Below are 142553 nucleotides of genomic sequence, written 5' to 3'. Positions count from 1 at the left end.
TTTTCTGAAGGAGAAGCATGCAGGAAGTTCCGCTCCACTCACCTAAACGCGTCCGCCGGTGTGCGAACCACAGTGACGCGTGCGGATGCGCCAGGTGAGCGCCTTCCTCTGCGTTAAAACCCCGCGGCCGTCTCTCCTCTCCGCGCTCCGTCCTGTCTGCTGCTGCTCCGCGTGAAAAAAGCGCCACAGCTCATCTGAGAGCCGCTTCTGCTCACTTCCACCTCGCTTATTAAAGGGATCCGCCGGCAATAAAAGGGAAAGGCAACCGCGGCCGGGTGCAGTTGGAGCTGATCCAGTCCGACAAAAAAAGAAAAAAAGCTTCATCAATATTGCATTCACGTTTAAAAATAGCCTCTGTGTCCGTGCGTTGCGTCTGTTTGTCCATGCACAGCTTGTTTTGTGTCATGTTGTGTGTGATGTATTGAAGAAAAACAATACTTTATTGTGTCACCTTGTTATTGGATCTCCTACAGCCTATAAATGACTGTTTTTGACCCACTAGGTGATATTTAAGAGTGAAATTATTTTCATTGAGTTTTAAATAATGTGTATTTTAAGTAAACACTTATAAGTATAAGTTCTTAAGATAAAGAAAATAAAGTTAATTGCAAGCAGTGACCCCTAAACAAACGGTAATGATGCAGAATGGACATTTCTGCAGCTGCGTGGGGAGTTATCTGATGAGATCTGATATAGAAGTACAGTCAGTGTTAAGCTGAGAGAGATGATCATGTCATGTCATCATCACATTTACTCATATTTCGATCAGGCTGGTCTTTACGTGATCTTGCGTGACTTAGAATTTCAGTGCACTTTTAGTGTACTTTTTGAGGTTAGGTCTACATGTGCTGTTTTGACTTCTGACATCAGGTCTTTCATCATCCTCCAGTCACCGCTGAAGTGGGATGTTTGGCCTTGTGTGCATTTTTGTGACCTCTGTCTGCTGGGCTTGACCTCTAACCTCTTGAGCCGGGTTAGCTGTTTCCTCCTGCTTCCACACTTTTGTGCTGCTGCTGGCACAAATAAAATAAGAAGAAATCTGGAGCAGCAGCAGCTCCAGTCCTGATGGGACGTCCCAGCACCAGCAGTAACTGTGGCTTCCAGTCAAGCCCCTCCCTTCTTATGAGAGAGGCTGTTGCCAAGACAACCCTACATTATGCAGCAGCCCATGAAAGACTCTTTTCAGATTAAAAAAAAGAATAGAAAAGAAAGAAAGACAGAAACAAGTTATTTGCATTCCTTTTCCATTAAAGATTTTGTGCGATAGAAGCCGGCGGTGTGAGGTGTATTGTCTGGCGTGCATCGGAGGAGGGGCGGGGGGTGAGCCTGACGCGTCTGAAGGCCTCACAACTATTTCAGAAAACTAATGCAGTGTGTGCAGCAGTCAAAGGGCCGCTGCTTAACATGCAGTGCACAATCACAGGCTCTGTGCTGAGATTTCTGTTCGTTTTAAAAAAAAAAAACACCTTAAGAGGTACAGAAACAGCTTCAAAACTCAAACTTCAGTGCATTCAAACAGCAAATCATAAAGATCCAACCTGAGTGATTGGATGAACCAGTTTTTCTCAAACGTATTCACATCTTATAACCAAGCTGAGCTGATTCTGTACACAGTTCTCAGGGTAAAATGAGGATATTCAGAGCAGTTTTACTATGACTTCATCCCGCTGTGGTCGCAGCTCTCTGCACCTGCCGCTGTCATTAGTCCAGCAGAGCATGGCGGGATTAGCGGAGAGTCCTCTGAATGGCTGCTGAATAATTGAGCAACTGCTTTTGTCTCATTCACGCTGTGTTGATTGAACATGTGTCGAGGAGCGATTCGCAATTAAAGTTTGATGTGGAAATGATAATTAGGGGGATTTTCCAGAGTGAAGTTACTGTAAAATGTGCAGCGTGGTCCAAGTCGAGCTGCTTCATGTCGAGTAACCAGGAGATTCGCTGATATTTAGAAGGTGAGAGCAGAGTTATGGGCACAGTTGTGGTAAAACAGCAGTGTGGCAGCAAAGTATATATAAAAAAAAAAACATATGATAGGCGCTCCTTTGGTTTGTCCATTCCGGGTTGCTGTAGAAACATGGCGGTAAAACATTTCGCACTCTGGAAGAGGACCTACTCCATCTATAGCAATAAAGAGCTCAATCTAAGATAGTTATTTCTCATTTTCAGGTGATTATACACTAATGGGAACACATTTATGGATATTGTGTTGTTTTTCTGCCAATAGATCCAGATGCTTTTTAACTTTTTAATAGAAAACTCAAAGGTTTGACATAGAAAAGCAGCAAACTGTCTAATCTGTCAGGCAGGAACAAGAGAATTTTGGGCGCTTTTGCATGAAAAATGACTAAAACGATAATTCAGTTATCAAAATAGTTGCACACTAATTCTCTTTCAAGCGTCAACAATCATGGAGTCAGCTCTTCTGAATAAGCTACACAGCTAAAAGAGATTTCAGCTCTGTGTTGTGGCCTAATATGTAAAAAAGCAGCATCCAAACAGGAAAGGGAAGCCGTTTGTCACGTTAACGCAGAGTGCGTCTCACCCCATGTCTGTTTCCTCCTGGTCCGTCTCCTGTCTCGTCTCTCTGCGTCTGCGAGGTCAGATCACTTTCACCTTTGTAGAATCTGAGAAGAGAAGAAGAAAAAGTGGACGTCAGCATCACCCACATCTCCTGCACACTGACAGATACTGATCTGTGTCGCCCTTGAATTCTCATAACTAAAGGCATCTTGAGTGTTTTGAAGTGCATGTTTGTCCTGGATGATTTGTTCCTGTACAGTCTGGCAGTTGTATTGAGGCTGGCTGCTAATCTCAGTGGTCCTCTGTTGATGTCGCACTGATAATCCCCTGTAGCTGTAGTAGAACCAGTGTTATGTGCTGCAGAGGCTGTGGCACATACACGTCTGAGCAGCATTCGTTAAAGGTCGCAGTGATTCAGTGAGATGATTAGCAGCGACGCCGTGTCCTTTACAGTGACGAGCAGCAGGAGCGAACCACCTCTGAAGAACGACCTCACGTGAACTGCACGATAAAATAAAGATTATTAAAAGGTCACAGCCTTGTTTTTGGAGCATATTTTCACACTGCAAACATTTCTCTGTGTTCAGTGCTCGGTGTCAGAGGAAATCAGCTGCAAACATTCAGCGTGGGAAGAGTCTAAATCCACCAGAAGAAAATGTGCTTCTCATTTCTAACTCCCACAATTCACCGCTGTAGTAAATGTGCACTGAAAAACAGGCGTTTGTGACTCACTCTTTCTAGGAACGGTGCAGCTGAGACCTCCTTCCTGTCCGGGCTGTTGTCTGATCCACGTTTGAGCAGGAGAACATCCTTGAGCTGCTCTTTTATCCATCAGAAAGAAAATCCCAAACCAGGAGGCCCCCGTTTCCTCGTCTCTGCCTGCTCCTGCAGCAGTAGGAGAGCGAAAGTAAAGATCCTACTCTTCAGGTGTTAGGTTGAGCTGCAGGATAAGGGCGGATTGAGAGGAGCATAATCCCTCGCACATGGCTACAGCAACTTTGATCTAGAGATAAACGTGCCAAGTCACGAGCCACTTGACATCTCATGCTAAACAATACTGAGTCTGTATTTACACATCTAAGCCATACGGGACACATCTGCGTGAGTCTTTCTCCCATTAAACGTGGCCTTTTGTCCTTTATGGTGATAATTGATCTCTAATAGATCCACATGTTTGTAGCAGGAGGAACAGCGTTTTTTGCTGTGAATAAGACAGAACGTGTTCATTGATACCACTTAGTTAATGACCACCACCATAAGTTTCTACAACTGAGTCCAGGTGCTCTAGATTCTCGCCTCCTTGGATGACCCTGACCTGGATCAGAATATTCACTCCTATGCTCACGTCTATTAGGAGGTCTTCAGACTGTGCAGCTGTGCTCAGCCTTCTGTCCGCAGCAGCTTTGCTGCTGTTGACAAATCCTTCACATCCGAGCATCAAAACATTGTTTATATCATGTGACCTACATTTTATCCAAGCATCTATTGTCTGATCCTCAGCTTTAGTGTTGCATCTGGAGAGAAAGAGGCCTTTAAACATTCAAAATCATTGACCTTGACGTGTATATATATACACAGCGGCTACACCTCCGCATGTTTAAATCTAGAAACAGATCACAGGACTGGCTGAGGGTGGACGTCACTAACAGGACAGCAGACACTCGAGATCCTCTGCTGCACCCTGGTGGTTCAGAGGCTGAACACTTAACGTCTGCGGGTTCCCCAATAACACAACATTAGTTAGCTCCCAGTCTTTAGATATTTTCCATAAAATCAAATCATTTACATAATTGACAATAATCTGGATGAGAAATTGTCATTTCTCCAAAAAAAAAGCTAATTCAAGTATTTAACTTACATATTCATGTAATTTTAAGCAATAAAGACTACTTATGATCTGTTGGCATTACAGTTTGAATGCAAAGCTCGTAAGTAGCACTTCCCACATTATGACTTCAAGACTGCAATAAACCAGATTCAGGATTCAGAACAGCAGCAATTTAACCAAACTGTTAAAGGAAACACCCCAAGAGCAAGTTTTCAGTTTACACAGCAACATGTGATTTTATTTATTTCTCAGATGTCATCATCAGAAATATGAACTGCAGCAGAGTAACGACACAATTTGCAGCCCTGCGGTCTAGTGATCAGAGGTGATCATTTGCTCGACATTGCGTGATCAGATCTTTTCTTTTCCATTGTGAGACTTCACATTGTTTCAGACCAGGCGGAGCAGCGGAGCGCCTCTTGGCCTCGGGTGTGAAAACTACAGCAGACACGGCAGGATTTTCATTAACAGAGTAAAAAAAAACCAAAACAAAATGAAAACAACAGTCGCAACGGGACACATTTAATCATTTGGTGAAAGAAAAATTGAGGGAATACATAAAGTACAAGAAGAGAATCAGCAGATCTGCAGGTAATTAAAAAAAAAGCCACAACAGATTATTCTAAATAATGTAAAGTCACATAATGTGAGCAGGTTTGGTGACATGAAACCAGTTTAGGCTTTTTTTCCACGTATATATGTGGACGGCATTGACCTTTCAGGTTTACAGGCTTTTTAGTAAGTAATGGGAGTTTACGTTGGACTGTTGCTAAGGTAACCGCTCGGTAACAAGGAAGTCGTGGTAAAAAGGGCGAGTGAGTATTCAAATTCCACAGCAGCTCTACTGCAGCAGGCAGACGTAACGTAAAGGGCAGCCATTGTAATGCTCAGGGCTGTTAAAAGGGTGGCAGCAGGGGGCATTGTGGGATACACAAAGGAGGGCAGGCAGAGTGCAGGAGCCGGACCTCGTGTATAAAGTTGTGTCCAGTTTGGGAGAACGGCATCAACAAAACATGATCCCACGATTAAACCTTTCTGCAGCCGGACCAAGTGACACATTTAGTGTGATTCAGCTTTGTTTTTCTTTTTTGCTCATCAGGTTTATGAGTTAGAAGCTGCTGAAAGAGGAAGCTGTTACTTCACAGGAGGAAACACTTTGTTTGACAGTCTAACCTTAACTCCACTTACTAGCTTCCTCCAGAGCTTTCAATTATGCTAAACTGCTGCTTCAAAGGTGAATTTTCATGCTCAAATTTAGGATTAATTCATTTAATTTATCTTTATTTCAGGCTGGATGGAAGTGACATCTCTTGAACTGCAGCTTTCCCAGTCTCAGTTCATTATTGATCAGTCTGCAGATCAGCAACAATTTCGTCTTTTTTTTTCTAAGGAATTAACTAAATTCTCTCATTACAGCTTCTCAGATGTGCTTAGAAAACCTACAAAAATCCTCCTATGACTGTAAAGTGAATATTTTTGGGTTTAATTAGTTGGTTACGTATACAGACACTTTATGATCAACTCTGTGACGCCGTTTTCACTATTTTCTGACTTGTTAATGGACCTCAATGATTAACAAAAGAAATATTCGTCATTAGCTGCAGCCCGCCATTACTTTAAGTTCAGGCTTCATGCAGGCCACACACACGGCGGCATGTCACACTGGGCCTTTTGTGTCATCGCTTCATCAGCTTCATTTGCATTACAAGGAGCAGGAAGACACCCACAGCATGTCAACACTCTGTCAGGCCTCTCAACGTAGAAGATACGGATGCTGCTTGGACCGCTTTCAAACATCTGTGTGCTCACGCTCACCTCGCTCTTTTAGCCTTCATTGCTTAATGCCGTGTAAACATATTGATAGTCAGAAAAATACTATGTCTTTACATTATGTACAAAGTGAATCACTACCCAGTTCGGCGAGATGGAATGTAGGAAAAGTTTCTCCAGGAGTTTCTACTGGTGATCGGCTACATTAAGCTTTAAGGCAATGCACAGTTGTGAGTGTTGTTGCCATCAAGGCAATGGCACAATGCAGTTTGAAAGGCAAGTGGTGTGAAATGGTCACCAGGGCTGAAATTAGTCTGTTTGTGCCTCTCGTGGATTACTGTTGCACTCGAGTCTCAGAGCTCAGTGTCTGTGTCTTGTTTTTTTTTTTTGAGAAAGAAATAACGGGCGATCTTTGAAACGGCAGGAATGTGTTCAATCAGAATCCTCAAAGACTCCTCCAAACATCTGGATGAAAAAAGATTCAGTCTGCTTTATGATAAACAAAACAGATTTTTGGAAATTATTTCAGTTAATTGTTCTTTTTGTACAAACATAAAACCAGCTATTATCTATGAAAATATAAAACAATACAATGCAACATCAATATGGACAAATATTACTAATAAAACTATTTAATTCTTTCACATTGCACAATTGAAGAAGGCAAATATTGAATTTCCGGCTGCCATCTCTGAATTAAACATTGGCGCAAGTTGAGAAAAGAGGTTAAAAATCTTTCCTTTATTGTAAATGGGCAGCAGATATTGTATTAGTGATGGACTGCACTTATAAAGCCTCATATACCCATTCATACACACACTGCAACACACACACGGTGATGGAGATGTGATGCAGGGGAGCAGCTTCGGGTTCAGTGTCTTGCCCAGCGATACGTGGAGGAGTCGGGGTTGGACCTACGTTTCCAGGTTTACAGTTTCAACTTGAACACAACAGGAGGGTTAACGTGTGTTAACAGAATACAGATCTGGGAACTTAGGAGCCACAGCCGCGGCATATATATCTATATATCTCTATATCTCTCTCTCTCTCTCTCTCTCTCTCTCTCTCTCTCTCTCTCTCTCTCTCTATATATATATATATATATATATATATATATATATACACATATATATGTATATATATACATATATACATATATATATACACACACACACACACATATATATATATATATATATATATATAATATGTATATGAATCTGTAACCTTTGTTATTTTTGTCCATATTGATGTACAGCAATATTGTATCATTTCCATCCATTCAATTGCAACTGGCTGAAAATCTTTTTTATGGTGCAGCAGACAGAATATTTTTCCCATAACGTGATTAGAAAAGTGTCTGAGGATTCAAAACTCTATGACTCAAATGAAATGGCAATAAATGAGAGACACCAACTGGAGTCGGGCTGCATTTTGACCAGTTGGAGCAGTTGTTGCTATTTAACCTTGTCATGAAAGGTGCAGGCCTGCAGAAAATGACATGACTACATTCACGGTAGAAAAATTACACCAGACTGTCAAAATAATCATGTGACTGATGATCATTTCTGCGTTGTTTCAGACGCGTTCAATGCTTTTCTCTCAAAGCACTAGCATCGATCGTGCATTAGCCTACAGCATACAGGAAACATTTCCTACGTGCACGTCTACTCCATGACATTATGGAGGAGTTCTAACACATTTACGAACTACTGACACAAACATACACAAGGTACATGAGTACCACAGTTGGTTTACACTGTCTTATAATCTGTGACTTTATATATTGTAGTAATATTAATATACCAGGAATTTGTAAAAAGTGACATTGCATTTTAAACCGAAGTATCTGGTTTCGTCTACATCGTCATGCAGAGCCAAATGAACATAATCTACTTCTTCTGCTGGTACAAGGCCACTGCGATCTCTCTGAGGTATCAAGCAAAGGAACCAAACAACGAACGGAGTGACACTCTACAGGAGGATGCAACGAAACGAAAAGACACCGGAACAGCAGCAAGGTAACGTACAAGAACTCTCGTGACCCTGAATGAAAAAGACACTGAAACTCGGTCTCAAATTGTCAGAGCTAATTAGCAGCATCATATAGTCAGCAGTGTTGAACATCATCACAGACAGTAGCATATACAGTACATAGGCAGCTAAGCAGGCAAAGAGGCTCCTGTGTTAAAACACCCATTTGCCATTTGTCAGTTTAGTTAATGCCCCCCCCAAGAAAGAAAAGAAGTTTCTTTGTATGAATAAACAGGAGCACGTGGAGCAGTTCATTGCATCTTGCTCTTTGCAATTCATAAACCTGATACAGAGTCAGCTACTGGAGGAACCTTACAAGGTGAGATAACTTCTTTTTTCAGATTCCTGTCTTTTGCATGATATGAGAGCTCAGCTCTGCGCTGTAGACGGGGAAGAATATCAGTTTACATCAAACTCAGGCAGAAAGTCCTGGTTTTGTTTTATTTCCAGCTCGGTTTAGCACTCCTGCTGGATGTCACCAAGTCTCTGGACTGGACAGGCTTCTCAGAAAAGCTATTAGTCTTGCGGATATCTTCCCGCGTTGAAGGCGGCGGGGGAGTCTCGCTGCGGTAGGCGCTGCGACTGGCCGCTTTCACGCTTTGCACCCGTCGCAGGTTTGTCCCTTGTGGCCGCTCCTCGCTGGCCTGAACCGTGGGTGACAACCTGTTCTGCTTCACCGGGGTTTGTCTGGCTAGAAGCGAGGGGCTGCGAGACGGGGTGGAGGGGACGGACGGGGGGCCCAGCTCCTTCTTGGTCCTGGAAGACGAAGATACGGTGTTGCGGGCAAAGCTGGGGACATCCGAGGTGCTTTTCGCTGCAAGCGTGTGCGAGCTGCTGTTCTCAGAGGAAGCTGCAGCCTGAGCCTGGGCTTGGGCCTGTGCCAGGGCTCTCATGGTGGAGCGGCACATCTTCTCCTCGGGTGCAGGCTTTGGGATGTTCCTCAGGGGCTTGGCGCTCGGCTTGTGGATGGAGGCCTTTCTCGGGGTTGAATCACGCGCCCATCTGGAGATGCCGCCCGTGAGGCTACTTCCCCTCTGAGCCTTCGACTCGTCAGGAGGCAGACTGGAGTGGCGAAGAGGTCTGGTGGTCTTCTCGGTCCTTCCTCTCGCTGGGGTGCTCTGGTCTCGAAGGGGCCGGCGGGACTCTCCGCTGTCATGCACCTCTGCTGTCTTGCTGCTACCCGTCCTTGCAAGCTTGCTAATGGGCACAACTTTGCGCATGCCCTGGCTCTCGCTGCTGGTCAGCGTTCGCACGCCGCGACCTCCGCTGGACTTGGCCGCTTTGTTAGCTCTGCTCTTTGAGTGCGCTGGCTTTCTGCTGCTTCTCTGCGCATCTTTCTCCGCACCTTGTTTCCCCTCGGCGGTGTCGCAGCTCTCTGTGTCCCACTCCTCCGTGGTAGCAGACGGTGTCATGGACGCCGCGTCCACAGATTTTGGCGCTGAAAGCTCGTTGGTTGAAACAGACTGGTCGTTGGGAGACATGGACTCCAAATTAGAGGACAGGGAGCTCGGATCCTGTTGGCTCTCCTGATCTCTGCTGCAGTCAGTCATTCTGAAAAGTCCCTCTTTGGTTAGAGACGAGCTTTCAACCTCAGAGTAATCCAAGGTGACAGAGCAGTCTGTTTCCGTGCAGTCCAGTATGTAAAACATTGGTTTCTTATTGGATACAGAGGTGTCCAGTGGGAGGGGAGTATCACAGGTCGTTGATGAAACTGTACTGTTGTCCTCTTCTTCCTTCTCTCTCTCAGGAGAGACCTCGGCCTGTGAGGGAGGGTCTAATTTCCCTTCCCAGGCTGCCTTGGGATCTGCTCCTCTTTCTAAAACTTTCAGGTTGTCCAGACTTGTGGGAGGTGAGAGTCCTTCCTTTTCCAAATCAGTCACCACGACGTCCCCCTGGTTGACAAAGTGCATATGATTACTGTTATTGTTTGGACTTGGTAGGTCAAAAGCTTGAGGACCTCGAACTAAAGTGTGCTTCTCCACACTGACATTCATGTGGCCAGAAATCGACGGGTTGGGGAGAAGGGCGGGCCTCTGAAAGACGCAGAAGGGACGAGGCAGAGCGCTGCCCTCCGACACAGAGGAGTACACGTTGTTGTTGTTGTTGTTGTATGGATCGTTATCATTTAGCCCAGGGGAGGAAAACCTGGCCAGTGGGCTGATGGGCTCAGTTTCTGCATGTGGAGACGTCACCTGTCTGTCGCAGCCCAGCTCACGGTTGTCGTCCTGGGCTAAGATCCAGGGGGTGGTCCTCCGCTGCACGGCGCGGCCCGACCGAGGTAGGCTGTTAAACTTGGAATAGTCAGTGGGATTCCCGGTCCCTCCAAACAGCTCCAGGTATCCTTGGAGTTCTCGGTCCGCTATGGAGGTCATGGTGTGCCGGTGGCGGCGGGCGCTGGCAGAGCGTCCCAGCGGGCTGTGCGGGCTCTGAGACCTCTGCTGGAAGAAGTCCAACAGGCCCTCCTTGGTGAGCATCTCCACGTCGTTCTCGCTGCTGCTCCGACCGAATACGCCGCTCTGATCCGCGCCCGACCAAGCAAAACGCTTCTCCTCCAGCTCTCTCAGACGACGCTGCCTGGCTGCTTCCTTCAGCTCGCGGTCCATGTTGTCCTGGTTTAGAGGCAGGCAGGAAGACACGGGGACAAACAAGTTATGGTGATATCAGATGAGAAGATTTCATTTATAGCAGCTTATTTATCTCAACATCTCTTACATTAAGTTTACCATAAACATCATAGACATTAACCATAATGAAACTTTTACTGTGGAAAACTTGGCTTTCTTTTGGCGAGACAAAGCTAAAACACTGTTTTTACTGTTTTTCCTGTTTGTCTACACCAGGCATGTCAAACTGATTCCATAAAGGGCCGTGTGGCTGCAGGTTTTCGTTCCAACCGAGGAGGAGCACACCAGGCTGAAATCAACTAATCAGCTGATCTCACTTTTCAGCTGATAACTAACTGATCCCTTGAGGTTGATCGGTTGGCCTGGTGTGCTCCTCTTTGGTTGGAACAAAAACCTGCAGCCACAGGGCCCTTTATAGATCGGTGTGACATGCCTGGTCTACACAGTCCAGTTTGAAGCACTAGACCGTCACTCCCTGACGCTTCACCCTCCACTGGAATAAATGACTTCTGTTTTCCGTTAATCCAACAATGCACGAACATCATTCCGACTAAGTGTGACTGGGAAAGACACGAGCTAAACACTTGAAATTAAACCCTGAAGTGAACACACATGAAATGCTGTTAAACACCCCTCATTGCACAAGAAAACTATTGGTGTACATTAGATCAAAGTTGGATCAGGACGTCATTTTGTGTTCTTATAGCTGGCTGTGAGACAATCTGAATTAAAGCTGAAGTTGAAAGTTGCAGTGATGGATGGTTACAAGTTTAATTGGGTGTGTAATCATCTCCTTGTGTTTGCTGTCCAGTCTGACTTCCTTCAAACAATGTTTTCTCATATCTCAGCCAGTAACTCAAAGAGCACAATGTTCTTATTACCCACGAGAATGAGACCCAAACCTACGAACAGTTGTAATGAATCAGAGTTAAACTGACCTTGACAGCTTTCTTGAACTTGATGCAGAAGTCTTGAAAGATGCGGAAGCACTCGTCCAGCTTAAAGGTGTCTTTGTCTTCACAGAAGAAGTCGATGAGAGCGTTCCCCTCTTTCCGCAGATCCAGCCTGCGTCTCTTCAGGTCCTGAAGCGTCCGCGCTGAACTCTGACACATCAGACATATTTCATCTATGAAATGTTCTGCACTTTCACGGGTGTCATCATCTATAGCGCTCGAGTCAGCAGTGGCAGAAATGTACAGTGGCTCTGATCCAACTTTCTGTGTGTATAAAGTGTTACGTAACCACTGCTGCTTCACCTGCAGAAAGGGCTCCAGCTGCTGCAGCAGCTCCACGTCTCCCTGAACCTTCTCCTCCAGGGATTTAATCCGGACGTACAAGGAGGAAAACTCCACCTCGATGTTTTCCACTGAGATTCTACAAGAAAACAGCAGCAAGAAAACGTGCTTAGGGACACTTTTGGTGGCTGCATAGAAAATAATCACATTACTGACTGAAATTGTCCTGATAGCATTGCTTAGAGTGACAATATTTGACAGGATTTTGATGAGTGCAGCGTCAGGCTGTCATGCATTAAAAGCGAAGATAGGAGTGCTGTGAGAAAATGCATTCACACATCCCGAGGAAGGGAGGGAGGGAGGGAGGGAGGAGTAATCTTGGCTCTCTGGTGCAGGAGCTGTACTGACTCCACACACAGAGAGATGACCTTGTGAGGCTGACAGAGCCTGACAGCCACCAGCATCACACTGCGCCCTGAGAAAGTACTGCACTTAAGTTAGACGTCAGCTTGAGTAATGAGGCTGCATGTGGTTGTCAGTTCAGCAGCAGCATTAATATGTTGAAACCTCAGTTTGGATCACATGGACTTCATGGAATATTAGTGAGAAAAACATTGAAAAGAGGATATGATGGAACACAAAGTGGATTTTGGAGTCATCATAGTGCTGATAAAGCATGTAGATGAATGCAGGGTTTTAAACAATGCTACAGACCAAAAAAGTCTCCAGCTTGCTCCACAGACACACAGCTGTCATCATTCTCTTGGAGGGAAAACAGGTACAACTTCATCTAAAACCGTCGGGAACAGATTACCTGGCTGCACCCTGGACGTCCTGAAGCTTCTCTGGAAACTTGAGCAGCTTCTCGTCCTTTTTCTTTGCCTCCTGTGCGAAGAGACGCGTCAGACGGTTAAAATGTTTATCGCTGTTTACGATAAAGCGGCATCACTGCGGTGTGAAGGGCTCTTCGCTCGGTTACGTAAGCGCTTGGCCAGCCTCTCTTGGCTCTTTTCTGCATCCTGTCACCATCTGCTGTCCACCAGCCCTCCTGGAGGACGAGTATTTGGATGCTATTTGCTCACTGCTGTGAAAGATTTATATAAAACTTTGAAGTTTGGTGTGATTTAACTGTGGTAATCAGAACAGACTGCAGACTTTCTAGACTTTCTAATATGAAATATGATGAAATTAATGTCTAGTCATCCTAGAGATCAGCAGTGTCCATAGTAAAGTACATTACTTCAGTTCAGTATAGATAAAGTATGCATTCAGTACATTAACTTCTTCACAGGTGAGAAGAGTGGATGGTTTCAAAAATACATGTTATTATTACATAGCAGCGCATATAGTTGAGGTTTGACTTAATGCAACCCACGGCAGCCGTGTGAAGCTTTAAGCATCAAATTTCACGCTGACATCCTGTCAAAGAAGTGTTGGTTTAACTCAATTTCTAATTTCTGAAGCCCCACTTTGCTGCGTCGTATTGGATTGCATATAATAGTACAGGTCTTTGTGGTACTGTGTGCATCATCTCGTACCACTGAAGCTTTCACTAACCATGGCGACAAAGTGCAGCAGGTTCATCCCTGGCTTGTTGGCCTTGGTGTCAGCCAGTGAGAGGAGGGACGACAGCTTGAAGCCTACGGCGTTGCCTGCGTAGCCGCCCTGAGAGCCACGGAGGGATCAATGAAATCTCACAGAAACATGTCGAAATGTTGCAGGAGAAGGTCTGTGATGTATATTTTTCTTATTGACAATAAATCCTATGAAAAGACCAAAACCACCAATGAACTGATCCTTCTAAAAAGCACAGGCCTGATGTAGCTTATTCGTCTGTCCAATAGACCTCTATAGGTGTCCAAAAAGGATTCAAGGAACGGGTCAGCATTGTAAGAGACACCTTCATTTTGCTTGACAGATAAAAAAACAAGTCAGTGTTGAATTCATTTTTTTTATTTTAGATGAAGCCAGGCTAGCTGTTTGCTAATGATTCCAGTCTTTATGCTAAGCTAAGCTAAATGTCCCAACCAAATGCAGCATTTACTCCTGTTTGAGTAACAACTGCCAAAACCTACAGAGCCATTACTTAAGTAACAATATATTTGAGATGATTTTAAAGATTAAAGGCTTTTCCTCAGTGGGTATGAATGGGCTTTGGTGCCACAGACAGAACAAGGACGTTAGAAAGTATCACACTGTTAGTTTTGGCCTTTTCATGGTCTCATCTCAAATATGTAAAATAACCCTTTAACCCAGACACATGAGAGCAATGTTAATGTATTAAGTGAACATGACTGATGGACTTACAGCGTTCATGATGTTTCCGGCCTGCAGCACCAGATGCAGAATGGCATGAAGCTCCTCGCAGCTCATCAGCTCTATAGGACGAGATCAATAGAAAGTCAATTAGAAAACCCAGAGCAGATACCATCAGCGCATGACACACGGCTTCACTTTCATTTCCCACCACTGCACAGAACAACCGGCAGTCATAATTACAGCCCACTCCAGATTCATAGGAAGTAACTGAAATGTACTTTTGTAGTTTTGATGTGTCCTCTTCGAACAGTGCAGATAAACGTTAAATGCAGCTGAAAGTTTTCATTTCACAGTGTCATTAGAAGTTCTGCTTAATTTGTCCCACGCCGTGTTTAACTGAAAGCTCTGCAATGCAGTGGAAAGGTCACAGTACTGTGTGTGTGTGTGGGGGGGGGGGGTTAAAAGAATCCAATAAAGCACAGAGAGGCAAGTGTGACTCAGCTAAAATGACACCGGCTCAAAGCGAAGGCTGCAAAAAAAGCTCTGTTCAGAATATTTTTAGTCTCTCAGTTAGTTCATAAACATCCAGGACATGTTTGGGGACATGAAAACAGGCGTGTGCGCTCCATGTGTGTCATTTTAGCCATGCTAGCATGTTAGCGGTGCGGCTTAAGAGTTGGAAATAATATCGGTCAGTTGGTTTTCCTTTGCTCCAGACTGAAACTACTGGGTGGAGCCTTAATTAAGCCTAACTATGCTAGCATGCTAAAATGCTGAACTTATGGTAACCATACTACAACATTATGCATGTTAGAATTTTCACTGTGTTGGCATGCTAATGTTAGCATTTAGTCGTTAGCGTGGCTGTTGTCGGGATGTGTTTAATGTAAATCTTACAGGAAAACAGCAAAACTTTCTGTTGCTGTTATTCTGTAGCAGCTCAGTGTAACTGATAATCAGCAAAAATGGTGACAATTGTTCCAAACTTTTATAATAAATATTATAATCTTAAATAAAGGATAATTTAGATATAGCCTTGCCCTTCCACTCTGTGTCCACGTCACCGCATCTCAGGTGACACATTCCTACTTTTTGTTCACCGCTGACAGCTCAAATATCTGGGTCACCTGTCTGAGCACGTGGGTGTGTATGTGTGTGTATGTGTGTGTGTGTGTGTGTGTGTGTGTGTGTCGTGTGTTATTACCTTTAGTGGCGACGCGGATGATATCGATCTCGTGGCTCATGACAGCACAGGAAGGGAAGAACTCTTCTCGGAGGACGATGGCCTCGATCCGAACCTCGAACCTGTCAGGGACGAAGAAGAGAGCTGTTAAATCTGGATTAAGTTCTGCAGAGAAGCCTAAACCTTATTTTCACTGTTAAATTAAATGGGTTCAGGATGATGGATGAGGAAACAGGAGGGATAGTTATATATACATGCATAACTTAAGATATCTTTATCTCCAGACACTAATTTCTCATTTAAAAGCCAAGTTAATTATTTTAATACTCTCTGAGACGAGTGTTTTTCATACCAAACACTGCATTACTTCTCTACTCAATACCTGGTAGAGATTGCATCATCTTCATTACACAAATACAACTTTAATGTTTAATGTTTCATAAAGATTTTAACACTTTGGCGACAGACTGCAGACATAAGTCACTCCGCCTTTGCAAACTCTGTTATGTTACATTTTAAAACTGTTAATTAACTTTCTCTGTCCCAGGAAAGTAAATAAAATGCAAATTTATCCTCACAAAACTATAAAACTCCGGACAGACTGACTGTCAAACAAGTGACTTCACCTTTCCCTTTGACTGAAAGTGCACCATGCACACACCCCTGAAATCTACTCACCGAGGCACCTGGATCAAGAGGTACATAAAGGAATCGACCAGTGTCAGCTTGTCTGGGTCTCCTTTAAACGACTGAAGTTTCTTGATCTGTTGGGAAAATAGAGGAAGAGGAAGCTCAGCAGGCTCCATTGTTTTCTATCTACAGTCACTGTCTTTTATCATGAGTGTTGGTGAAAGCCACACAGACAATCATAAACACAGACCTCCTCTGCGTCAGGCAGGAGCTTCAGCAGGTCTTTGAGCAGCTCTGCTCCATAAATCTTTCCGTCTCCGTGCCGTATGTCTTCAACAATAGAGCGGTTGGACCTGGGAGACAAACAGTTTATTTCAATTAAGCTCGATGAAAAATGGCACAGGTGCTCCCTCTTAATGCTCGCTCCCCTGCGTTTACAAAGGCGCTAAATCCAGCTGCTACTCACAGAGCCGGGCGTCCCTGTCTGGCTTCATTAACGGGCCAGACAAATAAAAAATACTAACAGTGACGACACAAGTAAAATGAAAAACATCCTCTCAAGCCGAGTTCAACATGCATCCTCAATCATGTCTTACTATTTCTAGCGATGTTCATCTGTGACATACCAAAGTCTGTAGCGCTGCAGCACGATTCCCGGGTACATCACTACTAGAAAAGGGCGATAACCAGGAAGCTGACACCTACAGTCTGATGCAGCTCAGTACAGTAGTTCTGTAATCAATACCACTTTTATGAGGCTTATGTTATTCACTGACTGTATCAACTCTCGACACCTCAGTTTGACTGTTGAATTGGATCGATCCGTATTACTGCAGAGTGAGATCATGGTCGTAACAGTAAAACAGCATTTCTGGACATTACAGACCAGAAAGCTGGCTGGTTATCTCAGAGTTTCATGCTGTGTTATTTTAGATGCTAAATTTACAGATTGCTGCATGATTAATTCTGCTCTTTTAGTGAAAAATATCCAGTCATAAAGCCTAAATTTGTTTTGTACGTGCTGCTAACAACCAACTGAAGCTAAGAAAATCACCCTGTAGAAACCTGATAAAAAGTTCAGCAGTTGAGATCAGCTTTTTTTTATTATCTTCTCTTTCTGCAATTTTTCTTTAGAAGAAACTTTCTTACTTACTTAATTACTTCAATTTCAGATTCTGCATACATAGGATATGTGTTCAAGTATGGTGTTCTGGCACTATCTCAATAGCAAAAGCAGCTAAGGCTCATGGGTATAGTATTTAGAGCCATTCGACACAGCACGATCTGATATTGATGTGTTGGTGTTGTTCCTGCATCATAATTGTGATGACCATCATGGCAACTGACCGGTCACGTTTTTGTGATGTCACAACTCAGGAAAAAGACTGGAAAAATGTGCACATGGAAGAAGTTAGTCTTTCTAACACGTGATTAATGTTTAACCCAAACCATGAGCTCTTCCTAAACCAAACCAAACTGCAGCAGAGAACTGAAAATAAAAGAAAGAAAATAATAATAGATGAACTAAGTCTAAAAATAATAAATCAACCAACTAAAAATAAGTTGCACATGAGACACAAATCCCGGCCTCCTGGGTGAAAGTCCGTTCTTGACCCTTTCATCCCCATGACCTGCTCCCTTTGTGGACTTTGTCGCTTTTTGGTCAGCTGCATTAATTATGATATTATACAACCTGATTTTAAAAAAAGGTGGGACGCTGTCTAAAACATAAATAACACAGAATTTCATCATTTTCAAATGCTTTTGGAGATAAACTCAACTGAAAACAGCACAAAGACAATATATTTAATGTTTGACCTCGTCAGCTTCATTGATTTTTGTAAAAATCTGCTTATTCTGAATTTGATGCAGCAACACGTCTCTAACAAGTTGGGACAGGAGCAACAAAAGACTGTGGAAAGATGTGGAACGCTCCAAAAAACACCTGTTTGGATCATTCCACAGGTAAACAGGTTGATTGGTAATAGGTGATTTCTCAGGAACAAGGTTGAGGAAAAAATTAACTGGGAATTTATAGTAGAAAAAGACACACATCATATCTGTGCATTGATTTTACTTTTGTTTTACTGTCCCTTTAAAATAGTATCAGCCTATATATGCAAGTCTAAATTTACTGAATACTACATGATGAGTTCTGCACAAATTCTCTGGTAAAATGGACTCAAAGTATGTGTAAACCCATGGGGGAGAGGGCAGAGGACAATATGCAGGACAGAGGGCGAACATGTATTAACGAACATAACGAAAAGGAACAGAGAGGTAAACACTATCTGTGATGAGGTCACTGCTCATGCTCGGCCCTCACTGATTACAGTATGGCTGACAGTCAAATGTCATTAAAATACAGTGGGCAGCAATGCAAATACACCGTCATGCAAAACAGACACTAACACACTTTTTGTACTCCAGACGACTTATGTAACGTGATGCTGAGTCTGGTGGAACACACCTCGAGATTTCCTGAACCACTTACTTCTAAACAATGGAGGGCTAAAGAAGCCTATTAGAGGAGCTGACACAGATTTTGACCCCAATCTCTCTGTTATGAAGGGTGTTAATGGATTCCTCTTCAGTCAAAAACAAACTGAAACGGAGGATGTTGTCAAGACACCGTCAGAGCCGAGTCTGAAGTGCTCCTGAGTCCATGTAGTCACATCCTTCATCCAATCATGTGTTCACAAAGTGGTGAACCCCGCTCCATCCTCGCTGTGAACCACTGAGCCTTTCCAGGAAGATTCATGCCCAATCATGATACTATTATAGATATTTACAAAAATCAATGAAGAAAATATATTGTTTGTGTATTCAGTTGCGTTTATGTCCAAAAGGATTAGCGAGTTATCACATTCTGGCCCCAACTTTTTTGGAACATCATAATTAATGTTGCTCCAGGAGCTTCATTGCAACTCAGCTGTTCTATGCAAGGTCTCACACACACACACACACACACACACACCGGCAGTGTAAGCAGCTTCAGTGGCATGCTGTGCTGTGCTGTGACCTTCATCAGGTAAAATTCATTCATGAATAAAGTGAAGCGAGAGTGAGCTGGTGTTTATGACCCGACGCACTACAACACATCTGGAGTGTAAGAATGTGGCTACTTTTTCTGCCTGTATGATGCGTCTGAGAAGGGGTCTTTGTCTCCACCACCATCCAAACACCAAATGAAGCAATAACAAGCCTTATTAGACTCTAGAGACTTGGATCTCTGCCACGGAGCGCCGAAATTGTTCCAGAGGCTCAGTAAGACATTTCATCTTGCTTTCTTCCTTCCACCTGTCACCATCTGTACCGTCTCCACTGAGCTTCAGGTAAGCAGCTCGTCCCTCAGGTCGTGCAGCAGGTGGAGGACTTACCTCTTGAACTGCTTCAGGAAAATGCCCACGTTCATCCCCCTCTTGGAGTCTAGGATGCTGATCTGGAAACAAATGAAAGGCACCGTAAGAGCTGCATGATGTCATGGTAGTTTTTGGTTTAACACATAAAAAAACAACACATATGTACACACACACCTCCCTTCTTCTAGCTACTCCTGATTGTTTTTGCTTGAGTTACTTACCAACCGCCCCCACCCCTCCACCACCCCCCACAGTCACACTATGGGATGCTGAATTTCCACCGGGGGACACCTCCCTCATTAACAATGGCTTGTACATCCTTCCTTTAACAGGTGACTGTACAGCATGTACATTTTAAAAAAGGCTCCCTCATAAGACCAAATTACACTTTTTAAATAGCAATCAGACACGTCAGTGGTTTGGATTTAAGGAAAATGGAGGAAATGATGAATGCGTCATTCATCAAAGAAAAATGCCAAATATTTTATCTCCAACCCTAGTATTTGCTGCTTTCCTCAGCTGCATGTCTTCAGGTTTTGTCATTTGAGGACATTCACCTGGACTCTTAGAACTTGTAATGAGCACATTTTCCTGACTAAACAATCAATAAATAATACATTACCCTAATACAACCCTGATTTGACGCTGTGTAAACGGAAATTAAAACAGAATGAAATCATACCCAATCATGATACTATCACCTGTTACCAATCAACCTGTTTACCTGTGGAATGTTCCAAACAGGTGTTTTTGGATCATTCCAGAACTTTCACAGTCTTTTGTTGCTCCTGTCCCAACTTGTTTGAAACGTGTTGCTGCATCAAATTCAGAATAAGCAGATATTTACAAAAATCAATTAAGCTGATGAGGTCGAACATTAAATATATTGTCTTTGTGCTGTTTTTATATGAATATACATCAACAACTCATCACATTCTGGTTCATTTATGTTTTACACAGCGTTCAAACCTTTTTGGAATCAGGGTTGTGTAATGAAAAGTCTCCTTCACAGAAAATTCCCTTGTGACCATGACAATAACATAACATTTGGAACAACATGCTTCAAATATAAGATATAATACACAAAGAGTAGCAACCAGAGATGCAGTATGTTCCTATGTACACAAATGGTGGCATCATTTCAAAGTCCCACAGGAGTGTTTAGTAACAACTGTTCCCTGCTCACACTCTGAGGTTTGACCAGTCAGTTCTTTGTGGGGACACACAGGCGAGTTATTCCGTGACATACGTCTCCCAGCGCCTCACGCAGGTATTGACTTACAGTTCACATGCTACTTTCCAGGAGTCCACAATGATGCAAGCGCGCTTTTGTTCTGTTTATGAACACGAATCATTTTTACACTCAAAGAAAAGCTGTAACTGAGCACTGTTACCTAACTCGTCCCTGCAGGGAGATCTTAGAGCAGGGCAGAGTTATGCACTGCAGCATTGTATGGTCAGGGCTTTCTAATCCTGTAATGTGGTGCGTTCAGGACCTGATGTAACATGTTTGCAAACAATGGCGGTGGATGAAAGAGTTTGCAGGCGTCAGGACTCCGTGTTTCCACTAATCAAGCTTTTGTATCTTCTGAATCTGAGCTTTGTAACCACAGCAAACAGAATATAGTCACAATAATCCAAAATTGTAATTTAGGTTGGTCATCAGGTAAAATTCAGGCTTGAATGTTGATTTCTGGCTCTTTCTCAGTCTTTGGTCCAATGTTTATCATTATGACCTAATGCTGTGTAAAATGTTTTCAAATTCATATAATATATAATATAAACGCTAAATCTGAAAAACTCCTTCCCCTGATTCAGCAACAAAAATCTGTGAAATGATCAGCACAAATAAGAGTCTTCTTGTCTCAAGTAAATCGAGGGATTGTCTCAGTCTTTGGAGATTTGTCCTCAGAGACAAACACTGCATCGCTGTGTACTTTGTGAAAAAGTAATATGGCCCTCACTTGCAACAAGAATCGTTGTTTTGTAAATGTCTCCCACTAAAGCTGCCTCAGTGTCATCTCCTCTCGAAGGTGAAACGACTGTTCATCAGATCAGACCTCAGAACTGAACAAACAGCTCAGACCACCTGCTTGTTTCTGATGCATTTTTCTATGTGTGTTTGTGTGAGTGTGTGTGCTGTGAGTCTTCTATATGTACCAATTTCCTCTGCTGAGCTAAATGAGATTACCTGATTGAATCAAGGTTATATAATACTTTACAATGTTAAAACTTGTAATGGGAGGAGTGTTGAATATGAAGACTTCCCAGACAAAGTGCCTCTGTAGTCTAAGAGGACTGATGTGTAATCACTTCCCGTGTTGCTGTTGTCACTGACACAGACTCATGACAACCACTCACCTCATCCTTGCTGCTCTCCTTGAACGAGCGGGACCTGGAGACACGAGCCGAGGTCCCAGCGACCGACGTGGACCCACGTGCGCCCGCCGCTGCCTCCTCCTGCTGCCCGAACAGCTCCTCCACAGAGCGGACGTCGATCTGGTACTGCTGCTGCCGCACCGCCAGCGTCCAGATGTTGGGCTTCCCGCGCACCTTCTCCTCCGGTATGGGCTTCCAGAAGAAGCTGCGCACCCGCCGCTTCTTCCTCGCGTTGTGGTTGGTGGATGTGGTCGCCGGGGGCGGAGGGGGTGGGGGTGCTCCAGGAGGTGGGGGCGGCAGGGGAGGAGGTGGGGGAGCTTCACGCTTGGAGGCGTCGGGGGCATCACTCAGGGAAGGTAGGGTGGCGTGAGTGTGTCCAGACATAGAGGATGGGTCAGAGGCGGTGATGGAGGAAGTGGTGCAGCTGCTTCCCTCGCTGCTGCAGCTCTCTGGCTCATTGGTTGTGGACGGACAACTCATAACAAGCATCACAGGGATCAGCAGTCAGCATATGACGTCTATGCTGAGGGACTAATTGAATATATATGATCAGTATTTCCTCTTTTTCAAAATTACTTCCAAAGACCTAATTTGTTTTCTTTCAGGTGCATCAAACTGCCGCAGCGTACGTCCCCTCACTGCTGGAAGAAGGTAGGCGTCCCTTCATCTAGTCACAATGAAGGGTGCACGTCCTTTGATTCTGTCCATCTCCATCCCTCAGCTGTTCATCCATCGCGCTGAGCAGAGACTTTGAAGGTTGCCTCCCGGGGGGAGAGGGCTGGGGGCGACGATAGCCATGGGGCTGCAAGAGCAACAGAAACAACATAGGATGGGATTATACAGAGGCAGTCATGCATGTTGTCATGGCCAATCTGAAATTAGGGGAAATTAAGGGGTGCGACAGATCAAAAGAGAAGGGGTACCCAGTCAAAGGGGCACACAGTGCGGGAAATGGCAAATCCTATTTTTTTTCTATTTTTGAAGGGCTTTGAAGTCAGGCTGTGGGGTGTATAAATGCCAGAGACATTACGCCCACAGCTTAGCTTCTGTTACACAGTTTGGTATCATTTTCATTCTTAAGAAGTTCTCATGTAGCGGGCCACTACGAAAGATAACCAGTAATTCCAGGTTAAAGCACTAACAGTCTCACTTAACATGTTTTCTGGAGTGCAGTGGTTCTCTGCTGCTCTTGGATCAGGGAGACACTCATCTGGCTACACGGTGAGAAGTGAAATAAATAGTCCCGAGGCTTAATTTCATTCATTTACAGTAATTCCTTGCAGAGACAGCATAAGATGAACTCCAGTCAAGTCAAAGGAAACAATTACTGAAATCCAATTAGACAGATCTCCTAATTCAAAGCAACACATGCTGCTGGCCAATCAGCATCTAGTATTGGCTGTAGCTTTATGGAAAACAACTGCGGTCTCTCATGTACGCAGCTCAACATCATCTGGTGCCAGAAGGCAGAGCCTGTCGCCGAGCAACACCATAAACAAAAACAACACAGTGCATCAAAAAAAAAGAAAAAAAAAAGATGAGAATAGCAAATCCAACAGAGGACAGTGAAGAAGATCTTATGTTTTGTTACCAGGCCCACAAACGGACATATTCACAACTGCACATGCTCATCTGTTATTCTGCTGAACAGAAAATCTTGTGTGTGTGTGTAAGCTGCAATTCACTCAAATACAGCTCTACAGTCTGCAGCTGCAGTATAACACCTGCAAACGTCAGCTGACAGCTCACTGTGAGGGGGGACAGGTGGAGCAGGGCACGCATGAGCTAACAGAGGCCTGATACAGTGATAATCTATGTCCAGTAATACCTCCAGTCCATACAGAGCTGCAACCATTGGCTGACTGATCAATTAGTCGACAAAAAATAAGTAATTATTGACTGTTGAGATAAAACTTTAGTCACAGCCTTTAAAATCAGACTGTAATAAAATGAACTGAATCAAAAAATGGTGACACAAATCAGTTAAAATAGCATCAAATTACATGTTAGAAGAAACAATAGTGCAAACACAGCTTGAACCTTAATGTGAATTTTGCTTTCTGGTAAAATCAGAAAGTTAAGTCAGTCACTAGGTAACACGTAATCCTTTAATTATCTGGTCTGTAATAAAGTAAATGTTCAATCAATTTTAATGTAAGACCAAGAAAAAGCGGCAAATTCTCACATTTGAGAACATCGAACCATCAAGTTTTGGCATTTTTGCTTGGAAAGTGATTCAAACAATAATTAAATTATCAGAATAGCTGCAGATGAACCTTCATTCGACTGACTGAGTTACTTTATTACATGAACACATGACACATCCGAGGAATATCTGGTGGTTTTACTAGTCTAACTGTTGAACTCTTTAAAATCTTTTCAACTTGCCGACTGTAGTTTGAAACAGCAGTCTTTGAAAAGGATCATTTATTTAACACGTACAGCTTCTGGGCACTGATGTGTGGTGCGTGAATACAGGAAAACCCAACCAGTCTTCAACCACAGAGCAGAAAGAAAGCGAGCAGTTGAGTCACCCGCCCATCCCCTCTCTGTCTCTTTGTCAAACCAACCGCTGCACTGAGGCTCTCAGTTGGAGGGAAACTGGTTGTGTTTCAGGACAACACATCAGTCACTGCCACAGTTGACATGGCTACAGTGATCTGATACTCCTCTTGGCCCAAACAAAGAAAGGAAAGGTGCTTCTGACAAAAAAACCCCAAAAAACAGGAGATAAATCAAAGGCATGGTGGTGATGGGAGCGATACGTCGCTTCAAGCACCTTAACAGAAAGAATTTGGTCTCGGGGCAAACAAGATGTCAGGATGTTAAAGAATAATAAATACATGGTACGAAATACTGCATAAGTGGGCACTTTCTGGTGATTTCTAGAGTCAACTCTCTTATATAACTCAGTAACATCTTAGTGGTAATCCCCCATTAGTTCTCAGCCTCGTCCACCTGAAACCCAGAGATTATTAATAATTAACAAAGCAGACGTCACCACTGGCCTCATGTTGCCAACATCAGCCTGCATGCTCAGCTGTCCCGTCCCCTGAGCTGGACCACACCGTCACTCATGTCTAATTCATCAGACTGCGAGAGCATCTGACCTCACACCGAGTCGCCTCCTTCTGCGGCACGAAAAACATGGCCTTTAACATGGAAAACTCTGGAACAGAGAGATTTAAGGTGTTTGACGCCTCACTTGTTGCTTTCATCTCTCTTTATTCTGTTCACTTCCTCCAATGTTGGGCTGAGGCACAGAGCTAACAGGGCAGCCCTTTTCACAGACTGTCCATGAACACATCATCTGTTTGAACCAAAGATGCTTGAGACCAACAAGCTGCGGCCATGCCATGAAATGGTTTACGTTTCCTGTGTGCTAAGTGGGTGCAGTCGCCTCCCTCTTTCCCAGTGGGCATGTTTAACACGAGACATTACTGAGGGCCTATTGTTTATCCATGTAAAACTCTACATACAGAACAAAATTCATGTTTGCGCCTTACTTTGCAGGTTGTATATATCTGCTAGCTTAATATGCTAGTTCCAGACCTCATGTGCTGCTAAGACAGAGATGTCTTGAACAAATCCAATTTTCTCCTGATTTGGTTTTGAAAAACGCCACAATGTTCAAAGACATCTAGCTTGTAAAAAATGCATCCAATATTTACTTTGTAAAATAAATATTTAACGATATTTACTTAAGCTAACTAGCTCCTAGCATAAAGACTGGAATTGAGGGGAAAACAGCTAGCCTGGGGAAGAAAAGGGCCAAGAAGCTCCCATTAAAACCACAAAGAGTCAGATTTAGGTTTCAGTTTCTGTAAAAATTAAACAGTTTATGATGTGTTAATTAATTTAGAGGTGCTAGAAGGCAGAGTTTTACATTTAGCATGAGCCTGACTGCGCTTCCCTGTTTCCAGTCTATGCTAAGTTAGCTAACCATCAGTGGTCATAGCTTCATATTTACATGAGTATTATCAATCGTCTCATCTTACTCTCTCAGACCATTCCTTAAACTTAACACACACACACACACAGACACACACACACACACACACTTGTAGACAGCCTGCAGTTTTCCTGCCTGCACTGTAACTGCAGTAAAACAGACATTTGAGCATCATGTTGGAGCTCAGGCTACAGGTACGTTAATCCTGCCTCCCTAAATAAATCAGCTGTGACAGTGATTGATTTGTGGGATTTCACGTTCATTTATTTCAGCAGTTCTCAAACGTTTTCTGGCATGCCCCCGTCAGGAGCTGAAAAGAGTTCACGCCCTCCATCCCAAATTTTAATCAATCATTAACAATCACAGGGGAAGCAACTAATAAAAAAGGTGAATTTCAGTGAAATAAAAGTCAGCATATTGCATCAGGAAAATCTCCCACCATAAACTATATCCATCAGGATAGTTTCACTCCATATTGTTACCCCGGTCATCCACACACCCCCTGCAGAGGCTCCATGCCCCCCCTGGAATCTTATTTATCTACTGTGTACTTCAAACTGCATGAAGGCACAGCAAAACCAGCAAGGCTGTAACCAACATGATTTACAGAGGAGGAAACACGCTGTCAGTAACACTATACAGAGCAGCCCTGAGGGAGGGAAAGAAGTCTGTTAGACAGTTTCCAGATTCCTCTCAGTCACCTGCTGCTATGAATGAACACAGGCAGCTTGTGGGGGTTTCATCTAAAGGTCCACCTGCTGTCGACCCCAAGGCATTCCTGCTCCTATCAGTCTCCATTAGTGACAAGAAATACCCCACCCACTGTCATTAGTCTTTGATCGGGAACACAGCCCCGAACAATAGAGGTCAAAGCTAACAGGAATATATAATTGATCTTCTGCAGTGCTGGGGTTGGGACCTCTCCCAAGGGGTCGCAAGACAGATCTGAGGTAGAGGCTCTGACGGGTCCACATGGGTCCTAGTGACTGAGACCTACCCAGGATCCAAGTCGAGCCACGTCAAAATCAGATTCAGATTAGATTCAGACTAACTGGGTCTCAGTAGGGTTCCCTTCTATCATTGTAGGTCTTGGGACAACAACTAACAATTATCTTCATTATTGACTAATCTGATTGTTCTCGTGAGTGACATATTCCGTGTTTGTTTGGTCTATAAAGTCTCAACAAATTGAGATTGTGACCTGTGTTGTGACATTTTTTTAAATTAGTTTAAAGCATGTTGATTTTAATTAGGTCTGTTCTGATCAGGTCCAAAATTTTGGAAGATCTCTAATCTGAAGGGTTGTTTTTTCGGTTTAGTTTTTTCTTAAATCTGGTTGAACGCCACAACAAACTGTACACAATGCTGTAAGTGTGCTTTTGCTTCAATTTAAGGGGTCACCTACAAATGGTTAGTAATCACCGCTCTACATGATAACTAAGACTAACCACGATGCTTCAATACAGGCACAAGGGGTCACTGAATGGTTTGACGAGTATGAAAACGATGTTACATGCTGTGGCTTTTACCGTCACCAGATCTCAATCCAATCGAACAGCTAAGAGAGATTCATAGTTACTAGTGGTGCATATTATTTCTGGTGCATATTTCAATATGAAAGCACTGAACACTACGCCAGCACAAATATCCCACAATGCAATGCGGCATTGATGACAACAATGATGGTGGCCGACTGACTTGCGAGCCAAAGAGCACTAAAGCGGTTGTGGTGGCATGGCAACGCTTTTTGTTGGTTCTTAACTTTAATTTGTCAACCAATCGTCAGTTACATAACAAGACTGAATGTAGGATTGTTTTTCTGAAAAGCTGAAAAGGATTTTCACCGGAGGTAACTGTCAACAAGCATCCAGGGAGCCGCCAAGTCCAAAACAAATACAATCCGTTCTCGCTCACCAATGTGTAATGCTGAAGGTCAAGGCGCCATTGCCTGTTATAACAATCCCCTGCTGCTAACTTCCAGTTCAATTTCCTGAGGGTCAGTGAACACCCCACAGAGTCAAGGTCTTTCACTCACACCGTAGGGGCAAAGGGGTGCGTTCGCAAGGAATTTGGCGAGCCCTGCTCCATCATCATTACCATGGGAACGCTCGTTAGCAGAGAGAAGTTTTGCGTAGGACTCGGCGGGATGTCCCTGTTTGTTTTTGATCCCTCTGACCACCTTGAGCTCCACTTGTCCAAACGGTGGTGAGGGGGCGGCCAGTGACAGGATTTCAGTGGCACTGAGATGGTTTTGTACACACGATGACCGCAACAAAAGATTTTACAATCTCGAGCTGCAACTAAGGAGCATTTTTATTCGTGACTCATCTTGATAATTTTCTTTTGTGTCCAAAATGTCATGAAAGAGCGAGACTGAGACCGATGTGAGATTCAGATTGTTTGATCCAACAGTCCAAACCTCAAAGATCTAAGAAAAATCGTCTTTGTCCTCGCTTGGCATCTCTTGTTTCTCCCTCTTGTATCTACATGCTCTCTGGCCTCTGTCCAGGTACAGGACTGTGAGACATTTATGTCCTGTTTGTCCTAGAAGTCCTTCAGTAATCCTTCCTGAGTCCCTACCATCAAAGAGGGTTTTTGTGTCACATTGTTTCTTATCCCAATGAAGGGCGTACACGTTGTACAGATTGAATGAGCCTCTGAAGCAGATGTGCGATGTACGACGTACATCAAAATAAACCTGACTTTACTTGACCAAACGTCATATCCGAGTGAATGTTTGCCATTTTTGATCATGCTAACATGTCAGTATCAGTCTGGATTGATTGATTGACTTTTGACTTTGATTTCTTTTACAGATATTCACGTTCCCCAGAGGATGAATCCAAATAACTTCAGCGGCCCCCTGACGTTTTCCTCTTGCGCCATCATGTGGCCCACATTTGCAGTGCAAAGTGAAATATTTTGACAGCTATTGGAAGGATTGGCATGAAATTTGCTCCAGATATTCATCTGGATCTCCTGACTTTTGATCCTCTAGTTAACACTTCATTTTGTTCAGCACTTTGGTTTATGACCAAATACCTACTACCAACCTACTAGACTACCATTATGAGCATGCTAATGTTTAGCTTGAAGTGCTGTGCTGAAGCCTCACAGAGCTGCGAGCATGACTGCAGACACCTCCCCTTGTTACTCGATAAATGAGTTGAACAACTATCAGCTGCTGATTAATTTTCTATCGACTGATTGACTAATTAAGCTTTTAGCACAAGTTCAAGCGAGAATCAACCTTTCTAATTGCAATCAAATCAAAAGGGCCTTCACCTCTTGGGATTTGTTTGTGGGCTGTCTTGCCAACCAGTGATGATCATAGCTGAGAGATATTTAAAGTGCCCGTTTGTCTGTACCACTTCACCTCTCCACTACCTCACCATCACAGATGTCAGGGCCCTGTTTATGGCTCCCAAGGGAGATAAGGGAATAAGGCTGCTATTTAAAGGGTTTTACACGGGTAGGGATTAAAGTAAAACCGCACTAAAACTGTAAAACTTTTAAACAAATATGAACACACTGTTAGTGTTTTACCACCTGGATTGTGTGTTTCTGCATCATATGAAAGTGCTGGTTGACACCTTGCATGGCGGCCTCTGCCATCAGTGTATGAAAGTGTGTTGCAAAGCCCTTAAAGTGGTCGGTAGACTAGAAAAGCACTGGAGTCCATTGACCATCGCGCAGCAGAACAGCATGTTTTCAGGAACTCTGGATGAAAAGGACTTCATGTCCACTTGGGAAGTGTCTTCACAGCACTGGCTTATCACTGTGATTTCTATGTCTTGTTTACAATGGAGACGACACCCACTAGACTGAGAGTTGAGCATATTCTCAACACACACACACACACACACACACACACACACACACACACACACACACACACTCCCCCTGCTACTACTGCCCAGATACCAAAGACAAAGGGGCCGTGTTGCCAAAAATTCCCTTTCACACACAGAGGATATGAAATGACACCTTTTAGGTGATGTAGCAAACAGAGACACTGTTTACAGTACAGCAGTTCTTGGCAGCTGCAGCGTCTGCAGTTTGTCATTCAGATGTAGCAGATGGTGACAGACTGCAGCAGGATCGCTAATGTATTCAAGCCATATAAATCAGGTCTGTTACATAAATCACCTTAAGCCTCACCCTCAAACAAAAAGCACCTCAAACAAAGCATATGTTACATACATGTAAAAAAGCACCTACCAATAAGTCATAGTTTTTGATGACAGTGTCCTTAAGTTACAGACCAAATATCAGATATCTGATGAACTGCAGGCCATTTATCACCTCGTGTCGCTGGTTGTGTAATGCACTCCAGCACTTGAGCAGAACGCGGCAGAAAAAGTAGTCTGATTGGGAAACACTGCGGACAATGAGCCTATTATTCAGGAAATCCTGGATTTATCAAATATTTTCAAAGATTGAGTGCTTGGTACCGTTATGTCTGTATTTTCTGAGTGAACCCTGGCAGAACCTGACAGAGTGAATTATTCATGTGCCCATGAATAAAGTAACCCCTCTTCCAACCCAGCTGCTGATGTCCTGAGCAGATAGCCACTCAGCGGTGCTGACCCAGAGGCAAGTCACCTGTGTAAGTTTATGGCTCAGTGAACTATTTATAAAGCAGGGAGCAACATGTTCTTAAAAGAATTCTAACTTATATCCAGAAAACTGACAGGTTTTATGTTATGTTAGGGTTTCTACAGGGTTCACCAAGTTAAAAAATGATTTAGGTTAACGATCTTCAATCAATTTCTAACCTGTTTCACAGTAATACCAGTATGACAGATACAAATGAAAACCAGTAGGGATGAAGTAACATGTGTGCATGAATTCATTGACATTTATATGACATTTCTGTCAGCACTTCCCAATAGTTTTAATTCATGAAAACAGAATTAATTAATCATTAAACATGGATGAGTGACAGAAAATGGGAGGATGGATGGATTAGCCAATTAAAAAAGAACTCATTAATTTAAGGTCCACATGTGAAAGTCTGGAACATCAACTTACTAAAATCACACACAAAAACGTTTTATAACTAACTTCACTGTCTACAACAGGCCAGAAAAAAATATTCTAGACATTTGGAAATGAATTTGAAGCCTTTTTAATACCTTTTACCGTTTTTTGGGTAAATTGAAGCTGATTCTTTTTCTTTTCAGGCCTGCAGACAGCCTGTATGAGGGTGCAGAATTAGCTCATGAGATAATCACTTTTGAAGGATCAATGAGTTAAAACACTCAAGCTTTCAGGTCTACTCCCTTAACACAAAGCGATCAAGATTTGCCTCTGGATGAGCGAATACGTCAATGAACGTGTCAGCACTCTGTCCACAAGCTGTCAAATCAGATAATCCTCATCACAGGAGTTTCCTTTGCTTCCTCTCCTCGTTCTAACCTGTCTGCTTATTATTTCACTTTTGTTCAAAGGTCGTCCCAGGCTTTTCCCCCCCTTCATCATTCCTAATTTAATCCAGGATAAAAGCCATCATTCAGGAACAAAGAGGAGCATCTGATTAAAACAGTACTGTATTGCCAATTAACTTCAAAATAATGTTGCAGAATGAGTTTATTTTCGTCTAGAGTTTAGTTTAGGCGGACCGATGTGCTGCACGTCCAGGCCAACGACCTCCAAAACAAACAGCCACGTGTGACACAGTAGGCTTTGCATGGAGGATTAACATGGCTCCAACAAAACTCGACAGTTCACTCTCAAATCTGTAAAATCGGTTTTAAGGAGATTATTACATGGTGTTATTTGTCTAGAGAGACGAATATAATCCCTAATGAGTCCAAGGTACAGTTCATGGCTCCTCGTGAAAAAACCAAACCTGCCTTACTGAAGACACGGGTCTTTCCATCAGGTTTATCTGCTGAAGCTCACCAATAGTTTAGCACTCCCATTTCACCAACTTGGCATCTAGTTACGCAACTTTGCTGATGTTAAGAAGCAGGAAATAAGAAAAACATCTCTTAAAAAGTGAGATGTCAGCATCTTTTCAAATCCTGCAGCGCAATGTCCTCTTAAATCAATTAAAAGGCAACTGAAGCCCTGCTCGATCCTCAGCACGCCAGTTAAATCCACCTAAAACTGTCCCCGATGTTCCTCTGCCTGGACTCAAAACTGGCCCACAATTCACAAACGCGACTATAAATAGACGGCAATCTCCCGTCCATCTCTCTCTGCATCAAAGTCCCATTCAGAGTGAGAGGAAGGCTGACAGCGGTGTCTTTTTTAATTCACAAAGTTCTATAAGCAGCTTGATTATTAACCCCACAACCCCAATTATCTTGTTTTGTTTTTTCCTGTGATTAAGTGAGGAATACTGCAGGATTCATGTGTCACATTTCCACTCAATGAAGTGATTAAAATATGTCCAGTAGATTTGATCCTTATGGATAACTGGACAACAACTCCAATGAAGTTGGTAAAAACTGCAACATCTGTGGTTAACTTCTGCCATCAGTGTGCTTGAACCTGAGATTTAGAAATGAGTTCTTGTGGCAGCAATGTGGGTTTCTGGGTTATGTAGTACGGTCCAGAAAGTACAAAACACTTGGTGGGCGATTTGGGACACTTATGGTTCGGATTAATGATCAAATAATTATGGCATTGTGTTGTGCTGCTACTCTGAGTCCTGTTTAATGAGTCATGAAGCTTCATGCTGCTGGATCAGCTACTGGATCAGCTACTGATTGAGCTTCTTGTCGTAGGAATGATGGCGCTACAGTAGAGTTTAATGGAGAAACGCCATCGTTTTATTCTTAAAGGATCAGTTCGCGTTTTTTTAAGATGCTGTTGAGGTCTCAGTAGCTTCAGAGCAGCACAGAATGAGGACTGTGGATTTTGTCGCCGGTCACTTCCACTGAAAATGCATTGGAACAGGATCTCTTCAGGGCCAGAATGAACAGAGTAACTGCAGCAAGAGAAAAACCCGTTTCAAGGTTCATGTCATCACTTTTTAAGACAGACTTTAAAAATTGTGAACCTCCGCTTTAAAGTGAGTCTGAAACTTTTGCTGAACAGCAGCCTTAAGTGATAAATGTGGGATACAAGTAAATACAGAAATGTAGTGTAGCAGCAGCAGCTTTAAGGAAAGCTGTGGACTTGTTCCTGTGCACGGCCTCTTCTGACTGACTTTATTTCACCAGCTGCCACAGTTAAAGCTGGGGATGCTAACGTTGGAGAATGCAAACAACGAACACGGCTATTGTCAGCACTCACAGCTGTTGAGCTAGCATGTTAGCTTTGGGACATTTTGCCTGCACTTCCTTTGACATTGTTGTGCAACTAGCTCGCTATTAGCAATATGTCTGCCAAGCCTTGTGGAAGACTCCTGTGCAATGAGTGCACGGGTAGGCAGGTACGTAGGTGGACAGGCAGGCCGGCCATCCAATCTTTTCATTTCACCTGAATGAAATGATTGGATTGGCTTATTAAAGGTCTGCAAGAGCCACAGAAAGCAGGTGCTTTTTTTTCTTGTCAGAACATTTGATTTATTGACTGCTGTCGAGATATGAAGAAAATTTCAACCAAAATAACAAAGAAGCTTCGAAAATACATTACCTACCCTAGCTTTAGCGGAAGACATTGATCTCAAACAGATGGAAATCTATACAAAAAGACATCACAGCCCATTAAAACACTCTTTTTTAATTATATTTGATGCACAGAGAGACAGCCTGCACTGTCGGCAGTATGAGGAAATAATTCATGATCAGTGACGTTTTTTGGAATTAAAAGCTGGCCAAAACACAGGAGGACAATGGCTAAGCATATTCAGAAAACTTAAAACAAAATGGTCTTGTAGCTGCAGTCACTTTAATGTGCCCTCTACTGTCACACGAGCAGCTGCAGAGTCAGGGAACGAAGGATTCTGCAAAGACTGCGTGCAGATACAGGAGCCCCGAACACAACACATCCCCCAAGCTTAGCACAAATCTGCTAATAACAGCCCGTGTCTCAAACGAGGTGTTCAGATTTTGAAGATTAAAGATGCCACTTTGCAGAGCGTGCACGCCAGCTCTGTCAACGACTGTTTAAACAGGCTTCAGACGGGTTCAGCTAAGACTAATGAGCATCTCACCTGTGACACAGGTTATATCACGCCTGTCAGCTGACCTGTACGAAGAGGGAATTCATCTAATCATATAACCAACAGCAAAACCTTTTAAATCTGGTTCAAACAAACAAGGATCTGTGCTGATCCTCTTAACAACTGACCAAGCAGGAAAATGTTTCGAACGTCTCACTCATTTAAATTTTGTTGGTGAGCAGCTCATAATTTTAGAGCCGTGTTTGAAACAGAATGACGCGATCCCACACGACGCAAAAATAAATCCTCAAACATTTGCTGCTTCCAGCTCCTCAAATGCGAGGTTCTGCTGCCTTTCTCTGTTTTGCATTGTTGGAAAATCAGTTTTAGGCTTTTGGTCAAACAAAGCGAGCAATAAGAAGACGTCATCTTTACTATATGCTTGAATAAAAAGAGAGAAAACCGCTGTCTTGCTTACTGCTGGTAAAACGAAAAAGTTGGGAAATTGTGTAAAACGTAAATAAAACAGAAAACTTGCTCATCCGACATATACTCAACTGAAACTGCACAAAGACGATATATTTAATGTTTGACCTCATCAGCTTTGTAGGTTTTTGTAAATATCTGCTTATTCACATTTCAAACAAGTTGGGACAGGAGCAACAACAGACTGGGAAAGATGTGGAACGCTCCAAAAACACCTGTTTGGATCATTCCACAGGTAAACAGGTTGATTGGCAACAGGTGATAACATCATGATTGGGTATGAAAGGAGCATCCTGGAAAGGCTGAGTCGTTCACAAGCGAGGATGGAGCGAGGTTCACCTCTTTTCGAACGCGTGATTGGATAAAGGATGTTACTACACGGGCTCAGGAAGACTTAAAACTGTTTGTTTGGAAGTGACTGAATTCTGTTTTTATTTATGTCCCTAATTTTGGAATCTGGGTTTTATATGACCTGAAACTAAAGAACTTGAACAAAAACTGAAAAACCAAACAAAAATGCGGTCTCACTTACTGCTGGTATCGTTATTTGGGACTTTTTCATTTACACGACCTTCATCAGACTGAAAAGTTACTTGTTACTTTAGTTACTTTAGTTACTTGACCAAACAATCAACCCAATTAATCAAAGAGATTTTATGCAGGCTATAGCCGATAATAAAATAATCATTGGCTGCAGAGGAGAAAAGAAATCAGGGCTGGACATGATGATGCCAATTTGCCAATTGTCAGATGTTTTGCTGTCCCAAGGTTAGACACCTTGAGGTTCCCCTGTGTAATACTGAGAGGTGTTTCTAATATTTTGGCCACACCATTTCCATTAGTGAGAGTAGACTAAATGTCGAACACCTGCCAGTATAATGGAAAACAAACATCCTCCAGAATGACCATAAGGTTGAACACCTCTCTACAACAGTTTAAACAACAACGGAGCACTATAACCTTCATGAAGGCAGCATTTATTACAGGTGATAGACTGAATCTGGATCAGCTCGGTGCACCTAATAAACCGGTGACAGGTGCACCAACAAACCAACTGTACACCACAAAGCCGGTGATACAGTGAAGCGTCCAGCTGTTAAAGAGCCTCATCGTGAGTTATAGAAGGAAAATTAATTAATCAGTTGTCAACTATTTAGATAATAGACTTATCAGTTTAAGTAATTTTTTAAGAAAAAAAAGTCAAAATTCTCTGATTCCAGCTTCTTTAGTGTAAATACATTCATGTTTCTTCACTCCTCTATGACAGTAAACTGAGGATCTTCGGGTTGTGGGCAAAATGAGAAACTTTAGGACATCACCTTGGGCTTTGGGAAGCAGTGATTGACGTTTTTCACCATTTTCTCACATTTTACAGACTGAGACCAGGTTAGTTAGCAGCCCTGCTTCTAATAGGAACCACAGTATCCCTCACAATGACACAGCAGTTTCAAACGCAGTCCAGCCAGGACTTTCCAGAAGCATATAAGACGTCAGGTCACAAAACACACACTGAATCTCCTAATAAAAAATACAAAGGCGTTACGCACCCAGAGAAAAAGTAAACCAGGTGAAACAAAACCCACACAGGCGAGGTAATGACCGGGAGGGACGACATGAGCCGGAGCACACTACCCGCGGTGCAGCGGATCAAAAACACAGCTTTGAATCTTCCCCTGTTTGTTCTTTTGTTCACAGGTGATCAGCGTCTGGCCTGCAGCAGACCACTGCGCCTCCACCACCTCTGGCTCTGCTCTCCAATTGTTGCTCCAGCAATCTGAGCCCGGTGCCAAGATAAGCTTTAGGCAAATCTCGCTGCACCTCTTGGCTTTGGCGGCCTCGTGCAGCATCGAACCAGCGTCTGCGACGGAAGCCTGCAGACCGATCGCAGCGTAATAATGAAAACCAGCAGACGCTGAGTAAGGCGCGTGTTATTGTGACATATAAAGCAGGTGTTCAGGTCACCATGGAGACAACAGCAGGGAAACATGGAGGGAATGCAAACATGTTTACATGGCAGTGGGGAAAAGTGTTTGCCCAAAGGCCCAGAGAAACAGCAGGCTTCATTAGAACACGCTTCAACACCTGAGAAACACAACGCATGGACACGGATCACATTACAGAGACATTATCAGACATTTTATGGCTGAGAGACTTGGGTGGTAGCTCCTCTTTTCTTTCCTCTTCTGTTTCTTTTTTATATTTTTTAACCGTTAGTCAGGGGAGACTAAGACTGAATCCATAAGACGAGGGCAGATCTTCGGGCCATAAAGACCACTCCAGTTGACCCAAGTTGGCGACGGCTATTCAGCCCCTCCGTGCTCCCACAGAAATAAATCAAGCCCCCCAACATCTTCCTCCTCGGGGTGACGTCAGAGAATTGAGTTTTCCATGTTACCCTCGGCTTCCACAGCAACCAGGGGGGGTGACGCCGCCCTCTCCCTTGACCTGACCCGGGGAGAAACTCTTTTTTTCCACGGGGGCATTGTTCCCAACACTTGAATGGATTGCCCTCTAATTCATCTCAGCGTGTATAATAGTGTGGAAAAGCCAAGGAAGCCGGGGTCTGAGGTGCAGAACAAAACCAACAGGGGCAGAGTCGTAAAGCCAGGCATGTTGAGCTAAAAGGGCTGGGGATCACTTCTGTTAGCACACTGCCTCTGACTCCAGAAAAATGCACATCAAATAGATATAAGGCAACCAAAATCCATCTGCAGCAGCACAGAGTATCACAAACTGTCAAGTATTAAACAGGTCTGGTCAGATCTCTACTGTTTGCTGATCATTTGGCCAAATAGTTCCTGTAATAATCAAAGTTTTGCCAGTCGTTAAGTGTTTTATGAAGGCAAAGCTCTTGTATGAACGTGAATGGACATTTTAAATGTAAGAACTTTGGCTACTTTTGTTAAATAAAACAAGGATTTTGTAGGAAAACACGTTCACATGAAATATCAGGAAAGGTACCTGTGTTACTGAGTACTGAAACAGCACAAATATCTGAACAATTCAAAGTATAACACAATATTTGTGGATTATGCAAATAGGGTAATCAAGACAAACTTCTAATACTACTACTACTCTAACTACTATATAAGTACAGTGCCTGTAAAAAGCATTCCAGTTTTCTCATTTAAGGGTATTTTTCTGATTATTGGTGTCAAAAAAGCTAGATTAAAATGTTTGATCAATGTTCAAAACATGAAAAAAATCAAAGGGGGTTAATTCTATTTAAAGCCTATACATGTATTTACATTGCAAAGTGGCTGCTTGCATGAGAATCATAAGATTAAAAAACAAAACAAAACACTGAAGTAAACACCTGTTTTACACATCTGGGTACAAAAATCTTCATTTGTTGTGTAATAAGTTGCATTTTAGCTCTTTAGGTGAAATATTCAGCGGTTATGATCAAGTTCTTGAAGAGCATAATGTTTCCTTGGTGTTTACATTGCTGCCATACAGCAGAGCAACAGATCCAGGCCTCAAACTACAATAAAGCTTCATAATGATGTAATTTTGGACCTTAACTGCATTGCAGGACACCTTCCGCTGTCACCCACAGGCTCAGAGAGGGACGCACGGCGGCAGGGAGGTTAGACGCTGCCCGCTTCGCTAACACGAACATGCAGACTCCTCTCTCACGGTACAACGACTTTTCACAGCAGTTACAGCCGCTCGGTACATATTTCACATCCACGCACAGCAGGATGCGGCGGCGGCGGCGGCGTCCCGCTCCACTTACCGGAGGGATGAGAGGGCTCGTCGGGACTCGTAACGCGCTCCGGCTCCGTCGGAGTTAGCGGTCGGTACTTTTCAGAGGAGAAAATCTGCGCCGTGTTTCAGGTTGTCGGCCGGTCAGGTGAGCTGCTGGCGTCCCGGCCGGGCTGCAGCACGAACAGTGCGGAGCCGCAGCAGCGGCAGACGGCGGTGTTGTGAGCGTCCTCGTAAGTGATTGGGCCAGGTGGAGTGGGCGCGTTCACGTGCGACCCGGCGCGCGCGCGCCGCACGCAGCTCGTGAGCACTGGTGCAATCACAAGGCTGCAACCAGTGATCCAGACTCAGGTGGGCCCATGACACTGAGTGCATTTAGGAAGGTTTGAGCAACGCTTCAAATAACGAAGTACATTTACTCAACTACTGTAATTAAGTACACATTTCACATATACATGCAATCACATTAGCATTAATGTGCAAGACAGTACTGTTGTAGCTGGTCAAAGTGCAGCTAATTGTAACTACTCTGAGATGTAAAGTGGAAGTACAAGTACCTGAAATGTGTACTTAATTACAGTAGTTGAGTAAATGTACTTAGTTGTTTCCACCCCCGCTCAAATCTGTTTAAATGCACCCAGTTTCGTGAGTCCAGCTGAGTCTGGATCACTGGTTGCAGCTTTGTGATTGCACCAGTGCTCCTCAGTACTATATATAACATTATAACAGTCTGGATTGGGCCATTTGGTGTAATGCATACTTTTGACATTTGAATATATTCTGAGTAAGTAATTCTTGTGTACTTTAGCTTAAGTACAACTTTAAATGCAGGACTTGTAACTTGTAACAGAGTATATTTGGCAGTAAGAAAGATGATTTGATGACGGCTGATTTCTGTCTTTGTCTTAATTTTCCTTTCTGCTGTAACTGAGTACATTTTACAGCTAATACTCAGTGACTTTTAAGTGAAGTCTGAAGGACTTTTACTCACAATTCAGTACTTTTATACTGTGGTATTACTGCACTGCTGTCACTTCTTCCACAACATGTTAATAAAAAGTATTTTCAGTGATATAATGATGGCTGTGATAGAATTACATTCATCACTGCTTCAAATTACCCACCAATAATGCTTTTCCTCGAGGCACTGATAAGGCCTCACAGGGAAAAGGCTCACACTCTGATAGGCTGGAATAGAGGGTGTTTGCGTGTTTACACATTGAACATCCTGATCTTCTTCTTTTTATGTGATTTAGCTTCGACAGACGAACACAACAGAACATTTCTGTTCATGAACTCGTTTGCAGAATTTGGTGTACCGTGTTGGAGAAATCAAAGACAAACTTCAGTTGGATGAGATGTATTTTCCTTCAGCTGATATATATATATATAAATTGTTACTGAATGAAATGCATTTAGCAATAGAGAGCTGTTTAAGAGTATGATCTCTCTTATGTGCATTTTAAAATCACCTCAGGGTATAAAAGTCTTTAAAGACTGTCTTGTACAGGAGCCACTTTGATTCTGCAGTGATGAACTGACTGCACACCTTTGGCTTGATGTCAGAGCTGCGGCTCCCTTCCTTTCCACTGAAAAACATCACACTGCCGCTCTAAGTGCAGTTAAAGCTAATCTGTTTGTTTAGCGTGGTGTCGCGGAGATAAAACACAACAGTGAGGCTGTGATCAACATCCTCAAGGCTTTTCTGAGGATTAACCAGATCCTGTCAAATGTATACCTGTGGGTGTGGTGGGCTGTGATTATGAAAATCTAAAGGGGGAATCTAAAAGCACCTGGACTTCAGTAAACAAAAGTCCATTTGAATCTGTATGTCAATATAATCTAAACCACCGCTTGACAAAACAACAGGGTGAATGCACAACGTGAAATATAATTGTAAGTTTTCAAAAGGCACGTCAGCTTTTCTTTGCTTGCTCGGATCTTTTCTTCTGCAGCTCCCCGCTCGACCACTGTACCACCAAGCTTTACCTCGCTTTGTATGTCTTTGTTGGCCCCTGGTGGCGACTTTTCATACAAGCAAACCCTCAACAAAACAACCTCTGAAGATGCTTAAAGAAAAGAAACCTTTATTTTCCCAAAGAGGTTACACAACAGTCAGAACCCTTCCTTAACTCAACACTTGTTAATGTTTCATTATTATAAAGGTCGGGATCCACTAGCACATCATTCTGCAGGTCTCCAGGAAAGAAAGAAACAAAAACAAAGCCAAATGGCAGCATTGGTCATAGACTACACACTCAAGGTAAAATAGAGAAAATTACAAATATATATCCATCTATTTCAGGGAAACAATATATTGTTGTACAAGATTCACACCCTCAAACTGCTATGGTGAACCATAGGAAAAGTACAAATCAATAAAGTGAGGACATGACAGCTGGTTATCAATACCAGCGTACATTTTGTCCTCTTTGAAAAATATACGTACGTAGCCCAATGAAAGAAACTGTTAGCAGCTCAGGCAAAAGATGCTGGTCTTTCAGTTTTCCAGAAGACACAAAGTTTCTCAAGTTAATCGCATTTTGGTTTTCACCTTACATTTCACGCAGTTCTTGTTGTAATTAGTCTCAAATGCATAAATGTGCATATGTGCAATATGGATAAATATCTTTGAGAAGTCTTAAAATACATTTAGACTTTCTGAAGTTACTGGAGTATCTTTTTTTTTTTTCAACACAGCTATCATGTTGTGTTGTGTGAAAGTGTTTTAACATGTAAAGTTGTACAGGCTCTAACTGTACGTCCTCAGAGAGTGTGTGTGTGTGTGTGTTTGGTCCATTCTCTTCCTTTGAGAGTTGGCCCCGTAAACTCGTAGTGAGAGCGCCTGTTGTCAGTAACAGGACCAGCTTTCATAACACGGAGGGGAATAGAAGAACAAATTCAAGACATCAAGGCACAGTTAGTCACATAAGGCTGGTCCTTCATTTTCTTGGGAATTTAAGAGAATCAACACTTTTACCCATTCAGTCAGATGCCATGAATGTAGACAAAACAGGGAAAAGCTTAAAAAAAAACAAAAAAAACACAGGGTAATATTCATTAAAAGTAGCATCATGCCAACATATTCATATCACAACATGCAGGATTTGTTGTGAACAGCCATCAATATGACTTTTAAACATCGATTTGAAGGAATAGTTTGACATTTTAGGAAATTTCTCGCAGAGAGCTGAACGGAGAGATCGACACCACTCTTCTGTCTTTACATTAAATGTGAAGCTACAGCCTGCAGCTGGTTATCTTAGCTTAGCATGAAGACTGGGAGCAGGTGGAACCAGTTAGCCTGACTATCCTCATGAACATCGCCTGCTCTTACACCATAGCTTGATTTTTTTTATACTTCAGTTTTTATATTAGTGATATTTTGCAGAGCCAGTTTAAGTGTTTCCCCATTTCCAGCCCTCATGTTCAGCTGAGCTAACTGCTTGTTGACTGCAGCCGCATATTGAACTCTCAGCGAGAAAGCGATTAAGCAAATTTCCCAAAACGTCAAACTATCCATTTAATCAGTTTGCTGGTAAAAGTGACCAGTTTGCATGATCCAGAATTCTGAATGCTGTTTTTCCCTGTATATCACAGCAAGTGCAAATAACGAGAGAATTCATGTTCAGGGTTTCCTGAAGCCTCCTGATTACACTTTCATGAAGCATTCGTCCCCGTCAGCTGATAAGAGCAATGTAAATAATGTGCGTGCAGTGGCAGTTGTTTTGATCCCGTAGCTGCCCTTACAGAGCCAATATGTCCACTGTGCTGAGATACAACATTCATATGCTGGAATACAAAAGGCCATTTACAGTTTCCAAATGTGTTTACTGCAGCAACTTCTGTTCAGCAGATTTGTCAAACAGTATAAAAGTGCGTTTCCTATGATTTGGAAAAACGAATGAAAAGGACGATTTAACATCAACAGTCAAACGGAGTGTGGGAGGGTTTTTTTTTTTATGTGTTGAGTTAAAAGATTTACAATTCTGAAGTTTGAAAGGCAGTGACAGTAGAGTTGAAAGGAGGACGAGGAGGGGGCTTCCTGTAGTTTCTGTAGAATTTGACATTTCCTGTCAAACTGAGCCTCTATGGCGAGTAATTAGTGCTCTTCCAGCCAGGATGGACTGTCCCCACCTGGCATTTTCAACTTGATGTGGAACTGCTTGAGTGTCTGTTCCAGCTGCTGTTGGTTTCCAGCATAGTACGCAGCTATGGCATTGTGGAACAGGATAAGTTGGTTATGCAACACCTTCACCTGTTTGGGAGCAGGAAAAGGAAATAAAGAGGTGGTGAGCACACTGAAAGCCAACACGCTGGCGCAGGTATGTAGAGCAGGACTAGCCTCTAGCCCACCTTGTTCTCCTCCAGGAACTTCAGCTTGATGGAGACGTCGTTGCGCATCCTCTCGTACTTCTCGCGGTGGATCTGGAACTGCTGCTGCGACAGCTCAATCTTGGGCATGGTGGTGGCGTCACGCGGGCCCAGATTCAGCTCCTCCAAATCTGTACGGTACGCGTCATACTCAACCCTGGAAGTGTGTTATTATTTAAACTGTGTCAGAAACATGTAATATGTGCGTCAACATTACGATATGTGAGAAAAGACACATCACAATACATAGAAGCAAGATCGTCAGGAATTAACACGTAATCATCCCTGCACACCACACCCAATCTGTCACGTTTCAGGTACTAAAGCTGTCGAGTTTTTGACCTCTATAGAGCAGTTTGTTTTTGAGTGGGTCCCCAGTGCAAGCAGGTGATCTCATTAATAGTCTAGCCAATGGCTGCACACCATTTCACTGATCTACAGGTGGCAGTCATGTGGCAGGGTATGCAGGCAGGAAAGACGACATGCAGCTTGGCATTGGAGACGGTGTGCAGGCATAATAAACACATTTTAATGATGCAAGACTTACCTGGCAAATTCATAATGTTTGATATTTAGCATGGTGTCCTCGATTGTTTTGTCCACCAGTGTGTTGACACTGGAGATGAAAAAGTTGATTGCACCCAGCAGCGTCTCTCCATTTTTGGACAAAAGCTTTTGGGTGTCAGCATTGTAACCAAACTCCTCCTGAAGAACAGATTTAACATATTTTAATTATCTCACAGCATTTTGGTTCTTTGGTACTGTTGTTCAGTACATTTTGCTGCATACAACAATGATTTCTGTTTCCATCTGCATCCATTAAACAGAAAACATTAATGCATAGGGAGGCCAATTCCTTCCTTCTTTTCAAAAAATAACTGAATACGCAGAGGACATAATTAACCAGCAATTACAACAATAAATCTGCTACACAACATTCCCAAAAGAACATGAATATACTCATTCGAACATAAAACAGAATGCGCTTGGCGTTTGAAACATGGAGGAATATCGATAAATCCTGTAAGGCAATTAGAGGACTCAGAGGAAGTAGAAGAGGACCCATTCTTTAATTATGCATGACTCTCTATTGCCTTTTTTAAGCCATTAACTTCTTGGTTTAGAGTGTTCACTGTGGTTTGATGCTTCAATAAAATAAAAATAAACAATAACAATAAGAATTTATCAAAAGGGATCAAATTGGAGTATCAGAAAAGCTGTTTGCCCAGCAGATGACCCAGAAGTCAACACATATTCTGCACCGTTTATGAGTCTTTGCTAGGACACTTAAGGAGGATAACACAGGTCTTTATCCTACCCATTCTGATTTATTCAATATATCTATATATATATGGACTCACATGGAGTTCTGGTGACTTGAGGCTGAGGTCGGCGAAGGCGTCGCCCAGCTGCCTCTGCGTCTGCATCATCTGGGACAGCTGATTGGCCAGCGTCTGAGCCAGCTTGATTACATGCTGGTACTTTCTCTTGTTGTCACGCAGGACTTCGATTTGAGCCTCCAGCTCCATGTCCACAGTCCTGGAGCCCCGACCCAGCTTCTCCGACAGGATCTGCCTGGTACACTGCAGAGGAGAGCAGGCGCATTAACACTCACTAATGGGAGTTGAAGTCCATTTTAAAACATGACTTCTGGGAGTGAGAAAGACCGGAAAAGAGACAATCTGAGGGATAAAGTGGAACCAAAATACAGAGTCTAAAGAGATGTTATCATTTGTGTTGGTCAGTTTGGGGTATAGTTCAACTTTTCTGCCAACATCCTAATAACTGAGAGGATAAAGAGTGGAACTGAGCTGAGAGAAGAAGCAGGGTAGAGGAGGGACATAAAAATAAATCAAGGACAGAGAGGATTACTTTATATGTGTTGATGCTCCACTTTCTCACAAGGTCCAGTTTTTCCATGGCTGGGTTCTTTAAGTCATCTGAAAGGACCACCGCTCCGCTCTTTGGCTGTGCTTTCATCGCGCCTGGACAATTAAAAGTCATTCACTTAGTGAGTGATTAAGTTACCGGATTTGCAGGCTAGAGAGCTGTGGCGAAAATTAGGGAGGTGCAATTCAAGCGTTATAATTATCAAACAGCGTGATGAGATTGTCATGTTAACACCGAAACTTCAACACAGACCACATACTACATGAAAGGCATTAGAGGACGCTGATGAGGTTTATGATTATTCAAATCAAAATCAACATTTAAATACAATTAGTCATGACTTACCACTTCTATAATGCTAACAGTCACAGTAAACGTGAGGAAAAGCGCTTTATTGTGGTTTGGGCATAAAAGGGAAGTGGTGAAAGATATCGAGCCCCGACACTGACGTGAAAGTGTAGTTCAAGGTTATCAGACCAGTCAAAAAACAGCCAAATATACCAGTAAATAATGTTATAAGTTAAATAATCAAAATTGAGTATGAAAAGAAACATAAAGCATTCTACTTTCAGCCATCAAGCTAACTAACAAAGCTAGCTAAAGTGTATACCTCTTAACCTCCATACTGAAGAGAAGTCATGGACTTTCAAGACTTAAGCATCCGCTGACAAAGTTAGCTAGCTACCAAAGTTGCAGTGTGTTTATTGGTTGAATTGCTTTAGATATAAGAATATAACATTATAAGGGTTTATACAGGGGTGCTACGACACCATGCAGCACATAGATGATTGACACGACGTGCACTGAACGCTGCAGTTGTCCGACTGTTCTCAGTTAAAGACTCAGTTTGTAATTTCTGCCACAAGAGATCTGTCAATCAAAACAATAACAAAAAAAAAGTAGTTTGATGATGTCGTGAAGCAGCGTGGGATCATGGGAGTTGTCTTCATTGTTAAACAATCACCATTGTCGACGAAAATGGATAATTGTGCTCCATCACAAGTGAGAAATACAAACAATAGTATAAATAATAAATAATAGAACGGCGAGCTCGCTGACTGCCTTCCTCGCTCTATGACATCATCTGGTATTTTACAGGTTTCCCTGAAAGTTATAGCAACCTGGGGTGGATTTCTCTGGGATTGTCCACCAACTCAATGCAGGTTAAAGACAAATTAAAACATGTATATCTCTTTTAAGGCTCCCTCTTAATTATTTAACTAAAAAATGATCTATTGATTGTATTCAGTTACATTTTTGACTTGTCTGAAAACCTTTTACTACATTTTGTCTGTTTCAAGGCTCCACAGAAAGAAACTATGGGTGCCAACTTTTGCAAGGACAAAGGCTGCAAGCAGGAAAAACCCACTGCGATTAAATGTGAGAGCAGTTTTCTTTCCAAGCCAAGCGAATGCTTTAGGCATCAAGAGATTGCATCAGATCTAGAAATCTTGAGACCTAGATCTGAGGAAAGTGACTCTAAGCACTATGCAAAGCAGGAAACTACATCAATTAGCCCAGACTCATTGAAAGGTTAAGTTTGGAGAGCCAATAAACAAGAAAGGAGGAGAAGAAAGGTTTGATTCTGAATGGAGCACAGCCTGTGGGAACAAGGAGCAGGTAAGAAACCAAGGGAGGTACAAAAGACTGCAGTTAATTTAGTGTGCAAATGGTGACGGCTCAGTATCATCTGATTCATGCTCCATCGCTGCGGGTACCTGTCTCAGCCTGACTATCGCTGGAAGAGCGAGCCAGGCGGCTAGCAACAGCCGAGCTGGGAGCTACAGGTGCCACGGGAGACGTGGGCAGGCTTGCTGACCCTGGGAGATATTCAGAGTTATGATTCATTAGTATGTCACCACTCCGCCATCACAAGTGCAAGGGGGGATTTCTCATGGATGTTGATTTCCCCTGCGTTTGCCTAATTTACGGTGGCTCCCTCCACGTTGCAGGATGAATGTCTTACTGAACAAAAGCCCGCCTCAACCAGTGTACATAACATGGAAAATAGCCATGGCAACATTGCGGTAAATGGGGTACAACAGCTCACTCCTCCACGGGGAGATTTTTTTCATTTGCATTTGTAACAAGGGCACGCTGATGAAAAGGAAAGGAGGCTCACAACCTGGAGATCAGAGGAAACTCATTAAATTCAATTGGATGTCCACCTTTACAAATTCAAATGTTGGCCTTTAATATTTCATGGAGATTATAAGGCAGAAGTGGAGCACTGGGAATACATGGAGAGAAATACTGTCTGTAAACTGAGAACGCTGCAAAGCAATCAAATACTGTAACAAGCTGACAAGGACTAACGAGTTTTTGATCAGCTACTTCGTCATGGGTGAGGAAACAGTACACACACAGCACAACGAGTGGAACAATAAAAAATGGAGAGTGAAATGTTTTACCTTTGTATGGTCCTGATTCAATGATGCCCTCTGTTGTTGCAGCGAAGTTGCTTGTGGTGACACAGGACTCTGACAGGTTTAGGGCCCCAGGGCCGCTGGGATAAGAGTCCTATGAAACAATTCAAACAGAGATTAAATTCACAGGTTTAGTGGTCCATAGATGACAGGCAGCGATGGCAGGGAACTTTCCGTACTTCCTGTGTGTACGTTTGATATTTAGGGTTCATCAAAACTCTACACCGAACCAGTTCACCTGTGTCAAAGTGATCCACTCCGAATAAAAGTAAAATATTTTGTAGATGTAGAGGACGACATGCAGCAAAGGGCTTTGTGCTGGAATCGAATCCAGGCCGCTGTGGTAAACACGCTGCACCAGGAGAACCATCGGGGTGCCATTAAAATTAATCATGGGTTTGGTGTATGTGCTGCGACTGTATGTGACTGTACAGAAGCAAACATTTATGTCACTCACTGAAGTGAAGTTAAAGGATAACTTTCGTTTTTTACAACCTGGACCTTATTTCTAGCATTAAATACAACCATTTACTCACCGAGACAACTTTGGTGGCATTTAGAGTCGTTTTGAAGAAATTAGCCCCAGAGGAGCGGCGCGTATATCCGTATAATGCGAGTACTCGGGGCATCCATGCGCAGCCTCTATAACGCATCATCTGCGACGAAACTCGTTCATATTCCAATATTTTGTTATGATATGCTGGTGCTATTCCTCTCTGAGCCCGTGGTGGCATGTTATCAACATCCAGCGTCTCTAGACAACTACCTCTGACGTGGATGATGTCATTACCGAATGCCGGGCGCTGCAGCAGCCAGCCACAACACCATATATGACAGTAATCTGAATACCTCTCCTCATGCTGTGGGAAGTCATAAAACTGTTTTCTGATATTTCATAGACAAAACAATTTAACCGATTTATCAAGGTAATTATGTTTAAATTGCTATTGAAAACAAATACTGGTTGCAGTCCTGCTATTTAGCATACATTGCCAAAGGCATCAATTTGTTTGCACTGTTAATGTTCAGCCAGGAGAGTATTTTTTTACTTTTTTGCTTTATGCTCAGCCAATTTAAAGAAATATAGTATACTTTATTGCAGCATTGTTAAAGACATCTTTCAACCAGAGGACTTTGAACGCCTACCAATGGTTTTGTCTGAGAAGCTGGTCGACAATTCTATAGTTTTGAGAGATGCTGGGCTCAAAAGTTTCCAAAAAACCCTTACCCTCTGGAATACTGTCTCAGGGCTCTGATCCAGGTCTCCGTTGCTGGTGACTGGGATCTCAGCAGCTGAACTTCTATGGGACTCCTCAGCCATTGTGCTTTCCTGTAATGAGGGGGGTGAAATGAAGCAGGTTATTCTCTAAAGCTCTCCCAAACAACCTCAAAGAGAAGGTCCATTAAGAACAGAGGGATCAGGAGTCACTAGTGGGACACAATAGTTGTGGGCTGCCATCTTGTGGACACTGCAATAGTGGAATTGAGTTGCCTGGGCCAGGATTCAAGAATGATAATAACAGTATTCTGTGGAATCACATGACAGGACATCGTGAACAAAGCTGATAATAATTTGAATGAAAACTGTTTTGATTATTCAGCGTTACAATGGGTCAAACATTGTAATACACACTGAGGAGATAAAACAAAAAGATTATGATGGCGCTGATTTTTCCCAAATCGTTCCACCCCAGCAAATGTGTGCTACAAATACGCCTGTATTCTGGTCAATTCATCCACTCTCAATGACTTCTTTCATTAAATTTCCAGGACAGGGTGGAGAGCTTAGTGTGCTTTAAGTCAGTTATGTTGCAGCATTATAACATTAGCCAGGATACCAGGAAGCTCTGATGCAACAACTGACATCAATTTTCAACACTCTCCTGTTTTACAACTCAGCAGGATGGAATATGTGACTCACTTCACTCTTTACATATGTAAGTTCATTGTTTGGTGGAGTATTGTAAACACTTATCTTATGGGGGTCATAAAGGTTTAGTGCATAATGCCTCCATAGCAATGCTTTAGACAGACAATACCCAGTTCCTCTGTGCCATGTTCATGTCAGCGTTTCCTAGCAAACACAAGTGTTTTACAGTGGCATCAATTATTTCAGACCACATTAAACTCTGTGTGTCATGGTTAAAAACTGGTCATTTTGTGGTCCAACTTGGAAAATCGTGTGATGCAGGAACACATGTAACAAATTTCTCCTTGGCCTTGAATATAATTAACGACCACGTGGACGGACCTGTCATAATCTTAATGACAACGTATAACTCACGGTCCCTCTTAATCGTGCCCGTGTCGATTAAAATGACACAGTGACACACTGGCTTGCTCAGCTGCGTATTTACATGCTGGCTCATAGCAAACCACAGGGTGGAGACAACAGTTTATGCCAAAATCAGTTTTGTTTAGGCTGTAATCCGCTGGCTGGCCAGAGCTGCAGGCTAAAGATACAGCTATGTTATTTTTAGTGAATTTTTTTGTGGCCTAATCACTGTGGAACTGGGACACTAACCTAACCGCTATAAATCTTTGCAGAGTCTAACAGTGTAAAGCTGGTCAATGTTGCTTAGTTACACCCGCCTGCAAATGGGGTAGGTACCACAAAAAAAGGTTTCAGATTAGAGTCAATAAATTCATATTTGCACGATCTTCAAACAAGGTCCCTCAACTATAGGTGGACCTTGACCATTGTCTAAATAATGCAAAAAGCTACCAGATAAGGTAACAAGATCTGGGTCTAGTCTAAACAGACAGACTGGTTTCACTGTGTGAGCAAAAAGAGTGAGTTTGATCACAAGTTTACATCAAGAGCACATTTCACATCAAAGCCAGCGTGCTCAGTTTGAATGTTATTTTTTAAAATACCTTTGCCGACCACCAGTACAATTCCCCTCAGTGCTGGGTAAAAATATTTGATTGAAGTTCAGACAATGACTAAGAATGAAAGAATGTATGTGCACTGAAACTGCACATACACTGGAAGACACACACACACACAAAAGCGCAGATTTAAATGTGGGGATTCCTCCTTTTAGAATAAAGTAGTGTGTGGCCATAACAAGACAGGCAGTGCCAAGCCTGTAAGAGGATTTAGTGACCTCAAAGGCTGTCCCATTCATAGGTGGAAAAAAAGAGAAAATACAGTATAAATAACCTGATAGCTTCTTCAAAGCTTGTTTATGTGTTAAGATACTAAAGAGGTGGGTCATCTGTTGCAAATACATGAACATATACTGTTTTGCATTGATCATAATGCGTCATCTGATACTGTGCGTGTTTATGAAGAGTTAAAACTGCTGTCTGAGAGGAACACTTGATGTAAAGAAGTTGGCACGTTAAGGTGCTTTGCTCTCTAGGAGTCCAAACATCTTTTCAAGCCAGAACCCATAACCAACGTTTTCTGACACGTTCATCCAGAATATAACACATGACACAGACCAAAATGAAGCACTTTAAAATTATTTCATGTTGGCATGTGTGACAAAGACTTTACTGAGTGCTGTGTCATGTGACAGACACATAAATACTTAAAGGCCATATGACGCCCGCATGCAGGCAGGCAGCCCAGACTTGCACTGTGAGCCTTGTCTATCCACCTAGTGCAGATAAGACAGACTCCTGCCTGATAATCCTCCCTGACATCAAGTTAAAACACACTGTCTGGTCGAGGCACGTCTCAGACTACATGCATTTCAAGTTTTTTTTTTTTTAAATAGCTGCCGCTGTAGCAGAACTATCCATGGATCTCGATTTAAGAGTCATCTTATATTGCGAAACCTAATGGCTCCGGTTCAGCTGTTGATCCAGGGACGATCCGGGGTCTCAGAGCCAAAGTGATTCAGTCCACCATCTGCAAACATTCTGCAAGGAAGCTTGCTAATAGTGTCAGCCTACTGGAGCACTGAGAGTAGCAAAGTGGCTGCAAATTAGTCAGGCATATGAAGGGGCAAGGTGTGGCATGTCATTCAGTGCAGTTCCCTGCAGTTCTGTATCCTGGATACAAGCTAACATGGCATGGGAGGGAGGGAGAGAGGGATAACAACAATGAGCTGACTGTCCAATTAGCTGCGTCAGCTGAAGAGGGGAGAATCATGTCTTGCCTCTCAAACTACGGAAGAACATGACACAACCATGTTGCACAATGTCAAGTTTAAGCTACAAAATGGATAGAAAATTTGCCTTAAAGTAAGACCAGAAAAACTGTGCTACATTTGGGGTCGCTAAATGAAGAGGGTTTACAAAAAAAGCAGCGTTTTGATTTTTAATTCCTGCGATCTGACGTGCAGTACTGGCACTGAGCCCCGAAACAGAATGTGAATAAAAAGCCTGAGGAGTCACACATTCCAGCAGCACGAGAAATGTAGGACTGCCTGAGAAAGTGCAGTCAGGAGTCCAAATCTGTTTCACTTACCCAGCCATGTGACTGACAGCATGCACAGCTCTATGTACACCCAACTTACATACAGGGAAGCGTTGTGAGGAAATGGTTCATTGACACATCACATACATATTCACTTGGACACATAGAGTCAGTGTCAAACAAAAGAAGGCAAAACATTGAGAAGTGCATACTTACACTTTAGAATAACATGCATGTATATTGCATAGTAATGAACAGCAAAGATAAATCCTTCTTAACAATCACCTTGAGGTAAGCCAGCATCGATACAAAGCAGAGAAAAGGTATAAATCCTTGATCATCCCCAAAACACATACGGAGTCACATACGAGTAAAAGAGGGAAAGCCACTAACTGCTCCACCAGCACAGCAGCAGCTACACCAGCTACATGTTTCTAAAACCTCCAGCAAAGCAGAATGAAATCTGAAACACATCTACCGACATAGAAGCGAGACAAACACAACCGCTTGACAGCTATAACTCAGGTTCATGTAATTGATTATATCAGAAAAAGCTTCACAACAAAGTTTAATCTAATAATAATTTGAATATAGAGGAAAGGGACCACCACCATCACAGCAAATAAAGACCGAAACAGCAATACGAACAAGAGCACAGTAAGGAAGTGCGAAAAGAGGTTGATCGTTCAAAGTAAAGGTAAATATCACCTTTGTTTCAGGGTGTGAATCTCCACTTTCCTCTGGTGTTTCAGCTGCCTCACCATGATGATTTGTCTCCTGCCTCTCATTGTCTACACTGTCAGACATGTGTGCAGCATCACTGTCCCTGCAAGTCACCACGCTCTCACTCTGAACCCCAACATCCTGGTCACTGTTTTCTGCGCTTTCTTCAGCGCTGCCAATATCAATGTCGTACAGCACTTCATCTCTGCCATCTCCTCCCTTACTGTTGTCTACGCTCTCCTGTTTTCCATCCTCACTCAAACTCTCCTCTGCATCCTCACAATCCATCTGAGGGTCCTCGGCTGAGGTCTTCCCCGATTCAGCCTCAAGACTAACTTCAGACATACCTGAAAACAGACAGATAGCAGGGTATGAGTGGGTCCTGTCAAGCTAGCTCAGTGTTTACAGTGCACTAATGCAGTACGATACAGGAGTGTGCTACTAACCTATCCACAGTGTGTGCCTGTATGTGAATGTATCTGTCATTACAGTCAAGTTGCAGAGCTAAGACTACAAGCTAAACTGGTTAACTGAAAGGTAAATCCCTGACAATATTTGTTCAACAACACTTACCACTGTTTAGAGGGCATTTCCAGAATCCGCAGACATGAACACATTCTGCCACTGCTTGTTAAAAACAGATTTTTCCCCCCAAGGTGTGACTCTAATTTTTAAGACATCAACTGGTAATGACATATCCTTTTGCTCATTTTGTACAACACAAGAAAAATGTTAATATATCATTGTGAATGAAAGTCTAAATCACTGAAAATAACACTGATATGGAGAATTATAACAGAAAATACATTTTTAGAGCAAGAGATTTTATTTTTCCAAGCTGGATTTTGTTTCCATATGGCCTATGAAATGCAGATGCGTCCATACAGTTTATGCATCCACATAAAACATCCATACACATATCCAACATACTAACATAGACATGCAGATTTAATTTTGGTTTGTTTCATGTCCCATAAGCCACGCAAAATAATAATAGTTATCTCAAACTAGCACCTCTGATGCCTTTGACTTGCTTTTCTATGATTGGGTGCTTTACGAATACAATACAACTATTCAACCATTTAATGATTTCAAGCCTTCATCAATAAGATATATAAAAACAAGTAAAAATCAGTGGTCACTTGACACAGTAAATCTGTCATTGAAGTGGATACAGGGGGTGTGATATACTGGCAAGGCAATGTTAAGGTGTGCATTTCCTGGTTTGCAGCCTGGTGCAAGAAAATATGACCCACTGACATCGTGATGACAGAGCTAGCTTTGACACTACGTGGGAAACGACGTGGATGCTATTACAGATGTTAGTCAAACACTACAGCTAGTCACAAGGTTTCCTCTTCTTCTCTGTAATATCACACACCGGAACTGGCTCTTTGGCTCAGCAGGGTTAGGTAAATTCATACCTGTTGCAGCATAGTCACGTGACTAGTGAGCGCATTCAAAAGTGATAAAACACTTACTTAATGCAAGTAAGGACACATCATATAATTTAATGATAATGTAATTGTTATATTGCATGGTTACGGCTAAGCAGATATGATTCATTTGAAAGGCAAGCATTCAACAAACCTTTTTTTTCAGTTCTACCATCCGGTCAGTTAGCTTGAAGCTGCCCACTTATTTGAGTTGACGTGAATGTATCAGAGCCGTTGACGTGTTGTTAGCTAGCGTTAACGCTGCTAAACACCAGATGACGAACTTATGAAAAACTAAAAGCACTTTAAGTTGTTAACGTTACCGTATTTTTTGATACATATGCAACTCTACACCATAAAGGAATGGCGATGATCAAAACTTTGGTTAACATTACCTGTCTGTGGCCGGGGCTAACTATTTAGCTGTGAACTGTTAGCCGTTCTAGTCGTTCAGTGAAATCCTGGTTGCCGCGCCGCACAGGACGTTTCTTTGAAAGGCGGTGCGCCTGCTGTTAATGCAAACGTTGCATAGATATACTACCAAATGTTCATCGGTGGTCCGTGGCTCTACTCAAGCACACTCGGCTTGATGTTTGAACCCCGGAAAGACTGAACCACTGTGTGGGCCCTCGGCTGTCATCAGAGGCAGACCTCATCATTTGCTGCATGCGCTCTCCCCCTGCTGTTAAAATATGCTGTTTGCAGTTTGTGTCCGAGGTTTAAAACAAGTTACTTTAATATTTTTTAGAAATTGGTAAATATATTTGGACATATTTTATGTAAAAACACGATAATGAGTAGACTAGTATACCGGTCAAGCCTTCGTCGTTACTGTTTATCTCAGCTACAACTATCTCCCTGTAACTTGCTACGATGTGATATTAGACAACAAACTCAATTTCCCATAAGCCCCGGGATAGGCGACGTACAGTTGCGTTGCAACGCAAGCTGAAGCCTGGTTGAGGCAGCCCAGCTAGAGGCCATATTGGAATCTATGAAGTCGGCTTGCACTTTGATGGAACAGAGTGTTTATCGTTTTGGGAGTATCTAAATCGCTATCCCGGATTTATACCCGAGTGATTGCGCCCGGCATTCCACTTGAGACCCTGCCAAGTCTGGACGGCAAGTTGTCTCGCGTCTTTTGTGGAAAAAATGAGTCCAACCGATGCTAAACGAGGGGCTAAACGCAGGAAGAACAAGCGGGGCGGTGGCAGTAGCTGCAGTGCTGTCTGCAATACCAGCGGTGGCAAGGCCGGGGTTGCCTCGGCCCTAGGCTGTGCGGGAACAGCAACACCTGCCTCTGTCGTCAGCTTTTTAACACCTGGCAGCACAGGCAACGGGAATATAGGGTCCATCACGGGCATAAACGGAGAGGTAAGAGTGTCACACAGCGTGAACCGGTGGATGTCAAAACGGGGGCGACTAGCTAGCAGCATTATCAACGACACAAATCTGATTTGGGCCCGACACTGGTGCAAGGAAGGTAGCTAGCTAACTAACCTATACAACGTAGCTAGAAATTAACTGGCTTAATTACTGCCAGTGCTGGTTGTTATGCTTTGTGGAATACCGTGTCAGCTCACTAATCGTGTAACCTAGCTGTTTAGCTAAACTGCCCTTGTTAGGTTGTAGAAAACTGCGGTAAACATAAACTGTTAGTCTTCTTGTGCCCTGGCCAAACGCTTTGACTACCGTCGTTAGCTTAAGTTAAGAGATCGTAGCTGAATCGACAACAACTTAGACACCACGAAACAAGCATTATTTTAAGATAATACTTCCCAGGTAGGTAGGGATTACATTGGTCAAGCAAAGATTATTTTGGAGTACTAAGAGGTTCATCACAGTTAGCCATACGATGCTATTACACAGATAAACATTAATGCTAGCTAATGCTAACAGTGAATAGTAACGTTACGAACAACTTCATCCCCGTCGGGCCTCGATGTGTTTTTAGAAGCTGACCTTACAGTTTTCTGGTTTAAAAAGGTTTATCCGAGTTTAACTTGGTTATATTGTCCAGAAGATAGGCTAAATAATCAATCTTACCTCAGTTATCCGAAGTAGCTTAGTTATACACCTCAAGTTAGCACTAAAACAACAACTTACACAGACACCGTCTGATGTTAAGTAGTTTCTTGCTACTGACTGTGTTTCGTTCTTTAACTCATAGATGTCGGTTCAAAAGTTAGTTGGTTTGCTTTTAGGGTTACAAAAATCGTTGTTCTGCATGGATGTGAAACGTGTCTTCTCTGTTGGTCTGTGCGTGTTTAATGTGTTGTTACTATAAAGGTAATTGAAGTTTTAAACTCAGCCAATGTGTGTATGTTTATAATACATGCGCAAACTGCTAGACACTTTACTAAAGAATAACCTCCTTCTTTAAATGTTAGGACCTTTCCTTTAACACAAACGCTGCAAACCATGAGAATTCCTTCCTTTATTCATCATCAGAAAATAATAGACTAGAAGAGGTGCTGCCGATAAAATGTTTTAAAATTGGATATGCTGTGGTCACAGTGTTTGTGTACTTATAGTATATTGATATCTGTATTAGTTTGTAGTTTGCATGTAGTTAGTTTGTTTGATAAGGTGACAAGGCATTCACTTGCTATCATTTTGATATTGCTGTCTGCCCACTACTAAGTTGTATGTAAATCTTAGTCCCAAATGATCTCTGATGAATGTTTGTCAGTTTTATGCAGTTTGCCAAAAGAGCAAACAAAACCTAAACCAAAGACTGCCAGGAGCAAGTTGGAAAAATGTTATATCGTAATTTGGGTGAACTGACTCTTAAATGTCCAGACATCAGTCATGGACTTATTATGTTTATATAGAAGTCTACCCGCCTAGCCTGGGCAGGCCTGACATTACTGCCTGGTAATTTTCTTCCTTGTATTTTCACCACACACACACACACACACACACACACACACACACACACACACACACACACACACACACACCGTAATGGCTGAATTGTGATGTTGTAATTTACCCACTCACCAAGCCAATCAGCCAGAGGTCCCAAACAAAATCATCAATCCAGGCAAAAGGCGATTCTCTCCTACAGACAGTCTTAATATAAGTTTTATTAACTGTTATTAATAAAGCACATAAATGGTCAGTGTTGACCTCTATGTCAATATGGAAATGTTTGTATCCCACAGGTCAAAGTGAACAACAGTGTTACACCACAGTTTACGGAAGGACCAGTGAATGCTGACTTCTCCGGAGTCCTTCAGGTAAATTTGCATCAAGTGTTCAGAAGTCAGAAGGTAATTTTTTTTCTGAAGGCATGTCCCATTTGCCAAACGTAATTTACACATTAATGCCAGAGGTTAAGGCCCACTAGAAGGGGAAGCACACTGCAAAATGGCTCAATTTGGCCTTTATTTATCGCCTTTACTCACTCAAGTTTGACATGACACAACTGTCGCACATATCAAGCGTCTTCAGTTCTGAGGTGACATGCTCCAAATACAGAGTGCTCTGCAACAGTGGGACATTAAAATGCTCCAATATCTGTATTCAGTCTCATTGTATTGCGACTGCCCAGTCTAAGTGATCAGTTACAACAGTAAATTCAGTTTGTCAGCATTTTGTTTTGTTTTTTTACACCAGTGTTATAGCACTTACAACTTAAGTGCAGCTTTCTGCCAGCATTTAGCCATATTTCAAGTGACTGTCATCAAAACAGTGTCTTGGATGGAAAATTTGGCCTAAACCGAACTTTATATTGTCCTATTGCAATGATGTACAGACATAGAAACCAGCTAAACTGTATATCACAGCATCAGGACTATCAACAATCACATAGTTTTATATGAATGTATCCCTTCCTGCATAAAACTCATTAGTTTAATAGTGAGGAGCTGTGTTCATGTCCCAGTAAATCTCTGTACATCTTGTCAAAAAGCCAAAATGCTCTTTCCCAATTAGATCAGTCTGATTGACAGTTACAAAAGTAATAACATGTCCGTTATTGAACATGTTCAGATATATTGTCCTGTTAACACGCGCTGTAGTAGGTTATCATTAGAGCTGCAACAGTGTGTTTTGTGTATGTTGTTCAGAAAAAGACATTTTACTCAGCACACACGTTGAATCAAATAACCCACCCCACGCTTGTTAAAAAGATATGTTGTGACTCCTGCCCTGGGCTACTTTATTTTTTGTCACCACATCTCGTGGTTTTTGTTGTCTTATAAACGCTGTATAAAGAAATTACTCTAAATGGGACAGGCACACAATTGTTTGTTTACAAAGTCTAATATAATGCTATTTAATATTATTATGTGAAAAAGTAAAGGTAGAAATGTGTGGAACATTGTTGGATATAGCTTTTTTGTTGTTTATTGTATCAAAAATGTATTTGATTGTAACTCATTTATATTGTATGGAATCGACACATTTATATTGTAAGGAATCAAACCATGAACCTTTTCAGTTGTGTGGTTCCACCTGCACATATACAAAATATACAGGCAAACAACTGGAAAAAAATGTTGCTTTACTGCTCTGCTTAGTCAGAAAACACCACCGCCTGGAGTGGGTGAATTTGAGTAACCCAGAGCACCCACAAATTCGGAGTTCTCTGTAAACTACTGGTACACTTATAAAATGTTGCTGAAATAGATGCAAAACAACCTTCTTTTTAAAATCCCTAAAACAGTTCTTGCTGAGAGGCAAACACTGCCAATGTCGACATGATAGACTGAAACCTCTGGATGCTATTTATGTGTCCGTGTCACTCTGTGGTTTGCTAACTAACAAGGCTGTGCATAAGGTCCCAGTGTTTGAATTAAGTCCAGTGGGGTGGTTTGGAACAGCAGGTGTACCCAGAGTGCAATGGGCTACAAAGGAATGGTGTGACCTGGCTTGATTTATAGCAGATATACAGTACAGCAGACTGGGCACGCTTGAAGCCAATGTGGGGAAAAAACAAAATGTTCCTCAAAAATGAGTAAATGGAATAAAACCTTTTTATTAAAAACATTATTTTCAGAGAAGTGGTCTAGTTTGACAGTCCATATTGATTGACATAGATATTTCTCATACTTTCTGAAACTGACAAATGACCTCCTACATTTCTTTATAGGCCATTTACGGATATACAGTTTTTCATTTAAAGTAATGTGTACGTTTTTGTTTTTTTAACAGTAATGACAATAATGCAAATGCTAAAGTGGCTGTGTAACTTTATGGTATATTTCTCTCTCTCTCTCTACTTCGTCCCGCTGACAGACTCCATTTACATTTGGCTTGAACCAGCGGGCTCCCTACACAGCCGGTGATCGCTGCCTCTTATGCCGATGTGAGCGTAAAGACAGTGCCATGCCTTCAGAGGTAGGAATCACGGGCCAGAACGGTACGTCACAGCCCAACAAGACACCCAGTGCCCTCCAGCTGCCTCTGTGGGTGTGCTCCGACTGCAGGCGCACGGTGGAGAAGGAGGACCGACACACTGCTCTGGAGCAGTCGTTGGGGGTAAGTCACCTGCGTATCAATGTGGGGTTTCTTGTACACGTCAGAGCGTGACTGTAAATATCCTCTCAGGCCTGTGTGTGTGTGTGCGCGCGCGCGCGCCATGATGTCTGAGACTAATGCGTCTTCATACAAAGAGCGTCTTTATGTTAATGTGGCCTGGCTATGTGCTGAGCTTATGTCATTGTAAGGACACCAACCTAAAAGTGGAAAAATCTTGTGATTCAACACAGCATCTTTTCACTGAAGTACGAAGTTACTCTTCTTCCTCTGGCTTGTTTTTCTAAGGGTGTGATTATTGGTTTTAATTAATACGGCTGTTAATAACTCTTCACCACACACTGAATTTATAAAGGAGGAGATTCACCTTTTTGTCTTTATTGCAAATTGCTTGTTTATATTTCTGGTGTGATGAAGAGTGAAACACAATGTGCAGGGAAACCAGCACCCTGTAAGCAATAGCTTCGTATTCCACCATTGCTGTTTCCTTATTCCCGCTGCCACTTTACTGTCCTGTGCTCTACCTGTATTTTGGGTGTGTGACCTGAGCCTCAAAGGAACTCTTGTCAGAAATAATGTGCAATCATCTCTGGTAACTAAGATCGTTTTAACATTAAATTCTGGCTCCTTTTGCTGTTTGTGTTCTGACGACATGGGAAATTACTGAATCATTACTCAAACATTAGATTTGGGAATTAAAACAGGAAGTTGAAATATTAACCTGTATTGCATCATTTGTGCTGGTGCACTTATTGTCTTCCCATTTGTGTTTGTTTACATATGTCATGTCACCAACATTTTAGCCAACATGTAGAAACAACATTGTATTTATTTAAGAATTTGTGAATATTCCTATGAATTGAAAAGTTTGTTACTGTTTGAAAGGGTGTGCTCACATTATTATGTTGTTATATTATTATATCAGTGGACCAAGTGGTCTTAAAATGACAGTAATATTGTTTATTGCAATTATTTCTGGGAAAATATATCATCTAACAAATGGAGTTATTGTGACAGGACCTGGGCTCAAAGACACACTGGCTTTCTGACCCCATTCAAAGTTGTACTACAAAGAATAAAATTGTCTCACCTTGGTGTGTACTTGTACAGATGCTAGTGAATATTTAATACTAGTCATAGTCTATAACTCAGAACCTTCTTCACTACTTCATGTAGTTGTAGCTGTTACATTGTCGAGCTGATTCATGCCCTGTTGATCAGGCTTTAATTAAGGCTTGCCGGGTATGTCTAGGGGTTTGGGTTTCCTCAGTTGTGGGTGTGGGTGCTTCGACTTTGGTTGTTTGGCTTGGGTTTGGTTTCCTCATAAATGTATCGTTCCATAGCCTCTTCACAGCAGTTGGGTACTATGCTGACTCACGATATCTGTAGAAAACCGAACCAAACCACCGGGAAGCTTTTACCGTGAAGCGGCTACAGAAAGTCTGCCTGAGCAGAAGTTTAACACTTAATTATAGCTCCAATAGCTTGGCAAATGTGAGATCAAAAACCAGCAAGGCTCCTATCTTAGTCACAGAGTTTGTGACCAACTGCTAACCTCAAAACTCCAACATGTGATTTAAGTAAGAATAAGCTTATCCCATGCCCTTCCTGTTATATGGATGCATGGTTTGATTTATGTGTGTGTAACAGCTTCGTAAGCAGGTGCAAGACTTGCTACTTGGATTGGCTGATCCGAGCAACTGTACCTGGACTTCCTATGTCGGCGGTTTATAGCATGTCTTGTAGCTACCACAGTGAACAACCCACACTTCTGGCTTTCCAAAGATACTAATCTTTCTTGTTGAGCCATTGCTGAAGCGGTTGGCTCTCCAGGTGAAAAATCTGTTGAAATAACATAAAATACTCTTAAATACATGTGTTGATTATATGCTTTATTTTATGCTTACTAGGCATTTCTGTTGACCATTGTGTGCTAGTCATATGATGTGCTGTTGCAGCATGTTTTGGACTTTAGACATCAAAACATGATGAACATGAACATCAATATTTGTTGTTTAACAGACACAAAAACTGATTTGTTTCTTGTAAATCTTGCTCAGCTGCATCTTGACGAGAGTGTAAAAATTGTTCTGTTTCTTAGTCTGCTTTTTTTCATATTTCCCACAGAGCCAGGACTTCCTTTTGCACATGCCTGTGGGTAACGGAAACCTGGGCCAGGAGGCAGCCACAGGGGACAGACTCACCACTGCTGTGCCTACACTACCCATGCTCCCTGCCCCAGACCTTACCGCACCAATGCCTGTTGATACAGTGTGCAGCTGTGAAGCCTGCAATGAGAGACGGTCAGTCCAGAGTGATTGCCACTGAAGTAAATCTCATTTCAACTTATTATTTGAACTTTGTGTTTAAAGCTCATGTGATCTTTATGAATTCTTGTCCTGAATAACAGGGAGATCTCTGCTGAGTCAGAGAGAGAGTCACAGCAGCTGCAGAACCACTGGTCCGAGGTTCGCTACCTGGTGCGATGCATCTACCGTCAGACCGGAACACCACTAGCAGATGACCATGATCAACCCCTAGAGAGAGACAAGGAGAGCATGAAGGAGCTGGTTGATAGGTAGAACTGCTTTGCCTTATTGCTCTCTTTTAGGGTGTTTTGTCCACTAGGGGTCTCTATTGCACTGCAAAAGCCCCTGCAGATGCAGGAAAAAAAGCCTGAGAGCCTTTGAAAACAATGATGTCAATAAACTGAAACTGAAACTGCTGCTGTCTCTGCTGTCGTTAAACAGGTTAAAATCTGCATAAATTGGCATCTTTATTTCCTTGATATGATCTATTTCCTGTTGAAATAGGATCTTGGGCTGTGCCATGACTCACTGAGGGAAGATTTTAAACTGTTGACAAAGGGGAGATTAAGGAGAGAAAACCAGTTTTATTTGATAGACAAGAGGCATGTCCTTTAGCTTTTTTGTTTGAGTTTTCATTTATGCCCACTTGTCCTGTCTCTATTCTTAGATGAATCTTTTTATTTTCCTCTTGTAGACTCTGTGAGAAGGACCCGTACCAGCTGTATCAGCGGCTGGAGCAGCAGGCTCGTGAATACGTCTTGGAAATGAAGGTGCGGCTACTGAAGCACCTATCTACAGGTCCCAAGACGACAGGACCAGCAGGGGCCGTGGCTGCAGCGCAGGGTCCTCCTCAGGCCTATCAGTTCATCTCCCTGCTGCTGGAGGAGTACAGCGCCCTCTGCCAAGCTGCACGCACCATCAGCAGCTTCCTGCTCACCCTGGTCAGTTTAGCTTTTGTGTAGCCAGAGCCATGAGAGATACTGTGTTAGCTGTTTATGGCCTGTTTTACTGTATTTGTTTCAATTAAGAGTCCAACGTTTTGTTTTCTCAGGAGAATGAGCACCTCCAGAAATTCCAGGTGACGTGGGAGCTGCACAACAAGCACCTTTTTGAGAATCTGGTGTTCTCTGAACCGATCTTGCACAGCAGTTTACCTGCACTTGTTGCACAGCTGAAGTAAGATGTAGTTTTATTAATTTAAAGAAAGCCATTAAGTTAATCGTCCAACACTATCACTTTATCTGTTTGACGCGACTCGACTGATGTTCCACATTTATTGTTTAAAAAAAATTTAAATTAAAAGTTTCAGATGAACTGTTCAACATGGTGAACACAAATTCTGCAAATCTTTCTTCAACCATACAAGTGTCTTAGATGTCTGGTATCTTATTCTGCATCCCTTTTTTTAGACATGGCACAGTCTCCCATGATTCATACAATGAAGATATGTACAGGACCTTGTTAGAAAGCTACCAGCAGCTGCAGCAGGAGATGGCTTCAGTGGCTGCTGAGTGGCAGGAGTGTGAGAAGAGGATTGATGACTATGTAGACGAACAGGTATACGCATCCAAGACGCAGCATAAACTCATTTAATCAAGAAAATAACAGTATTTCGATAAAAAAGGTGGTACTTGATAAAGATTCAGTTATTAAAGCTGTAAGTTTGTGATTCTTTTGCAGCTGCTTTTTAAGGTGGAGGGTCAGAGTCTCACCAACCAAAGAACAGAGCCACACAAGTCCTTGATTAGCAAAAACGTAAGAGACTTTTGAAAACTCTATCAGAACAACTTTTTATCCTCAAAATGTATTGAAGTTCATGTTCTTCTCCTTATCTGCCCATTTCCAGACTTTGAAGACGAAGCAGCGAATGCTGAAGGAGGACTGGGAGTTCTTTAAGCAGAGGAGATTTATAGAAGAACAGGTACACAACAAAAATATGAAAACATCATGGTAGATGAAAATGTGCATTTCTGTGCCTCAGAGCAGTTTTTTAAATTTTGTTCTCTTTAATAGTTACCCAACAGTAAGAAGTCCTCCACCGGAGATAACAACTTCACAGACACTATGAGAATGCTCTCATCTCGTTTGAGTATTCCAGATTGTCCAAACTGCAATTATCGAAGAAGGTGAGCAAACAGAATCCACTGGTATATCATTTTCATGGTCGGGATGTGATGTCACTTTCACGTTTGAAACTGCCTTTACTAACGAATTAAAGAAAACGTATCCTGGTTCACGCAGTTAAGACCGCTATGAGCTCGATTTTTAACTGTGCCCCTGTCAGCCCGCCCTCATTCTGTGGGATTTAGTAATATTATTATTTTCTCTCCGTATAATTGTATTATGACAAAATCTTAATTTGAGATAGAGTTGCGCTCAATATCTGTCATTAACCATGAGATTTAAAGTACATGAGAATATGTGTAAGATTTTGTATAACAGCATTAAAAACACATTTGACTCCAGGAAGTGAACATCAGCTTCACGTTTTCTTCTTCCCTTTTAATTTCAAAGACTTAATAACATCAATATTGAGATAATGCTGTGGTGGCTTGCAAATTGAATTTTGTCTTATCGTCCACCCCTACCAACAGGTGCACATGTGATGACTGTAGTCTCTCCCACATCCTGACTTGCGGCATCATGGACTCTCCCATCGCTGAGGACCTCCACATCAAGCTGCCCCTGCAAGGGGAACCTCCCCGTGACTACCTGGCAGAGGTGCACCCTCCCAGCCTTTCCTCTGGCAGTTCAGCATCTGGCTCCAACTCCAGCTCTCCCATCACCATTCAGCAGCATCCAAGGCTCATCTTGCCTGAGGGGGACACCAACACTTTGTAAGCCAGTCAGCCAGTTTTAGGCACTATTTACAGGGCTCGGCTTCAAGGCTTGTCCGCTAAATTGATTTTTTTGCGTGACAAGTGGAAGAGAAATTTACTTGCCCCATCAAACAAGTTAAAAGTCATAACCAAAAAAAGGTTATGCGCTTCATACTCATACTCAGCTATTTAATGAAATGAATACATTCAGAACACTGTTTTTGAATGACGATACACCACAATACAGCTAATTCAGAATGCCTCGATTGACCAATCAGGAGTTGTTCCAAGTATTCTCAAGAATAGTCACAGTGATGTTCCCTCTGGCTCTACCAAGTGCCAGTGACAACACAAAGAAAAAGAAGCACAACTGTATCGTATGAGTCAAGAGAAAATTTGCCAACAGCTGGAGAGAACAATTTGAGTCAGCTGCATTGACTCAAAAACACATTTTAAGATTAGATACCAAACAACTCACTAACTGGTGAGTGGTGGGGGTGGTCGGGGGGTATCTTGCTAGCAATGTGTGACTTAACCTACACACAACGCATCTGTGATGTTGTAGGTGTTGAAAATGCTGTCAGGCAAAATAACCGAGTAGGCTTGACCATGGGTTCTCAAACTGTGACCCTGTTTACTGCTGGCACAAACACAAGTGGACAGCGCTAAATACAAGTGTAAATGACCACCAAGGTGCATCGTGATCCAGTCACTCAAACCACTTGCCGAGGTGCTGTGGAACACGTGACCATGTATCTTATGTGGTGGAAACGCTAATACATCCTGATGCGTCTCCGACAAGGGTGTAACACCCATCTGTAAGTCAAAAATGACTTTGTCCTGCCAAATAGCAGGCCCATACAAGTATTTTAGTTCTTGAAGCGCGCAATAACTGTGCATAACGCTTTTTGACCTTCTGCCGGAAGTGACGTAGGCGCTAACAAAATCTGTACTCAAGTGGTCAGCTGGACATTGTGGCGCATGAAAGACGCAGGTGTGATCGGATCACCCAAGACACATGTTAATTCCAGGTGTAAACAGGCCCTGTGTGACATAGGAGCAGACCTGGGGCTGCATGTGTAAAACTAGATTGACAACTGAACTGTGTGTACACACAAAGGCAGAAATCTGTAAACCATCATTGACACCTCCAATGTAAATAAAAAGAGTGATAAAATGGTATCGCTCTGCATAGCCTGTTGTTAAATACAATCTAAACGAATATGAAAAGGATTAGTTGAGGTGACAATGTGACACAAAACCACTTCAGTAAAATTAACACATTTTATCTTTTCTATGTTGACACTGTTTGAACTCTGAACTCTGCATTGGCAAACAAAAATAAAAAGTAAATTATTGTCATTTTTACCAGGACAAGTGACATTTGTGCCTCAAGAATTGAAATAAAAATGTACTAGTCCGAAGAACAAGTGCCTCAAAAAGTTAATGCTGGGCCCTGGTTTAGTATTTTGTGTATCAGATGATCGTAATTACACACCTCTTCCTATAAACAATTCCCCCTCTTTCACTTCCCTCTAACTTGTCTACTCATATCTGTCTTCTAGTATTAGTGATGATGACGAAGTGCCTCCTTTGTCCAGCAAATTCGGGGACATCTACCCCATGAGTGGTTATGAGGATAGCAGCGTTGTGACCGCTGCTGTGAACGGCCTCCATAATGACCTCAACGGGGAAGGTGAAAACGTGGCGCTAAAAGCAGGGGTGAGTTCTGCACTGTGCCACTTCAAAAAAATTCCCAAGATGTTGTAAATTTCCCTGCCGAGTTTCTGGATGATGAGTCGGACGTTCATTTATGAGTGGGCTACCGTCGTTCGCAAGGTATTTTGTGTACTGTTCCTTGACTATTTCCTAACTGAGTCTTCTTTGTTCAACACATTTGTGTTTCAGTCTCCTCACATTACCAGCAGCAGCAGCTCATCGGAGGGTGACGAGGAGGAAGCCGATGGTGAGGTTGGCGGGGATCCCCGGAGGCAGCAGGAGGAGCTGTCCTCAGGAAAGACCAACAGTCCTCCACCTTCGTACAACCACCAACAGGTGTTAAAACACTTTCAACACACTTTCTTTGTCAAAAGCGTTTAAGTATGTTCCCATAACTCCTAAAACGTAATGACGACAGTCACAGTATTTCACATGATTCGTTTTCATAGCGGTGGAGACAAAAGATATTTTGGTTTAGGGATAAACTATCAGCAATTTGGGTTGAGCATTAAACTTAACTTCTTGTGGTACTGACCCAAATGTGTGCGTAGTACAAAGTTGAGGACAAAGAGCTGGCATTAGGTGCCTCCTCAGAATCATACTGGTCTTTTCCTTTTGTTCTGCAGATTTCTGGCTGTTCTTTATCCAGCCAAAGTTCTGATACAGCTTGTTTTTAGAAAGTGCAACATTTGAGAAGTTTGGTGCTTTAGTTAGATCGAAACAATAGAAAAACATGTCTATGTTTATCAAATAAGGTATCAAAAAATCATTTTGGTACTTTTACCAGAACTTAACAAGTAATACGAGTATTGAAAAACTTCGAAAAAACATGGTCGCTAATTTCCCATCAATCAAATAATTGATTGATGGGAAATAATTGCTCCGCTTGACAGTAAATAGTTAAATAACAATCTTTTACTACACTGAAGGGCAGGACAGAGGAGCTTACACTCCAGAATAAAAGTGGACATGTTTTGAAGTTGTGTTGCCACTCTCAGGTAGAACAGGTCCAGCATGCCTGCGAGTGCCACGTGTGCAACCAGGACCCCAGCTCCTCCACCCTGGGCCCTGCCACATGCCTGCCCCCCAGTCGGCTCCACGCTGCCCCTCCTCCTACTGTTGGACACCAATTCTTCACAGACAGCAAGACTCCCCCTGCCCACCCTGCCCTCCACCTCTACCCTCACATCCACGGCCACCTGCCCCTACACAACTTCTCCCGGCCCCTGCTGCACCCCACACTCTACCCTCCCAGTCCTCCTCTCACACACAACAAGGTGAGGGTCATTCTTGAGCCCATACAGCCATAAGGCAAGACATAAGTTATTTTCTTCTTCTTCTTTTTACAGTGTGTAAGATTATAGCTATGAGTGTCTTTAAGGGAAAATTGATTCATTTCCTTATCACTGGGGATTTTTTAAGGTTCCAGGAACAATACTGAACTTAGTTGTATTCTAGTTTCAGTTCATTTCACTGTAATTTTAATGGTCCTCCACAAGGGGTCAAACTGAACCAAATGTAGGAGAAAACAATCAGAACTGATTTCTGTTCTGGCTCAAATCAGTTCATGTCATAGTTCCAAACCAATGGCTTGATTTGTTTTGTAACTTCTTTCATTTTTTCCTTAAGCCTTTGCCCCCAAACCCTACATCAAACCACTCGGCGGCCAAGCAGCCGGCCTTCAGCCCGTCGTTACCAGAGCACGTTTACCAAAACTGCTTTGGCAGTGCAGGTGGAGCAGGTGACTGGAACAGCTCGCTGCAGTGCCTGTCTCTCAAGTTTGAGAACCTGTGGGACGCTGCTGTGATGAAGAGCTGGAATCCGTCTATGCTGCTGCCCGAGTCCCTGCCAGGTGAGCTGCTCGGTCCAGCAGAAATGACCTTCAGTTGAAAGAAACGACACTAAGTCAAAGACAGTTAAAATCATGACTCGTGTCACATTATCTATCAACAGGTGACATGCTTGGACCACCCCTCGGCGACGTGCCCCTCCCTCCAACATCATCTGTCGGCCCTCAAGGCGAACACCCCTCACTGCCCACCCCTCTGCCCCCTTCCTCCTCCACTCCCTCATCATTGTCATCGTCGTCATCGTCATCGTCGTCGTCATCATGCTCCTCTTCAGAAGCCAAAGAGCAGAAGAAGAGCGGCGCCAAGAAGAAGTGTCTCTACAATTTCCAGGATGCCTTCATGGAGACCAACCGAGTAGTGATGGCCACCTCCGCCTCCACGTCCTCTGTGTCCTGCACTGCCACCACTGTCCAGTCAAGTAATAACCCACCCATCCACCTAGCATCTAAAAGACCCAACTCTTTAGGTAATCTAGGAGGTAGGAGCAGTGGTTAGGTTTGTACTGATGATGGAGCTTTTTGTATAATTAAATTATAGGCCACAAAATCACCACACACCTAGCATTACTACCCCATTTCCAAAAAAGGTGGGACACTGTGAAACAAAAATAAAACAGAATTTGATCATTTGCTTATGCTTTTTTACATAAACGTACCACTTTGTGAACACATGATTGTATAAAAGATGTTACTACATAAACTCTGGGACGCTTTGTAAAACTGTTGTCAAACAGTGTGTTTGCAGATGGTTGAATTCTGTTATAATTGACATTTTACACAATGTCCCAACTTTTTGGAAATCAGGGTTGTGTTACGGGGGTGTAACTCCGTTAAGGAAAATAATTTGCTTTTTAACTTTCCAAGTTAGTTGTGAGATTGAATTCTCATTCTCTCTGGGAGGACATGATGATGCTTGCTATTCATGAATAGCATCACTTCAACAAGATAATGATTCAGTGTCTAGTAGTTTTAGGTAATTGTTAAGTTTTAACCACCTGGACTTTTCGCTCCAAGAATAGATAGGATGTGGGAGGGATGCATGATGCCATTTGACATTCTGTAAAGGCAGTTAAACCAGGTGTGCTTGTGTGGCTTATTGTAGAACAGTTGCTGCACCACAATTGTTGCTACTTTAAGTAGGTTTGAATGCATTTAACGGATTTAATATTAGCATCTGTATTACTAATTAGTTAAAGTAAAAAGAAAACTGAGATTGAGAATGACTTTCAGTTTGGCTTTGAGTCCTATTTTCTGATATTTTTTGGTAACTTGGTCATTTTGTATGAAAGCTCTGTGAATAACTGCATGTTTTAAAGAGTAGTTTTTTGGACAAAGAGGAACTAAACAATGTACCTTTGTCTCCTCTAGACGATGTATTTCACAATCTAGGTAAAGAGGACCACAGACAACCCGCTCCAGCCACCCCTAGAAACGGCCCTACAGGACTGACCTCCCTCCCTCCGCTCTCTGGCCCCACCCTGCCCCCAGCACCCAGCACCCACCTTCCCACAATGGGATCCCAGCCCTTTCCAAAGATGGCCGCTCCAGCCCCAGACTTCATGGAGGCCCATCAGGGTTTGTGCCTCCCGCCTGCCGAGCCTCCTGCCTCATCAGCAGACGGTCCTATCAGTGCCCCACCCAGTGTCTGCAGGTAAGACCACTACCATGTACTACGGGCCCAGAAGGATGGACACCCAGTAACGAAATGTAAAATCAATGACTGAGACTGACTGAAAAGCTGATTTTTGTTATTTGTGGTGTAAAAGTATATGTAGGGACCAGTTTTAAGCATCATTCTTTTCAGTGATCCTGACTGTGAAGGCCATCGCTGTGAGGGGAACGGGGCATACGACCAGCCGTACGATGGAGAGGAGAGCCAGGACGAGGACAGCTGCTCCGAGCACAGCTCCTCCACCTCCACTTCCACCAACCAGAAAGAAGGAAAGTACTGTGACTGCTGCTACTGCGAGTTCTTTGGGCATGGCGGGGTAAGGCACACACATTTATTACTTACTGGAATGTTCACATTACAAGTAGGGCATTCACGACTGCTGCATTTTAGCCGTCATCAGCTACTCCCAAAAAGTAACCCAGTAGTTGATTAAACATGGATTTATCATATTCTTTCACCCAATAACAATGATCAGTTCCCCTCAAAAAGGTCTCAAATACAATCAGCAAAGCTTGAACTAATGTCGTGGGGACCAACCAGGGGTTAGGTCAAATATCAGAGTCCTTGATGGCTCTGGGAGGCTGCTTACAAATGAGCCACACTCTAATTGGACTAAACCCCCAACAAGCTTGTCTGAGCTGGAGATACTGTTTGACTGCAGTAACAAGGTGACTGCTTTCTTTCAGGGATAGCTGAAGTCTTTCTTTCTCTAAATACTTTGAATTCTGTTTATTTGACAAGCCTAAAAGGAAGAAATTATTTCTTACACAAACCTATGTCTGCTCTGGTAAAGTATCTTCACGCTGTTGATTGTCGCTGAGCTATGGGATGTGCAGCCATGTTTCTTAAAATCCCACAGGACAACTGTGACCTGTCAGCAACAACCACAATGCTCCCAGCTGTATGTCTGCTGTAGATACATGCACTGTGCTAAAACCACAGATGAACGATAGGTCTACAATGATGCAAAGTGTCGACTAGTGGTTTTGATAGTTGACTAGTCGGCTATTCTGTGAAACCCTTCATTGCAAGTACTTCTCTGAATTTCAGTTCTGCATTCTGTGTATTTTTGATTAAGATAGATGGAATAAGTTGATTTTGGGTTTTGAGCCCCAGTGCATGTACAATGCAAAACAAAAACCAAATATTTCATTTACAGTCTAGTGAATGATTTATTAGCTTAATGTAAGAATTTATTGATCGTATCTTCAAGCCCGTCGACAAGGGGGGGCAACTGAGTATGTTGTCCCGGGCCTCAGGACCTTAGGGGCCCCTGAATGAACCTTAATTTATTTTACTTTACATTCACATATTTCTTTTTCATTAAATCATTGCCTGATGAATTAAATATTATTTTCTACTCAACATATACTTAAAAACTTTAACATATGAAATATTTCAAATATATATATTTTCCTTTTTTCACAACACCTACCCCCCGTCTTAGCAGAGAATGGTTTGACCCCGCTCTGGCGCACTTAAGGCTACGCTACATACGTGCCCTGAAGCGGGAAATTTACGTAAATCTGTCATTGTTATAAACTAGTACTGTGTAGTGGCGGGGTGGGAAGGGGGGCGCTGGGGGGGGGGGGGCCCTATGATGGTCTCTTGTCCCCGGGCCCCAGCAAGTCTGTTGACAGCCCTGCATATCTTTACTGACTGCATCATCCCCTGTTTTACTCCCAGCCCCCAGCTGCTCCTACCAGTCGAAACTATGCAGAGATGCGGGAGAAGCTGCGTTTGCGTCTGACAAAGCGTAAGGAGGAGCAGCCTAAACGCGAGGAGCACCAGCCAGTAATAGAACGGGATGGAGGGGTGGAGGACCACAGGCGGGTGGAGGACCTGTTGCAGTTCATCAACAGTGCCGACAGTAAACCTGCTTCCAGTTCTAAGGCAGCCAAACGGGCCAGGCATAAACAAAAGAAGGTAACTGCCCCCCCCAATGTGTTCAGATACTTGTTTTGTCACAGCCTACAGTGTATATTCATCCAGTCTAAACCACATACTGTAACTCTGTTAGTACGTAATGCACAGGTGTTCAACAAGGAAATGCTGAAAGTGTATGTCTCTGTGTGCTGCAGATGGAGGAGAAGGCCCGTCTGGAGGCAGAGGCCCGTGAAAGGGAGGAGCAGCAGGTGTTGGAAGAGCAGCAGCGGCGACAGCGGCAGGAAGAGGAAGAGGCAGCGCTTCAAAAGGAACTGCTTCGGCTGCAGGAGCTGCAGCAACACCGTGCTGCCAAGAAGAAAAAGAAAGAGAAAGCAAAGGAAAACACCGCTCCCCCTCAAAACAGCCCACAGCCCCTCAAACAGACAGCTCAGAACGTCCTAGATAACTTACAGAATGGAAAGTCACAGCTGCTTCAAACCCTTATCCACTTCCCTGACCAGAAAGAACCCAGATTTGACCCCGTACCCAACACACTGCACAGCCCAAAACACACCAGTAGAAAGGGGTTTTCTACTGAGACCAACATCCCCAGCTCTCCAGACACCCTCCACAATGGCACACCATGTCAGCTAGAGGCCAGCAGCAAAGTTAAGGCCAAGCAGTCTGCTAAAGTGGCCCCTTGTGAGGCTGCTGTAAAGAAAGCCTCAGAGTTGCCCAAGAGCTCAGATGTGACAGTAAAGCTAGCTAATGGCACCACCCCCACCACTACAACAGACACCAAAGCAACACGGATCAGGCCAGCCGAGGCCCTGGCTCCTCTCCCGACCACTGAACCAAGGAGGGAGGACAGGAGTAATATCAGAAGTGCCAGTGGAAAAAGGCAGCAGCAGCAACAACAACCGCTGACCCAAATAAAGGAAGACAGGAGAAGTCCACCCGTGTCAAACCCTTCCCCGTCTCCCCCTCCAGCCTCCCAGCCTGAGCAGACCCAGCAGAATGGCAAACCTCCCAGTGCAGAATCCCCACAGCCCAAAGGCAAGACCAAGAAGAACAAGAAGAAGAAGGGGGACAAGATGAACAGCTCGATAGGTTGGTATTATGATTCACAAGTAGATTTTGAAGGTTCAGCTGTGTGTTAGCAACAAAACTCACCCCTGACCAGCTGTACAGAAGGGATGTGGCTCCTCAGGCATCATGCTCGATGAGGAAGATATGACCTCGGTCCTAAACAGAACCCTCTGACCAGGGAGAGCCTGATCTGTTTCCTCACTTGTCTCTTGGGTATTCTGTGGTATAATCAGCGTGGTTAGTGAATGTGTGCACTGTGCAGATAGCCACTGTTATTTACATCTCGCTGCAATGAGCAGGTAGTATTTTGCTCACTGTAGCTTTATAGCCAGCTTTCTGGTATATCTTCTAGTCATCAAATCTGAATCCAAATCCTTTCAAACAACTGAAAAATAAACATCTGTGCACATCTGAATGTATGATGGGTCAAAGGGCAGCAGTTTCAAATTTCACGATTTAACACATTTGGTCATCAGAAGAAGTTTCTAATCATGTGGTGGGTGAATTAACTTCAACAGTACTTCAGCACTTCATTTGCAGCTGAAACACATCGGGAGGCTGCTGTTACATTGTGGTGTCAACTCTCCTCTTTGTTAACAGTGCTTGACCATCCTGATTTTTTTATAATTGCATCCACATTTTGGTGATAGTCCTCATTTTACAGTTCTTTTTTTGATTATCAAATTCCAAATTGCAGAAATAATAGGGCCCTACATAATATACCTACAAAATTATGAGTTGTCATGTGTTAAATAGGAGCAACTATCATGTCTGTGTTTTTTTGTTTTAGATGACGTATTCTTGCCCAAAGACATCGACCTGGATAGCACTGAAATGGATGAAACAGAGAGGGAGGTGGAATATTTTAAAAGGTATGTGTATTACTTTTACTAACTTCACCAAATACTGACGAGATGTTTCTGAAATCTGTTCTCTTGGTGTTGACCTTTAAGGTACCCCTGTGTGGATTTTGAACAATAGTGGCGCTATGGAGTATTGTTTGCATTGCATGCATGCACACAAAAATGCATGTAAAGTACAGTTTCCACAGTTTTACGTTATACTACTGATAGACAGCAGTGCAGTGGACGTGCATCATACACAGAATGTGTTCTATTGCGAAACCCTGAATATAAACAGAACTGAGTATCTTTAAGATGTCAAATTAATATAGTACGGCTCTCCTGAAGGTTCATGTTTTGTTTTTTTTCTGCAGGTTTTGCTTGGATTCTGCCCGGCAGACCCGCCAACGTCTTTCCATCAACTGGTCGAACTTTAGTTTGAAGAAAGCTACGTTTGCTGCACATTGAGGGTGTTAGTGAGTGACTGTCAGGACACAATCAGTACCTTAACAGCTACACCAACCCACACGGTTCCCCCCACCCATCCCTTTACCCTCCACTCAGCTGTTGTCCTCCCAGAACTTCTCTCCTGCTGTGCCCAAATCACACCCACGCTGCCTTGCTTTGTTCTTGTCACTGTGTGGTTCCAACACAGGCCCATCTGGACTGATCCACCTGCAGAACTAAAACAAAAATGAAATGAAATGACACAAAAAGAATCACAAAACGCTACTTTACATCCGATTAATTTTCCTTGCGTGCTTGTGTGCTTTTAGTCTGAGTTGGGCATTTCTCTTGACTGAAAAAGCCATGGTCTGAAATTATTTTCTTATATTGGCTTACCTGTAGTCAGAAGATGCTTACTATGTCTGAATGGTTCACTTCCAAAAAAAAGAGACAGAGGAAACTACAAAAAAAGAGATATGTAATGAATTAAAGCTGTATTTGAGATATTGTGGCTTACTATCCCATCGTTTCCCGTTCCTAGCACGGCATCTCATTCACATAATTGACAAGGGAATGGGCTTGGTCAGCTGGTCTCCACTCCCTGCCCCCACCCCTCCACCACCACCACCACCACCTCCTCCACCCTATTTCACAGAAAGGAGGAAAGCGTAATACTTGACAATGTTATTTTTTGGTTTTTAAGTACTGTTTAACAAACTGTTGAGTAAAAGTGTACCAGTTACAGTTTTTGTTTTCTTTCTTTTTGACCTGTAGCCAGCTTGTATCAGAATACTTTCAGAATGAAATTGAAAAAGAACAATACTCACACTATCAATCTGTTATAGAGTGTATATTGTATTAACACTGAAGCCAAACTGGCTACTTTTAACATATTGTTAAGTAATATTAAATCTTGTCTTTCTTTTTTGAAAGATGGAATACAGTAGTATGGCAGGATTACGTGTCTTGTGTCAAATCTTATTTCTTACATGCAGTAGAAATTGCCAAAAAGGACACTTACATGGACACTTAAACCTACACACATACATGGTAGAAATGAGTTTGACAGTTTGAGAAATAAGCTTGTTCGCTTGCTGGCTGAGTGTTGGATGAGATGCCACTCTCATATCTGTTCTTTTAAATATGAACCTACAGCTAGCAGCCAGTTACTGTAGCTTAGCTTAGCACAAAGGGTTGTTTTTACACCTCTGCCTTTTTTATGCATTAAACAAGACAAAGCTTGTGAGCATCAGAGGTGCTAGTAGGCAGTTTTTAGTATTGTACGACAAAGCTATGCTAACAGTTTCCAGTATATGTGCTAGCTAAGCTAACCGGCTCGTGGCTGCAGCTTCGTATTCAACACACAAACATGAGAATGGTTTTGAAGTTCTTGAAGCAAAGAAGCGTATTTCCCAAAATGTTGAACATACGCTGGATTTGAATTTAAGTTGTTTAAAGTGAAAGTGAGAAAATCAGCTTCCCTTAAAGTTCATTTCACTTCAGTGTGATCAAGCCCATATGGAACCGGTGAACAGCATGAACCGCTTCTGCCAAAGCAGGAATTTGAACCATTGTTGCTGCTCTGCACATCTGCGGCTGCACAAGGTTGCGGGGTGAGTCACACCCTCAAATACGTGCTCCTTTTGGGAAATCCACTCACTGACAGTCATAATCAATGTAGAGGGCCACTGTAACTGAGTCATGTAGATCCTGAGGTTCAGTTTCAATTGTGAGGTACGTTAAACAAAAAAGGTAGCTGCCATTGGGCTACTTCAGGCATTTACATGTAGCCCCATTTCATATATGCACATGAAACTGTAGGGAAAATTGATTACAGGCAGTTATGAAATCAAGTACATTCCCTCAGGGTAAAGTGAGCGTGAAATGAGGTCATGCTTTGGTTTATCTAGATGTAGATGACTTAATACATACCTTTGACTGAACAGCACTGACAGGACATCAGCAGCAGTAAAAGATTTTGCTTGGTGTTTTTCTACCACTTTGAATTAAAAAGAGGGTTAATGGCATTTTCGTAAGCAACCAATGACAGCCGAGCTTCCCGTTCTCCCGTTTAGTACTAAAATATTATCGATCGATCTTAAATTGTGACTCTAGAGGGTAAAGTTTAGAAAACTAGGAGCTAATCTTGCATTTCAATTTGCAGTTTATTTAAAGCAATTTTACATCTATTTTTGTATAAAGAAATAAGGGTAAAAAGATGCCAAACATTCACATATTTCCATTCTTAAAAAGAAAACTGGAATAGGGTTTAAAGCAGTTCTTAATTTTTAGTAAAAAATTGAAATTTTGTGCTGTAAAAAGTGCATAATGGTAAAGTCAAATGGATAATGTGAGGAGGAAGTGAGTTAATGTTCACGGTGACTGTTTCCTCTTAACTTTTCCAAGAGTGACTGTTTCTCAAAACCGTCAGATTTTTCTATGAAAACTTAACCACCCATACAACTTTTTTAATGAATGAGAGAGCTGTGGTAAAATGTACATCATCAGAGAAGAGAACAACAAAAGGTTTTGGTTTGTGAGAGCCACCCGAGCAGATATGAATCATAATTTATTTCAGGTATGAATGGCTGCCTTGGCTGCCTGTGGAGCGTGCTCGCTCTCAGTCACCAGTGATGTAAGATCAGATCCACCACATTTAAGCAAATGCCCCACAAAACTACGCAACGTAGACGAGTCAAAAACACCGAGCTGAGCGCCTCAGACGAATGTGGGCTGTGATCTAAATAGAGCATGAAAATGGCACAGATTTGTGTTTTTTGATATGGGCAGATGTAAGCGTCAGTTAAGAGCCCCAGTTAATAATAGATTTGTGTGTCTATAAAAGTCATTTCAAATAAATTTCCATTATGTGCCTTTCGAAAATATTCCCTTGATTTGACCTTTGCTGTAAAAATGGTTGTGGTTGATGAAGGAAAACACAATGGTGGTGCACTCAGAACAGTCTGACAATGACAAGGGCGAGCGCCAATAGGATTATTAAAAGGGATCACAGCTGCCTTGTAGCTTGTAATCAGAATGCTGATCTTTTCATTGTCAGCTGCCTGGAGCACTTCAGGATCAGATACACTTCTAAAGAGGGAATCCCCCCTGTTTCCTGGCTACAGTCTGCCACAATACTGTTTTTAATGGCCAAAACTTTGCACTTCCCTTCCAAAAAGCCTTAAAAAAACAACAACATTAATACCAACTACCTCAAGCAGCATACGTTAAATTAAAACGATCAGCCCGAGTCGACGGCACTCCATTTTCAAATACGCTCGTCTGCTTTTTTTTTTTTTTGGGAATTCCCTCATGGTGGCGGGAAATTCCCATTCTTTTAGGATACACACAAGATTAAAGGCTGCTATCTATCCATTCTGTATTTGTCTGGTTAAGTGTCAGGCTGAAGTTTTCCTTCCTTTGTTTAAGTATATGACAGCTACATCGGTACATCCTGATGCTTTGAAACCTGCGTTTAAACAGGAACCAGTCGACCGCTGTCACCTGACTTTTCTCATTAATTCTTTGCTTCTTAGAAAAGTTCCCAGACACTCAGGTGGGGATTTGTGACCCATTTTTTTCCGCTCTCAGATCGGTGGGTAGACCGTGTGTGAGTGGAGGTTCAGTCACTTATAGACCCTGTTGTATGTGTGGGTGTGTGCTGGCTGGGGAGAATCCCCAGCAGACAGCTCGTGGCCTTTCTAGGGCCTGTGCGCATTTCTACCAGTCTGCATGTGGTTGCCTTACAGACAAGATACTGAAGTTGCCCTTTAAAGCAAAAATTGGAACCAATCATTCTGTGGTCACATGAATTGGAGCCAGCCTGGTGTGTTATGTAAATGAAATAAATGTGTTGGAAATTGATTCTGACACAAGTATCTTCCCCCAGTTAGCTGATGAGTAAGTTAGCATGTGATGCTGCCGGGTGTCATTTGAATGCTTGGGGCTAACTTTCAGACATTTTTATTTTGTTGTCAAAAATAGTCCAACACTATTTTAAGCATTTTCCTTAAATGAAGCTTAATACCCTCAACTCTGCTTTTTTAGAAATCGACCAAAAAGAGATTTTTCCTCAAAAGTGCAATAAATTTTAGATTTTCAGTAAAGTCTACATTTTGGGAACTGTGTTATTCACTTTCAGGCAGAGAGTTACATGAGGAGATTGATACCACTGTCATGTCTATAGCTGGAAATATGAAGCTAATGCCAGCAGCTGTTAAGCTAGCTACACAATCTAATACGTTATATCTTGTGTGTTTAATACGTACAAACACCAAAATGTTATAAAGCAATGTATATAAAGCACAACTATTTATCTGCAATTTTTGTTTTTACACTTGCTATGAGGATTTTGTCACAGCCGAACAGAACCCCTTTTCCAGTCTTTGTGTGAGGCTAGGCTAAGCTAACCAACTGCTCCGATATGAGTGGTGTCAATCTTCTCATCTGACCATTGCACATCTTCATTTTATTGTTAAAAGTAGTTTGTTAACACTATTTTAAGCATTTTTCTTAAAGCTAATTAACCTCAATTCTGCTTTTGGTAGAAATGCTAGACTTTTCCTTAAAATGCACTTTTTAATTTTGAGTAAAAGAACTGGTCGACATTTTGGGAAATATGTATGAGTTATATGAGAAGACTGATACCAGTCATGTCTGTAGCTGTAAATATGAAGCTGGTAAGCTAGCTAAACAGCTAGCGCGGTCCTCTCGCTAATTACTAAGTTATATCTTGGGTTTATTATGTACAAAACCCAAAATGTTATAAACCGATGAATAGAAAGCGTTACCATTTATCTGACAATTCTTGGCACACTTGCTATGAGGATTTTGTAACACAACCCCATTTCCAGTCTCTGTGCTAGGCTAGGCTAAGCTAACCAACTGCTTTCAATAGAATGGTAAGCAAAGACACACATTTCCCAAACTTTTTCTTTAAAGGATGGAGTGATGTAGGCCTAATGAGACATCCAGAATGAGTATTAGCATCAAAACCCCCTGAGAGTACTGAATGATGCAAGAGTGCATTTTATTGCTTATGGATTCAACTTTTCATCTGGAAGAAACATGCTGTCTCCTGTCAGTTTCACGTGTCTTCTCAAAGATTTATATACTTGCTTTAAAATGAGCTGCTAGGCTATCTGGTCAAAAAAACAATGCAAAAGAGGAATGTGTTCACTCGCACACAATGAACACAGTTGTTTGCTATGTGTTTCCTATGTACTGCAACTGCCTACTTCCTTTTAAACAGGGGATGTCCAGCTTCCTGTGCTTACTACACCAAACCCATGACAACTGATTCACCAAATAGCACTGTCGGTCTGCTTGTGTCAAAACGATACTTCACAGTGACTGACTGCAAAATGTTTAGGTCACTGGCTGAGCCGCGGGCGGCTGCTGGATGTAACTCGAGCTACACGTCTTTCACTGGTCTTCTAGTACCCCTGTAGTGTTTGCCTCAGCCACACAACAGCTGGGAATATGGCTGTCACAGTACAGCGTGCCCATTCAGGCAACGCTGGGACGGGGTTTTCCACTGCGCACAAGCACATACACGTGACACAGATGGACACACACAAAAAAAGACATGCACACAGACTTAGATTAAGTAGCGCCAACATTTTCGTGGTTAGGCTATGATCTGTGGTTACAGCTCGAGGCTGCAGACTCAAGAAGCAAAATACACCGTGCGATAATGAAACATATTTAAGGCTATATAAATCACCATATGATAAAGTGCGGGTAAACAGTCTTTTATTACAAAAATAATGTGCCAGCTCAAGAAAAACAGCACCAGATCTCCAAGAATAAGCATATTGTCAGTTTGGGATGCAATCTTTAAATACAAAAGTGGATCTTGAACATTTTTTCAGTTCTAACTAACATTTCTGATCCCAAATGTTTACCAGGAAAAAAATGTTTAAGGGCTTTAACAGAAAAAAGGCACTTACATGATTTGCCTTTTCCAAATATTTATGCAAAGAGAATAAATATTAATATAATAGTTATATATTTTAAATCTGTTCTTAAGAATATATAATTTACACAACAGAAATATGTAAAGTTCAATCAAAAATAAACAACTAATAGCACCATATTAACTACATGTCTCGATCCAAAATAAGAAGCTTATGCATCATGTATCTCTTAATCGTACGTCCCTACGATTAATTCTTGGTTAAATGTGAAGAAAGTGCAATAGGTTTGTAATTTGACAGACTGAGGTATATGATATTTAATATATTGCATTGGCATCCACTTCTCCACCACAATAACCTCCTGTGTTGCAACAGGAGAACACTAAGAACGAGGCACTAGATATGAACTATACAGACTTAAGAAGCTTGATGAACTCATTTGTCTTACAACAGGGGAACTTTGGGTTGTACAGCTTTTCTTCACCGTGTCCAAACATCTTAAATCAGTCGTTTCATTTGTTGTCAAGCCTCTCTGGATTGGATACTCCACTCTGGCTATTTTTCTGCCGTGTAGTGCTGCTCTTGAGTGTTCGGTTACTGTCAGCGAGAGATATAACTGTCTCTTCCACATGAATGTTGTTCCGTTTATAGTTTGGCGCACTCTTCACAATGGTTCAGGTACTCTGCTGTTTCCCCGTCGCTGAACGTGGCGAGGCACTGCGGGCACTGTAGCTCTGACAGGCCTGGGCATTCGTTCCAAGCAGGGTTTGGTGGTGATGTTGCCGCTGCTGCAGCTGCGGGCGGCTGCATCTCAGCTGTGGTCCTCAATAGAGGCTCTGAAGAGTCCTTATGTCGCCTTGAGGAGATCCTGTGTCCTATATGCACACGACACATGGGAACCACTTCTCTGTTCTCTCTGCTTGCCCCCTGCTGAAGTCACATGCATACACTGTTAGGATGGCACAAGCCTTCGCATACACCACTACCCAAAAAAAGCGTCTATGTGTCTAAAGATACACTCATCCACCTGATTTAAGGATGGCTGTCTTACCTGTTTGTGTAGCTGTCGTTTTAACTGATAAACCTGCTCTTTCAGGTCTTCAATTTGGCCCTGTGCTCGCTCCCTGTCGGCACGCTCGGACTTAAAGTCCTCTGTGTAGATGAGCACCTGAGGGAGGAAAAGAAAGAACCTTTAGTCTTCTTGTTTCTGCAGCAGTTTTCCAACACATCGGACACCACAAGAGCTGCATACACTCAAATGATACAAATGCAATCTCAGATTCAACATAGCCGAATACAGAGATGCACTGAGACCACGATGTAGCACCGACCTGCTGCTCCAGAGTCTGGATTCGCTCTTGGTCCTGCCTCCTTACGTTCTCCACTTCTCTTTCCAGCCGCTCGCACTCGCTCATCTTTTCCTCAAGTAAGCTGTTGAGCCTGGAAATCTCATGATGAAGCAACCCTGTGCTTACAGAGCCCAGCCCTGGAATCAAGCCCTGCCCAGAGGTCTCCTTCAGCCTCTGACATAAACCTCTGATATAGTCCTCCCTGCTGGAGTCGTACTTCTGCCACTGAGAATTCAGGCCTTGTACCTAAAAAGGAGCAATTACAGCAAGGTTAGACCTTTTGACCGTGTGCTACATTCTGTATTAGACTCTTCATCTGATGTTGATCCTAAGCACATTAGTACTGAAGACTAAAAACACCTCAGTATCTTGTATAAATGTTGTTTTTTCTAGTGGCTGATTGAGTTCAGGGAATACTAAGATTGTTCTAGGTGAAGACTTACATATGCCACTCGCTGCTTTAGTTGTTGATTCTCCTCCTGCAGTTTGCGGATTTCAGTGTTAATACCACTCATGTCAGAGGACTCAGACATCTGTAGGAAATGGTGGAAGAGAAGTTACAACAGGGCCCTCCTCAAAAACAAAACACAGTAACATCACTGCAGTTAAAGGTCCAATGCATGGCTAAATAAAGGCACTGACCACTCTCATGAAGCCCAAAAATATACCCAAACACATCCAACACAGCCCGAGCATCACACACCTCCTTAGCCTTCTGCTGCTGAGCCACAACCTCCACTTCTTCTCCTCCCATCTTCTCCTTCTCCAGCCTACTCAGCAGCTCCTGGCACACCTTCACGGTTGCACCCAGCTGGCTGCGCAGCTGGTCCGCCTCTTCCGCCAGGGACGTGCAGAGCACGGCTCTGGTGGCCTCGGCACGCTCCCTCTCCTCCAGGGCGGACCGCAGCCTCTGGATCTCCTGGTCCTTCTCGTGGTCTGGCTGACACCTGACTCTCTCCAGCTCCAGCTCCTTCTCCCTGAGCTGCACATTCAGCCTCTGGATCTCCTGGGAGGGGGACAGGGAGAGCACGGATCGGTTTGTAATGTGTCATCTTGTGGTGCATCTTATGTATTAAGGCTACACACAAATACATGCACATATAAAATGCATTATTCTGATTACTCCTACTAATACATCATGTGTCTCCTAGTATCTGCATGATCATTTCCAGTAAAGAATTTAAAATGAATATGTAGAATGCAGTAACTCCCAGCAGGATTACACATAATAATACACCAAAGTTAAACTCTGTAATGTGGCTTTAAGAGATTTTATAGCTTACTAGTTGTTGCCAAGACACTTTGTGGGACTTGAACCCACATGGGTCCGACCTGTGCCACTGCACTAACCTGTCTCAATTAGCTAATTTTAGGATCCACCGCCTACAAAGACTCATGTGCACAGACTAACATTCCCAGCGTTTTCAACGTGTTTTTACCTCTGCCTGTCGAGACGCCTTGAACTCCATGTCGTTCCTCTTCTGTTTCAGTTTGCATATTTCTTTGCACAGACTCTCCAGCAGAGACTTGGACGGCCCGATGACCACGGACTCGTTGTCGCCCACCGTCATGTAGATCCTCTCGTATCTCCCCAGCCTCGCTTTCAAATCTGCAATGATACTGTCCTTTACATAGATTTGCTTATTGAGGAGGTCGATTTCCTGCCGCGTCTCATGGTACAGAGAATTCAGCGTGCTGTAACTCCGGATCTTGTCTTTCAGCGCGTCGTTATCCGTGTTTATACTGACGTTATCCATTGCGGGCTTCGTAAGATTTGACAGAAGGATTCGTCTTTTAGTAATCCAGCATTTGACGCCTCTGCTCCTCGCCGTGTGTCTTCAGAAATGCACCGAGGAGGTCAATTGTGTCGGAGCTTTGGCGCATCAGTGTCGAGAATAATATCCCCGAACAGTCTTGGGGGATTTCCTAGGGAACTTCCCCGCGGACTTTTTTGAGCTTCGTCAAACTGAGCCCTGCCTGCTCTCAAAGATTCACCGTCGACCGTCATTGGGAGGTAAAAGGGTTTTTATAGCCTATTGGCAGAAATTGTAAAGAAAAAGACAGAAGCGCAAATCCTACATACAGGCTAAAGAAAAGTTTTAGCTAGGTGCCGCCAACGGCTGAAAGAGAGGTACCGGTGGTGCATTCAAGACCGTCGTAATCTCGGCGACCTCGAAACAAGAGGTGCGATTTTTTTAACGCACCGAAGTGCTTTTCTTAGCAATAGCAAACGAAGAGTGTTTTTGTTTTGTTTGTTTCTTTAGTTTTTTTGCTTACTGAGACACATAATCCAGGTATGAAGAGGAACAACGTCGCTATCGGGCATCTAATTTTCAACAACATTGTTTCATCCCACCCCCAACAAAGCTGTCATTGAAACTAGCTCCAAAATAGAGCTAGACATGAAGTCCCCTACAAGGATTAGCTCTGCACGGGATGACAAACAACACTTGTAGAAAAGCATTAATTTTCCCAACGGTAGTTTACAGGGTTTCCACGCGCCCTAGCCCCCTAAACGTCACATCAGTGCTGTTGGAGCGCCAGCAAATTCCCCATATGGTTCAGTCGTGTTGTTGGTTTGGTCATTTTAGCTCAAGGGGTATCCGTTTTTCCCGTAGCGATGAAGGCATCGTAAAATTCTCCTTATAATGATGTTATGTAAGTCTTGTATGCAGCAGCCTGGATTGCGCAGTTATGGCCACACCAGGGAGTGTGTGATTGTGTTGCGACTGTCAAGGCTGATTCACACAGTATGACTGACTATTGTATGGCTTTAAAATAATCCTGTGGGACATTTCTGCTTTTTGAAATGTGGGAAACAGAACTATATCTGTTACCGTAACAAACTGGCCTACAGGGCCATTGTCACCTCATGATACCTGAGTTTTATTTTTGTACTTAAAAGACTATGACATCAGGATCTATAGTGGCTGTATTCTTAAAGATCATGCTGGTATTTCACAAGGGACATGCATCACTATCCAAGCATCACTTGGCTGTGTGAACGTTAATTGAGGGGCTAATCCACAATATCAGTCAAAATACGGTCAAATTCAATCTCACGGTACATTACACATTTCTTTGTTTGACATGTACACCACAGGTTTAATTGTTCCATATGGAAAGATGCAAGCTGTAAGGTATAGTCTTTACAGTGCAGAAATGGAAGAAGTATTCAGGTACTGTCAAAACATCAGCGTAGAAATACTCTGTTAGAATTAAAAGCCTGGAATTCACAATATTACTTAAGTAAAAGAGGAAAGTAAAGTGCTCAGCATGAAGCACAGACTGTCTGCGTTGAAATTGCGACATATGACTGGTTATAAGCAGCATTTTATTGTTGTAGCTGGTGGATGTGGAGCTGATTTTATCTACTTACAGTGTTTGGTCATTTCAATCAGTAATACTCAAAAGTAGCTTGAACTTGTACTCAAGTACAGTGCTTGTCTACATGTACTTAGTTCCATTCCACATGTACGCCATCTATCTGAGGCCTGTCCTTGGTTAGGCTTTGAAATTACATTATAGTTACATGTGTACAGTTGGAGTTTTATACACGATGCACAATAATTCACACATAACCTATTGTGTAAACTCCTTGGACTACTGAACATTAGGTCAAAATGAAACTACTGTCTAGACTGTAGGTGTAGATTAAAAACTTCTTTGAGGAGGCCTCTTCAATAAAGTTGTTTAAAAGACCAAAAAAAAATCAAAAAAAAAAAAAAAAGCTCCACTGGCCAGTGGGGAGTCCCAGGTATTTCTGGGTCAATCACACCATAATGTCACATGAGGGCCGTGGAGGTGAGTCATTGAGGTTAGTGGCACGACAATCATGTGACAGTCTTCAGGATTACATGAATAAAGGTGTGAAGCGTGTGAAAAGCAAACATGTGAGAGGAGGTGTGGACAGAATGGCATTGTAAGTGGTTGATCTTTTTTCAGAAGACACCAGTGAAGTGCCTGAATGTCATGTCCCTCCTCCTACAATGCCACCCTGGCACTCCTTATAATAGTTTTGACCTTTTTTGACCTGCTGCTGTAGTCAGCAACACATTTTACTGTATTACCTCGCAACAACATAAGTTCACATAAGACCTGTAAGTAGTGACACAATTTGTTGACTAACTGGTTGACAGAAAATGAATCACTCTATTAAACAATAATGGTCAACATTTGCTGGATTTAACTTCTTAGAAAATATTCATGACACAAAACGTGCCTTTTGAAGACAACTCAGAGGCAAACTAAAAGACACTTCACGATTTTTTGACAATTCATAAACTCAAATAATTATAATAATGAGTCAAAATAAATAAAATCCATAGTTTGATGTTTACGAATCTCTCTCTGAGGGGGCCTTTTTAACGTTAAACCAATAATGGCTGGCATAAAAAATGGAATTGGATGATATAAAATAAAGGGGTGATGATGAGATGTGTGCCATGTGGCTCCTTTTTCATGATTAAAATTACCTGTTGGAATATGGCTGGGTATGAAAATACAGGCACGTCTACAAATACTACAATTACAATTATTTACCTCACACTAGGTTTAATGCAGATTTTAAGTGTTGCAAAAACATTACTAAGAATTATTTCCATAATACAGCAAGTATTTGTATATAAAAAATCTTTAAATGTTAGACCCACCAAATGCCTCATGTGTCCAGTTGTTACCCATGACCAGATTTTCCCCTTGAATTCCACTAGATGGTGGTGTTTAATTAATGATATGTACTATAGGTTTATTTTCCATCTTACAACTGGCCATTCAGATTATTTTTAAAACTACTATTTGTGGGTATATTGGTTTCCTGCCACACACACACACACACACACACACCCACCCATGAGTCATTTCAAACATGTTGTTGGCAGCTTTTAATAGCTGAAAACTTTATACAAGAATAAAAGGCAGTATTTGATATTTACACAGTAATACTTTCAAAAATACTTTTTACATTGCATTCACTCACACGCGCGATTATTTGTGTTTAACAGGTTACTGCTCATCAAATCAACACTACCAACCAAAACTCAGATATTCATCGATAATACCTAAAACAACTTGTGTTACTCATCAAACGACAGGATGAAGATGCAAACCAGAACTTGACATAAAAGTCTAAATGAAATATGAAAGTCTGCAGTAGAAAAATATTAGTTTTTAATCATACTGTGGTAGAAAAGTATGCATTGGCTCAAGTACAAAAAGATTACCAAGAATATTAAAATGTTGAACAGGAAGAGAATATAGCCAGCTATCTCTCATTTTTGCTTGAGAAAACGGAAGAAATACAAAAACACAAACATTATTTTGTCTTTGAACGTCACACTACGCACATGGGGATCACAGCGTCACTCAATGTGCACCACACAATATGAATCCTTGTTTGAAACGGTTTCTGTAGCACAGAAATGTTTTTAAATGGATGGAAATTACCTTATTTAGTACTTAAACTCAAAATATCTTACCAGGAATCTTTTTATTTAACTTGAGTACTTTAATCATGGAGTCCTATCTCCAGCAGTCATGTGGTGTAATTTGCTCATTAGAGTTCTGAATAGTCCTAAACAAACAACTGCTGATGATTTAACATTGTTTGATGAGTGCCCCATTTTAAAAAAAACGTTTCCTTTGTAAGTTATGATGCAGATCACAGAAGAAAAAGATCCTATAGGGAATACCAAAGGGAAAATGTCTTAAACTCACCCCCACTGCAGGATTTAACAGTAGGCCACATCTGTCAATGATTTTTAAGAGTCAGTCATTTTTAATCCTGGATCCAAAGCTCTGCTAGGTTTCACTCAAACCATGCAATTAGTGATTCCCTCGCACCAGGGACGCCAGCTGAGTGCAATTAAATGCAATTAATGAGGTGACAGCAAAGACGTGCGCCACCTTAAAACTGACCACTCGGGGGCGCCCAGTGCCCACTAAGTGCAAAATAACTGGGAGTCAAAGGATGAACTTCACAAAATCTCACACTGCTATAATAGTTTTTTTTCTTCCTAGATATAAAGATATAAATGTGTGCTCTGCTCAGAAGACATAGACAAGCTGTGTAGTGTAGCTACTTAAAAACGTGCTTTTAGAAATGTTGTGGCCTTATTGATGAATGTAGCTTGAGTGTATTGGGGCATAGCACCTTTCAGAACATGAAAATCCATGAGCGTTATTATTGTAGTCAAATAAATGCATTAGCCTGCCCCAAATATATAATATGCTGCCTATACTTTAAGATATTGTGCATTGTTATCCATAAACCAAAGGGAAACAGAGGCCAAAGAAACATATTTTCTGGAATCTAGAGAGGAATTATGAACCATCATTGCAACTTGTTTGACAACTGGAAAGGGATAATTGGAAAGAGCTCAGCTAAACTTTCTTCTTCAACAGTGACACATGCAGTTTCTCTTTGCCTTCCTAGCACTGCAGCTTGCGGATGCTGCGGGAAATCCTCTTAAACTCCCGCTGTCCCTTCTGCCAGCGCTTCAGCGAGGTGATGACCAGATGGCCGTCCATCTTCTGGCCCATGACCAGGTAGGCAGCATTGATGTCGTTCATCTCCTCGCAGATGCACTGCAGGCCGTCCTTCAGCCACAGCACCGTCTTCCTCAGGTCACGCTCCGTCACGCCGTTCAGCTTGTAAATGGTCTTGCTCTTGGTCTCCGGCACTATCTTGGTGTCACCGTTGATGTAGGAGATCTCCTTTACTTTGATCTTCAGAGCTTGATGCAGGAGAGAAAATAAGGAATAGAGACTGTTGCTGTATAGAGATCACCCTCGTTGACATGTCCTAATGAAAGCCATCTGAGAAGCTAAAACTGTGTATTTACATATGGTTAAGTGCTAAAATGCATGCAGTAGAGGAGATAAAAGCTAGAAGGGAAATCCTGGTCTCAATACATATTCTCTCTTTGGACTTTCTAGTGAATGAAGCACACTTAACAATGAAATTTCTCCTCAGGTTGCCTGAAATCTCCTGGAGCCTCCCTTCATGACCTTTGGGGCCCCTGAGCTTCACCTTGGGAACCACTGCTCTAATAAAATAGGTGGGTGGACTTACCAAAGTCATTCTTACACAGGTTGTCAACAATTTCGTTGTCATTTTCATCTGTTTCCTTGCAAGCGTCGCACACTCTGGGCACTAAAACAGAAATTACACATGCTTAATGTTGTATAAACGGCCATAATTCAACATAAAATGTTGTGTCCTGTGCAAAATCAGCAGGACGCACATAGCCGGATGCGACCACTGTGCATTCTGGTGTAGTTACTGGACAGAGGAGTGCACATATTGAATGGAAAATCAAGGTGTTCACGCCTGCATTTTGTGAAGCAGTAAAAGTCTGTGCACGATCTGTTATTAATTATGTGCCATTAAGTGACTTTGTCGTTTACGCACATGACTTGCGGATGGAAAAACTACAGTTTAACGAAACCTTACCCTCTTTAGTGACTGGTGCAAAGTTCTCGATGCCTGCAGGTGGTATGCACAGGTCGTTGTCGAGTGGGAAACGGTCGCAGTCCAACATCTTTGGCCAGGGAAAGCCGAACGCGGACATCACGGGTGCGCAGCCGTGCTTGACGCTTTCGCACAGGGACCTGCACGGCTGGATGGGCTCGTCCAAATCGTCCAGACAGACGGGAGCGAAAAGGGAGCAGAGGAACTTTCTTGTGTCGGGGTGACACTGCTTCTGAACCAGCGGGATCCAAGACGAAGCTTGCTGCAGAACCTCATTCATGGTTTCGTGTCCGAGCAGGTTCGGGAGGCGCATTTCTGTGTACTCTATATCGTGGCACAGCAGCAGATTGGCAGGAATTGGCTTGCAGTTATTCTTTTTGTAGAATAATTCATGCTGGCCAAAGTTGTACAATCCGTGGATGGCTTCCGTGCAGGGTATTGTTATCACCCACAGCACTGCCACCGTCGAAATAAAGGCTCTCATTTTGTGTGCGCGTAAAACCTGCAAAATATAAACGCGTAATCAGGGGGTGCTGAGCATCAGTCGGCGTGGATGGAGCCTCTGTCAGTGGCCAGCTCCTACTGTAACAAGAGGTTTTCTTCCAGGCATGTCTGGGAGGAGTCTGTATATTGTGCGTAAAGACCGCTTCTCCATTCAGCACTTTGTTTCCTCATATCAGGTGAGCCTTGTGGACGCGTTTGTCTCCTCGGTCAAAAAAAGGCCCAAAATTCTCACTCGTTGCTCCTCTCGGTCTGACAGGCATTTCTGATGTCTAATTATAGCTTATAGTATTTTATCGCCAGTCGTTTTCTTAACAGTTTCCCCTCTCTATTTCATCTCCTGCCCTTCATGGAAATCATAACAGAACGTGTCTGACAGGTTTTCCTCATTACGCCCAGATCAACAGAAATATATCCTGAGTTATCATTTAACTTGCTGTTTTTAGACCCGTGCTGTAAATAGTTTGGAAATGTTGTCAGTGGGGGCTTTTAGCTCAGTTCAGTGGAGCGTTAATTTTCCATCATTAGGAGTTTAGTGGTGAAATCCTCTGGGCAGGTCTGCAGGTTCATACCACACCGTGAAATATTATTTGCCCTGGTGTGAGAAGCAGACCTCCAGTCAGCACACCCAGGGGTGAAACCAAATCTGCCTCCTCCTGCTCTGCAGCTCTGGCTCTTATCCGCTCTAGGACCCCCTTGAGCTACAGTCTCGGTTGCAGACAACAGTATGGTTCTTCTCAGGCTTGACCCTCCTCTCACTCCCCCGGAAGAAGCAGAAATGAGTGAACACTTAAATCTCGATGTGATGTTTGTGGAATTTCAAGCTAAAAGGGTCAATTCACACAAATTACAGAAACATTTCTTCCCACTTCCCCCTTGTGGTTTCTAGATATTCAAATATATTTGGTTTTGCTTACCCCAACTCAGAGATGTGTGTCACTGAGGCTCCTGCTGCTGCCTCCCCACACAATGGAACTAAATTTCATTTCATTTGTGGTGCTAATTAAGGAGCATTAATCTATTCTGAAACTCGTCTGTTGTGCCCGGCACCACATGTCGATTCCTGTGTTCTGTCACAGCTCAGTCTGTCAGAGCCTCCTACCTTCCCCTCCCAGCAGCTCCTTCAATCATTCAAAAAAGGTTATGAGTCACTTGTTTTAAGTGGTAGGAAAAAGAATTTGAATTGAAAACACAGTTGTAGTTTATTTGCTCTGAATTAAACCTGCCATTAAAGTTTATGGCGCTACTCGTGCCAATTTTTTTTAGCAGAACCGAACAAAGAGGATATTTTGGCAAGAGGTCCCACTTCACATGTTTTTCTTTCCGTATGAAAACAAGACAGAACCTATAAACGATTTGGTGAACCTGACATGTATAAATAATGTTTTATGAATAAAGTGCTGCACTCTTAAACTATGTGTGAGATTGTTTTGCTACTGGAGATGCGGAAAGTATTTTGCACCTTCTAAACAAAGGAGTCCAAATCAAATTAGATGTCTCATTATTGTGTAGTGACATTGACAGTTATTAATATATAGTGCTCACTTACAGAAACTGATCACTATACTGGAGAGAAAGCTATGGGGGTACATGTTGGAACCTCTTTCCACAACGACTTTGAATATTTTTTTCCTCATATTTAAAGGGTTAGTTCACCCAAACTCCAAAAAACATGCTTTCTCACTTAGCAGTAGTCGTATCTCAACATGCAGGTTTTATTTGCTGAAGTTATGAGCTTTATGTGTCTGAAATTTCTGCCACTATTACTGTACAGGGTTTAGTCAGTAATACAGGGGTAATTTAATTTCATGTAAGAGCTTTGAACAATTACATTAAAAAATCATCTTTGGGATAAAGTGATTTCAGTTTTCCACAGAGATGTCTTTAAATTGGGTAAACTGTCCCTGGAATAAGTAATATTTTTGGTCACTTGGGGCCAATGGGAAGAAGCTGTAAACACAACAATGATGTAGTTACCCTTAAAATTGATATGGCAAAGGATGTAATTGCATCTTTTAGCTCTGTTTTTGGTCTCCACCAACTCTTAATGGGAATATCTGGCTTTTTAGCAGCTAAATGCTCCATTATCTGCAACAGCTAGTCGCTAACTGTATCTGTCTGCTGAAGAGTTGGCTGATTATTCTCTGTGGGTTCATCACTACGTCCACATTAAACACGGTCATTTGATCCTTTGTTATTATAAAAATCCTGGTTATAGCTGCTTTAAGAGTAAAAATTTCTTCCAAGCCTAGGATTGAGATGGCATTCAGAGCAAAAACAGCCCTGCTTTAAAATAATGCAAGGGGCTGTGTTGGTGGGGGTGTGTTGCTTCAGGTACCAGTGAGACGTGAAATACGATCCAGGAAGTTCAGTTTGAATAACAAATCCATGAGTTTGAAGGATTATCAGATGCCAAAACACTGCACAGCAGCTAATAGTACTCAGAGACAGAATTATACAATCTCAAAAGTTATCATGGCAACAATTATCATCTGTCATGATGATTGCGATTATTGCAAACACTTGAAATATGCAGTTAAAAGGTAATCTACCAGGAATGTGCGCTTGCATGTATTCGATTAGCCTCCACATCACCTTGCAGGATAATGTCACGTTGCTGGACGATCCTGCATTGCTTTGCCGATGAGAGGGTTACCAAGGTTAGTCTGAATGCTACCTCGAAGCATTAGAGCAGGAACTGAGCTGGTTCTTCAGTCTGTGTCAAAGGTTTAACTTACTTTTGCAGGGTTTATAGGGTAACTCACCCCTTCTTATCCCCTTTCCTTCAAAGCGTGTTAATTCTATTCAGGTCTCTGTAGAAACACTTATACGGCCATTTAAGGGCTAGAGCCCCCTATTAACCTGCAACTGGACTCCCTTTAGCTGAGCAATAGGTCAGCTGGCTAAGCTGTACCTGTGGTGTAACAGGTCACACGCTAACCTTTCCTGGGCGACTAAATGCGATCAGCTGTAAACTGACTCATGATGGACTCTTGGGCTGCAAACGCAAACTCTTATGAGACACAAGAGGCATTAGATATGTACAAAACGTGGTAAAGCAGTCAAGGTGAAAGACCCTGTATGCCTCAGCTCATCTGAAGATGACAAGAAACAAAAGCTATAAATGATGAAAAGGATCCAAAGGGGGATAAATGGACTGCAATTAGGACTGGATCAAACCTCACCAAGCTTAGTTCTTCAAACACAGATAACATGCAGTCTCTATTAACAATACGGTTTCACAGACAGTTAAGGTCAGAGGCTCGGGATAGAGGTAAACTGATCCAAGGCCTGCGCTTAAAGTCACCCCAGTGGGTTCTCATTACAGCTTTGTGTGAAAATGAGACACAGCTTGTCGGACCTTGTGGTCCATCTGTAGCCCAGTAACCCCTCTTTCTTTCTCTTCCACTACCCTCAACCCGCAACACTTTACCCCTTTCCTTCATTTTTTTTCTTAAAGAATCAGGGGCTAGTCTACTGTCAAAAACAATCACAGGATGCATTGTGCAGGTTCAAAAGAAAGCCAACCTCCCGTGGAAATGTTGAAGGACTCAGTTTATTTAATGTTCATGAAGACTGATCTCTGAATGTGAGGAGCATCAAAGCCATCAGGACTGCTATAATGTAAACCAAGCCAACCCTGTTTTTATGCAGACAGACTACCCAGCTCCATGCAGGATCTTGGGATTTGGGAAAATTACATTTGATCAGAACAGATTACAGGATCGGTCTGGTCACATTCTGTATTTGTCTTATTGTCAACAAATCCCATGAAAAGACCAAAACCAGCAATGAAGTGATCCTTATAACAAGTATTGTCTGTCTCGTCAAAGCCTGATACAGCTTATTCCTCTGACCTCCTGTAGACCGCCATTGTTGACCAAAAACTATTAAAAACACATCTTTGAGCCACACTGTCACACTTGATGAAACGTTCCTTCATTCCCATGAAGACGAACATTGGGATGAAGGAATCCCACATACTGTACATCGTCCTGTGGATGAAAATACTCGCTAGTGCACCAAATTTGTATTAATCCACGGATGAAAACATTCTGAGCAGCTTTTAAAGTTAAATTTTAAACTACATTTTTTTCAGAAGGAACAAACAGGCTTCTGGCTGAGTGCTGTGGAAGTTGTAGAGCCCTGAGAGACGGCCTTAACGTAAGAAAATCGTAGACTGTATAGCTGCACCAGGCTGTAAATATGTTACTGCTGTTAAACTGGGCATGTATATATGGAGGTCTATGGGGATGGCCTTGCTTTTGGAGCCAGACTCAAGTGGCCATTTGAGGTACTGCAGTTTGGCTTCATTTTTCAGCCACTTGAGGTAAATATATTTTACAGTACAACTTCATTGAACTCTGTTGTAGGTGCTGAATTACTGCCAGTTTGGAGTGAACTGCAGACACCTGGTATAAAAATACTTTGTCTGGACGTTATAAAGATGGTCTGCAGTTTGTCAAACCTTCACAAGAAGAGTTATCTTGCATTAGCTTTCCTGATAAAATAAGGATTATATAGTAGTAGTAAACAAGATCCGCAAGGCTTCACTGTTAGGACCACTCGTCTTTATGCTTATCTTCTGTGGCCCCTTGACTGCCAACTGAGAATCAACTATACAGCTCTGAACATCGTCCTGAAGTGCACTAATGAGCTTGTTAACTTCAATCACTCCTTCTACATTGACATTTGGGAAGGAATTTATCCCAACCAAGAGGAATTAATCTCATTAGAGCTCCAGAGTCATATAGATTGTGCCTGCTTGGCGTAATTGATGGTCCTATTGTACAGGTCTAATTGACTCAGTATGGGGTTTCAGAGCAGCTGTGGGACACGCAGGCGACTCTGCCAGACTTTGGGATAACCAGATGCATATTAGAGATGTGTGCACTGTAATAGCAGTGGACAAATATGTGGAGAGGGTACAAGATTATTTGTATTTTCTGTTAGTGAAGTATTGAAATGTAATTAATGAATGTTCAGCCAGTTATGAGCCATTTGAAGCAACAGTTTTGAATGTGCTTTTTGCATTGCTGCAGAGGGTTCGATGAGACGATCAATCCTAACCACAGGTGGCATCCAGCAGCCGTTAGCTTAGCATAAAAACTAAATGGGGAAACAGCTAGCCTGGCTCTGTCCGAAGATAAGAAGATAACAAAATATGCCTGCCAGCAGACCTACAGCTCACTAATTAATTAAGTAACACGTTATAGCTTGTTTGTTAGAAAAACAAAAGTGTAAAAACTACAAGTTGGGGTTTTATGGGTGGTTAAGTGCCAGACTCTTTCTTGGCAGGGAGCAGGCAAGGCAGGAAGTTAACTGTACTGATTTAACAAACAAGATATAAAAAGTTAATTAGTGAAATTCAGAGGTGCTGATGAGCAGATTATGTAGCATTTGGACAGAGCCAGTTAGCTCAGCTTGCAGTCTTCGTGTTAAGCTGAGCTAACTGGCTGTTGGCTGTAGCTTCATGTTTACTTTACAGACACGACAGTGGTGTTGCCTTTCTCTATAAATGCATTTCCTTAAAATGTTGAACTACTGCTCTAATGGCTCGTGACGACCACCATACTGCCATTTACTGTAATTAATACGGGTTCAGCATTTGAAGGCCTGTCAAGAGAACAGGATCCAAAGACAGTGTCATTGTACCATAAAACGCAGCACTGAGCCAGGCAGGTTTATGCTTGCAGGATGTCCATGGATCAGTGTGACATGCAGATCCTTCTGTAGGACCCTGCTCTCTGACCCCTGACCGATACTGAAGCTGGAAGACTCACACTGTGACAGGCTCGATGGGGATATTTTACAACTTAGACCAAAGTACAAGCAGCTCAGAGAAGTGTGTTCTGAATGACCCGTGCCTGATCTCCACCCCATATGGAGAGGGGCACCCCATAGTCCTGCCCCTCACCACCTTCACACATTCCTCAGAAAAGGGATGTTACTGTTCTTAACCTGATCAGTAGATGAGCTTTTACTGAAACTTTATTTCCAGGTCTGTCCCTCAAACCCTGCATTTATGTAGAACTGCCACAAGTGAAAATTCTTCATTTTTAGTCCAGCTCTCAAATTTAAGAATAAAATCTTCTCAAATTCTGCTAAGAGTAAATCCTGAATGGCTAGAGCTCAGAAACAGATCACACACCTTCTGTGTAAATCAGTGGTTATGATGAACAATATGTTATCTGAAGCAATGTGTGTAATTCAGAATTGGGTAGTTTTAAGCCAATCATGTGTCTTTCATTTGAACATGTGATGTTGCATCACTTTTTCTTCTCTTTTTTTGTGTTTATGAGGAGTGGAAACAACATGACTGCAATGAAATTAATTTACTTCCCGCAAAGGCAAGTTCTCCATCACTTGAACAAATTACCACTCCAGCAAGAGTCATGGATCGTTTGCCTTTTCACAGTTTGTGTTGTGAAATATAATCGCACATACCTTCATCACAGGAATTTGGGGGGTTAGAGAAAAGAAAAACCACCCATCTTAATTTTAGCGATGGTGGCAGCGGGTTAGCAAGTGACCCACAGTGACCCCTGGAATACCAGACACGGGCTCAAGTGTAAATAAAGGTTTGGTATTCATTCGCAGTTGTGGCACCGCAACAAGGACGCATTTTGTTTTGGAGGAAGAGCTGAGAAGTCTGTGCCTCCCATGAACAGAAACAGACTTTACACCAAGTTCAGCCCAAACTCTGAACAACCTCTGCTCACTGACTCAACCTCTAGACTTCAAAACAGCCACCCTGAACCGTGAAACAAGATTCAACTTGTAGTTGCTTTCTACAGTTTCAAGAACGGGACAAAGCCATCAAATTATAACAGCCTCCGACAAAAACCTGCATAGCACAGAAAACAGATCTCTCTAATCGTTTTCCAGATGTATGTATGCGATATGGTTTTTTTTCCTGACACTGTAAAATGTTTGAGTTTCTCCAAGCGTGCTACAAGCAAGACTGATAACTCCATTCAACTTAAGTAAATGCAATTACGGGTAATTTTATCCAGAGACCCCTGACTTGCCAAAAGCTACAGCCGTGCATGAGTAAACAGAATATACACTTTATTGTTTTCTAGGAAATTTGACTGTGCTCTGGAACGTCATCCAGATAAGAGCAGCAGGAAAAAACTTTGTTGTGTTTCAAACGTTTATCTGATTTGTTAATATTTGAACTATGGAGAGGAGGAGGTTCTGCACACTCTGTTTCATGACCATCATTTTAGCAGATATACAACAATTATCGTATGTGTGCTGTCGAGCAGCGATGCCCCTCCCAGGATAACATTTACCTGATCTTGGGTGTGGAAAGTCAAACATTTATGGGTACGGTTAATGGCCAAAAGGATACACACCATCAGATCTGGCCTTTGTGATAGTTTGGTCAGGGCCACTGTGCAAACTGACCCAGTTCAGGAGGGTCACAGTTGTATAGATAAATTAAGGGAATACTCCAATTAGATGTTTTGTGTATTAACCCCCCGCACCATTCATTAATTTCCCTAGTATTATCCACTTCTCTGGTGTTGGTCTGGTTGCTTAATATATTGCACACACTCTTAATCACTCTAGCCTAAATATGGCTAAATATGCAGCTCCTGTTTGTCCCTAGTACAGTCATCTGTGTAACAAACGTAGAAATGGATTTAGCCATTTTACAGTGCAGATGCTAACTTTCTGAGCCAAAACATGACAAATGAGCATGACTGCATCGTTATTTTTACTCTCAGCACAGTCACTTGTTAATAAGATTGATAGAGCTTGACAAAAAGCTGGAACAGATTTACTTCATCAGCCTCGAAAAAGCTTAATTTGTTGATCTATTTTTGCACTTTTTAAAACGTGCTCTCTACTTCGTCTCTTCATACGAGTTTTCCATCATAAAATGTCTGTCATTCTTATTTCACTGCTCTACAAAGTTTATTTTATAGCTAATTTCCAAAAGTAGGTATTTTCTCCTCCATAGAAGTAAATGGTTTTGTAAAAGTGCCAACTATGAGCATTAAGTGAGTCTAATGGACCCACCAACATGTCATCATTGGCTCCCTGTTGCTTTCATATGAAGAAGGCAACATTAAAAGCCCACATGCTGAATTCTCCTCGGTGGTAACGGAGGAAAAGCATCCTAAATGCAGTCAGAGGGAATCACCAAGCCCTTTATTATTCCCCAGTTCACTCCCAGAAGAGAACGTTTTAACGCCGACTTACAGTAGGGGCACAACCTTGTGTGTGTGTGTGTGTGTTGCTGTCTAATGGTGTGCAGCGGCAGATGGAACAAGCCCGAGGCGGTGCACATTAAACCTGCAGAGTCCTGCTGTGCGAAGGAGGAAAAGACCTTGAGTTATCCTGAACTCTTCGGGGAGACACATCGCTGCACACACACTTAAAATCTGGCCTCGCCTTAACTAAATGATGGCTCCCCTTTAACGCCGAGGGCTTTTCCAACCTCAAACATCCAACAAAACGACCTCCTCCAAACTGCCTCTGCTCTAATCGTCTGACTTCTGCTTGTGTTTGTCACAGACGGCTGAAACAGAAGCCCTGTGAAAGTGTTTCAGAGCATCGTCGCTGAGCCGCAAGGCACATGACCAGACAGTAAACATGGCCACGCTTATCTTTCACTGTGGTGCTTAATTGAATATTCTGCCAGGCTTTGCTTGACAGCCCTGGTTGCATCATGGCGATGGCACAATATCGAGTTATAGCCTTCCAACCAAAACATCGACCTGGCTCTGCCTCATACTGCCAGAGGTTACGTATGCCCTATCAGATGACACATTCAGTGTATACAAGCTTAAATATAACCTTTATTCTAATCCATTCCATGCACGATGTCTGGGTTTTAAGTCGCTATTACAACTGAAATGGGAAGCAAGAAGTGACAAACTCGCTCAGTGTCAAGATGATGAGTCTGCTTTGTTTGCCTCCTTCTTTGAATAAAAACTTTTGTTACCCCTGCTCTGCCAAAGGAGCATAATAATAAAATATCCCACTGCTTATAAGAAATATTAAAAACAAAAGCTGCATTGTATTCCGAAAAATCAAACTAGCATTCCATGTTACTGCAATATTCAAAGTCATTTTAGGGTTGGTAGTGCATGAAAAATGCGTAATGAATTACAAAGTCATTGTTCTTAGGTTAAGCTCTGGCGACCAGCAACCTAGTTTGCTCCAAAACTCAGACTTTGCAACACAACTGACATAATGAGGCTGGATGTTACACACAAGCTCAGCTGTGTTTCAGTTTTTTAAAAACCTGAAATGTGGCCTTCATGAACTGCACGCCGTCTCGCTCGCCATGCGTACAAGCATGCACGTCAACGGATGCTTCATGATAACAGACTCAAGAGATGCACCATCCGTGAGTTGTTAAAAATTGTGGTGAATACACTCATTTGCTTTCATTCCAAGAGTTAGATGAGAAGGTTGATACAGCTCTCGTATCTGCCCGTTAAGTATGGCGCTAGAGTCGGAAGGGGGTTAGCCTAGCTTAGCATAAAGACTGGAAGCAGGGGGAAACAGCTAGTCAGGGAAGTCACTGTGTACCACCAGTTTTACATGACTGCTTGTGCCAAAATTTGAAAAACATAAGATACAATATGTTGAGCTTTAGAGGTGTTGGCAAGCATATTTTTGAATTTTAGAGAGAGCCAAGGTAGCTTCCAGTCTACAGTATATGCTAAGCTAGGCTAGCTCCATACACAACGCACAAACTTGAGAATGGTATATATCTTCTCATCTTACTCTGCAAGAAACTGAATTATTATCCAAAATGTTGAACTACATACGTTTTAATCTTAACTTAAATCTTATCTTAATTTTAAGATGATTTTTGCACTGCAAGACACTCTTGTACCTCTACATACATGCAGCCTGTATACATCCACTGTACTGCATATAACAACTGTATGTTTTTTTTTGGCTGTTTGGCACTGCCTGTTTCTATACTTTCTGTTCAGCTGCAGTGTATCAGTCCTTTTCTCTTTTTGCACTGTATATAAGTACATTAAGAAACGAGGACAGAGTCACGATGTATATGCCAGTAAACTAAATAGTTTAAATGCACACAGGCTTTAGGCTTCCACACTCTGCAGATTATCCTCAAAGTGAAGGGATGAAATTAGCTCCACATGGGACACTGTGCGTAGTCCTGCACGACCACTTTCATAGGCCTGACACACACACACACACACACACACACACACACACACACACACACACACACACACACACACACACACACACACACACACACACACACACACACAGCTTTTCCTTCTGTCCCCCACATCTGTGTCTATGGCCCTAATTGTTTAATACCTCTCCCCTCCCAACCTCCCTGTGCAGCCGAGGCACTAATAGGCCCATCAAAAAGCTGTCGGGGCCTCTGATTCTTGTTACCCTGAGCAAACCAATAGATTTCACTGGTCAGCGGATGAACTCACGCTACTCACCACCTGTGTTTATTCCACAGGGTCGTTGTGGCCGGATTGTGTATGTAAGTGTGTGGAGAGGAGGGTATAGTGGTTTCGAAAAAAACTGTGGTCGTGGCTTCTTTAGAGGGCTGAGGAAAACTAGGAGAAAGAAGTTTTCGATCTGTTTGTTTCAGTCTGTCTGCCCTTAATTTATGCATGCTGTTGGAAAAAAAAATCCCCTGCACATTTTTAGCACTGTGCTTAACATCAGCTCCCCTTCGCTGAGCGGAGAAAGCACAAAGACCCAAAGCTGGGCTACCTGACTGAAGACGGTCAGGTTGAAAAAAATTTAACCCTAAAGTTGTTTGATACCCTTCATCCTCCTGATGTCCCCGCTGACAAAAATGGATGGACTCCTTTTGGACTAGGTGGGAGGAAAGCTGTCATTGCCACCTCGTCTACGCTGTGTCAGACGCAGCCATTTGAACCTGAGGTTGGGGCATAAATCTCCACCCTTGGGCCAGCCTTGACATTCTGTTCCCAGATGGTGCCTCCCCTGCTGTGGACTCTGCCCCAAAGGGGCCTGGCATCTCAGCCAGACCCATCCATCACAGGAGAACCAGGCCCCTATATACTGGGACTGGAGGCCCCTGTAGGGAGCACCTGCCCTCGTGTTTTCACCCCTGTGGCTAAAACAACCCCCAACCCCCTGAGTGCACTTCATCCCCTGCTGCTTTCCTGAGGGGTTAGAGGTCATTTGAGGGTGTGAGACAACTTTGCATGTCCAGAGACACTCTTTTAAGGTGACATTCACACTCAGGTCTGCGGTTAAATCTATTAGGCCTCATATTACAAGCAGGTCAAAGGTTGAGATATTGTTAATGTTAACAGAAGGCCACACAAGCTACACACAAAGCATGAAAAAGATCTGTACCGGAGACAAACAGAGAGTGAAAACTACAAAACAAGCCTTCATAGAAACGCTGCAGTAGGGGAAAAAAAAAAAGCAAAGCTGCAGAGCAAAGATCAATCGCCTTAAAAAAGAAAAAGAAAGCTACTTTTTCACTGCGAACAGCTTTTATACAAAAGAATTGTCCTCCTCCCATTTTTGGTGCATCTGTTTTATATATTGTGGCCAAAAAACATCACTGATTTGATTGGACCCAAATGTGATGCTTGAGGCTCCTTCATACATCCAAAGCCTGTTTGACCCTCCTTCTCCTGCCCTCCACCAACAAAGCTCCTTTTCCCTCTCCCCACTGGTCCCGTTCAAGGGGCTCCAGGCCTGAATGTGTGTGTGTGTGTGTGTCTGCTTATTAGGCTGCCAGCTACGTTCTGTTCTGTGAGGAATATCAGCTAAAAACTATGACTTACATAGTAAACAACCTGTGGGCTTAAACAGTAATTCTGAAAACTTTATATTTATCTTGAATACACAGCAGTTACAAACAGTCACCCGCTGACTCACATTTTCATCACAATATGCAAAATTTGCTGCTTTTTTGTCACCTGGCAGCTGATGGACGTACACAGCTAACCACTGGGGTCCAATGGAAGCTGTATATCGCCATGTTTTTGCATATTTCCTTCATGCAGGTATTGCAAAAATAAAAACTTCAAACAATCCAACCAATAGTTGTTGTGACATTTTAAAACCACAAATGCCAACCTCATGGTGGCGTTAGAGGAAAAGTCAGAGGATGACCAATGTCTGTCCCAAATTCCATGACAATGTCCAATATTTGTTGAGATATTTCAGTCCGGACCAAAGTGGTGGACAGACTGAGACGCTCATTGCCTTCAATGTTGCTAGGAGGGCTTAAAACAAGGCTTTGCAGTGGTTTCTGGACATGTTCTATACTTTAACGGCCATGATGCTGGATTTTTGTTGAAATCTATGGTAACTCGTGGATTCAGAGCTACTACAGCTGTCATTCACAAAGGAGCAGTACAAAGAGCCACCGTTCAAGCCAGGAGGAGGTGACTGATAATCACAATATTTATGAAGTGTCTCTCTGTCTGCCTTTACATTTGGACTGATTGGAGATTGATAGAATACCAATGACACCACTTCTTCCACTTTTAAAAGACATATGGGTAAATAGCAGCGACAGAGGGTATTTTATTGAAGTAAATGTAGTATTAACACAGTGTCTAAGCACTCAATTCAAGGTCTTGAATTCAAATTTATATTTAAATTCAGAATTACTAGTCGGAAAATGTTCTTAAAGTTTCAAAAAGAAAACTTACATAAGACAGAGTTACATTATTTAATTTTATCATTATTATTCAAAATTGTAGTAGGTCATGCTTGTAATCATTTTAACTATTCCACAGAGTGTTCATCAATAAAATTGCATCATATTTTAGTTACTGTGGTTCACTATAATTTCTATTAACTGGTTTTGATATATTTAAGTGGAACAGACATTTTGTTTTCCTGAAACCGATGTTCTGCGTGTTGTTTTGGAATCAAAGTCTGCAGTTGCCTCGATAAGAGTCTGGAAGAACTCCACCAGCGTTACCATCCCCACTTTGAATCCTTGTTCCCAGCACTGCTCAGCTCAGCTATCCCACATCATGTCTGCGTTAATTTCTATCAGGACCAGGCACAGCAACGCACTCTGGCATATATCGTCCCACACACTTGTCAAACATCTGAAAAGAAGATAGGCAGGATGTCCCACATGGTTCTGATAAAACTGGAGGTGAGCTATGGTCAGCACAGTTTACTCCTTCCCATCTTCTCCAATCTGTGATTAATTCTTCATGTAAAGTGCGTTGTGATTCCTTTGTGAAGATTAATGGCTGAGGGAAAACTGGCTGTCGTGTAAATAAATGCTAAAGTTGATCCCCATTATTAACAAATCAGGATGCTCAACATTTCTTTCTTCTGCTGTCAAATGTGCCCCTTTTTGTTTAAGGAAAAAAAATGAGGAAGAGAGAGAAAACAGAAAACATTTGGATTGTTTCCAGCTTGCAAATGAAGCGTAAAGCATGCTCTCAGTGTGACAATGTTTACACAATCTTTCAGCAACACAGCTTAGATGAACTAACAGATTTTTGGAAAAATATCAAGACTCGGCGCATATGTTGATTATCTGGAGTCAAAGGGCCCAGTGGTAATTCAGGATGCCGAAGACGATGATGTATGTTTTTTCCACAAACCTGCTGATGGACCGTAAACACATCGCGGCTGTGCTCTAAACTAAAAACCTCTCTGAATTCAGTGGAAGTTTCATCAGCGCACATAGAATTCTCCTGCAACCAATTAATCTGCACCAATCAGACACAAAACTGGACCCGTGTTGATCATTTTAGAAATAAAAAGTGGATGATCTCATTAGAGCTTGAGTTGGATTTAATCACTGAAAGTTGGAAAGTGGTCTGTGTTTCTAACAATTCAGACTCGTCAGTTGTGTCAAAGTTGGTCACACTCAGTAAGTTTATGTAATCACGAATATTAAAACACCAAGATCCCTAAAGAAAATCTTGGTTTGTGAGGTTAGAGAGCAGTGAGTTTAGCGGACCTCTGCAGCCCACTCTTGAAGCAGCTCGAGGCTTCATTAGCTGCTGATAGAGTGCTACAGGAGCGAGTGGAAAAAGTGGGAAAGGTGGCTAGGTGAAAAGTATATTTAGGCAGCGGTAAGGGGGGGAAGAGTTGGTTGAGGTGGTGTCTCTAGACACAGGGAAGGCAGGGGAGGCAAGCAAACAGGCAGCGAGGAAGGTAGGCCGTGTGGCACAGCGGGGGCTCGAGCTGACTGGTACAGGTGCTGGGTGGCTTGAGGGTAACGAGCTGGATCCTGAAGCTAGAGAACACAGGTAAGTATATGAAATCACAAGCGCCAAATTCTTTGAGGCACTAGCGAATGATCTACCACAAAGCGGTGACAATCTGGCAGCGAGAACACCGGCGGTCCCGCCTTAAGTAAGCTCCTGATGAAGATCAGGCACAGGTGTGTGCAGCCAGCTCCTCCTCCAACCCGCAAGCCACACCGATACTGTCAGAGAAAGCACACACAAAACCCAACCCCCAGCCTCACATACGCACACACCACATTTTTGGTTAGATGCATAAAATAATGTCTGTGCCTAAAACAAGCTTAAGAGATTTACATGTTTTGTTCTACGACATTAAATCCACGGATGGTGAAGCTTTTTGTCTTATAAAAGGCTGTGACTGTTATTTTCGAGCCTAATGTTAGCTTTTTACCAGTGGCGACTGCATTTAAGCATCAAAAGTCACAAAAGTGGTGTTCATTTGTGAAGATTATCTTGGTAAACAAAATGTTTAAATATCCTAAACTGATCCAATCTGAATAATTTGATATCCAATGGAAAAATCCCTTCAGCTGTGTGTAGAGGGAACCAGGGCGATGCTAACCTCCAGGTCAGCCTGCGGAAATATGTCATCCATTGGTGGAAGTGCATTGTGGGTAATGTAGGCAGCACATTTTGACAAAGAAGAAGAAGACACTTCATAAATATTGTGATTATTGTTTGGAAAAGTTCAGGCTCGGAGACAAACTGAGAAACGTTTGCAGCTGAATTTAACATTCATGCATTGAGAAAGACAAACTTGATAAAATATAATACTGAAAAACATATTCATTATCAAAATTGATTTTGAAGACAAAAGGCGGGTTGTTCACACTGGAATGAGCTGCCTATGCTGTTTTTATAAGTTCAGTAAGTTCAGTCTATAGTAATCTGTACCATCTTTCATGTAAGGGAACTTCAGAGGAGCTCTAGATGCTCTTGTTATAACTTTACTTACAGCAGGTGGAAACTGTAATGAAAGTCTCATGCTACAAATCTGCATTACATACACAAGGTTTTTTTTTTACTGTTAGTGAGGTAAAGGTCTAACAACACAACACTGTACCTCTGGAACCAAACAGACCAAACCAGGATCAGACCGCTGCAATTACATTTAATTAGATTTCACATTTGTCAACGTTAAAATATGTGTGTATGTGAGGTAACATACAGTAAACACAAAAAATCTGTCTACCACGTTCTGTATATCATCTTCTAGCCCATCAAATCACATTTGTAGCCAAGAGGAAAATGGAGCAATCCATCAAAACCTCTAACACTGGGTATGAAAACAGTTTCAAAACAATTCATTATAAAATCAGCTGTCACCCTGCCTGCACTTTCCCCACGCCACAACGGTTTCTCCACCAAGCGAGTGCAACCGAAATTCCTTCAGTGCATCATAGAGCCTCAAGTCCCCCGAGAAACAAGCCAGAAACCACAATGCAGAACACGTTTAGAGGCCAGCACTTATCTCAACAGAATGCAAATAGAGATAAATATAAAATCCGAGCCAGGACGAGAACACAGCTGTGATTTATTTGCCACAATGCCTCCTCTTCCAAGTGACTATCAGACTGGACTATCAGATGATAATCTTTTCTCCTTGTTCTGCAGGGAAACACGGCTCAGGGGGGAAACGTTGGGAGCTCAGCCTTGACCAGATTTGACAAGTGATGATCTAATACAGATGACAATACGTTATTGTGGAGCTTAGAGATCTTTATTTGTCATTCGACTGTGCTGTTTTCATACTGCTCTGTCCACAGCTATCATGTGCTCACATGACACTGAAGTGTGTGGGTTGCTGATTACCAATTGCATGAAGTGGGCAACTTCCCTGGGGTCGAAGGCCCCCATAGGCTCCACAAGCCCCTCCACAAGGTTGTTGTAAATCAATTTATGGAGCAACAACTCCTGGTTCATTTCTCTCGGATTGACAAGACCAATGTTTTCTGCTCTGAGCAACCACTAATGCAGCTTCTGTGTAGACTGAAAATAATATTGACTGGACAGATACGTCAGTTGTTGCTGGTTAGGGGAAAACAAATCCCCCTCCAGAATTTCCCAAATGGCAAATATGAACACAATCAGTGTGCTTGCATGCACTTAAGTAACTGGGTTACAACTTTCTCCTGAAAGGTGATTTCTGTGTCATGTAAATGAGAAACCAGGTTTCTGTAATCTGGATGGGGGATAATGGAAACCTGATTTCCACATGTAGATTTCGTCTACACCAGGTTTCTAATCGGGTATACACCAGCAGGCATGTGCATGACGAAAGGCTGCAGACGGGGAAAGAGGAGAGGGTGGATGAAAGGAGAGATAATTACAGGAAGCTATGCATCCTGAATTTTAGATAACTCCTTTCAAACAAACTGTGTTTACTGACAACAGTTTTACAGAGTGTTTCCAAGCCCATGTAGTAACGTCCTTTATACAATCATGTGTTCACAAAGTGGTGAAGCTCGCTCCATCCTCGCTTGTGAACGACTGATCCTTTCCAGGATGCTCCTTTCATACCCAATCATGATACTATCACCTGTTACCAATCAACCTGTTTACCTGTGGAATGTTCCAAACAACTTTCCCAGTCTTTTGTTGCTACTGTCCCAACTTGTTTGAAACATGTCGCTGCATCAATAAATAAATATTTACAAAAATCAATGAAGCTGATGAGGTCAAACATTAAATATATTGTCATTGTGCTGTTTTCAATTGAGTAAATGTCAGAAAGGATTAGCAAGTTATCACATTTGGTTTTATTTATGTTTTGTTATATTTATGTTTTATACAGTGTCCCAATTTTTTTTGAATCAGGGTTGTAACTTCATGTGTGTGGTGATTTTCTAAGTGGCCCATAATTTAACTACATAAAAAGCTCCATCATCAGTACAAACCTAACCACTGCTCCTACCTCCTATATTACCTAAAGAGTTGGGTCTTTTAGATGCTAGGTGGATGGGTGGGTTATTACTTGACTGGACAGTGGTGGCAGTGCAGGACACAGAGGACGTGGAGGCGGAGGTGGCCATAACTACTCGGTTGGTCTCCATGAAGGCATCCTGGAAGCTGTAGAGACGCTTCTTCTTGGCGTCGCTCTTCTTCTGCTCTTTGCCATCTGAAGAGGAGCATGATGACTATGACGATAATAAGGGAGTGGAGGAGGAAGGGGCAGAGGTGTGGGCAGTGAGGGCCAATAGATGATGTTGGAGGGAGGGGCACGTCAGCGGGGGTGGTCCAAGCATGTCACCTGTTGATAAACAATGTGAGACAAGTCATGATTTGAACTGTCTTTGACTTGCTGGTATTTCTTTTAACTGAAGCTGGACCCGAGTGGCTCACCTGGCAGGGACTCAGCAGCATTGATGGATTCCAGCTCTTCGTCACAGCGGCGTCCCACAGATTCTCAGACTAATAATAATAATAATAATGCATATGTCAAAAAATATCAGCAAACTATCACATTCTGTGTTATGTTTAACGCAGCATCCCAACTTTTTTTTTTTTAGAAATCTGAGTTTTACATGAAAAAGGGCACAAACGTCCGTCTTTATAGAAAGAGTCTCATTGTACTTGAGACTTGCTGACCTCTCAGCAAATTCGGCTGCCTGACTGACAAGCAGCATTTGATAAAGATCCACTGAGCAGCTCTTTACTCCAGACTGCTGAGCTGCTGAGACACAGAAGCCTGTTTGGCCAGATCACCTGATATGGCGAGAGATCTCTTCCATCACCGTGATCCCGGGGCCAAGGACCCGCTGAAATCACAAATACAGAGGAGTGCAGAGCTGGTGAAAACCCACTGAGCTGCAGAGGAGAGACTGGACTGAGTCAATAAATAATTACACACCTATCAGTGACTACATGCAGGACACACTTGGCCGGTATGGTTCAGGGCCTGACTGTTTATTGTCTTTCATGAAACTATCTGATAAAGACTTTAGCTCCTCAGCTTCCTCAGCTCATATGTTCCCTGAGGGCAGCACATTTGGATTAAGAGCAGACCAAGTGGAGCCATGTTGAAACACTTTGTGTTCCTTACATTTCTAAGAGAAGCCAAACTCTCAGATGGTCAGACCGCTGTTACAAGCAGCAAAAAGTCAAATCAAACGTGACTGTACTATTAAAATGAGCTGCAATGATACAGGTGAATATATGTGTCAAAATAATTAAAAATGAATACGACTTCAAATACAGATCTCACTCTGGCATGATGTAATTTCAATGAAGCCTCGAAACAAACACCATTTTGTGTCTTTTTTAATGTGGGATGCAGTATTCATTGTTACCTTTATTTAAATTTGGATACTTGCTGAGAAAAACCAGGGGAAAATACAGAAAGTGGCCAAGTGATTCAGGATAAAAAGCCTATTGAAATGCAAATTTGACTGTATCATTTTAAGGAAACAGGAATTCTATTATTCTATAAACTGAAATAAATCCTGTCTTTGAATATAACATGAGCCAATAAATCATCCTGAAACACATTCGGTAGCACAACATCCCAATTTCAAAAGCTGCTGAACCCAAGACAATACAGAAGAAAGTTTCTTTATTGCAAATTTGTTTGGAAATTCATCAATATTTAAACTCATACAATTCTCTGAGAATTATAAAGTGCTGTTTATTAATGGGGTGTCCATAGTCTACAGTCAGCGCACACAAAAACAATCATGAAGGGAACAGATGAGGAAAAGTAAAACGGCCAAAGCCTGGAGCTGGTTCGTAAAAAACTGAGCCATCATGTTGATCAGTGACAGCAGGACAACAGCATATCTCCATTCTGTACAAAATTAGTGTCAGTGAAGAATCTCATTTTTAAAAATATTTTGGATGATGTCTGCATGAGCCTTGACTCCTGTCTAACCATGAAAGACTGAAAAATATACCCTTCATATCAAGAGATGTCCTAGATTGAAGAGATAAAATAAGTTCTGTTCGTAATGGGATTTTATTGGCATTTTATTGGCAGAATATATTAAAGAAGAGGGAGGCAAAAATGGGTCTGTATTCAAAACACTCTTTTTATGATTCCAGGAAGACAGACTTAACCGCAGAACAATCCTGCCTTCCTTTGGTTATTAAAGTTAAACCAACCTTGAAAACTCTCCATTTAGAAGCTGCAACCAACTGCAATAACAAAGTGTTTCATTTTCTGCACATATAAACATGCTTACAACAAAGCATTCGATAATTAATTGCTCACCCGAACATCTGCTCTTGTTCAAAGTCCTGCAGTATAAGAATATAATGCAAGACTGAATCCAGGCTTTTCCAGATATTAGTTTTGTTACAGAAGCCAGTTATGAAATCAATCTAAGTAATTAAATGACTACGTTATGTTCATATGACGACTTTGCCTGGTATCGCCCCTTTGAGACTACACTCATGGCACATGAGTCTAAAACCATAGAAACGGGGACAACAATCAAAATAAGTCCAGGGCTTTATTGTTCTACCTCGGAAAAAGTTCCATATGTTGTATTTTATAAATATAGTAGAATGTTGTCAAAACTAAACCGCAGCGTCCCTTAAAATCCCTGACAACACTGAGGGAAACTCCTTCAGATGGTGAATGGAAGATGGAAATATCACAGGTGAACTTGATCAAAGTTCATGTCTACAACTGGATTTCTGCCTCCAACAGACTTGCCGTGAGGGGACCTGAGTCAAGTTTGATGCCCCCCACCCCGGTCTCAGAGACAACTGGTGAGGCACTAGGGGTCCTAATGGTGAGAGACGACAGTGATGGGGAGAAACTGGGTGTCATGGCTGAAGGGGTAAGTCCTGTATTCCTCGCTAAGGGGGAATATGCATATTTGCGGTAAGACGGCTTCCTTCTCAGGCTTGGCACACGGCCTGGCTTTCGTGGAGGTACAGTTCTAATGCCAGGCTGAGCCACTCCCGTTATAAGAGGTGGTGGGTACATGAGACAGCTCGCCTCTGCTGCCAAGTCCTCACGGCCACCTTGAAGCTCCTCGTCGGGGAGCATCCCGATATCAGTGAAGACAGAGGCCAGAGTCTGGAAGCGAGGCTCCCAGTCCAAAATGTAGTCCCAGCTGTAGCTGCCCTGCAGCTGCTCCTCTAGACACACCAGTGAAGAAAGAGAATCTGCAGAGACGTGGGCTTCCGAGAGGGGAGCATACCCATTCGTCCTCATGCTCTCCTCCAAGTCTCTCACCCTAAGTATTGCAGGAAGTAGTCCCTCACCTCCTCCTTCTTCTTTGAAGTGGTGGAGGCTTTCTATGCTGGCCATCCCCGAGACTAAACATTTATTGACAGATAAAATGTGCTCCGGCCCTACATCGACAGAGTGGCAGGAGATATTGTCCCCTGTTAACGCAGAATGTGGGATCTCCGTGGGCTGGTTGCCTTGAACAGATTCATCTCTTTTACGGCTCGGGTAGTCATTAATCCATTTGATTTCCTGGTCCTCAGCGGTCTCACCTTCTGCAGATCCACGGCCGCTTGAGTCTGATTGACTGTATGCATTTGATATGTCCCTCTTGGTCACCAAAATGCCGGGCCGGTTATGCAGAGAGATGCCATTTAGCATTTGGTGATTGGACCTGCCAAATGAGCCCGTGCCGTGATTCAAGTTTGCAGCAATGGCAGCTGCCTTTTTGATTGCCGCTTCCTTGATCTTGTACCTGAGAACCAAGCCCACAAAAATGAGAAGGACGAGGAGGAACATGATTAGCGAGACACTCAAACTGAGCATGTGCGCATCAAGAGGAACCCCAGTGAGTGCCTCAGCTGAGCTGGAGATATTGATGAAAACCACGCAGTTGGTGGTCCTGGAGGCCAATCTGGGACTACCTGCAGACACTACAAGCTTCACCATGTCCTCACTGGCATGGCTGCCTCTTCTGCGATACACATGGTCTGACACAAAAATGGTACCAATTGTTTTGTTCACAGAGAAAAACGGTGATGAATTCACAAGAGAGTACTCAACAAGGCCGTCCACCCCTCCATCATGGTCCATCGCCATCACGTAACCGACTGTCTGTCCAGGCTTGGCATTTTCTGGCAGGAGGAAATGGTACTGATTTTGAGTGAAGACGGGACTGAACTCATCCACTCCCTTAATGGTCACCTGCACTCTCACTGTAGCTGCTTTGTCGCCTTTGTCCCTGGCCTCCACTACAAAGCAGTACTCACTCTCACGTTCATAATCAAAGGTCTGTCTAGTGTGAATGTCGCCTGTTAGGGGGTCGATAGCAAACGCCTCCTTCTTCTCGGGGCTGCCACTGCCATAGTCCATGAAGCAGGAGGACAAAATAGAGTAGGTGAGCTGGCCGTAGGGGCCTAAGTCATTGTCAACAGCATGGACTGAACAGGTGTGGGTAAACGCTGGAAGGTTCTCCAGCACAGAACAGTTAACAGTGGGGAACATGAAGTATGGACTGTTGTCATTTTCATCCAACACTGTGATGAAGACCACTGCAAAAGCCACTTTACGGTCTTCAGATGATTCACCGCCATCCGAGACTCGGATGGTGAGGGTGTATTTTGAGTCTTCCTCATAGTCAAGTGAGTGGTTTAGCACCAGAAGGCCCGACTGAGGGTTGAGCTTGAGGTGACCTTTGCTGTTCCCCGAGATAATGTCATACCGCAACAGGCTGTTGATTCCCAGGTCGGGATCCTGAGCAGTGACCTGAACCAGCCTGGTACCGACATGGCTGTTTTCACTCACTCGTGCATGGTATTCTGTGTTGGAAAAAACAGGGGCGTTGTCATTGCAGTCTGTCACGGTCACCATAACGACAGCAGAGCTGTTCAGCGGAGGTGTTCCTCGATCAGACACACTCACTGTTAGGGCATAACTCTCCGTGGTCTCACGGTCTAAAGGGTTACACAGAACAAGTTTTCCTACATTTCTCATCTGATTCTCAACCTGAACCATTTTTACTTCCAGACAGAATCGCTTCTCCTCATTTCCCCTGATGATGGCGTAGTCCAAATGGGTGTTTTCGGGGCTCCAGTCTTGATCCTCTGCAGACAGTGTCAGCAAAGTGATGTCAGTGGGTGTGTCCTCTGGGACGGTGAGCGTGTAGATGTCCTGGTGGAACAAAGGCGCATGATCGTTGGTGTCCAGAATCAGCACATCTACGGAGGTGACAGTGGACTGCACAGGATCGCCTTCGTCTCTGGCCTCAACCAGAAGATGGATCAGGTTGCTGTTTGTGATGGCCTTCAAGGGCTTGTTGGTGAAAACAGACCCTACAAGACAAGATGTTTGCTCATGAGTGAATAGGTTTATTTTAAAGCTGCACTAATCGATAGACTCCACATGACTCTAGATGTTTCAGGCAGCTCTATGTTAGCAACTGTTTGCGAACACATTTGCCAAAAGAACTTTACAAGGACATGATATATCAGAAGCCAAAAATCAATTACTAAAATCTGTTTTACTGTTATCAAAACATTATATTGCAAGCTATATTATATAATAGTGAGTAAGTCAAATATATGTTGATATTATCTTACAGTGCGTAGAAGGTCAAGAACCCTCAGGAGACCTGACATCTGGTCTCACCAAAATAAAACTATAAAACTCTGGTCAATTGATTTAACAGTTGGTTTAACAAATACACGGATTGTTCCTGGATTTGTTTCTCTTTGGAATAAGAACTATAAAACATGTCTGCTTGTGTGACAATATATTGAGAGTTAAATCAAAATTGTCCCTGTCATTAGACGCCACAATGCAACATCATTTCCTGTGTGACTACTCTTTAATGAATTCCATGTGCAGAGTGTAAGAGCAAATTTTCCTCTTGGATGACAAGTACGTGTTTGTCCATCCAATTTATTATTCCACTTCACTGCCACTTAAACCTTTCTACAGGAGGGCTTTACTCATTCTGTGGCTCTCCTCTAAAGCAGCACCATTCGTTGTTTGTAAAACAAATAGGCATGGAAAAACTGAGAGGCACAGCACTGCAAAAAGCACCATATTACATTTTTGAATTCTATTTGGCGAGCTTTAGTCCACATTGATGTAAATTTCGCTTTCCATTAGTGCTCCTCGCCGCAAAACAGGGCAAATACATTTCCCTGATATTAAACTTTGGAGTTCAAACATGATAGAAGCCCATAAATCACACTTGAGTGGAAAAGACTAGCCAGCACTGAGGAGTGCTGGTTTCCTTTCAGCTCTGCAGGATTTATCTTCTTTTTTTGGGTTTAGGGATTTTTAAAAGGGAGATAATAGGATAGGCACGGCTCCTCTGAACCACTTTATCTCAATGACTTCTAATTGCCTCCTCGGCTGCTTCGCTCTCCCGCTGTCTGAGGAGCTCACTTAGCACATCCAAGACTACGAAAATATAAACACTGGAGAAGTCTGCAGCTACTGGCAGTGTGACAACTCTCAGTAACCTCTGATACTGTACGCTGAGCTGCTCGTAACCAGGCGAAGACTTTCTCTGTGCCCTTTTCTTTGGCGGCTGCCCCTTTAACCATGCCAGAAAAACAGATTTTAATGGAGGGAATAAGAGGGATGAATATGGAAATTGGACCACCAGACAGCCGTAAGTCATGAAACTTGTAAAGCTTGAGTTAATGTCTTTTACAGATGAACTACAATACATTTTGGATCATTGTTTTATCCTTCTGGTGGCTTCTTAACCTCTCCATTTTCTATATATATATATATATATATATATATATATATACACACACAGTGACAGGCTGCTGTCAATGGGACATTTATATCAGAGCATTGCAGCAGCTGTTCTTACCATTGTCTGGCTGGATGTAAAAGCCTTGTAAAGGAGATGAAAGCAGTCTGTAGGTGATCTTGCCGTTGAGTCCAGAGTCTCTGTCGCTGGCGGACACCGACAACACGAACGTGTCTGCTGACACCAACTCTGACAACTCCACCTCGAAGAGAGAAGAGAGTCATAACTACACCGAGATCATGACGTGTATTCTATATCCAGTCAGATACTACGTTCTAATGAGGTTTAAGAAAAGGTTTATAACTGTAACACAAGCTTGGTTGCTCATTAATAGACATTTATTGATGCTTTATATAGCATTACAAGCATATGTAAAAGCAGCTTCTGGGTTGCCAGGTTTGAAAAATCTCTTCGGCTGGTACATGACCTTCATCTTTTTAGTTAACTCTTGATTTCATCAGGAGGACGGCTCAAATGGTCTCATTCTTAAACTGAGGAAATTAAAGGAAGAGTTCACAACATTTTACGTTACGTTGCTGAAGAATTGAAGTGTGAGAACCTTTTATCAATTATTTAATAATATTCACAAGTACACACCTGATGGCTCTTTATAAAACCCACCCTTTATTAAAGGGACACTCCACCAATCGTACACTTTAACTTTGGTTTACTAAGTCTGAGAAAGTAACCCTGATAGTGTCATTTCAGTTATTGGAAATGTAGGATCCACTACAAGTCAAGATATCCCAACCCACTCTGCTTTGGTTTGGATTCTTCTTTAAATCTGTCTCCTCAATTTTGTGGAAGTGAGAGGCCAAATCACTGGGGTTAGCCAATGTTAATGTTAATAAGTGATCAATGAAGCCATCCAGAGTCATGACACAGCTAGTGTTTAAGTTTAAATTATGCTGAGGGATAAAGAACATCAGGCACATGGATTTTTACAACCTGGAAACCCAAAAGTTGTCGTTATTAACCTCTTTAATAGTGCATTAATAGGCAATTTATTCAACATAATTACAAGTTATATATCATGAATAAGGCATGACTTGTTAGAAGGTTGCTCCTTTTCTCCAGCAGCGATAACAGCATTCAGATAGCATTTTATTGATGCCTTTCTGACCCAAACCAGTTGGCATATAGGCCCTTTTGATCGATAAATATATCATCTTTACCTGGTAGGAGACCTTGGTGAAGACTGGAGCGTTGTCATTGACGTCAAGCACTTGAACTGTGACCTCTCCAGTGGTCTGGTGGAGGGAGTCAGACGCCCAGACTGTCAGCGTGTACTCCGTCTGCTCCTCATAGTCCAGGGCTCGAGTCAGGGTGATCACGCCAGCGTATCGGTCAATCGCAAAGGGAAAGTTGGTGCTGCTGTTGTCTGAAAAGCTGTAGGTGATGGTTGAGCTCAGGTCCACGTCGTTCGCAGTCACCTGGGTGACCATGTAACCTGCCGGCAGATCTACAGTAAAACAGAAGACGTCAAAATGAGTCCAGAATAGACAAAGAACAAAGTCTTTATATCCTAATGATTGAATGCAGCAGCAGCGGTTGGTCTCACTCTCTGCTATAACCACAGGCTCCATGGGGGGGATGGCAGGGCTGTTGTCATTGACATCCACAACTTGGACCCTGATGGTGGCGGTGCTGCTGAGCGGAGGGTTCCCCCTGTCTGCCGCCTGCAGAACCAGCCTGAAACATACAGGCAGTAAACAAGCAATGCCACCTCTTCCAAATGCATAGCAGTAGAGTATTGATGTTTTACATTCTAGAAATGGCTGCATAACACTTTTTAATATTGGCATACTTGTATGAGGGGGTGATTTCACGGTCCAGTAAGACATTGGTAGCAAGAATCCCACGAACAGAGTCCAAGATGAATGCTTCATTTGCGTTACCGGACACGATGGCGAACTCAATCTGCCCGTTCATCCCGCTGTCAGCATCTGACGCAAACACCTGCAGAAAACATGGCCCGTGGTCACAACAAAATACACGATGCACCTGCTTGGTATTTCTAATGTCAGAGAGAGTTTAAGCACTCATAGTAGCTACCTGCATAATGTAGGTGTTGTGTCCTTGTCCCTCCCACACAGCTGTTCTGTAGTTGCTGTGTTCAAACACAGGAGCGTTGTCGTTCACATCCAGCAGGCCGACGGAGACCCTGCAGTGAGCCGTCTGCAGCCCGTTGTCGGCCAGCACCACCAGATGGATCTGAGGGCTCGCCTCGAAGTCCAGAGAGTTATCTTTCTGCACGCGGATCTCACCTGGATGAGGGGAAACAACAAATGTATGCCTCCAAAAACTGTGCAAAGCCAACATCAGAGACGGCTATAGCTCATTATACTTCAAGATCAACATGCAATATTTATTTTAAAACAGCACACGACATTTTCTACTTTCGCCTTTAATGCATCATTTTAATCAGATTGTGGAAAAATGAAGGGAAAGTAATGAACTTTGATCTTTTTAAAAAGGTGCTGACAGAAGCTCTTTTAGCTTCAAGTTCTGTAATACAATACAGCACACTATAATAATGTGTATTTGAGTCTAACTGTGTTTGCTTCATTACTTTATGTAGACATGAGTCCAAAATAGAGTTTGTGATAAAATCAGGCAGGCAACAATCATAATTCTTTAGGAAATACTTGTATATAAACAACCAGATGAACCTGATAAGTTGCAAAAGCATTTTGAAGACGCACAGAAAATCACAAAACCCCAAAACGGCTGCATTAGAAGATATGATTGGCTGCACATAAACAATGGTGAGGACTGGAAATCAAAAGCTATTCTCTGGATACTTCTGTGGAAAATAAAATGGGTGAGTGAATGAGCATTTGTGCTATTAGCATAACTTAAATGATGAAAGTGTGCATGACGTTCATGCAAATATATTTCTAGGCTGCCAGTTGCTAATCATAACCAGTGAACTCCAGCAACAAGTTTGGATGGACGTGAGGAAAAAAGGAACAAAAGCGATGTTTTTGAATGCAAAATGTTTTCTCACCAGTGTGACGGTTGATGGAGAAAATGCGATCCTCGTTGCCACTGAATATGGTGTATGTGATCCTTTGTCTGCTGTTGGTTTGGTCGCTGGCCTCCACTTTTGCGATCCAAGTGCCTTGACAAAGACAAAGTGAAAAGGTTGATGATGTTTTTAACGGTATCGGTGAAAACAGAAGTAGTGGAGGTGCTGAAACGTACCAGCTCGACTGTTCTCCTTGACAGTAGCGTTGTACACTTTGTTTGTGAACTGCAGTCCTTCGTGTTCTCCCTTCAGATGGATGAAAAACAGGCAGGTGGAGGATAACGCGGGCCGGCCTTGGTCTGAAACCACGACCTGCAGCTTCCTCCCGGAGAAACCTGCTCTCACGCGTCTCCTCAGTGAAATCTCTCCTGTCTCGCTGTTGATGTCAAACAGATTTTCCTCGTCCGACAACATAAACTGTATAGTCCCATTTTCCCCCTGGTCGCCGTCTGTTGCCGTCACCGTGGTAACTATCTGGTTCGGCAGAGTCCTCATGGAGACCCACGCGTTGATGGGATTCTGGTCACAGACCGGCACGTTGTCGTTCACATCCTCCACCTGTATGGTGACCGACGCCACAGAGCTCAGTGGTCCCTGAGTGCAGCTGTCAGTAGCCACAGCCCTGAGGGTGTACTGAGCCCGGCTCTCTCTGTCCAGAGACCGGGTGGTGCGGATCACTCCCGTGAGAGCGTCCACCGAGAAGGCCCCCTGGCTGCTGTCCTCTGTCAGAGAGTAGGTCACGTCCCCGTTGGACCCTTCGTCGGGATCAAAGGCGCTGACGTGCAGGACCTCTGCTCCGGCAGGTAGGCCCTCGCTGATGGAGGCGTGGTAGCTCTTTCGGGTGAAGGCGGGGATGTTGTCGTTCTGGTCCAGCAGCACGAGCTGGAGTTGGGTGGAGGAGCTGAGCGAGACGGGGCCGTAGTCACGTGCCTGTATGGTGAGCGTGTAATTCTTCCTGTCCTCACGGTCGAGGACCTGCGTGGTGCTGACGACACCTGTGTGGCTGTTGATGGTGAAGAGACCTCTGTAGTCCTCACCTGAAGACAGTGGACAGAATATTTTTCTGCATTGTTACACCATTTCTATTCGCTATGGTAGCATTGCATCGCTCAGATCTCAACATTTGTGTGATTTAAGTTCGATGCAAGTGGTCAGACATTTACAAACACTTTATTTGAAGGCAAAACCAAAAGTGAGAGCATCTGAGAGCATCCTTCAATGCACATAAAAACTGTGAATGCATAACTATGGCAAGTATGATCACATTGAAACCATTGGTTGATAGCTTGCTATACAGAGCGCTAGCTGGCTTCCTCACCTAATATTGAGTAGTGTATAGTTCCGTTTTCCCCGTGGTCTGGATCAGAGGCCTGAGCAGTGTGCACGACCCCAGGAGGAAGGTTTTCTGGCAGGCTGATCTGGAAGGACGACTGCATGAACTCTGGAGGGTTGTCGTTGTCGTCCAGCACGGAGCACAGCACCGTGGCCGTCCCGGTCAGAGGCCGCGTGCTGCTGTCACGAGCCTGGACTGCAGACAGGAAGTCACACATACGCATATGCCGTCATTTTTATTTAGTTTTAACAGAAGTCTAATGCTTTTTCCTGCTTGAAAAAAAAACACCCATTACAAACAGTTCATTTTCATTTATGGAAATAAAAAGTATTGCTCGGCGGTCTCAGTCTCTAAACACCACAATGAGTCGATCTTTCAATAGCAGGACAGACCATGAGAATGAAAAAAATCCTGTCAACAGCGAATACCGTGGCGGCTTTTAAAACCTGCTACAAAGAACTTGGTATTCGTTTCTTTCCAAACGCGTCTGCAGCCAGAGAAAATTGTCCCCACATCTTTCGGTATTTCCCAATAAGCCTCACATGATTCTGGCACAACTTCAAGACCTTCAGGCTTTCCTGTTATTACATTTTGTTTTTATATTTAATTGTTCATCGTACCGCTGACTGTACCAATATTATGCTAAAACATCTGAAAGCAGTTTATCGGCGAACACCGGCGAGCAGTTTGAGTGTAATGACCGTGCATGCCCACGAGAGAGTGAAAGCAAACACTTGAAAAGGCAGAGGCTGCAGGCAGCAGAGGTTAGATGGACTGTACCTCAGCCCTTTAAGAGTCTGACGTTTCCTCGACATAAATCAGTCTGCACAATAACGCTGCCTTCGTACAAAAGGCGGACCTTGAATTCTTTACGACTTCGGCTGTGAAGCATGACAAGAGAGACGGTAGAGAATGAGAACCAGAGCGCGGCAGAGAACGAGAGAAATGCCTGTGTTTGATAGAGTCTGCAGAAAACCTCTTGTTTTATTAGGAGGATCTGAGCCAAGTATTTACTTAATGCGAAGCCAAGCAGGAGGTTTGTTCAAAGAACAGACACACCGGCTCTCAGTCTTCGGTCAAGATGCAGGTAAAGCTGATCAATACCAACTTTAAACTCGCATCAGCTCAATGCGGACTCTAAACACGTGTCCATCTGGTGAGTGTGAGGCTGACTTCAGCCTGGTGCAGTGCAGTGATTTGCACCTGAGCGGCTCAATGTGGGAAAGGAAATTCAGTGCATCCATGCAGTTACAAGATTATTTCAATAAAAGCGTTACTAAATGATAAATACTGTGAGATGTAGCGCTGCCGCTTGAAGCTTAATAAGCAGAAAATTATATTGATGAAAGATTCTGAATTTCTTCTGACGTCAGTGGGACAGACATGATCACCTAAGCGACGGCGTGTTTCAGAGGACTCCAGCTGTTCCCACCAGGTTTTAACTGTGAGGGGGTTTCTCAGCATGTGCTTGTGCCCTACCTCTGAGGGCGAAGTGCTGCTGCTGCTCTCGGTCCAGGTAGGAGGTGGTGGTGATCAGGCCGGTGTAGGGGTTGATGCTGAAGAGCTCGTATCCGGGGCCGGGCAGCAGACTGTACCACACCACGGCGTTCTCCTCTGCAGGAGGGACGCGGCAGGTTAACGTGTGTTTCACAAACTCAGAGTGAAAAAAAAAAGGTGGTGAATTTTTTACAAACCAAATAACCAACCGATTAACGGAGAAAATAAGCAGCAGATTAATCCATAATGAAAAGAATGTAATCATAAGCAATCAAAGTTCCACCTCAACCAACAGCAAAATCCTGATTTTACATAAATGCATGAATTAAAACAATCTAATGTTAGAATAAATAAAGGGGTGGACATTTTTCTGCATTGAGCACTTTTACTTTTAATACTTCAAGCACATTTTCCTGATTATACTTTTACTTAAGTCACATTTATTTTCAATGCAGCTCTTTTAATTGTACTAGAGAACTTATTTTTACTGTGTGTGTTTTTGTATTGATGCTTTTCCTTCAGTAAAGGATGTGAATGCTTCGTCCAGCAATGTTAAATGATATTTAAGCCTCCTGCACACATGCTGTCCAGCTCCACATGATCACATGGAAGATCTTCATGTACAGATCCACAAATTCCAAGAAGAAATAATCCAAAACACATACTTGCCAAACAAACAAACTTCTGTCTACCTTAATTGTCAGGAGTGAGGTACGTCTACTACTTTGAGAAACATCACAAGAGATATGTGAGAAATAATCACTTTTTATCCTTCATACTTTTCATGTCTTCCAGCTGATTCTTTCCCATAATGTTCATGTTCTCCTTCAAAACCGTTTCTTTCAGTCGTAGCAGTCATGTCAGTTTGAGTTTGGCACCTCATCAGGTGAGTTCATGTGTGTTCTGCTCCCAGTTCAGACGCAGCTTATCTGACGCCCAAATTGAAAACAGATCCTGTCGCCTTTAAAAGCTGACAGCGGAGCAAACGCTTTATCTGAGCCGCTCCAGTCTGACCCTGCTGCCTTCAGGTTCCTCGACTGGCAGCCAAACATTAACCAAGAGAGGGGAAAACGTTCGCTTTGAAATGACACACAAACTGTGTGAGTTTCAGAGGATCTCTGCAGACCGACAGGAGTGCCTGTGAAAAGCTGGACTGTCTTTACCTGTGCTGGACAGTGAACGGACGCCGTGTTCGTTCGCTCACCGTCTGGTGCAGAAGAAAAGAGGATGACGGCTGGTGTTTAAAGATGAAAGATGTCTAAGTTCGCTTGAGGAATCCCAAAGAAATAGTCCTCGTGTAGCAAGACTCGAGATTTCTGGCATAACTTCTTCTATTATTAAGAGGCCAAAACTGAAGGGGGAGGACTGGTCTCACAATAAGGTTTATTCTTTATACTCCACCACTACAAAGTGATGCTGGAGTCTGCTGAGTTGAACATTATCCAGACTAATACAGACAATATTTCTGGACAGAGACGTCACTGTTGAATTGATGTAATTATGAATTAATGTAATTTTTCAGTACTGTGAGCACCACAAACGAAATTCAAACCATGCTTCACTTTGAAGGCCTCCGCTGGTTTTAACGGTCTGAAAAGTGTTGAGTGGCCCACACAGTGACTCAGAAGGTCTTTTGCGGCCAGAACTTTGCAAAGACGTGCGATTTTTGCATGTTTTCTGAAATATGTGCTGCATTTTTGACATAATTCTAAGGTTTAATTACATGTACATATATGTTGCCTTCCTTGTAGGTGCATCAGTTGATTATCAGCCATGTATTTATTATGTATTAATTAATGAATTAATAAATTATTTTTACTCAGCACATTAAGATCATGCTGGATATTCATCCAAAAAACCCATTCCATAACATTCTCAGTATATTCTTTATACTTTTGATGCTGACATTAAGTATAAAATGTAAAAAGAGCAGCATTAGCGTGTTGTAGTAGACATTAAGCGTGCTCAAATCTCACAAGTTCCCTGTGACCAATGAAACTATCAGTTCTTCACACATTCGATCAGCTAAGTGAACTCCAGCATGCGCAGAGCAACACGAAGGTTAGCTGCCACACTCGTCGATGCTGCACATCTCCTCCGACTGACTCCAGCACACGGAAACTGGATACAGAGACCAGCGCAGGCACAAAACAATGGTCACCTTTGGGGAGCGCCGGGGAGGGAAGGCAGCACAAATGATAATCAAATAAGAGTGGTGGGCTGAGCTGCCAGACGAGCCGGTCGGAGGAGACAGATGAAAACACGGCGCCTATTGGCACAGATGGCTTGGATTATGGAAATCATCGCGAGAGAGGACCTTTCAGATCTCCCAGAGGAGCTGTGTGCTTGCTGTTCTTGGACAATTCTCACCCCCAAGAATGTTAGTTCACATTGAAACCCCTCCCGTCCAGCTCCTCCTGCCGCATGCCCCCCCACCTCCGCGGTTTAAAAGGACTCGCACCGTCAACATGACGAGATGAAGTGGGACTGCGGAGGCCCCCGTGCACAACGTGTTAAAATAAACAGGGCTGATGTGTAGATTTGTGAATATGATTAGGGCTCAGACGGATGAGATCTGCCGGGACGGACAGTGAACGTATAGCACGTGAAAACGACACAGATGGAACAGCACAGGAGGGAACAGGCCGGGGGTTGGTTTCAATTAAAGCGCTAATGGAGTGAAACAAAACAGACGATAACCTTGATTCACTGCGGTGCTGGCGTTTCACCAAAACATGGCAGGCTGAGCGGCCGCGAAGCTGTATTTTGTCACGTGCTGCTATATAAATATAACAAAAAGGAACGTTATGCTACAGCTACAACAGAAAAATGTTGAAATGTTGCCGTTTGATGCTATTTTAAATATCATAGCAGGTTCAAATGGCACAGAAAAGAAAAAAAAAACAACTATTCATGTCTATAAAATACACTCAGATGCTTTGTTCTTGAGTTTGATCTTATGTTTACGTGTCACTATTTGGTTTTATGTACAACCCTGATTCCAAAAACAAGTTGGAAAGCATAAATAAAACTGAATGTGATAATTTGTTAATCCTTTTTGACATATACTCTATTGAAAACAGCACAAGGACAAGCTGTTTAATGTTTGACCTCATCAGCTTCATTGATTTTTGTAAATATCTGCTTATTCTGAATCTGATGCTGCAACACGTTTCAAAGCAGTCGGGACAAAACAGGTGATAGCATCATGATCGGGTATGAAAGGAGCATCCTGGAAAGGCTCAGTCGTTCACAAGCGAGGATGGAGCGAGGTTCACCACTTTGTGAACACATGATTGTAGAAAGGAGATTAATACATGGGCTGATGTCGGTAAACAGCACGTTGGAAATGATTTCATTCTGTTTTACACAGTGTCCCACCTGTACAGTGAGTTTGTGGTTTGAGGCTGTTTGGTCTCAAGGATTCATGCTGGTGCTGCCATCTAGGTGCTTTGGAGTCACACTACCATCTCATAATTTAGAGAAGATCAGCTGCTTCACGTTATTTTCTCATCAGTTTCCTGTGATTTTTTTTCCCCAGTCTCTCAAGTTAATGTTATCAATACAACACTTTAGAGCAGGCATCTCAAACCGGTTCCATAAAGGGCCGCGTGGCTGCAGGTTTTCATTCCAACCCAGGAGGAGCACATCAGGCCAACCAATCAACATCAAGGGATCACTTAGTTGTCAGCTGAAGACTGAGATCAGCTGATGAATTGATTCCAGCCTGGTGTGTTCCTCCTTGGTTGGAATGAAAACTTGCAGCCACGCGGCCCTTTATGGAACCGGTTTGAGATGCCTGCTTTAGAGGGTCTGACAACCTGTACAACATGCAGCATCATCCATCCTTAGACCTTCAGATCTGATAAGGAAAATCAGGAAAAACTCAACTCAACACAAAACAGCAGGAGAGATACATCTGTCTAGTTGCCATATCTGCAGGTCGTGAGAACAGAACCGATGTTTGCTCTCTGGATCATGATGTTAAAATCCAGGAGTCTGTTTAGGTCTGATTCAACAGCAGCTCCTGGAGACCATGAGACTCGTTTCCAAGGTCGAGAAAAAAAATTCCCGCTCAAAGTCTGAGAGTCCATCGATTAGACACTCGACAGGAAGACAACCAGCTGACATTTATTACCTGAATCCTTGTCAATGGCAGAGACCCTGATCACTGCTTCTCCGGGGTCTCTGTTCTCCGCCACGCTGGCGTTGTAGACGCTCTGACTGAAGACCGGCGACTGGTCGTTCACGTCCCCCACCTCCACTGTCAGGGTCTGGGTGGAGGAGAGCGAGGGCAGGCCGTGGTCCACTGCACGGACGGTGAGGCGGTGGAAACGCTGCGTCTCGTAGTCCAGCGGCGCCGAGAGAAACAACAGGCCTGCAGAGGATGGAAACAGATGGGCTTTGAATTTGCAACAAAACAAAACTTTATGCAATTTGTCAGCATGATTTTTAAGTCACTTTTAACCTTTAACCACCAACCTTATGATTGGTGGAGGACCAGCTCTACCTCCTGGGCCACGGCCGCCACATCATTTATCAATCTAACTCTACTAGAAACAGTCATTAAGTCATTGATCATGCTTCCTTGTAGACATCCTACCTGTTTTCTCCTCCAGTGTGAAGAGTCCTTTCTTGTTTCCAGCCAATATGACGTAGGAGACCACCCCATTTTCACCTAGATCTCCATCTATGGCCACAAAATGATGGAGCAAGCTCCCCACCTCTGCATCCTCCATCACCTGAACTGTGTCGGCTGATATAAACACCGGCCGGTTATCGTTCACATCCAGCAGGAAGACCTGAGCCGTCACCGACGTCTGTTTGCGCTCCTCCTTCCTCTTCGCCTGGTCGGTGGCTGTCACGGTGAAGGCGAAGCTGGGGGTGGTCTCCCGGTCCAGGGGTGCTGCTACAGTCAGGCTCCCTGTGTGAGGGTTGATCTGAAAGGGGAGGCGTGGCGAAGAGGTGCTCAGCTTAGGGTCAAAGGTCAGGGAGTAGCGCAGGGCACTGTTAGGAAAGGTCCCATCAGCGTCTCTGGCATGAAAAGCAAACGCCAGCGACCCGACCGCGGCATCCTCCCACAGACCGAACACCACCAGTTTGTCAGGGAACCAGGGCGTGTGGTCGTTCACATCCTCCACCATCACACTGACCAGCACAGACACGTTCACCCCAGGAGCGAGGCCCGCGTCCTCCGCTCGAACCATGAGGAAGTACTGCGTGGCGGACTCGTAGTCCAGCGGCTGGTTGACGTATATGTCACCGGAGGCGCCGTCGATGCCGAAGTGAACGCTGCCGTCGCCCTCAGAGATGGAGTAGTGGAATCTGCCTCTGTCTGCGACACCGGCAGAGCCGATAACCGTCGCCGGCTCCGTGTCCTCTTTCACCGTGAAGCGCCTCACAATTTGGTGGTCAGAGCGGCCATAGAGGGCCTCTAACCCGTGAACCTGCAGGTGAAACACAGACAGTGTCGCGCTGTTGATTGGTTTGTATCAGCAGGTCAAAACACAAAGAATGAAAAAGGTGGAGGGAAAAAACAACAACATGAAGGTTGTCATGTGGCTCCCTTTGAAGACTTAAATAAAGACTTTAACATAAAAATCTTCATTAAATAATAAGAAATGTCTTCCCCTGGTTCCAAGTTTATTTTCTGAAAGAAAATCACAACATTTGGCTTATTTTCTGTCTGCACATTCGTAAAAATGTGTGTTAAATAAATTGTGTCTCTTGAAAGTGCAGGCAGAAGCGAGGAAGCTGCACCTGCACATGAACGACTGCAGCGTCCTCCAGAGGTGCGGCTCCGCTGTCCCTGGCGCTGATTTTCAGGGCATAGTACGGTTCAGCGTCCCGGGCGAAAAGCTCCGTCGTTCGGATGTCGCCGCTTTCGCTGTCGACCTCAAAGTGTCCAACGCCCTCCTCCTCTAAACCAACATGCACGATGGAGACACACAGGGAGTCATGAACAGGTGGCTCACACTGTAACTGCACAAATCCAATAAAGTCAATGTTCATTTCTCACCTGTGACCAGCGAGAAGGCGACCGTTCCATTTTCTCCTGCATCTAAATCTTTGGCAAACATGTTTGTCACCAGGGATCCAGCAGGTAGACCGGCCCATATCTGCAATAAAGAGAGGAACGGTGTAAAATATGGTGGATAGAACAACATGTCAGCCACACCACACACCAACTCAATAACTGCAGGAAGTTTGTGTAAAACGAGCAATTTGGATGAATTTTGGGCAGATTACTTCCTGTAAATAATCTATCAGAGATGAGACTCCTGGTATTTTAGGTACTTTTTATATAATTATCTGTCTGTATTATGTATTTTTTTTTGTCATTTTTAACAATCATATGTACTTAAAAAGCTAAATTTAGATAATTTCAGTGTTTTTCTCCTCCCTGATGCTCGGCCATGTATTAGCTCTTTTGCTGTTTTAACTTCTTTTCTAATGCAGGAGGAGGCTGTTTGGCAGAGAGTGAAGGCTCTGTGGATGTATCTTGTGTTCAGGTCTTCACTGCGCTCTAATCCTACAAGATAATATACTAATTAATAAATTAAAGTTCAAAAATAACAATATGCTTCCGTCAAAAACATGAATGAAATGCTACGATATAAGCGCACTATATATTTTTACAAAAGGTTTTCTATCACCTCTTAAAATAAAGAAGATCTCTTAACCCCCTGTGAAGCTTTGGCGACCCCTAGTGGTCCCAGGTTGGGAACTAATACAGTGATCATATGGAATCCTGTCTTACTTCCATAAACTCTGCATCTGAAGGATTCCAGGATCAAACATACTCTTGCAGTCCAACACACAAGTAAAATCCCAGCATATCTACCTGGACATTGAGCTCCTTGCTGGCGGGCAGGTGTGTGAACTGCGGGGTGTTGTCATTGATGTCGGTGACCAGGATGTGAACGGTGGCTGTGGCGTTGAGACGAGGGCGGCCCTGGTCTGTCACCATCACCTTCAGACTGTGCTGGCTGTGCTGCTCCCGGTCCAGCGCCACCCAGTTGATAATTTCACCTGTAAGGGAAGCGAGAGGAGACAGAAAGGTAAGGACGCACGGCTGCACGGTGACGCCAAACACGACCTATAAATGTGAGGTCTTTTACCCGTTTTAGCGTTGATGCGAAAGAACTTCCCATCTGAGAGCAGGATGTAGGACAGCTGGGCGTTTTTTCCAGAATCCTTATCCATGGCCTTAACTGTTCCTACCAGGCCTTGAGGCGACGGCCCCTCTGACACGGTGAAGTAGTAGACGTCTCTACTGAACACCGGGGCGTTATCATTGACGTCCAGCACCAGCACCGTCACTGTAGCCGTGGCCGTGACGTTCGCCAGCGAGGCCTCCCTGGCTGTGGCCAACACCCGGAAACGAAACATGGATTCTGTCTCATAGTCGAGGTTGTGGGAGAGATACAACCATCCGGTCTTTGGGTGAACCCGGAACGGAGCAGGAGGAAATCCCGCTTCTGCCTCCAAGGAGTAGGTGAGGCCGGAGTTTGACATGTGAGCTCCCCGACTCCGGTGCGCCCTCACCTGGATGACCCTCGAGTCTTTCCTGTAGCCCTCGCCTATCTCCACCTGGTAGACCAACGTCTCGAAGGCCAGGCTGTCTTCAGCGGCGCTGCGGTCCACGTTGACTGTGAGGGTCAGTGTAGAGCTCTGCGAAGGCTCTCCTTCATCTTTAGCCACGATTTCCAGGCTGTACCTGTGCTGATGATCCACCTGTAAGCTCCGGTTCAACGTCACCGTCCCGAGGTTGTGGTCAATGACAAACGTCCCGTTTCTGGTGCTTTTCAGGTGATACTGCACCCTCCCGTTGGCACCACTGTCATAGTCGTGGGCATGAGCGATGAACAGCACTGTTCCCGGACGGGTGTTTTGAGACACTGTGATGGCGTCACTGAGTTTGGGAAAAACTGGAGCGTTGTCATTAATGTCGGCTATGGTGATGTTGACCTGGGTGGTGCTGTAAACCGGAGAGGTGTCGGTGTAGGACTGGAGGACCAGCAGGGCGTACGGCTGCGACTCGTGGTCCAGAGGTCTGACGTTGCTGATCCGGCCGGACTGCGGATGAACCGAAAACAAACCCTGAGGGTCTCCAGACGAGATTCGATAGGATACTGATTCCACAGAGTCTGTGAGGACAAAGAGTTTTTATTAAGAGACGAACAACAAAACATTACAAAATCATAAACTAAAGGCCTCATCTACCTTACAGCCGTACAGATTTGGTTGTATTTGTTTCACACATTGTCCAGCATACAGCATCTACAACACACTAATGTTCATAGTACACTGTTTTCACAGTTAGAATCAGAATACAAGTTAAGTCAGAATACAAAAAATAAGCATAGTTAAAGTTTTGTTCGAACAAGAACGTACTCTATGTTCTCTATTCTTAATTTTTATAACTATTATTAGATCATTCTATTTTTGATTTTATGCATTTTATGTACTCTGTTCATAACATTGTTTTATTACTATTATTCAGTGGTATTATTTCCCATCTTATTATTATCATTAACATCTTATTTGACATTAATTTTCTATCCTTGTCTTTATGTTCATTCTATGTCTTTTCCATCATTGCTGCTGTTCAGTATGTTATTCATTCACCTGTAAAAGACTGTGGTGTGTTTTTTAAACCCAACAGAACCACAACAAGCTGCAGGGGGTGAGACAACAGAAAACACACAGGATAAAAAAGAATCAAAATGAATGATCAAGTGAAAAAAGATGAAAAAATAAGCGAAAGAAGAAACTTAAATTCATTTTTAGTCCATTATAATAAAGGATCGTCACACCTTTAAGGTATTTAACTGGAGCATTTAAACAGACAAAAGCAACAAGGTTCAAGTAGAGTTAGACTCATAAAAAAAAGTAGTGCATACAATAATGAGTAACAGTTAACATGTTGATCAGTTGTAATGCAAAAGATTAACAAGCACAAAGGTTTGGGCTGAAGTCTTCTAAGTAGCATCAGATCCACATGATCTATATTTTATACACATGGTGGAGAAACACATTATTTGTCATGCAGACACACCATTTAACTTGCCTCATGAATGCACAGCACACACACACACAATAAGCAACCTGAAGTAATTACAGTGCAGGCCAGGAGATCTCATTAATCTCCTGCAAGTGTTTGCAGCACTTCGACAGCAACAAACCTCTGAAACAAGCAGAGAGCTTAACGCTGGCCGACCCCTGTCAAACAGGCCCAACTCTGTTGTTTCCGCTTTACCTTGAAGCGCTAATCTGCTAATTGATTAGACAACCTTAAATGACTGTCTAGTGTTGCAGAGAGCTTTAGCCTCTGAGGGGAGTTAGTGGCAGCGGAACAAGCGGACTACGAAGGGATAATCCTGCAGAACGGGGGAGTCGGGAACCCCTCTGCAGAGAGGGGAGACCGTAGTCAACGTTACTGTAGATCAAATATTACACAGAATACAAGCTGCTGCATCGCCGTCACTCAGGATCCTCTTTGTATTTATGATACTTTTACCTGCAACTCCAATCAATAAACACTCACAAAAAATACTATTATAATACACATTTTCATAATAACAACAAGTACCAGGTGTACTGTGCATTTATGACAGGACTAACTTTGACCTCCAAGAATTATGATACAATGCAGTGTACAGCTGTCTTTTGACCCCTTATCATCTGTACATGTGGCTGGAGGTGATTAAAGATTAAAGAAGGAGGAAGGAGATTTGAACAATGCCAGCGATCGCTCAGTTGTCTTTGCCACAGTCATCTGTCAGGACAAATCCTGCTTAAATACTGTGTTTCTGCAGCATCCAGGTTGGAGAAATCAGCCCTTTCAATCAATCAGCTACCTTCATTTCAATGTGTTTGTTTAAACTGAACTGAGTGAATCAAAAGTTATTAGTTATTGGAGCACGTGTCACGATGACATGAATTTCAAGAGTTCACGTTCTACGTCTGTTTACCTGCAGCCAATCCCAGCGTGAGATTTTAAAGCTTCCAAACCACCTGACCTGCACTGCTTTGGACTGTGAGAGGGAAACCGGCGCTCGCACACAGAGAGAGCTGACAGTGATTATAACTGGGTCATCATGCCATTCGAGGAAATTTACAACAGACGGAACTTGTCTGCTGTTTCTCCTCTCGTTGAACAACGAGCCAACTTCATTTAACAAAGATACAGCTGCATGATATTGTTGTGAATACATACAGGTTGTTGTTCCAGTAGGTCTATAAAGTTGTGAGCCCAAGAGGCGAAAGGGACACGGGACGCCTGGTTTAACCACACGGACCTGATGCAGATATTTTTAAATTCCATCACGAATACGCATCCATTAATCCACTTACAAATCATAGAAAATAGATGATCCTAATAACTTCAGAACTTCCTTGAGAATCGTCATGTTTTTAAGTTTTCTTCAGTACCAAAGTTTCCCAGTTATAGCTGTCTGTGCATCATTGGGTACATTGCAAACAGATACCACTAACAGCTAATTTGGCATACGTTTAATGCTGCCAAATTCCCTAAATGTGAACAAAAATAGGCTAAGAAAAATTGTAGCACACAGTTGCACACACTGATCCCAACACTCTACTTCCTGTTTATATCCTGCAGAAACCCTCAAATTATGTTGCAAATTACTCAGGAACAGTATTTTAACAGGAATCCATCGCTTCTGTTTGACACTTCTGTTTAAAAGTTAAATTTAATAAATTTAAGTTAATATTGTTCGTCACACCTGCAGAAATAACACAAAGCCACAAAGCCAGGACATCTACTCACCTGCTGGGTTTATGGCCTCCACTGTCCCCACAGAAGTCCCCGGCGGTGCGTCCTCAGGCACCGTGAAGGTGTAGCGCGACCTGCGGAACACAGCCGGAGCCTGAGCGCTGCGCAAAACATTGATGGTGACCTCCGCAGGCCGGACCGAGGTCAAGCCGCCCCCGTCCTGCGCTGTTATTGAGAGCTTCACACTGGCTGCGCCCAGGTGGGTCAGCGTGGAGGTCAGGAAGAGCATTCCTGCAGCAGAACAAAGCATTCGCTCACTCATTGATTACTCATGTCCAATAACAGCTGCGTAACTGAAGGTTTTCCCTTCTTTTCCTTTATTCAACCAGTTTACAGTCTCATTGAGAATAGAACTTAGAATAGTTGATTGGAAAAAACATTAAGCAGCAACTATTTTTGATTGATTAATAATCATAATCAATCATGAGAAATGAGAATTTTTCAGAATTTCAGCCTCTGAAATGTGAGAATTAGTTTTTTTCTGCTTCATATCAATGTAAAAAATGTCTTTTTTTTTTTGGTTTTGGTCTATTGGTTGGAGAAAACAAGCACTCTGAACGTACTGACCCCTTTTAAAACTGCTCCCAGACCCAAAGGGGGGCAGGATTTGGGAGCAGCTAATGCTCAGACCCTATACTGAGCATTTCACATTTCTCTGACATTTTATAGATAAAGTATGATCAGACTGATGAATAATGAAAATGATCATCGACAACAACCAGCATTGAAGGAGGTCTCTTCTGGAGGTCCGACCTTCGACCTGAGAGAATCAACCCTGCAGCTCGGACTGAGTTTAGTTTGGAAAAGCATCCGTGTGCAGGTTGAGCCACTTCAGCTACTCAAATACATCGTTTTTCTCTCTATTTAAAGCTTTATTCAACATTGCACTGTGGCGGAGTGCAGATCTGATCTTACACTCAGCAACATGGGGATATAAAGCTTTGGGCTTTCTGCATCACCCCTGCTGAGCAGTGACACTGACAATCATATCATGGGGACTTACACAAAGTAAGCAGTTGTTTATCCCCGAATACTGAGACCGCCTGTCACACAAGTTACTTAAAGACCGGTGAGTGGATCTATGTGACAAGAAGCTCGAGAAGTCACCAAAGTACAGTTTAAAAAACAAATTAAACCATAACTATCCACCTAAAAACCACTATGTTGTGTAATTGTGCTGTTGCTGTCTGTTAATATGGCGTGTATGGAAGTACAAAGTTACAGGTACGGAGGCCCTGAGGGACAAAACACAGCATTTCTGAAAACACAGCCACATTTGATAACACTCCAGTAACAAGCTGCATATTAGCAGCATAATGGCTCTTTATTGGTCACTATGAAGCACTTATTAATATTTTATTCCGCATGACCATATTCTACAACTGGCAGGCCATTAATTAAGAGTTTTCCCTCAATAATCCTCCTAATTATTGATGGTAAGTAAGGAAGTTTTTGTACATGAATTAAAATCTTAGTAAAGCAATGCTAACCCCCAGAAAAAGGCATTATTAGTGCTTTTATAATGACAATATGCTAGTAATGTGAATGCTAATGAGCAACTAGTTAATGGTGAGCATGTGTACATTAATATAACACAAAAAAATTGGCCCGGTTAGTCAACCACAAATAAAAATGGTTCTCTCTTGTGAAATGTTTTTTTCTAAGCTTTGTTAATATGTTTTATTCAGCTGTTGTTGTTTTGCCCCTCAGGCCACCGTACGTAGTACAGTCAGATAGATAAATCAAGCTAAAGACACACATTTCTTTATTCTAGCCGCTCTGTTGACAGTGCCCTTTGCTCTTTTGTTCAGCACTTTTTCTTTTTGCTGTGTTTCTTCATGCCCGCCCACCTGTTTGTTTATCCAGCGCAAACAAACCGGACATGTCACCGGGAATCACGTCATAGGTGACCTGTCCGAACCTGCCAGCATCTCGGTCGGTGGCGATCACGTTGAGGATTTCTGTGCCGGGCTGAGCGTGGCTGCTGATGCTCATCGTGTACTGGTCGGGGTTAAACACTGGGGCGTTATCATTCCGGTCCTCCACCTCAATGTGCACGTAGGTCTGAGCGCTCAGGCCTCCCTGAAGTTTGGAAAGTCAGAAAAGAAGAGAGCAAGACAAACTTTAGAGGCTGCAGCCTGTGAGTCAAATCAGCAGCACAGGAAGTACATTATGATGGTTAAAAATGGAGGTCGGGCACTCACTGGATCTTCAGCCTTGATCAGGATGTCGTGGACCGTCTGTCCCGAGTCTCGATCGATGTCCTGAGAGACGCACAGCTCTCCGGTCTGTGGGTGGATTTTGAAGAGGGGGTGTTTGTCCTGCTTGTCAAAGCCGTCGGACAGAGAGTAGAGCAGTGTGCCGAACTCGGGGCTGTCTGCATCTGTGGCGACGACCTAAACACAAAGAAAAGGACAGTTTTTAAACTAAAACGCTGCCATTAACGTCTGAGGCATGACGACAAAATCCGACAGGTGTGTTCAGACTGCTGCCAGATGAAGACATGAACAAACTCAAAGGGAAAAAAACCTCATATGGATTTTGCTGGTGTCATGAATGGAGCATGATAAAAAACATTAAATCAAATTAAAACGTGTGCAAACGATTTGCTCTTATTAGAGGTTTTTGATGCTAATCCTTTGTGTGCACGTGCGCTCGCCTCACTCAGAAGGCGGTTATCTACTGTAAGCATCACCTTCGTAAATTCACCTTTGCACCTCCATTAAGTTTCCGCTGGCTCAACATGGATAATATTTGATTTACAGTCTTCCAAGAACACTTTTTCTTACTGGTTATTTCTGTCAACGCAGAAGGAGTCCACCCTCTGACTGCAGAAACAAATCCCTGCCAGTAAACTTAGTTAATGTACTGAGCTACTTTCATCAAATTCCTCTAGAGTCCTGATTAATTTTCCTGTTTTCTTTACTTTTCTCATTTTATTAAGTATTCTCTACACCCCCTGCATTAACATACAGACTCACGCCCACCTTCAGTATATAAGGAAGAATATCGCCACGTTTTTGTGCTTTTGTAAGTAAGTGAAGTAAAACGAAAGCAAGGAAACAACCGATATTTTAACTGATTTTGTTACGGTTTTCTATTTAAATAGCAGGTAGAGTAATAACACTGTCATTACTCTGGACTAAAAAAAGTCAAGATCATAAGTAGCATCAACAGGAACTAAAAATGCCTTAAAGCCTCAAACACTGTTCACTCAATCTTGTACTGACTTCATACAGTAGTGATGACCCAGTTTTTATACTGAACGTCTTCTGTGACAACATATTTTCAACTGTAACTCGTGGCCTTATTCAGCAAACAGACATGTATAAGTCTTGTATCCACACATATGTTTGAAGTTATGTTCTTGAAACAGCTATTTCTGCGACATACTTACACTCACTAACCCGTTCTTCCACTGTGGGTATGAACATTTGTTTTCTTGCAGTTTTTCATGTAGTGTTGAAATAAAAAACATGTTGTTCAGCCTCTGCAGCTACACATATGTCACTAACAGCAGTGCTACTGTATTCAGCGTCACCTGTCATGTGTCACTGTTTAGTGGTAGCGTGACTCATAATAGTTTCCTGCCACAGAGGATCAATATAATAAAACATAAAAAATCCCCGCAGTCAAAGGGTGAAGAGAGCCGAGTAAAGACACTCCTCAGAGCTGACCTTTCGTGTCTCACTGTGCCAACAGACGCATTTTTAAGCGCTAATTGTCTGGCCATAAAGATGATATCATCTCCGAGTTCATGAACTCTGATCACAGAAACATTTAGAGACATGGGTCAAGGTCTCGTTAGACGTGTTAACACACTCTTCAAGCTTTTGAGCCAACTTTTACATCCACATGTGGTTACCAGACATTTGCGAGAGTTATTTTCTGGCTTTCTGGCTGCCAAGTAAACAGTTTTAAATTGCTGGATTTCTCCTGATGTCTGTATGCAATCGTGAAGGATAAAATAATCTACTCCACACAGTCAATCTGTAATGTACCGCAGACTTAATATAGTCAGTTCTCTTCAGTTGCGGCCTGGGATTCCACATGGAGGGACACTCAGTTAGCAGTTTATTAGGCAGCCCGAGCTAAAATGAACACAAACACAACACTCCTGCAATAATTCCTCATTTTCTGTAGGTTTTGTAGGTTTAGAGAGGTGCTCAACTCCCTGATTTTAATACAGAGAGCTGTTGCTGTTAGCCTGACGTGATTGATTTAAAAGAGAATATAAATAATAGATGATATAATAGACTATTCTAATTATTATTATTATTATTAGACTGCATTTGTTTCGGCTGGTTTGTCATCTGTTGGCTGCACTGTTTAAGAACAAGCAGTGAGTATTTACCGAGTGTGAAGAAAACTGAACCGCAGATTTGGTTTTATGGTGTTAAAATACATTAGAAAACCACATAAACCTGCATACAGCTGTACATCTCTTATGTTACATTTACAAAATTAATCACAACCTTTGTGATCGTTGTTTAAATCGATAGTTTAAGTCATTTCTCATGAAAATATGAAGAATTCTCTGCTTCCAGCTGATTAACTGTGAAGATGTGCTGCTTTTCCCTATTTTATATTATTGTCACCTCGAGCTCTAGGGAGTTGTGAATTTTAACTCTTTCTTCTGGACCAAGACCGAGATCAGTTGATGCCAGATATGTCTAATGTTTTCAGAAAAATTAACTGCTAAATAAGGCTTCTGTTGTTATGGTCTTCAGCGTGTGGTACCAGGCATCACATCTGTCATATCAAAGCCACAGTGCTGAACTGGAGGCAGTGTGTGTGTGTGTGTGTGTGTGTGTGTGTGTTCAGGGGGGACACTGATGTCTTTGTGCATACAGACTGAAGGCTACTTTTGTCTAATGAGACAACAAGACAGAGAGCATAAGATGTTGAACGCTCACTCTGGTCTCACTTCAGCTTTCTTTACCAAACCGAACCAGCCAAAGTCTAACTGAGAGAACAGTCACGTTGAAAGTAAGTGTCCAGCTGTTGAGCTGTGGTTGCAAGATTTGCGCTGTATGACCCCTTAAACTGAAGCAAGGTCTACATGTGTCCTTGTTTAATATGCAAGATTGTCTAATTTGAATTTTTTTGAGGTAGAACAATTCAGCATTTCGCAAGAAAAAAAGCAAAGATTAGAGACTTGTATTGATGTAAAGGTTCACTGAAAAACATATTAAACTGAAGATGATGTGATTTTTGCCGGGGTCTGCTTTACCTTTATCAAACACCTGCAGCTCCTGGTTTGGATATTTATATATATTTATATTATTTCAGATAAAATTTGGATTAATTGTTCACCTCTAGTACTAAATGTCAAGAAACTGAGAAAAGGCCTTTCATAATTTCTCAGAGCCCCAGATGACATCTTCAAATTGGTTCTTTAATCTAATCGTCAGTCAAAAAAAACCCAAAAATATTCACAATGATGCAAAACAGAGAAAAGCAGCAAAGAATATCAATGGAAGAGTGAGAACTTGTGAATATTTGGATTTTTTGTTTGAAAAATGACTCCTGAACGTTGCAGATTCACTTTCTGTTGGTTGACTGTTGGTGTCAGTAGTCCAGTTTTTGAGATATCTGCCTCCACCTCAACACAATGGAAGTGAATGGAAGTTTGTTTTTTTCCTATGCTGCTTGCAAACACTCAGTAGCGACATCTCTTCACAGGAACATTATTGAAAGTGAGCAGGAGAATGTTTCTGGAAAGACTGTGGTGGCCTAAGAGTTTAAGACACTGACCATGGACCAAGTCCAGCTGGGTGTCTCTGTTGGTTTAGGGTTGAAGGGACAGATATCTCAAAATCTGGACCATGAAAGAAAAATATTTCCATGGAGAGATACTCTGAGGGTAAGCGACATGTTCTACTTTGAATACATGGCGCCTTCAAGCTAAACATTCTCCGACATACTTGTAAGAAGCAGCTCCCGACGTCACTGTGCTCGGGTATGGACACGTTGTACAGCTGCTGCCGGAACACTGGCTCGTTGTCATTGACATCCTCCACCAGCACGGTGACCGTAGCCGTGGATGACAGAGCCGGCTCCCCTCCATCAGCCGCCACCACCAGGAACCAAACCTCCATCTGCGTCTCTCTGTCCAGAGCGGCAGCCGTGGTGACCAGGCCCGACTCCGGGTCGATGCTGATCAGGCTGTCCTGGTTGGACTTGAGGATGGAGTATCTGACGTCCGAGTTGACGCCCTCGTCTGCGTCTCGGGCCTGCATCCGGATGAGGGAACTGCCCTGAGGAGCGTCCTCGGCGATGCTGATGATGTACTCATCCTTCTCAAAAACTGGGGGGCAGTCGTTGGTGTCGGCCACCCTGAGGAGGAAGACCACCTCGCTGCTCAGGGGTGGGTCCCCAAAATCTGATGCCTGCACCTTCAGCTCATACAGATCCTTCTCTTCCCGGTCTAGCTCTGCGTTGACACACAAAGCATAGAGAAAATCATCCGTCTGCTTCAGGGTGAACTTCCCATCAACCCCCTCAAGCGTGACAGTGACCCTCTCCTCCTCAAAGTCTGAGTCTGACACCGAAATCCGGGCAACATAGTCCCCGATCCCAGCCGCCTCTGACACCACAGTGTCCCCGGACTCACTGAGGAACAGCACACTGATGGTGGGACTGTTATCGTTGATGTTAAGCACCTTCACGCCCACAAAGGTGCTGCTGTACTCCGGCTGAGCCCCGTTATCTCTCGCGCTGATGATCAGCTCATGAAAAGCTTGAGTTTCATAATCAAGCGGCTTGTTGAGGTACACCACCCCAGTGGTTTCGTTGATGGAGAAAACCTGGTTTGGGTCGCTCTGCCGCCTGTTGATCTCATAGGTGACTCTGCCGTTGTCGCCCAGGTCGAGGTCGGTGGCGTGCACCTGACACACAGCAGACATCACCGGAGCATCCTCAGGCAGCGAGGTGTGATATTCAGTCTGGTTGAACACAGGGGGGTTGTCATTCTCATCCAGGACGTGGATGTTCACCTGGAGGGTCCCCGTCCTGGCTGGGATGCCGCCATCAAAGGCCTCAATGGTGAGGGTGTAGAAGTCCTGTGTTTCTCTGTCTAGTTTGCTCATGAGGATGAGATCCAGGCTCAGGTGGTCCTCAGATCCACTGCGATACTCCAGGTGGAATAAGTCCCCCATCTCATGCTCTGTGATCCTGTATCCCTGGGTACCAAACTCACCCTCATCCTCATCTTTAGCACCTTGAAGCTGAAATGGACTCCCCGGGGGGCTCAGCTCCGATATTTCCAAGTCCACCTCCTCTGAGGGGAACACAGGTGAGTGATCGTTCACATCCTTCACCTCTATTTTTACCTTTATCATCTCACCTGTGAGGGTGGCGGCCACAAATTCATACTTATCTCTGCTCTCTCTGTCCAGGATCACGGCGGTGGAGATGATCCCCGTGTCCGCGTCGATCTCCAGATCCCTGAACACGTAAGAGTCCCTGCTCTCCGAGATGAAGAATCCGGTGCTTGGCCTGCTTAACCCCGCTCCCAGGTCTCCGACGATGGTTTTGGCAGGCAAACCCTCCTTAATAGACAGCGTCAGGTTGAACACCTGTCCGAGCGACTGCGCGCAAAGCAGCGACAGGACGAGCGTCCGCAGGAGCGAAGCTGCGGCACTTCTGCGACCCATTCCTCCTCCACACATGGCTTCGAGGTCTTCGGCGAACTTAGTCTACATATTTCCAAGTCACACTCCTCTACAGGCACATTTCAAAGCAGCTCTCCGAGCAAGAGCAGGCAAACGCACCTTTTGACTGCTCATTCTCCATCGCAGTGCTCCCGCAGCTTGTTGCGTGATTGTGCAGACTAGAAATCCGCACGTCCAGCAGGGCAGATCCGCGGGGCTTCCTCACACATCGCGGCACTGAGCGGCTACAGAGCACCAACTGCGCGCACTGAACACACCTCCTGGCAGGCGGCGCGTCCCACGCTGATCGGCTCCATCTGTGGCCCTGATTGCTTAAGATTTAATTATAGGCCACGAGATTACCTGTGCCGCGTGCTGTCAGGTGGCGTAGTTGCCTGTGTTTGACCTGTTGAAGATCATAAAATGTGCAGGAAAGTAAAAATAGAGTCACATGAAGATAAAAACCCGAGCAGACTGAAATGTGGTGAGAAAATTGAGCGAATACAATCTGTGATTTAAGACGCTGTGATGCGGTTAGTGGTTACAATAAATCAGTGAATAAGCGGTTTAATGAGGTCCAGCTTTGGCACGAGCATAAGGCGTTGAGGTGGCTCCCTCTACTGTTAAGAAGGGAGAAGTGCAGGCAGATAAATGTGGTTTATCTGCTTAATTATGGGCTCCATCAGTGCTGGAACAAGTATTCAGATCCTTTACTTTAAGTAAAATTACAGTATGTAAGTATTATGAGATAATTTTACTTCAAGTATCAGAAGTAAAAGTACTCATTGTGCAATTAAATGTTCCCTGCCAGTGTTTTATTATTATATCTGATGTTTTTGGGTTAAATAAAATTTAAGTTTGACAAAAAACTCAGTCTGTTGACATAATAAGTACACGTTATTAATATTTAATATTAACTTTTTTTACACAAATCTATTCACCGCCAGCTGGGACGTGACAGATGAGGCTGGCTCAATCACTTTACAAAAGGTGTAACGACGTACAAATGTAACCCAGAAATATGAACAAATACATTAATAAAGATTGAAACAGACAACAAACGGCATGATGAAAGTGCAGGTTTGACAGTTAAGTCGGTGCTTGAGGTTCATTTAAATTTAATACTGATGTTTATGATCTTTTCTGCATTATTTACATTTTTCATTTTATTTTAAAGTTGTCCATCGGGACAGCAAACTAAGTATTTAATTGCGCAGTACAACTTGTTCTCTGTGTTTATGACAATTATATGTCAGTTATACAGAATCCAGGCCTCATTTCTATCATTTTATTATAGAAATATTAATAATAAAATAAGGGCTTCACAAAGTTCTGATTAATTTTACTACTAGTTTTACATATGGCATTGCTCTAAAATTTAATATAACGATATTTTCATTATAAATTAATAAAATGACTTGTGTGAAATGTGACCGTTTAGCTTTGTAAACGTATTTTCCAAGTAAAAAGAATCAACTGACTTGTCTATGCAAAACTCTTTTATGTGTTATTTAAGCTCAGAATAACACCAAACGTAGAAAAGGTTTGGTTCTATAACAGGCAAATCAATCCAAAACATGACACCTGTAATCAAAGTTCCACTACAGTTTTCACAGCACAAATTATATATCTATGTTTTTTATAAATTCTATGAGGTGCCTTAATTATCATAGTGGAGCCCTCACTGGTCCTGCAGGAGTTAGCACCCATAATGCATCCTCCCACCTGAGCTTTAAGCACTGTAACCAAGCAACAGATGTAACCTGAGCTGTATACCTGAGTAAACAAGCAGCAGAGCTACTGAGTCTCCTTTTGTCTGGGTCACTTTGTTCAGCAACTCCACAAACTGTAAAAGCTTCACCCCAGACGCTTCGCACGGGATTGTTCTGTCACTCATTTTCAGTGAAGAGGAGGGAAAATGCCAGCTCACATTATGCTCTCCTACCAGTGGGACGACCAGGCTCTCGTGAAGAAGATACACGACCGCCTCAGAGACGACGGTCTGCCGGTGTGGATGGACATCGAGGGAGGGGTGACGGGGAACATAAACGACTCGTGAGTGCAGAGGAGTGTGTCTAACGCCTCGTGAAAATAAACAAGAACCCATCTTGTCTCTTTAAAAAGCCGTGTGTGTGTTTTCAGGATGGCGGCAGGCGTGGAGGAGGCTGTGGTGATCTGCCCCTTCATGACTCCAGCTTACCAGGCGTCCCGCAGCTGCAAGAAGGAGCTGAACTACGCCGACACCAGGGAGGTCATCATCGTGCCGGTCATGCTGGCCAACAACTGGGAGGCCAGCGAGTGGCTGGGACTGATCACTGCAGGCCTTCTGTGGCTGGACTTCAGGTGGGGAGGCTGTCAGAGGGGACAAGAAGCTGGATTATATGAATACACCTAACTCTGATTAAACCCTTTTCATTGCATCCACTGTTGATCTTTCAGAAATGCAGAAAAGGATGAGGAGCACTTCGAGATGTGCCTCAGGTCTCTGGAGGAGGAGATCATGTTCAATGCCGGTCACCTCCTGGCAGTCGAGGAGCCTCCGAGAGAGTTGGCGGATCAGCCGGAACCATCGAAGCCCTGCCTTAAGAAGAAACCGGGTCGAGGCTTTCGCCATGCGCTCTCAAAGCTCTACATCCACGAGTCAGGTAGACACGTAGATAAAGCACTGAAGGAAAAAAAATGTTCCTCTGATGGATGTTTTCATGTGGACTCTTTGTTATTACAACTGATGCTTGTGAATTACCCAGGTTTAACTGGGACAATTTTAAGGTAGGCCACAACATTAATTTTACGTAGCTGGGGTGAAGCCTTTAATCTGAAAAGCAACCTTGAGACCTACATTGAGGCGCAACAATGCAGACTACTATTAAAGTTTGCGTGCATCCTCGTGTCTTTGCAGGTGAGCAGCTAACTCACCTGACCGGTGACAGCAGATACACGGTGGAGCTCAATGAGACGCCTGGAGATCATTGTTACTGGGAGGAGATAAAGGGTAACGGCTGTAAATACTACAGGAACGTTGTCACCAACAGATACCTCGGTAAGCACAGACACCGACCTTTACTGAACAAAAGAAACAGGAAGTGTGTGAAAAATGTGTTTTTTTTTTTATTAAATGGAGCAAAATAAACTTCACATTGCAAGCCAGTAAAAAGGGGCAAAGCTTGTTAACACGTCTGTACAAGCAGCGAGTCCACTGAGTCGATACAAAAAACTAATTCTTCAACACGCTGGCAGGGTTTGACCCCAGCAGGAACCAGGTCTACTCTGAGGCCAGTCTGTCTGCGTCTGAAGAGTGGCTGCTGTTGGTGGATCAGACAGACCAGAGCCACCACAGAACCGTCATCATCAAGAACAGGCACTCGGGGAGCTTCCTGGCAGTCCGGAACGGCCGCCTGATCGGACTGACATCGTACGATGAAGACTGCAAATGGGTTTTAGAGTGAAAGGGGACTTGGGGTTTGTCTGATGGGAAAAATAGTACGAAGCAAAAAAATTTGATGGATGTATCTACAACATTTGGTAGAAATAAACTGTGACTGTGAGACGAATAAAAAAATATCATTAGAATCTTTTTCTCTTCAGGATTTCTGGTTTCCAGTTGACTGGATGGCTTTCTTCCGTCTGCAAGAAAGAAAACAGGGTCGTTAAACTCTGCTGCATGTGAACTAACACTCCAGTCCTAAACATAACGGCGTAACTTACAGCGGTGTCGTCCTCTTTGTATACTTTAATGGTCTTGTCAGCCTCGGCGGTGATCAGTCTGCTCTCCGAGTGGTCGAACATGCAAGCAAAGATGCCCGACTCGCTGTCCAGAGATCCGGGCTGCACAGCTGCGTGGATCCGCTGGAAGTTGTAGCCCGTCCTCCAATCCCACATGTGGATGGTTCCATTGTCGGCTAAAGGGCGAACACACAGCGTACGACGAATCAGCATCTGAGCTTAATGCGCTTCTAATCCAAAACTGTAATCACCCGCATCACTGAACACACAACACAAACAGAATTAAAAGTTTAACAATCTGTAGATGAAACAAGCGAACTCGCTCTTGTGAATACCTCCAGAGACCAACACGCCATCAGAGTTCACAGCCAGAGTGTTGATGATGGCGTTGTGGCCCGACAGGTTCTGGATGAAGTTCCCATCTGGAAACATCCACTGTTTGATGTTGTCGGCAGAACCAGAGGCAAACGTGTATCTGCACAACACACGAAATGAGGGGACAACATGTTAGGTCTACTATAAACTCAGAATCTGTTTTCATAACAGTGTATTAAAAACACGTTTCAAACAAGTTGCAACATAACAGGTGATCGTATCATGACTGGGTATGAAAGGAGCATCCTGGAAAGGATCAGTCGTTCACGGCGAGGATGGAGCGAGGTTCAGCACTTTGTGAACACACGACGGGATAAAGGACATAACTAGATGAGCTCAGGAAGACTTTGTAATACAGTTGTCAGTTGATTGATTCTGATTGTTTTGACACAGCTTTTCTGGATTTGGGTTTGGACAAAAAGAACAAATCCTAACAAATGGAAACCAGCTAATGTTCAAGACATTTACTTGATGACTGACTGTCAATCAAATATTCAACAGTTGTCAAGTACTACCTGACTGTTTCAGCACTACGCGATGAAACGATGCGTGCTGGGTTTGGTGACTGAGGTAACTTACTGTCTGGGGTGCAGCACAATAGTTCGGACAGACTTCTTGTGGTTTGTCAGAGTTGCTCTGGTTTTTCCAGCAATCAGATCCCACAGCCTGATGGTTGAATCGTGGCTGCCTGCGAGAGGGTAAATCAGTCAGCTGAGATCAACAAAGACCATCCAAGCAGCTGCAACTTCCACACATACTGATGATACAGAATCATCTGTTGGTTTGAAAGAACAGAAAAAGTATTTACCGGTGATGATTTGTGGCTCTGCAGCCTGACATCTCACTGTGGCCACAGTGTTGGTGTGGCCGGTTAGTGTGTGCACGTTAGCTTTTGTCCTGATGTCCCACACCTGCATGGACAGAGAAGAAGTGAAACTCGTTTAATTAATGAACCATGCAGAGACCTAGTTACTTGTACATCATGTTCAAAACATATTCAATTACAGTCCCCTGATGACATTTTCAAATCCATGTGACCTCAGGTCACTTGAAGTGAACAGGGAGAGGCCTTTCTTAAAACATGGGCTGAAGCTGTGAAGTTAAATCACGTCATTGCGACATTAACCATTCATACATGGAATAACAAACATGCACAGTATGAGCTTACCCTTGCTGTGGCATCTCTGCTGCACGTCACCAGCACATCAATAGTTGGATGTAGGTCTAAATCATACACAGCACTGAGGTGTCCGTGGTAGTGCCTGATGACCTAATGCACATTGTCAGGAGAATAATGTAAGTTATACATGCTTTACAAAGAAAGTCAGTCACGTTAACCTCCCTCTCATTACAGCATCATACCTTGTTATACTCCAGATCCCAACACTTGACTTGCTTGTCTTCTCCACAGGAGAAGAGGTAGGGGCTGCGATTGCTGACCGCCACACCACGCACTGTACTGATGTGTCCAGTCAGGGAGAGTTTCAGTTTCCCACTGGCCAGGTCCCAGATCTGTGGAAACAAACAGCCTTCAGGTCATATTATGAGCATCAATGATGATTTCCAGAAAGTTAAAAAAAGTGTCTCCAGGCTGCCATCCCGTGGTGGCAGGCGGGATATT

General features: G+C 43.0%; 7 protein-coding genes and 1 long non-coding RNA gene across 13 annotated transcripts in view; 2 read left to right on the top strand and 6 right to left on the bottom strand.

Annotated features, from left to right (window-relative positions):
• Window positions 1–8592: 8592 nt before the first annotated feature.
• fhdc1 (FH2 domain containing 1) lies at window positions 8593–22313 on the bottom strand. The gene is made up of 11 exons (XM_041934163.1): window positions 21807–22313; window positions 19464–19525; window positions 16334–16436; window positions 16132–16217; window positions 15475–15575; window positions 14319–14389; window positions 13569–13676; window positions 12826–12896; window positions 12033–12150; window positions 11715–11879; window positions 8593–10761 (listed from the first exon to the last, which is right to left on the bottom strand). The coding sequence occupies exons 1-11, from the start codon at window positions 22311–22313 to the stop codon at window positions 8593–8595; spliced, it is 3561 nt and encodes a 1186-aa protein (XP_041790097.1).
• A 17781-nt stretch (window positions 22314–40094) lies between these two features.
• Window positions 40095–53911, bottom strand: arfip1 (ADP-ribosylation factor interacting protein 1 (arfaptin 1)). 3 transcript variants are annotated; one of them, XM_041966723.1, is made up of 10 exons: window positions 53646–53911; window positions 51800–52161; window positions 47948–48049; window positions 46705–46813; window positions 46012–46113; window positions 44276–44388; window positions 43765–43986; window positions 42951–43108; window positions 42386–42560; window positions 40095–42287 (listed from the first exon to the last, which is right to left on the bottom strand). In XM_041966723.1, exons 2-10 carry the CDS (start codon window positions 52157–52159, stop codon window positions 42132–42134), a joined length of 1497 nt encoding a protein of 498 aa, XP_041822657.1. In that variant the 5' UTR covers window positions 52160–52161; window positions 53646–53911; the 3' UTR covers window positions 40095–42131. The 3 variants fall into 3 exon arrangements, with proteins under 3 accessions (XP_041822657.1, XP_041822658.1, XP_041822659.1); XM_041966724.1 differs by lacking the exon at window positions 46012–46113 and having other exon boundaries at window positions 53646–53910; XM_041966725.1 differs by lacking the exon at window positions 51800–52161 and having other exon boundaries at window positions 53646–53910.
• A 330-nt stretch (window positions 53912–54241) lies between these two features.
• fam193a (family with sequence similarity 193 member A) lies at window positions 54242–74303 on the top strand. Of its 3 annotated transcripts, none has more exons than XM_041934041.1 (23): window positions 54242–54624; window positions 56418–56492; window positions 58495–58737; window positions 60862–61037; window positions 61145–61312; window positions 61738–61984; window positions 62095–62219; window positions 62453–62600; window positions 62724–62798; window positions 62890–62964; window positions 63057–63169; window positions 63638–63880; window positions 65464–65584; window positions 65771–65917; window positions 66580–66858; window positions 67211–67433; window positions 67535–67897; window positions 68799–69081; window positions 69235–69418; window positions 70789–71028; window positions 71184–72078; window positions 72848–72929; window positions 73274–74303. In XM_041934041.1, the coding sequence occupies exons 1-23, from the start codon at window positions 54403–54405 to the stop codon at window positions 73365–73367; spliced, it is 4821 nt and encodes a 1606-aa protein (XP_041789975.1). In that variant the 5' UTR covers window positions 54242–54402; the 3' UTR covers window positions 73368–74303. The 3 variants fall into 3 exon arrangements, with proteins under 3 accessions (XP_041789975.1, XP_041789976.1, XP_041789974.1); XM_041934042.1 differs by having other exon boundaries at window positions 65428–65584; window positions 67535–67849; XM_041934040.1 differs by having other exon boundaries at window positions 65428–65584.
• Window positions 74304–79089: 4786 nt separating this feature from the next.
• On the bottom strand, window positions 79090–82773 carry tnip2 (TNFAIP3 interacting protein 2). 2 transcript variants are annotated; one of them, XM_041933473.1, is made up of 6 exons: window positions 82053–82773; window positions 81317–81619; window positions 81057–81146; window positions 80596–80859; window positions 80316–80432; window positions 79090–80191 (listed from the first exon to the last, which is right to left on the bottom strand). In XM_041933473.1, exons 1-6 carry the CDS (start codon window positions 82368–82370, stop codon window positions 79910–79912), a joined length of 1374 nt encoding a protein of 457 aa, XP_041789407.1. In that variant the 5' UTR covers window positions 82371–82773; the 3' UTR covers window positions 79090–79909. The 2 variants fall into 2 exon arrangements, with proteins under 2 accessions (XP_041789407.1, XP_041789405.1); XM_041933471.1 differs by having other exon boundaries at window positions 79090–80194; window positions 82053–82770.
• On the top strand, window positions 82321–89977 carry LOC121604073. Its single transcript, XR_006006726.1, has 3 exons — window positions 82321–82627; window positions 87047–87159; window positions 87587–89977. It is a non-coding gene; the product is annotated as an uncharacterized LOC121604073 (long non-coding RNA).
• Window positions 85482–88699, bottom strand: sfrp2 (secreted frizzled-related protein 2). The gene is made up of 3 exons (XM_041933474.1): window positions 88067–88699; window positions 87686–87766; window positions 85482–87347 (listed from the first exon to the last, which is right to left on the bottom strand). The coding sequence occupies exons 1-3, from the start codon at window positions 88566–88568 to the stop codon at window positions 87043–87045; spliced, it is 888 nt and encodes a 295-aa protein (XP_041789408.1). The 5' UTR covers window positions 88569–88699; the 3' UTR covers window positions 85482–87042.
• An 18310-nt stretch (window positions 89978–108287) lies between the features above and the next one.
• On the bottom strand, window positions 108288–136852 carry dchs2 (dachsous cadherin-related 2). The gene is made up of 20 exons (XM_041934140.1): window positions 135107–136852; window positions 131384–131575; window positions 131030–131261; window positions 129174–129410; window positions 125500–126528; window positions 125223–125410; window positions 124398–124497; window positions 124139–124299; window positions 122982–123825; window positions 122517–122756; window positions 118361–118495; window positions 116867–117076; window positions 115725–116585; window positions 115528–115641; window positions 114573–114784; window positions 114325–114476; window positions 114079–114209; window positions 113693–113979; window positions 112578–112719; window positions 108288–111054 (listed from the first exon to the last, which is right to left on the bottom strand). Exons 1-20 carry the CDS (start codon window positions 136850–136852, stop codon window positions 108449–108451), a joined length of 9819 nt encoding a protein of 3272 aa, XP_041790074.1. The 3' UTR covers window positions 108288–108448.
• Window positions 136853–139926: 3074 nt separating this feature from the next.
• plrg1 (pleiotropic regulator 1) overlaps window positions 139927–142553 on the bottom strand; it is a 6138-nt gene continuing 3511 nt past the window's right edge. Inside the window, exons 9-15 of the mRNA XM_041933693.1 lie at window positions 142295–142444; window positions 142101–142202; window positions 141741–141843; window positions 141512–141620; window positions 140893–141032; window positions 140540–140733; window positions 139927–140458 (exon numbers count right to left, since the gene is read on the bottom strand). Coding sequence (XP_041789627.1) covers window positions 140399–140458; window positions 140540–140733; window positions 140893–141032; window positions 141512–141620; window positions 141741–141843; window positions 142101–142202; window positions 142295–142444 — 858 coding nt within the window. The 3' untranslated portion in view covers window positions 139927–140398. The remainder of the gene's footprint in view (window positions 140459–140539; window positions 140734–140892; window positions 141033–141511; window positions 141621–141740; window positions 141844–142100; window positions 142203–142294; window positions 142445–142553) is intronic.

This window comes from Chelmon rostratus, chromosome 3 (assembly GCF_017976325.1).
Source record: "Chelmon rostratus isolate fCheRos1 chromosome 3, fCheRos1.pri, whole genome shotgun sequence".
Classification (NCBI taxonomy): Eukaryota; Metazoa; Chordata; class Actinopteri; order Chaetodontiformes; family Chaetodontidae; genus Chelmon; species Chelmon rostratus.
Note: the sequence above shows the minus strand (reverse complement) of the source record. Positions and strands in the feature narration are given on the sequence as shown.

Excerpts from the sequence above, each read along its gene's own strand:
- fam193a (XM_041934040.1), top strand. The coding sequence starts at position 54,403 with ATGAGTCCAACCGATGCTAAACGAGGGGCTAAACGCAGGAAGAACAAG. Across the intron at positions 62,220-62,452 it reads GCACTTGTTGCACAGCTGAA|ACATGGCACAGTCTCCCATG; the intron begins GTAAGATGTAGT and ends CCCTTTTTTTAG. Across the intron at positions 62,799-62,889 it reads AGTCCTTGATTAGCAAAAAC|ACTTTGAAGACGAAGCAGCG; the intron begins GTAAGAGACTTT and ends GCCCATTTCCAG.
- fhdc1 (XM_041934163.1), bottom strand. The coding sequence starts at position 22,313 with ATGCTTGTTATGAGTTGTCCGTCCACAACCAATGAGCCAGAGAGCTGC. Across the intron at positions 15,576-16,131 it reads CTCTTGATCCAGGTGCCTCG|GTTCGAGGTTCGGATCGAGG; the intron begins GTGAGTAGATTT and ends CGTCCCTGACAG. Across the intron at positions 12,151-12,825 it reads GACGTCCAGGGTGCAGCCAG|AATCTCAGTGGAAAACATCG; the intron begins GTAATCTGTTCC and ends GTTTTCTTGTAG.
- tnip2 (XM_041933471.1), bottom strand. The coding sequence starts at position 82,370 with ATGGATAACGTCAGTATAAACACGGATAACGACGCGCTGAAAGACAAG. Across the intron at positions 81,620-82,052 it reads AGGCGTCTCGACAGGCAGAG|GAGATCCAGAGGCTGAATGT; the intron begins GTAAAAACACGT and ends TCCCCCTCCCAG. Across the intron at positions 81,147-81,316 it reads AGCAGCAGAAGGCTAAGGAG|ATGTCTGAGTCCTCTGACAT; the intron begins GTGTGTGATGCT and ends CATTTCCTACAG.
- sfrp2 (XM_041933474.1), bottom strand. The coding sequence starts at position 88,568 with ATGAGAGCCTTTATTTCGACGGTGGCAGTGCTGTGGGTGATAACAATA. Across the intron at positions 87,767-88,066 it reads TGCACCAGTCACTAAAGAGG|TGCCCAGAGTGTGCGACGCT; the intron begins GTAAGGTTTCGT and ends TTTCTGTTTTAG. Across the intron at positions 87,348-87,685 it reads CCTGTGTAAGAATGACTTTG|CTCTGAAGATCAAAGTAAAG; the intron begins GTAAGTCCACCC and ends TCCTGCATCAAG.
- arfip1 (XM_041966723.1), bottom strand. The coding sequence starts at position 52,159 with ATGTCTGAAGTTAGTCTTGAGGCTGAATCGGGGAAGACCTCAGCCGAG. Across the intron at positions 46,814-47,947 it reads CTGAGACAGTATTCCAGAGG|GACTCTTATCCCAGCGGCCC; the intron begins GTAAGGGTTTTT and ends ATTGTTTCATAG. Across the intron at positions 42,561-42,950 it reads AAACATTATGAATTTGCCAG|GGTTGAGTATGACGCGTACC; the intron begins GTAAGTCTTGCA and ends ACACACTTCCAG.
- dchs2 (XM_041934140.1), bottom strand. The coding sequence starts at position 136,852 with ATGTGTGGAGGAGGAATGGGTCGCAGAAGTGCCGCAGCTTCGCTCCTG. Across the intron at positions 129,411-131,029 it reads TGCGCTGGATAAACAAACAG|GAATGCTCTTCCTGACCTCC; the intron begins GTGGGCGGGCAT and ends GTTCTGCTGCAG. Across the intron at positions 114,210-114,324 it reads GAAATCACCCCCTCATACAA|GCTGGTTCTGCAGGCGGCAG; the intron begins GTATGCCAATAT and ends TGTATGTTTCAG.